Raw genomic sequence first — 122,658 nt, forward strand, 5'->3', positions numbered from 1 at the left:
AAAATTTAGACCGTTGTACTTGCAAGGAAGGAATTTGTGCCTACCTTGCCCTGACCAGGCCATTCTGTGGGGACTGGGCAGCACCGTGGATGTTGTTTCTGCAAGCTGTAAATCAGTGGTTTAAAAGCAGCATTTTATTTTGCTGTGCTTGCTTTCTGTTAGGAATGTAGTAGGTCAATGTGTGTCTGATCCTTGGAGGTGTCCATAGGAAGCATGTGCTAGGGATGGAGCTTCATTGGGCGCTCAAAGAATTCCTGCCCTATGGCAAACCCATGGAAGTGGCAGCCCTTTGGCAGCCTGAATTCACATTAGGTAAGAGCGATGCTGGGACTTCACAGAGGTCATAGATGTTCCCCGATGACCCTCTGCATGCAGCGAGACTCTGCAGCGGGTTGGCCTGGAGCACAGGCCTTCCTTGCATCATCCGCTTGGGACCCGGGGGAGGAGGTGGGTTGTGCCCCGTTCCTGGCTTTGGTGGCAGCCGCGCAGAATGAATCCTCCACAAGAGACTTCTCTGTTCGAGAGTCCTTTTGTTCTAGCCCTGACTCACATGTATCTTTGTATTAAATGCATCACGTTAAAACTAACGTTAAAACATTTGTGTACATCAGTCAAGCTGTCCTTTCGGTGACAAAGCGGGGGGATTTAACTGCTGCTTGCTAACTTGCATAGTATTTTGGGCATGCTCAGAAAGCTCTTGAACGTTTTCACAGATGATGAATAGGAGTTATCCTGTACAAATTACATAGGGATTCTTCATATTTTGCACTATTTTAACTTCTTGTGGAACCTAGTTCCATCTCGTTACCAAATGTGCCTGTGTCTGATATATTGGATCAAAACGTATTCCTGTCTCCAAATGCTAACAGCAGCACGTTGAGTCCTCTGGGTTTCGGCAGCTGAAGTGCATGTTGCAGGAAATTTGGCACCATTTCTCTTTACAGAGTAATAAACACAGATGATGTTGCATTGGGTTTCATATAGACATGCATGCTTTGCCTCATAAAAGCTGATTCATAGACAAATGGTTGCTATTAGATTTTAAAAATAACAATACTAGCTGAAGTAGAAAGACTATAAATAACTGTCAGATTTCCTACCAGACCCAGGGTGGTGGTTTCTTCTGTTTTAGACTGATTTTTTTTTTTTCCTAACCGCTGCATTAGATCATTATAGTCTATAGCATTTATTGCTCTTCTCTCTTCCAGGAGGCCAGAGCATACCTGTAGAGTTGTGGCTTCTCTTTCTCCAAGCTCTGCCAAAGGTACATATTTACAGCCTATTATTCTCCCCAGTATTCATGTTAAATGTGGTATGGAAACTTTCAAATGTGGGAAAAGTGAGATGCAAAGCTATTGGCAAAAGAAGAATACAAGATGACTTTTAATGCAACGTTTTAAACACATTACAAAGTCCTTCCTCAGAAAGTTGCCCTGAATTAGAACTAAGCCTGAAAATTCAGGCTAATGCAAACAGCACTGCCCATTTTGTGGGTATTGTTTGCTGCAAGGAGTATTCAAGACTGGGCTCTCTGGTAATGGATAAACATTTTGTTGGCTGCAGGAATAAAGCTTTGGAATAGCAGGTCTGCACTGCCTTCCAAATCCCGGCCCGTATCTGCTGGTTGGTGAGATTCCTCAGGAACCCGACTCTGGTATCTCTCTGTGTGAGCACGTGCACTGCTGGGAGCAGAGCCGCCTTCGCTCGCTGCCTGGGCTCGAGAGCCTTCCCCGCTCTCTGTAAGGAGATCTTGTTTTCTAATCAGGCCTCGAATCAAGGTTGCATCTCTGCTCTTCAGCACCTTGGTACCTGAACCGGTGCCTGCTGTGAGAATTGCCCCGCAGGAGAAAGCGCTTTCAGCAGATGTGCAAAATCTTGGCCTAAATTTAGGATAACAGTAAATAAGGAACTGATGTTCAAAACTGTCTCTGCTGTCTGGTTTATTGCATAACTTGGAAGAACTGAAACAGCTTTTGTGATGATAATTGGTAACATGTGATTACAGTGTACTTAAAGAAAGATTTTTTTCTCTAAATGTTGCTGTAAAAGCTCATAATATAAGATGGTATTTCCACAGTTTTTCTGAACTAATGCGAAGAGCATGGTGGTCAGTTTTACATAATTCTATAAGATCCTCTGCAATCCTGACTAAAAATCTGTTTTCTCCAGTGAACTCAGTTGATCTTTCCACGCTTGGTCATCTTGGCCGTGTCTGTGGGGCAGCACAGGAGATGATGAGGATGAGGAGCAGTGGCTGATGAGGAGCAATGGTGCTCACCAGCCCCAGGGCTCCCTCAGTAGAGGGAAGCAAGTGGTTCCTTTAAGCCCAGCACGGCGTAACCCCTGAATACTGCAGTTTGTGCTGCCCTCCGTGCCTGTTAGGATAACAGGCTGGATCTGGAGTTGGATCTGATGGTGCCCCATTTCTTAATGAGCCATGCACGGGGAAGATGCTGCTTCTCCGTCTGAGTGTCTCCACACTCTAGTTGTGCATTTGGAAGGCCAGTTCCCTGGCCCTGTGGGAATTCCCTGGTGCTTTTCATGCTGCCTTGTCCCCCTCATTTCCACGTGGAAGAAAGAGCTGAGAATGTTTCTCAATGAATTTACAGTTTTCCCAAATAATGCTCAGCCTTCTATGGGTTTTCTTGGAGGAGTTATATACAATAGGCCATTGTCTTCAAATGGATTTATTATTTTTTTGTCTAAATGCCTAGTTTGATCCCAGTCTAAAAGGGCTTTTTATTTCCTGCGGCTTATCAGTTCATGCTTGAAACCTTTCGAAGATGTAACTGCTCTGTGAATATACAAGGTATCACGAATCTGTTCAGCACTAGAATTAATGCAAATTATTCTAATTATATCTGAGTCAGTTTGTTATAAAGAAACTAGAGAAAAAGCAAACAACGTAAAAGAGATATGTTTTATAGTTTCTAGAAAGATATGATTGTGATTTATGTCTGAGTTCCTTGACAAAACCAACTTTGACTTTTGCACTGTCTAAAAAGGAAAAGTCATATTCTAGGCTACAGGTTTATGGTTCCTTCAAGATGTTGCATATCTGTGGCTCTTAAATTGTGGCTCTAAGTTGTGTCAGATAAGTTTTCTGTTTAGATACTTGAAACCACGTCCTTTAGAGATAAAAAGGAGGACTTCAGCAAGAGCTTCTTAGGGAAGAAGCCCTTCTTAGTGAAGAAGCTCTTGGTGGTCCCAAGAAGCTTTTTGTCCGTGACTAGGCAGAGTAAGAAAATACGGGTTTTAGCTTAGTTGACTTAAAAGAAATTGAAGTCCTTCTAGTTCATTCTGTTTTAGTTTGGGTCTAGTAAGTAGTTTGACCTTGTGGAGCACAGTTTTCACTTGAAAAGCCTCTCGTATGCGAGTTCTGGAATTTGACAAGCTGCAAAGTTCATGATAAATTATTACAGATCCAGGAGAGACGCTTCTGATACCAGCTAAATAAACTATCAAGGGTGCTATTAGCCAGACTGCACTAAACTTACCAGCAAGCTCCGGATCCCATGCTGCAATGTTGGAGGTAGGTGGGTGGAGAGGGCCCCAATCACCCCTTGTTGCAGACCCCTGTGGAGCATACTGCACGTTGTTTTGTTGATATACCTCTGCATTTCTTGTCCACAATGGACAAAATGTTGAGATTATGGAGCAAGTCTCATCAGCCTCACCAGTAAGAACAACCTGATATGGACAGGACAAAGCCTAAGAACTTCTGTTTGGGCAGGTTGTGGAGGTTTCAGGTTTGTTGTTGTCCGTCAGTGTTAACTTGAGCCTAGATGATATAAAGGTCTGACCCTGTAGCTTCTGCGTTGGATTTTCTCCTTTAGCTTCACCATATTTTATTCATTGATCCTAAGACCAAGACATCATACGTTCCCTGTTTAATTGGGCATTCACTGCTTCTGTGGTGCCAGTGATGAACCATCCAACTCCTGTTCAGTCCCCAAAATAAAAACTATGCCTCCCATCTGCTGATGGTTTATTTTTCCAAAATTAATACTAACACAGGACTTAATCCAACCAAAACCAGGGAAAAAACATGTCCAGAGCATGGACAGGACCATCATAGAGTCCTTAGCCAATGTTAAAAATAAAGCAGGGATTTGAAATATTTTTTAAAAATGGTAGATAATACAGTAGATAATATAGAAGAGGTGAGGAACATTTAGCTAATCATAGCCCAATATCTTTAGTGCTGAGTTCACTAAATCCTAAGAGTAGATGTAGCCATTCCTGTGCTCTGACGGAAGTTTGCTTAACTTACTTCTGTACTTTGAGACTTCAGTGTCCCCAAATATCTACATTTTTTTTTAAATCCAGAAATTTCTTACAATCTGCAAGGATTGTATCCAAGCAGTTCTATTGAGTAGAACTACGCAGCTTGTTCCAGCAAATGCATTATTACCTATTAAACATTTATACAGCAGAATAAAGTTAGACACGGATTCGCAAACATAAATAAAACCTATTCCCTGCACTGTGGAGCTTCTAGCCTAAATCATGCACAGCTGCTCGTAGGAGGAAGAGTGAGGTTTTGCTGAAAGAAAAGTGATTTCTGGGAAGACTATAACTGCAGAAGGGAATTTGCAGGTCTAACAAAAGTTGTAAAGCAGAGTGGAAATAGACAATGAAGTAATGCAGCATAAATAAATAAATGGTAAATATGAAATGGAAGAGTTGTGGTTAGCTGAGAGAGAAGTCTGTGTGTGAAATAGGCAGGAATGAATAGGAGAATTCTCTCTTTTAGCCACCTTTTGAACATTCAAGCAAAGATTGCTGCAGCACCCAGGTCTGCCTGCAAGGTTCTGCAGAAGGATGGGACACTTCAGTTTCTTGCCATGGTTCTCTGCAGCTCGGCAAAATGGAAACAAGTCTGTGAAAGTCTGTCTCGAAGCTGTATATTCTGCTGTACCTGCAGCTCCTCCACTCTGCACTGATCAGAATGCAGTGGTGGTTCCTCCGATGCCCTTTTATCTTGAGTGCTGTAGCTATTCCCTCTCTTCTGAACACCAGTTTATAAACCTGTGTGGATTGATTCTCTCTAGGTTAGTATTGAATTCTTCAGGCTTTTTTTCAGGTTGTTCTCTCTCTCTCTTTTTTTTTTTTTTTTTTTTTACAGCAATATCAAGGAATTCAAAAACAAAGGGTTGTACAGATGGTTATATCTGTTGCCTGGAGCCCCTGTCCTACACGGGAAATGCGTAATGAGCTTCTAGGCAAATGGAATCTCATTAAATCCCTAAGTCCAGGTGACTGTATAGGAGAAAAGATAATAATGATATTATCCAGGGCTGGCTCTAAGAAAAGATGCATACAATGCTAGATTGCCTATAGCTTAAAAAAAAGTCAGGGCTGCTTTTGGTCTGCATGTAAGCCCTGAAAAACCAAGCTGGCTGCACTGCTGAGGGCAAGAGGGCATAGAACAGCAGGAGTTCTGGTTTACAAAAGCAGTGGCACCTCCCTCTTTCTCCTCCTCCTCGTCCTTGCTGTCTCTTGGCAGCAGCAGGGCTCCGCGGGACTTTCCTTCCACTCGCGCTCATCTCAGAGCCACTTTGTGTCCCTGCCTCTTCTTTCTTTGGCTTCAGTCATGTTGGCACAGCCCGAGCCAGTGCTTGCTCTATCCAGTTTGTTTTGCCTCTACTGCTGAGAAACTGTGGGCCTATTAAAACCAACTCATTTGTGTTCTTAGTAGTACCCACTGCAAGTAATGACATGGCATTTCCAAAACACTTTATAGGGTTCTGCCAATTTTGTTTGTGTTGCAGTGGTGCCTTGAGGTTTTGTCTGAGATCTGGGCACAGAGTAGAACACGTTGTCATTGGGAAGTGTGGGCGTTCTTGTATACAACCTTGAGATATGTAGCATTAAGGTAGGCTTTTTCCTGTTTTTGAAATACCAGAAGATGAAGAGACTTGACTCCACTCATGAAGACAACCTCAGTGTAAGGCTAAGGCATGAATCTAATGTTTTTGACCATGGCTTTTTAGTGTCTCCTGGACCATCCTTGTCCCTTCAACAAATCTGCATGTGATATTTGGAAAGCAGAATCTTTCTTTTCCCCAACACTGCAATTAGAGTTCTCAGGCCATTATACATCTCCCTTTCCTTCACCACCACAGTAATTTTTAATGCACAGCTATCAGAGGAGTTGCTCATTTGGCTGAATTCAGCAATTCTTACCAGAACGCTTGAGGAATGTGAGAAATCCCATGTTGGAGAGCTACTTGCACCAAGTTGGCAAATTCAAGCTGTCAGGAAAGGGACATCCTGTCACCAGCTTTTGTTGTCTGCCACAACTCCAGTGAAGCAGGGGGGCTGCTCACCCCATCCGTCCTGCCTGCGCGAATCGGCCAGCGCATGCCCACGTGTGAGCCCTTCCACGCGGTCACGGATGCAGGATGCCAGGCAACGGCACAGCTACTTGCTGCTGGTGTCTGGTATGAAGACGTCCAAGAATGAAGTCCCTGTCATGGGTACTCTGTGGATTGCTCCCTGTAAGCTTCTCCCCATCAGAGGGCCTTCATTGGGGTCTTGGCTTGACTTGGTTCATTGACTACATATTTCTGAGTGCTTGGGTTTTTCTTTTGATCCAGCCTATGAGCGGCTCTCAGAACTTGCCGCTCTGCTGCTTGCCCTTCCACGTTGGTTGTGGCCGGGCTGGCCCCGCAGCCTGCGCGACGTGGTCGTGGTCGTTTGCTCCTTTCACAGGGTGTTGGGAGCATTCGGGGCTGGGCCTCAACGGAGTAGTCCTGCTCGGAGAGTCACCTTGTAGCGCATGGGAGGGGACAGAAGTTCTGTACCCAGGTTATAGTGCCCTAGCCTTGGAGCTGCAGTATCACTGCTCCCATGGAGTGCCTCCTTTTAGATTTGGCGTACACCCAGCACTAAGTTGTGAAACTGGCCTGAATTGACTTGATATGGAAACTAATTTTGGAAACACAATGCAGGGAAAGGTAATTTGTATAGAGTCTAGTGGGCACTAGTGCCAAGGAAAGGCACTATCTCCAAATCAAAATTTGCTGGCAACTAGAAAACAGCTGAATGAGGTAGAAGAGAATGTGGCAACTGAGGCAAATATAAATCATGCTTAACAGAATATTACCAAGAAATAAAATTTTGTCTCTGGAAGGAAAGCAAACAATGCCAGAGCAAAAGCTGGTGATCTGAAGGTCAAATGGTACTGGAAAGCTGTGCCAGCGTTAAACATTGTTTTCTCTCCCAACCTAATCTCACAGGCTGCCGTTTTTGACCTGCCCCAGAACCAAGCTGGCTAGCTGGATTAAAGGATGTTTGTCCTTTTTCAGGTTGGGATCTGAAAGATCAAGGAGGTAAATTGTTACTTGCAGTTGAACAAGAAGGGAGGACAACGACAGAGGAGAAACACATGGGAAACATCTGCACCAAGGAGGCATTTTAGAAATAAGCTTCAGCAAAAGGGAAGGAGAAGCAGCTGTGCTGTGTGCTGCAGACCACCGGGGCTGCGGCAGTGATAAGGCTTCACCCAAATCGCAGGGACAGACAGTGTGGGACACAAATGGCAGCTTTGTGGCTGAGACCCGTCTCTAATCCGTCTGAAAGTGAAAATGTATAGCCTCTGTGGCCAACCTTTAACCTAACCTAGCCCAGGGGAGGGAGCCGCATGCTTTGCATTCATGCAGGGTAGTCAGTGAGCATAAAGAATGATTTATTGGAAGCGTAAGGTCCTCCCTGGAGGAGAGCCTATCAGCCTGCAATCAAGGAGGACTCATAATCGCTAGAAACGGATCCAAGTCCTGGTTGCTACTGAAAGATGTGTTGGCTCTCTCTGTGTTGATGGGATATGGGGAGGTAAACTGGAAACTGATCCAACCAAAATCTTACCCAGCAAGGACAAAATAGTAACTTTCTGACCTGGGGAAGCTGCTTTCCATCTTTTTATCTAATGATAAGTTTCTTTTATGTGATTTTTCTGGTATTGAGAAAGGATATTAAGTAGATCCTTTTTCTGAAATGCAAAGGTTTTACCATAAATTGCTAAGATGAGGAGTCCTTGTTTCTCTAGATGTCTGACTTTATATCCTTTTCACATTGCTCCTTGGGAGACTGATCCAAAGCCCATGAAAGCAATCATTGGCTTCATGTTACAGATCAGACTTTGGATCAGAAATTAATTCTGCTTTTGTGCCTGGGGTTGTACTATGTATACCTCACAGCTCAGGCTTTGTATCCCATAAAATATACATTAAAGAAATCAGTATAAAATTCATCTTGTATATCCAGTTGTCTTTATTACCCTTTGAATTTATAGCAAGTCTTCTTATGCTTAGAGATTGTGATTGCATTAGAATTGATCTAGTCACTGTTTTCATGGTTCCGTGGGTTTTTTTTGTTTGTTTTGGTTTTGGATAAGAGTATCTCAGCAGCTCTACAGGAACTATGCTCAAACTATTCTTATACAACTTCACCACCATTTGCACATGAAACACAAGAAACTGTAGTTGTGGGATTACTTCCTAGTGAATAGAAAAGGTAGATAGTCATTAACATGGCTTTTGGTTGGGGCTGTTTTCTTTTCTGCATGCGGTGGGCTGGATGAAGAAAAACAGCACATTTTTCCATTAGGCGCAGTAAGAGGAAGTTTTGCTTCCCTGGTGAAAAGGCCCCTCCCAAAGGCCGCTTTCAGCGTGGATGGGGAGCGAGAGGCTTCATGGTCCAAAAGCAGATTCAGACTGTCGAGATTTTGTTCAGTGTCTCTTGAGCTTGGCAGTGGTGCCTCAGGCCTCCAGGCTTTGGAGTTAGGTCGGGCCTGGTTTGGTTCTGTGCAAATATGTGCGTTTTTTGACTAGTCTTGAGAAACCAGGACCCTCTGTACTCCAGATGGGTGCTGAAGCATCCAGTTGGAGTTCAGTGCAAATGTGGCAGTTTGTGTTGACGAAACTTTGTGTTTAGCCTTAGCTCAAACCTGTTGGGTGGCAACTGCTTCAGTAAACTACATAAAAGCTGTTTTAGCTCATTCAGTTGTAACTCCTGTCCTGTTGTCACTGGGCAGGCTGTCTGCCTGGACACACGGGCCTTACAGTGATGCTGCTGATGAGTACACACTTTGTGTGGCTTTGTGCTAGGACCTTAGAGAAAACATGGAGTCACCACTGCTTTCCACAGCGCCCAAGGGGCTTCCTGCCTGGCTGTTGAATTGGCTCAGGCTGCTTGTAGGAGATTTTGACAGAGCTGCTGCACAAGGAGGCAAACCCTTGGGCAAAGAAGCTGCTCAGAACATGTCTCATTAGTGCATTGACCTCTCTATCTACTCAACAAAATATCTGTTTATCCGTGGGAAGTTTTTTGGTCAACTAAGGCTCCACTGTGTCCTGTCTATGAGTTACTCCATCAGTAATTTTCCTAATGTCCTGCAACCTTTGAATAAAAGAGCCTTAATTTTCAATGTGTAGCTGCAACTAAGGGAAAGATGAGCTACATCCTCTAAAACTCTGTTGATTTGCTATGCTATTAGTTAACAAAAGGGGAAAGTAAGAGGTCTTGAACTGGAAGAAGGGAAGATAAGATGGCGTGTAGGAACCTGGCTTCCATGGCAGTAGGTACCTGGAAATGTGAAAGAGAGAAAGGCTGATCTGTCAGTAAATGGTGGTGAAGGAGCCTCAGGATCACAGTTTGCTGCCACAACTGGACCAGGGTTTTCAGCTGGGGCCTGTGCAGAAGGAAGGAGCAGGTCTGCCCTTGCTGTGTTGTCCCCTTCACTTGCCTTGCAAGCATCCTCTTTAGGATGTGTGGCGTGAAAGAGGGGAGAGGAGTAGCAAACAAATCCTGTTTACTTCCATGTCTTCATGTTTCCTCATTGCTAGAAGTTGAATACCCAGGATTTTCCAAAGGGCTTTTCCGTTATTGAAGTCCTTCACGAAGCATGCGCTGTTTCAGCTAAACCAAAGGGTCCGCGATTCCGTTTCTCCCGGTGACCACATCTCTTGCACAGACAGCATAAGGCCCCTACCAGCCCAGGAATTCTAAACCAATTTTCTCTTTGTGAGGCTCTTACAGTGTAAATGAACTATGTAGCAGATACAGTATCAGGACTCTCTTTTTAGTATGAAAAAAACAATCTGACAAAGGGAGGAGGCCTGGGCTTTAGCCTGGATCCCTTTAAAGGCGGTAGTCAAGACTAGGCAGCATCGGTACCTCTCAAGTGTGTACAGAGAGCAGCAAATGTTTATCCATCCCTTCCTTCTCTGTGAAATAAACACTGAAGAAAGATACTGCTGCCCTTCAGAGAGCAGCTCTGTTTCTGTACCAACCAGCTCTTCAAAGGAGACATCTCTTTCTTACTGCAACTATAAAGAGACCCTGAGCTAAAATATTTCGCATGCTTTCACGGATCTGCAGGAAACATTAAGTACACAAAGGCAGAAAACCAGCTATTTCTTAAGACCTCGTTTAAAAGTAGGAGTGGAGAGGGAAGGGAGTTTGTGGCTGCTTTTCTCAGACTCGGTCTGAAAAGAGAATCGAGCCGCTGAGCTTATTTTGCATAAATGTATCTTGTTTCTGAATATTAATTAACACCAGCTGCTGAACCAGAAGGGCTTTGGGGCAGTTACGGTTTTTGCCCCACGGGGAGTGCTTGGCCATCCTAATGATATTTTTAAAGATGTCTGTTATTAAAAAAAAAAAAAAAAAAAAGTCTTGACTGTACCACTATTTCTTAGCTGCTGCTAGGAGAACAGTCATTGCCCAGTGCTTGGCTGCCTGCCTTACACTGAAAAATGCTATTTGACAATATGTAAAATACAGGTGTTTAAAATAGTTTTATTTTTACAATCAGATTTTACTACTGGAATGCATTAGATTTTGCAGTTGCAGGCGAAGTGGGAACAGCATGAGAGAGCACAAAATAGGAGTAATTCCTCCTGATATCTGGTTATGGAATAACTGCTCTTGGTGAGCAGCTTCGGTCATGAAAGCTGTTACACAGGAGTGAGCAGGACTGTATCTCAGTGAACAGTCACGTATGCAGGGTTTTGAAGAACAGACCAACTCAGATGCTGCTCTTAAAGTCCAAATTCACTTCTTGGCCACAAGAATGTCTCACAATTCCTTCTAATCCCATCTCCTGTCTCTGCTGGTGCCCAACATCAGAGGTTTGGGGAAAGGGTTAATACAGAGAAAAACGCAAATTGCTACTTTCTCTGCGATGCTCCTGCCTTCCACTAACTTGTGGTTCACTGTTTCCCAAGCTAAGAGTTTCTATTAAGAGCCTGTGAAGGATCTCTTGTTCATTTTTTGAAATGCATTTTTTGAACTTGGAAACAAGCTTGACCTCCGCAAAATCCTGTGGCAATGAGTTCTGCAAAGCAATTATGTATTATGTGAAGTACTTCCTTTTGTTTGTTTTAAAACTCCTGCCTAATGGTTTCTGTCAGTACCCCTTATATCCTGTGTTACCAGAAGCAGTGAAGCGTCATTCCCAGGTTAGGGGGTTTGATGCCCTACAGGATTTGATACTGTGCTCTCATTTCCTCTCTGGGCAATGCTCACCCAGCCTGGAGTCCCTCCTTGTCTGTTCCCTCTCCCCTATAAAGAAACAGTTCTGGAGATTTCGCCATTCTTACTGCTCCCCTCCGCTCCTTTTCTAGTTTTATCTTTGAGGCACTAATCCAGAAAAGACATGATACCAATTCTAAATGTCACTACTCATGAAATACTTGTTTCTTCTTTTTTTTTTTACCCGGGCTTTTTGGTGGGCAGTCATTCTATAGAGTATCACCTTACATGTAGATTTAAGTCTTCTAAAGCACATGCATACAGAGAGTAGTCCTTGTAGGGAAAGGAGGGAAGATATTTTAGGGTTCTGTTTTCCCTAATAAAATGGGAGAGCAATGCAGAGGAAGAATGCAATTCAGAAATAAAAAGCATTGTTTTTTTTCTGCCTGTTCAGATTCCAGAATGAAACTATTTTACACCCAGGGAACTTAATCAAAAACTGCCTGGACATCCTCTTCCTTTCTGTAGCAGCTGTTTCCACTCAGTATTTTAATGAGTGGGCTGAACTAAAACCTTTGGGGAAGGGCTTCCCCCCTTGGCATCTCTATGTGAAAGCCTGTGCTGCAGTATCCTGCTCTGGGCTGAATGAGTAAAAGCCAGTGCCTGGACAGTCCAGAGGAAGGGCTGCATCATGTTCTCGGCTGGCTGAGCTCCTTAATGCAAGCTTTGAAAAATTTCCCTGGATATTAATCTGATGTGATTTTGGCCACAAGAAGTAAGTATTTAAATGCTCTGAAGATTTAAGACTTCTCCAGTTTCTTTTGTTTCCTACTATTAATAATTTGTGGAGTATCTACCCTCTTTGGAGGTAGACTCTGTTTGAATTATGTCATTTTATGTTTCCTGTTAGCTGTTTGTATTTTTTCTAAATGATTTATAGACTCAGAGCTCACGTTGCATGCAGATTCTTGGAGGAAGGTAACTCGCTTGGTGGTGCATGATGTGTGGTGGAGAGCTTTGTAATTGAATGGAATTCCTTTACAGATATTTTTTCAAAGCTATTTTTGAGTCTCATTTTTCTTTGCCTGCTTGATTTTTTTTTTCCTAAGTGTGGTGTATTAACAGCACATCTGTTTTGCAAGTTTTTGTCTTCACAGTAATATAATAATTTCTCTGTCCTTTGTGTGCTGTTTCACTCTCAGCAGAACAGAGAAAATGGTGAAAGCGGCAGTGCTTTTCTTGCTGGTTTTCCTTCGGCACTAGATTACATTCACTAAACTCAGCAAATAGCAGAATTCCCTATGGAGTACTGGGAAGCAGCCCAAATGCTCTACAGTTGTATTTTGCTGGACTATTCTTGTAGCAGGGTTTTCTTTCTTCCCTTTCCTGCCCGCCCTGCTTTTTTCCTTCTCTCTCTCTCTCTTCCCTCCCCTACCTCCCAGTCTGTTGAATTACTTTCTTTTGGGACTGCATTCCACACCGATTCCTTTCTCAGATGGCCTTAAATTCCCCCCAAATGAACATCCCAGCAAAAGTAAAAGAGATGCCCAGTGACTAACAGTAAGTTCAGGTTAAGAAATACTTTACTGCTTGGGGAATAAGATGGGCTCAGCTTCAAGTTTTCTTCATAGCTGATAATTTGTGGCTGAAATTACTGGCTTAGTTTAATAGAAAAATCAAGACTGGCACTAAACCTTGGACACTTAATGTCTGGGTGTAGTTCTGGGCTTCTCTGCTGCAACCGGAATCATCTCGTGCCAGACCCAGCTTCATGATTTAACTCAATTATTAGTAGTAGGCTTAAAATATTGAGGGAGATGTAGATCTGGATGCTTCTGATAGTTACACTGGCATAAATATGGGACAATTCCTTTCATTTTAAAAATTCCAGTCTCTGTGAGTATGCAGACACTTGGTCTTTCCGACAGGCGTTGCGGTTCGGGATCTTCAGTATTATTTCCCACTTTATGCTTCTCTGGCAGCCCCCTGTGTCTGCCCCAGTTCTCTTCACCTCACCTGACTTTGCATGGCAGTAGTAGCCTGTCCTTCCCCAGGGGAGAGCAAAAATATGTCCCTGAGGCATTTTTACAGCCATAGGTGGCTACGTGTTGCATGGAGCGGCCCTGCTACCACGCTGAGGAACTAAAATTCTTCTGTGGGCTTTGATTGAGAAAGGAAAACTGCAGCTAGTCTGGTTTCCGTTCTAATTTAACATCAGGTTATGAGCCTGTATCTCTTTGTTTGGGAAAGCCAGGCTTAAATTGAGACACTTAGAATAACTCCCAAGACCATCTTAATAGCACACTTTTAATTTAGGTACTCTTGTGTGGTATCTGAAGATTATAATCTTGTCTCTCTCAACATTGACCTCAATTTTAGTGTTTCTGTTGGGTAATAGCCATCCTAAAGGGCTGGAGCTGTGTTACATGTTGCTGTAAATGAAGGCCTCTCTGCTGCTGCTTCCCAGTGAGGAGTGCTGCTCCTCAGGACCATGTCCAGCGCATGCTGGAGCGCCGTGCCCAGGCTCATACCTCTCATTGCCCTGCATCAGGAGGCTGCGCAGAGCGCTCGGCTTCAGTTTCCTGCTTGGTTTTTCCAAATGATTTGCTAGAGATAGTTTGCTATTCCAGAACATCGTGCAGCAAACCAGCTAACAGAAACAGTCTGCTTGGAGGGGGGCAGTGTGTGGTTTGTGCTTTTTTTTTTTTTTTTTTTTTTTTTTAAGATGTTCCTTTCTGAATCATTCCATGTTCTTAAGGGTTTCCAGACTATCTTGGAAAAGTTCTTGCAAGTCCATGCAGGCTTTTTTCTTGGAACAACAATTTTTGGCTCCTCCCTTCCACATCCTTTTGGACAGAAGATGCGGAGTGGTCCATCTAGGCCACTTTTCAGCAACTTCTATTTCCAACATGTTTTCCCACCATGTGGCTAACAACTTTTAAAGCCCTCCAGTAAGGAGCTTCCTATCTATTCTACAGAGATGATTTCTGTAGGTCTTTTCAGGGATGACCGAATGGTATCTCCTCACAGGAAAAATCCTCTCTGTGCTCCTGTAGTTCCATATTTACCATCCTGTAGAGCCATCAGGTCATGGCCCGCAAGGGAGATACAACCAGCTGGTCACAGGCATAGGTGGACACAACAACCTCGAGGGTCCAACTGCCTTCCGACCCATGAAAACTAGTTTTTGTGCTGAACTGGGGCTTACTGGAGGAGTATGATTAACGCCTGACTCTGCTATACATGTGCTATGTGATCTTTGGTGTGTTAATTACTGTATCTGCACTAAATTTCCATACTTGTGAATGTAATAATATTTTGTCTATCCATTTTGTCTGTGTAGGTAGGGGCTGTATTCCTAAGCACACACAGCACATTAGGGTTTATCTGGACCATTAGATGCTACTGTAATAGAAGTAGTGAAATACAGTAGCCTGAAAGAATCTTTTCTGTATCACCTTTGTTCACATTTAAAGCTGCTTAAGTAAGGGTCTACTGAAAAACTTATTAGAAAAGTGTCACATCTCTCAAATACTGTCAGTTCTACTTTGTTACTAAAAATCCATAAAAGTGAGATCTTTCTGTGTGCATCTTTTTTCTTTTTTTTCCCCCCCTCTCATTTTTATTTTTAATTTTAAGCTCTGGTAACCTCTGAATAGAGGCAAGCATAGGTTTCTGTTGAATGGCTCTTACTGGCTAAACTGCTAGCACTGAGCTGAACTAGCTAGCACTGTCTAGCACATGAATATGTTTCAGTTTTTATAAATTATTTTTAGATTGCATTCAAATCTGCTGGCTGCATTTGCATGCGCTAAAGATTCCCCAGGGCCAAAAGAACATAACTCGGGGATGTCCTGTCGTTCCAGAAATCCCGTACAGCGGCTGGCTTGATTACTTTCTGAATTCCAACAATTAGGCAGTCAGAGCTCCCAAGACTCTTAAGGGACCTACTAAGCTTTGACAGAGAACGAACCCCGAAGCCGGTGGCTGTTTCGTTTACGTCTTCTCACCTTACCAGGCGGAGAAGCTTTTGGCACTCAGTGAGCTGCACAACAGGTCAACGCAGATTTCAGATACCTCTTCAGAGCCTTTGTTCCCACTCAGTGTCCCAGTACCTTCTTTGTGCTGTAGTTGTCCTTTCCGATATTGCTGAGTGTGATGTGGTCCAAAAACCACCAATAAAAAGAAATTGAAGAAAAATAAGTAAAGAGCAAATGAGTCCTTTTTAATGGAAAAGAGGAGGAAGTGCAACAGGAAAATATTTGTAGGGACTATTGTTTAAACATACGATTTCCTGCATGATGTGCAAGTGGATCTTTAAAGTTACATGGAATTAGTATACCTTATGAAGAATAGAGTGCTAGAGTGCTAATTTGTAAATGTTTTCCTGTGGATAGTATGTACAGAAAGATTGCTAGCCGTGAAATAATTAGAAGATGTTGGCGGCTTTTGTTTTCCCTATACACAGTATTTCGCTTCCCAACTTTTTCATATTGTGGATCAGAGAAAAGTTTGGAGGAGAGGCAGGAATGGCATTCTTAGAAGTAATTATTAGTGGTGTTTTTTGAAAATTAAGCAGTGCTAGGAATCACTATGGGCCTATTTTTTACCTCTGAGTTGCTGATCGCAAATTTTTGCAATTGGTCGGATGAAGAAACTGTCTACAAATACTGATATGGCTCAGGTTCTATGGTGGTCGAGTGCTTGAAAGATACGCTGACGGTATTCCCATTTTTAAATTGAGAAAACTGAAGCATAATGTAGTGCAGTGTTTACAGAAGCCAAGGCTGGTCTGGGAATAAAGCTCAGCTTTCCTGAGTCCCAGTTCCTCAATGATCTTTTTGAGATGAACCCCTCTGAATTATCATTACGGAGAAACCATCATGCTGAATTGCTTTCTCTTGGCAACACTGTGACTGGGAACATCCTAAAAGGATGGATAAACTTTTTTAAAGATGCTATCCCAAAATACCATGTCTTTGGCACAGACAAGAATATTTGGCAGGAAGTTTTGTCTGCAGATGACACAAGCTTACTGCATTAAAACTTTTGTTTCTTCTTTTTTTGGTAAAATGAAAAAGAGGTTTCCCACCGCTTTTGGCACGATAATTTGTATTTGAACTGATTCGGGGGACACTGTCTGTAATTAAAGTTTATAGATTTGTCCAGTCATCAGCTCCTACACATAAATGGTAACTCATCTATCACATCCTCGGTAGCAAGGGGGAGCAGGCTGTCTCAGAGCCATTGAAAATGCTTTCCTTTCATATTTGCCAAGTTCTTCTATTCTCTGTAGATTTTAATGACTCAGACCTCTGAAATCTCTTCCATACATGGTTAAAGTATAACTACTGATCGGGGGCGGAGGGGGAGCGTGGAAGGAATAGCTTACTGAAACGATAGAGTTTAAACAAACTTGGGTGGTTTTCTTAAAGCAGCATTTCAGTCCTCTGTGAGTCATCTGTATGTATATTCACACGCAGGGCATCTCAATCATAACGGTGCTGGAAGCTAATGAAAATAAGGGGTATGTGTATACGGTGAATGCAGGGTGTTCACGTGTCGCCCAAACCTCCATCCAGGCCCCTTGACATAGCAGGATCCTTTTCTGAAGTCAGATTTCTACAGGTTGCCTTCAGCCTTTTCCTCTTAGTGTTTGTCTCTTGCTCATACAGATGAAATAAGTTGGCAGCACCGTGGGCTTTGTACAGCGTACCCCCATCCATCTGCTTCTCCCCTTACAATAGCTTTGCACAGACAGCACTTGTTGGTAATGGATGGGAAGCTCTTGCTGGCGCTTAAGTTTTCGGCTCCATGTTTATATTTTAAAAATATCCTCTAGAATAATTTCAGATGTAGACTAATCTTTCCTCCAAGTAAGAGATAGTCAAAGCAGGTGATTTGTTCTAGTGCTTACTAATGTCAGACAAATGGAGGTACGTGTTGCTTGTGCCACTAACCTCTTGTGTCATGTTGGACAAATCATCTAGCAACTATGGGTAGGGTTTTTAAAAGCATACAGCATTTAAGAAAATCAGCATAAACTGATGGAGACCTAATTCTTCTTTCCACTAAGGCTTCATTACACTGCTTGGCAAAGTAAAGACTCTTAAAACTATAACACTTTAGCAGCGCAAAACGTCTGAAGTAGCGCGATGAAAATGCAGATCTCAGAATCATAGCAGTTCTTTAGCAAACTTCGATAGAGGAAATAAACACAGCAGCCTTTTTAAAAAACAACAACAAACTTCATCTTGTTAAATCTTCATCCTGAGCATGTTCATCTTGTTAAAATAGAACTGATAACTACCTCGTGAAACTGCAGCAAAGCTTTATTAATGTTTGTGCAGCCATTTGAAGATGTCCAGTACTGTAGGAATGCCAGCTCTCATCATTAATTTGACCAAATTAATTTATCAGCTGAAGAGTAAAAGACATGTAAGGTATCTCTCTGAAGAACAGCCCCACATTCAAGTAAATTAGTTTCATGTAGGCTTCTGATGTGCAGGGTTGCATCTCTGAGAGGTTCTTTTGTCCTGTGTTAGCTCTGTAGCAGATCACAAGACTGTTAATCAGAGCCAATTCCTTTCTGTCACAACACTACAACTATTTATCAATTGCTCATGGCATTTTGTAACAGATCCTTGTTAAAGTTCACAAGGGTATGAGGATCACTGTCTTCTAAATACCATATGTATTTTGCAGATTGATAATGGACTAAAACGAACTGTCTTTGCTTCTCTTGTTGACATTCTAAAGCTCAAATTAATACCACCGTCTGTAGCTCAGGGCAGCCTCTCTCGATTTTTATTGAAGTGCTAACAGAAGTAAATAAAAATATATTTTAGGATGTTCTTGTTACCTGATCTGAGACAGTTGTTAGATAAATTAAGAGACTGCTATATTAAGTGTCAATTTAATACAAACCCAGATTGCCCCACAAACATGTACTAGCAGGCGCCTGGCCCTGTAAATACTTGCTTGCAAGAGAAATCCCTGCGTGAGTATATGCCTTGCTGTTTGTGGAATTGCTCTTGGAAAGTCTCATGAAATCATCTGTGACACTGTGAAAATCACATTCTCCATAAAGAGTGAAACATGGACATTCTGTGGCAGTGATGGGTTATCTTGAGCATAGGGTTGGAGGCATATTTCTCTTGCCTTCTCCTTAAATAAATTAATATGATATAAAAATAATGATGATCTGAAATGTAGCTTGAGGAATCAGCTCATTCCATTTTCATTCCCTAGTGCTGCTTCTGAATTTACATAGTCAATAATGTACATAAACCTTTCATGGACTTAATCTATTCCTTCTTTGTGGTGTATTTTCTCTCTGTTAACATTGGAATTAACAGGATCTGCCAGGAGAGCCTATTAAATATAGCTAATAATATTGACCATTTCTGGGATGCAAGCTGATTTACAATTAGAAAAGATCACTGTGGTTTGTGAATGCAGGAACAGTAAAGCTGTCTGGAACTGAGTAAATCAATGCTGTTTTAGTAACTCTGTGAATCTTCGGGTTGCTTCAGCTGGGAGAACTCTTAACTACCCCCGTGTCCAGTGCGACGTATCTTAAGCATCTCATTTAAGTGCATCACGTGTTATCAGCTACAGCATTTTATGTGGATACGGTTGTTCAGCTCCCCAGTGCTCTGTGGAGGTGGTGTCAGCGAACCCCAGAGATGAGTCCACAGCCTGTAGGACTCGCCGTGCAGATTTCTTCTGAGGGATCTAGACCCAACTGTTCCTTTTTAAGCAAAGGACCATGACCTCATTTGTGTCTGAGTAGAGAGGGTTGCCAGGATTTGAGTCTCGTTGGAACCTTCACAGCACCTTTGTGAAGACGAGGCTGCGGCTGTGCTATGAAGCTGCTGTTTTGGTGTTGCAGACCTAACACTTTCACTCCTGGGCTACGCTGTTGGACATTTTATTAGTATTCTTAATATTACGGGATCTCAAGTGCTCCTTCATAGCCTTGCATGTGTTTAAGAACCACCACATTTGCTATCTGCAGTTGACACCTTCAGCTCTGGTGTTTGTGGCTGGGTCCAAACAATGTCTATGACAAAACACAAACTGCAAGTTAAAAAACGGCTGTTACTTCTCTCACAAGCTGATCTGTATCTACCTGCATATTTGCTGCGCTGGAGGGGAGAGAGGAGGAAATCTGCATGTCCATTCTGGTTGCTTCCATCCATTTTGTAAAGGATTTAATGTCTGTATGTAGTAACACTTGAGAGAAGTCCTGCAAGCAGGAGCTTCTGCCTGTATGTTGTTGTATGTTTTCTGTGGGAGATTCTGTTTGCTGGAAAGCACCAACTAGCTGATGTTGGTGGAAAATAAGAGAATACAAAAGGCCATAAAGAGATAATTAAACCTGCATCTGTCAGCAAGATCTAATATTGCAGAGAGCAGTATTAGCTCTCTGCAAAGCTGAGAGTTTCAAGGTATAAATACTTCAGTGCATGGTGTATTTAGTGCTTATTTATATCTGAGTGGCTTTTCACTTTTTTTGTTTTTGTAAAGTTTTTGATTAGAAATGGACAGTTCTGCTCTGAATATTTCACAGATTTATTCCGAAAACCTGTTCTGAATTTGTGTCTCTGAGGTCTGTAGTACTCTTATCACACTGTATTACCGTATTCCATGTGGCTTTAAAACAGTCCCACAAATATTCTTATTATAGACAGGGCCATTCTAAGAGGTTAGTATAGTGAATTTAGTATTTATATTGCAATAGCATGTAAAAAACTGAAGCTGAGTATTGTGTAAGGTGTTGTGCAAAAAGCACTGTTTCATAAAGAACATGCTAAATAACTAGCTGATACACACTTTTTTTTTCCACTGTGTGTCTTAACACTGAGGATGGAGGGGGGAAAAAATCTTTCTGGACTTACCTATTGGTATTTGTGTTCTCTATGTACTATTTAATTTGGAAAGAAAATCTATGTGAAGATGGAAACTGAAGATACATTATGTGAATATGCTCCATTCTGGCAAGAATGTAAGTATCCATAGGAAGATAGGTATGAATTTAAAGCATTATATAGCAACTTGCATAGACACTACACAAGTTTTTAGCAGCTTCGGAATATATCTCTCTAAAGCCAAAGTCTTGCAATTGTTTACCTGCATAAAGAGATGTTAATACATAATTCTGTTCACTTTAGTGAAAGTGCTCATATGCACAGAGTTAAATAGATGCAGGGTTAAATTCTAGTCTTGTGGTTTCTTTGAAAAGTTTTCTTGCTGGAACCCAAGCTGTACCTGAGGTTCATTAACACATTTTGTATACAGAGACCTGATTTTTCACTCTGGCGTAAGGGCTACAGTTCTGCGTACAATTCGTTTTGCTAACGGTGCAAGAAAGAGTTGTATATGTATATTGCCTGTGTATTTCTTCTCCTTTTGGACTGGTGGAAAAAAAAAAACCTGTTTTGATTGCCAGGGATATTGAATTCCTGAGTCATGAGCTTGGTGCACCATGAGTAGTGGTAATGTCAAATGCCACTCTGCCATCTGCCAAGATATCCGCTCTGACATATCCCAAGTTGTCTCCATGTTTGTGGACAACTCCACAAAGTTGTCACCACCTTTCAGTCCCTCGCAGCAGCGCTGCTGTAGGGTCGGTTTGGATAGAAGATGCTCTCATGCCTGAGACGAGTTATTTTTCGCAAAGCACTGGGTATCTCGCTTTATTTGCACAGTTCAACAAATAGTTATGACATGGTGGCGTCTTCCGTTCGCTCCCGGATTAGTTTCAAGTTAGTGTTCTCGTGGGGTGGTATTAGAGAGAGAGCTGGTCTCCTCTGTGTCATCCAGTTTCTTCATTATGTTGTTTATACACTTCTCTAGGCACATCAGTGAAGCATATCTGTTAAAGGGTGTTGACACTTGACTGTATGAGCATGTTAATTAACTCTTAATATCTTGATTGTAGACCTGAAGCCTGAAATTGCATGGGTTACTTAGAGAAACAGAGTTGGGAGAAAACTTGCTGTATTAATAAGGATTCCTCTTGTTATTCCAGAGGCTGCTGGCAGGCATTTGCCCTGCAGGCCCAGTTCATCAGCCTGCTCGTGTCTTCCTTTGGGGCTTTAGGCGAGTCGTGCCCTGCTGCGCTTCCGTCCTCTGCCAGCTGCGGGGGCGACACTGACGTATTCACAGTAGTCGGGACCCCTCAGCTTGGTGTTGCTGTTAGGCTGCTGAGCTGGCATGTGATAGAAATGTGTAATTTTGCTCTGATTGAACTACAAGTTTACCATTTCCCTAATACTTCTCTTTATGAGGAGCATGCCAGGGCTTTCGTAGTGATAGCAGTTCTCTTACTGCATCACAGGGCGAGTTCTTGCTGTTTCTAACAGCATTGTTTCCATTTGCCATGACAGGCCGTTTCTAAGCTTTGTTCATTATTTAGCAACTGGATCATATCACTTTGTTTCTGTAGATGCTTTCATCGGAAACCAGATCCAGATGCAGTGAGTTGGCAGTAAATCAGGTTGAACTGCCCAAGGTTTTACTGAGACTAAATAAGGCTTAAATATTTTTGTTCTGTTTCCTCTTCACCTTACTTATCATGCTGGCATTGACAGAACCAAGACTGCTTTCCCGAGAGCTGGTCACCCGTCTGCATAGCCAGTAATTTCTCTTAGCACTATTTAAAATACAAGTGACTTGTTGATGTAAGGGAGAGACGGGGGTTGAACTGCAAACTCTCCTTGCTTTGGCAAGCCTGTTAAGATGTCAAGTATATCCTATGGTAGACAGGATGGGCGTGTGGATGCCCAGTGCTGCTGTTTTGTCACCTCCCGCCCTGGAGGTGACAGTGAATTCTCCCTTCACAGTTGCTCTCCTAACAGGTCTATATCTGGCAATAGGCTGCCACTGACAATTTGCATGGCAATTTGGACTAATTGCCAGCAGTGCTGTCGCCTGTCACTAACAATTCATAATCAGACAACGTCTCTCTACAGCTCTGGGCAATTATGTGTGTTATAAGATGTCCTGTAACATGGAACGTTCAGTAAACAACAGTGCTGTGTGCTGGCTGTTTGCCTTCTGCTTCCTGAAGAATGCAGCTTCTTTGAAGACGCGGCTACCTCCGGCCCACAGAAGAAATCTCTTATTTTCTGTGCACAGGAGCCAAAAATGAAGGATGGCTTAAACTAGGACACGTGACAAACTGCCCTTCTAGGGGCACTGGTAGCTCCCAGAAAGGCCTTCGGGTGAAGCAGTTTGTATCATCCTCTGTAAATTTAAGCCACAGTCTTTAAGATCTTATGGAAATGTGGGCCTTACAGAAAGTGCTGCTCTGATTTCTGTCAGTAGAACAGCATGACTTAACATCGATTAGAGAAGAGGTTGGGGAAAGGATGTTCTCTGCTAAGTATGCGAAGCACTTGCATGATTTATTTTAACTAAGATGTGAAATACATCCTACTCAATCTGGGCTAAGAAGGAACCTGGGACTAGCAAAGCGCAGAGCTTCAAAAGGCAGATGGAGACTGGAAGAGCTGCAAGATCTCCATGGAGGTGCCTTGTCTCCTGTGTGCTGAGGTCACCCTGTAGTGATGACAGACCTGCCTCTGAACTGAGCCCTGAGGACGCTCTATATGTGACACAGGGGAAAGACAGAGTTCATGAGGAGATGAATGTGAGCTTGGGTTCCTGTTGCAGAATTGCTCATGGGGGTTTTGTCCAATGCAAAGTGCTGTTGGACCTTCCTGATGTGGTTGGGGCCTTTTCTGCTGATGATAAGGACTATAATTTGTAGTGTAATTTAGCTATGTATGATGATAAAACATCAACAGCTAAAGCCTTGCTTCTTTCCTTAAAGCTGTTGTAGGAAACATCTAAAACACGACAAGTTAATTAACTGCAGGCATTATTTAGTTACTGATATCAAATCTGTTGTATCATCTTGTATTTAACTTCTGAAAGTTGTTAGAAGTTTTCGCTTTACTTATTTGGGCTTTGGGAATGAGCTGTTAGCATCGTAGGGCTGATTTCTCATAAACTGTGCAAATGGCAAGAATGAAACAGCCAGTGTATGTCCAAATTTGGCTCACAGAAGCTGCAAGAGTTTCCTTCCATTTCAGAATTCTGTCTCCTTCAGAGAAACACAATTAGCAATGATCTCTGTGGATTGGTCCATGTTTTCTACAGAAGATCCCATTCTGTACAGTTGGGGCAGACACTCTCAGATACGTAACCTAAACTGCAGTAAAACATATTTGCTCACCTACCTTTTCACCGAGTGCTTGCAGCGTTCCTCTTGACTTCTTCCTGCGTAACAACTTCCCGATAGCAAAGGAAGGATTAATCTGTACAAGACTGCAGGCCAGGTCCACACAAAGAATGTGGCTCTAGCCTACTGTGGTAGAAATGGGTATATATCGTAAATGCAAGTTACAGGAAAAGCTGCACCTTCTGGATGGAGATAATTCCATGTCTCCTTCTTTTAAACAGAATGCAATGTATATAACTGTGCTAACATAAGCATAGTAATATTGGTCATGGATCATACTACTTCATGTCAGCATTTCAGCACACTTCCTCTCCCTTTGTCTATTCCCTTCTTTTTCAAGAGCACAGGACTTGATTCCTGTTAAGTGAAGGGCTTTATTGCCTGTTACATGGGGCTCAAGCATCCACTTACGTACATATGCCTGAAAGCTTTCCTGCCGTGAAGCCTTGGGGATGTGCTACTGTTTCCCCTGAAATCCACACAATTTGCCACAAGGTATGCAGGTTCAAGTCCTGAGGTTCCTCACCATTTCATCTTTGGTAAGCCAAGGAGATGTTGTAACTGCTGGCTCAAAGGTGCTGTAGGAAGCTGTGGGCCCAGCTCAGCCATTCTCATATTATGCAGCTGTCTCTGGGCTGGAGAATATAAAGCTCATCATGCAGAAACCACTAATGCAGTTAGTTCCATGGTATGGATGTATCTTGGCCATTAAAGCACCTCCTTACACTTACTCTATTGAAAAAAACAGCCCTAGTTGAAAAAACACAGCTTAAAAAGTGACTGATCCAATAAAAGTGGGAAATTGGGGAGAAAAATATTAATAGTTATTATGAAGGTATAGTTATTATGAAGGTTTATTTAGCTTCTTTTCACACTTAACACAGCAGGGAGCTTGTATACTATATGTAGCCATGGAGAGTTTAGAATGGAATAGTTTTCCTTCTAAGGTTTGAATATGTTTGATGACTAAAATATGGTAGTCATGAAATGGCTGTAGAACAACTAAGCAGTCACTGTCACTGCTTACGTGTCCTTCAGATTTAAGCAAAGGAGTAGCAAAGAACTAAGCCTGTAATGCTGCATGTCTTTTGATTCTGATCTCTGGAATGGGGATAACCACCTAAGCCAAAGCCATCCTGTCATGCTGGGAGCAGCTCTGTTTGCCCTGCTCAAGAGGAATGTGCAGAACATTGCTGACTTGCCTTTGCTGAGAACAGGAATACAACGCAACGGGCACTCACAGGGTCTTAGCCACTTAGCTAATAGGCACTGCATGTCTTTGTTAGTGTCTGAACATCTGCGAAAGAGTTTAGTTAGTAAACCTCAAGACAAGCAAGTACCTTGCTCTTTCTTTTTTTAGGACAAAACTGATCATCTTTGAACAACCTGTTGAAAACATTTTGGCTCAGCAGCATTATAACTAGCCCAGCTGTGTTATAATAAAGCCAAGCTCATTACTGCTTGAGTGGTAGGAAGGGACAAAGCATTTCTCATTGTGTTACCGACCAAGCAGGAAGCAGCTGAGTTGCTGGTCGGTTACTGGTCTGAAACATGGTCACTTTTGCTGTCAAGTTGTGGACAAAAGGTGGACAGCATTTACTATCCAACGCACATCATCAACTTGAGCCAAAATGTTCTCAATTTTTGCATTCATAGCCACACTCTGTCTATCAGGTGCCTCGCAAGGGCAAGTAAGCTGCTTATATGTGATTTTTTTGCTAAATCCCCTGCCTTGGTTAAAAGGATGAAGGTGGAATGGGTGATGGATGGGTGACGGACGTGAGACAAGAGTTCATCCTTTCTCCTTTAGTATGCTTGTTTCTCTATAGCACTGGTTTTGTCTAGCCTGTGAAGTTCTAAGAAGTCACAAGAGTCACATCAGGTATAAATTGATCTGGACATTGAATGCCAGCTAAGTTGGACTCATAAGTGCTCCTCGCAGATCTTAATATGTTTTCTTGTTTTAAAGATGGAGGGGGAAAAAAAAGGGAGCAATGTCATCTCAGAACCATTTTACAAATAACAAGAATACTGGATGATTTTGTCTTAGCCCTGCAACAATATCCTTCCTCCCTTTTGAAATTCTCCAACCATATTTGACTGTTCTGTCTGAGCTATCCTAGACATCTTTGCTGTTTTTGTCAGGCACATGGCATAGCTGTCTCTTGGCTCCATTTTGTGTAATCTGCTGTATCTTTTGTCCCTGAGTTTTTTTTTTTTTTCAATGATAAGTCTGAAGAGTTTATAGTTCATTTGAATATTTGTGAGGTGCCCTCATCTCTCAGATTGTTTAATGACCATATTAGGTCAGCTGTGAAAGCCCAGAGATTCCAGTTTATAAGATTCGTCCTGAAAGTTAGTGTCCTTAGAGAAACTGAAAAACAACTCGACTTAATAGCTTGCATTTTATGCAAAGCTGTAAACAAGAGGAGGCTAGTCAGAACTTGCTTGATTCACAGACATGAATACTTAATAATTTCTTACAGGGTATACATGAAAAGCTTAATTATTCAGGTTCATGGATAGGTTCTGTTCTGCTGAATGGTTTCTTAAAGTGAGTGCAAAGATAGGTGAGTCCTGCTATCGTATTACCTTTCCACATTCACAAGAGCTACCTGTAAAATTTGAGGTGCCAGTGCACAGGTGCATGATGAAGCAGTACTCAGGTAGACTTTATGGTGCTCTTCCTGTAGATAGAAAAAAAAACGTGAGACATACTGCACAACATGAGCACTTGTGCTTCAGTCTTATTTGAGTTGTCATTATATCTCATATCCCTTGTGGTATTTAGCAATGAAATGTATTTGTCATTGCGTTTTGATAGAGTGCCACTGAACAGCAGCACCTTCAGTGGAATGATAAGATTGCTGTGGTTAATCCATTGTAAACTAATTAAGTACTGTGATCTTTCTGTGCCATTTGGGCAAGTTGGGCAGGTGTTTTTGTGTTGTTGCTTGGTTGGTTTGCCTTTGATATGGTTTTCAAGCTTTTTTTTTTCTGTAGCCACAAGCAAAGCTGAGATTCCTATACGCATGGTTCCAACAAGATTTAACTGGAAAACTCGCAGTAGAACTGTGATAGTGGGCAAAGCAGTTGGATGGTTACAGCTGCCCTGGGAGGAGATGGAGCTCCCTGCAGCAGGAGGTCGGTGCTCGCTGCTCCCAGAGGTGCAGGCGGCTGTCTGCGCTGGAGGGGGTTGCTGGCAGCCTGTGCGTTCAAAGGCAGCAGGGCCTCAAAAGGAAGGTCTTTAGGAATGTGAGAAGTAAACACTGTCTAGGACAAGTCTGTGTAGCAGAAATAACTCACGTGAGCATTTAAGTGATCTCATCTGGGGAGCAGGGGCAGCCTGCCTTGTGTCCTGGGCTGCAGCATTACTGTCCATAGCTACCAGCCTTGCACGTGTACGTGTCTCTAGAGCCCCGCACTGTCCTGGGTAGATGTTCCCAGGCAATTTTCTTTTCTTTAGCTGAAATCTAAGATCTCTGGTTACTGCATGAGAACCCCAGCCACCACAGGGACTGCTGCAGTCAAAGATACAGAGCTGATGTTGCTGAACGGGCCCCCCTGTGCTTAGTCTATGTTTGACTCGCAGCATCCACAGGCACCTCTAGGGTCCTGTGGAGTAAAACCCTCCTGTGAGATGGGATCAAACCCTGTTTCGTGCCCCCTGCCTCGCACCGCGGAGGGAGCGGGACCCGAGGAGAGCAGCTCCTGTCCTGCTCTGCTCGTCACCGAGCTCACATGTTCTGCCGTGTTTCTGGGGCCTTGCTTACACAAGGTCACCTTCCTTGTGCCAGGGAAGAGGCTCACCTGCCTGGCAATACATGCCTGAAAGATGAGGGGGAAAGCAAAGCCAAAACCCAACAAATTTAACTCTCCCTTCTTGACGTTTGGGGTTGCTGCACGTGTCAGGTCTCACTGCTAAGACACTGCCTGAGGTTCCTGCGCGCGCCCGGGTTTGGCTCCGTGTTAGCCCTGCGCAGCCTGGCAGCGCCGTGAGGCGCCGGGCGCTCCGCTCTGCGCGTGCGGCCTCGAGGCCCTGCGCCCGCCTGGGGCCCGAGCCCGGCAGCAGGGCCGGCAGCCCCGGCTCCGCGTGCGGCACGGCCGCCGAAGCGCCTGCTCAAAACGCAAACGAGGATTTTGAAATCCCTCTTGGCAGTATTTCAGCTTCTTGCTTTGTGACTCTCCCTGCTCCTGCCTTTTTTGCTACTCTATGCCTTTGCATTAGCATAGGATCTGTGCTTGCCAAGACAGCATGCCTGGAGGATGGTATAAAGTCATGTGCTGTATGTTCAAACTACTGCCACTTCCAGTGTTCTTGGATCTTCATGTCTCCCTTTCCCACACCACTTCTCCTGCCCCCGAGTTAAGAGATCTCACGTAAACAGTCACGAGGGGGTTTGGTTTGTCATGTTAGGAACACATTAGTTCTTTTATTCACCTTCTGGTTTCTGATGCATTCTGGTCCCGTTTCGCTTGCTCTGAGTGTCAGTAACTCCCTGCTGTTGGTTTGTTTGTTTGCTTGTTTTTTTTTTTTTTTTTTTTTTTTGGAGGAGATGTGTTTATTTTGAGTAAAAGCTGAGGTTCTCCTGCAATCTTCGGTTTCCACTGGCTCAGACTTGGTACAAACCCGGCATGTTGTAAGAGATGACGGCACCATACTCCGTTTTTGGTGCCGGGGGATGTATCAGCCTGGGAGATGGCACTTCGTGCTCTGCCTGCTCTGCACTGGTAAGGAGGCTTGGAGGGCTTTTGAGCAGCTCCATAATTGATTGTGGGCAATTCTGGAGAGAGTTGAGCATAGAGGATACCCCTGGGAGACTCTTTGGTTAAAGACTGAATGCTATTATGTGACTAGAGCTATGTGCAAAAACTTCAAGGTTTTTTGTTGTTGTTTTTTTCTTGTTTTTTTTTTTTTTTTTGAAGCAGTTTGGTACTATTTCAGTTATTAAAATGATAAGCTATTTGGACTAGGAATTCAGCACCAAGACTTGGAAAAAGTGGCTTTTCATCCTGTCTTCATGAGAAATGAATCTCTCAGCGTTTGTGTGCTTCACGAGTGTATGAGGACCAAATAAAGAGTTTTTTGGTCCTCATCTTCATTCATAGGAGGGGGCCAACTCAGTCGGGACAGACCCTCAGGAAGAAAGATTGCTGATTTAAAGTAAGCAATTTGCTGCTGTGCATTAGTCTTCCAGTTCACTGGAGGAGGACAAATGGCAGTGGTTGCCTACAGACTAAACTGTAGGCTTTCCCGCTGCATTGGCACATGCCAACCTATGGAGAAGAGAACTTGAGTCAATGCTCCCTTCACACACAAGATCATTTAAGGGCCAAATGGGAATTTTACAGCCTCTGTAATTCAAACTGTGACTCAGAAGAGGCAGACCCTGCCTGAAGGTGCAAGTGCAGAGCTGCAGATGGCAGAGAGGAGAATGCCTTGGGGCTGATTATCCTTGTAATTCTTCATGTAGCTCTCCCAGCTGTAGGCCTTATTTATGTTAATATAATTGTCTAATCCTTTCTAAAATCCAGTACAACTATTAGTACCCTACAGAACCTTCCTCCTCCTTGTCCTATGGTGATAAATTCCTCAGGCTGATTTCATGCCACATTTTTCTTTAAATAAAATAATGTCCTCCTATTACATTTATTGCCTTTTTATAGCATAGAGTAGGATAAATCAGCACACCCTTGTCTTGCTTCAGAGTTATTCATTCATTATTTCACTTTTAGCTTTGAAATCAATCAACTTTTTGCCTTTGCTTCTATCTTTTCCAGTTAAATATTCCTCTAATATTTCCTCATAACCTCAACATATGTTTGCCATATTTTTGGTCTCTTAAGTATTAATTTGACTTTGCTCCGTAACCTTTCAGGGTTTCTTGGTATTATTTAATTTTACATTGGTTAGTGAGTCAGACTTTCTGCGTGGCTGCTGCACGAGCCTGCTGTGTTTTCTGCTGCTCGTCTGAAGGCAGCTCTGCAGGTTGCAGGCCAGGTCACGGCGTGGTGCCCGGGTCTCCAGCTGGCCCAGCCCTGCTCCTGCCATTGTTGGTGGCTTAATTTTCCATTCCTCCCTTCCTGTGCTCGAGACAGGCAGGAATGGTGTTCAGGTAAGTTTGCATGGCTGTTACCTTGGCCTTCAGGTGCTATTCAGTTCAGTAGCAATCACGGTAGCCGTGGGACAGCTGCCTGTGTCGCCCCCTTCGCTGTCCTCGAGCAGGGCCTTACACGCAGTGTGTGGTAGCTGTCACCCAGCCTGCTGCGGATACGTGTTCCGAGAGCCGTGTTTGGTCATCTTTAAACTCCTAGAAAGGTTTCCTGGAGGGGAGGAATTTCTTGGGGAGTTGGTTTTTACCTGTCTTAAGGATCTCTTGGCATTACTGTACCTGATTTAACTTGGCCAGTTACCTTTGTTGCTTACAGGATTCAAGCATACGGTACAGAGTTGCAGAGGATCTCATGAGATTTTTTCTCAGAATGATTACAATCAGTTTGCCTTCATTCTGTTCTGTACAAAGACATCAAAACAGCATGAGGTTTAAGGAACTGTGAAACGAGTTTGTTCTCTAGAGCAGGAAGCATTTTTCTCTTCCTGTAGTCCTGTCTAGACCTTTAGCTTTTGCCCTTTGTTATGCCAAGAACAGCGCGGGGGTTTTTGTTTGTTTATTTCTTCAGCATGAGACCAACTTCTGAATTAGAATAACAAAGAAAGGGCATGCAAAAAGAGATGCCTGCACAAGCACAGGTGTGTAAATGAGTGCAAATGCATGCACACACCTATGGGGAAGCATTCAATATGAATGGCTTCTGAGACACACTTGCAGTTTCACCAAGATGCAACTTCTGCATAGAAAAGCAGAGGAATGTTTCATATCAGTTGCACAGCTCATATAGACTATCTTTGTATTAGCTTCTCTGTGCTGCAGTAGGAACCCCATGCAGTGCGCTGTTTCTCTTCTCATTTTCATCAGTTTATCATTTCAGAATCACTGAAAGCCTCCTATTGATTTTGAGGTGTGTCCTAAGATGGCAATAAGCTTTATGCAGTGACCATATATTGCCAGGAAAAAAAAAGACTGGAGACACTTTCAGCCCTACATCTGCCCTTAAATGAGAAGTGGCTGTTTGCAAATCATTGCAATCTATTTGTGAGCCACAGGAACTGTCTGGGCTGAGAGAGAATCACCAGCACTTTAGTCTTTATTGATATCCGCAGAGTAAATCTTTCTGTTCTTGGTGAAATTCACTGCTTTACCTTTGTTCTTTGTGTTTCGGTGCATGATCCATCTTTTTTTTTTCTAACAGGCGCACAGCAGCACCAAATCCTAACAGTTGTGTCTCTGTCCGGCATGTTGTGATTTCACTCGTGGCAACGTGTTCACGGTATGAGATCAGGCAGAATGTGCTCTGGCAGCAGCGCCTCCGCCTGACGTGCACCACGGCTCCCGCAGTCTGCACAAGAACCCTTTTCACGACGCCGCGCTCTTCCTTTTCTCATTTCCATCTGTTTGTCATGCCATAGCTCCTTGAATAACAGCGAGATTGCTATTGCCTTTGAGATGTGTCATAAGCTTGTCGCAAGCACTCGCTTTCCTTTAGCAGCTCCCTTTGCCAGGCAGTGCGCTTGGAAGATACTGTAAGGGGAATTGACAACTTATTCCAGCTGTTCTGCTGTAGCTTTGCCAGCAGCTCTTAGCTGTGTTTCCCTACTCGCTGTCCACATTGATATTTCTATTATTCATGGCAAAAAATTGAGGGCCATTCTCAGAGTTGTTTAAAATTAAGGGGGAGCTTCTTCTCTTCAAGTGCTAGAATAAGAGAGCTCTTAGTATTATAGAATGGTGGCAATAAGTGCTTGTACTTCAACCAGAAGGAAAATTGGTACAAAATCTAAGACAAGAAGCTTATTCCTGTTCTGAATTTTGCATGGTTCTCTCTTTCTGTGCTCATTGAGATAAAATTCATTACCATAGTTGTTAGCTATGAAAAACTGTATTCACCATGGAGTAAAATCATCTGACAGGACTTAAAGTCCCAGCCTTATTTGCAACAACTGTTTGTCTCAAGCTCTGATAAAGATCTTATCCCTTAGGTCTTCAAGTGATCTGCAGGGAGATCAGGTAGGAACAGGAATACTGTCTTCCCAGTGCAGTGTTACTGAGGTTCAGAGGGGGGCTGTGAGACCAAAAGGCACTTGTTGCCTTCCACAGAAATAGCTGGTGTTGATTCAGGCTGGAGCCAGAACGGAGCAGTGCTGCGATTCGGGGCTGAGGCTGCTGCTCCTTGTTGCCAGCTCAGCTTCCCTGCGCTCCCAGGCAGGAGGGGCAGAGAAGGGCAGTAACTGCAGCATTTTCACCCGGAATGTGCAGCCCTCTGAGCCCAGTGAGGTGGGTGTTGTGGGATGTCGTTGCACGGTTTTTCTCTGTGGTGTGAGGGGCTATTGTGTCTCTGCAGAGCGAAGCGGAATCAGCAGAGTGTCCTGAGGCCAAGTTGCCATGTGTTTGACCCTTTGCCTTGGTCACTGACCAACATTTCATTCAAACGTGTCTGTAAGTGCAGGCACTTCATATGCCTTTAAGATTTATGTAACAGGCGAGGGAAGACTAGAATTGGAGGTATCTCTTACTATTTCGGGGCTGTGGGCTGCCTGCCAGTTCTGCTTCTTGAGAAGCAAGTATTTAAGTTTTGTGAGTATGGAGAGCGTGACTCATTGTCCTCTTTGACATGCTTTAATAAATGGGATGAGCAGTGGTTTACATGAGGATGCACTTGAGGCTCTGCCTGAGCTGATGGGCTCGGTGCACTTTAATCTCACATGGGGAAAGAGGAAATGAGTTAATCTGCAGTTAAATATAGAAGTGCTGAAAGAGGTGGGAAAGGGGGAAGGGTTGATTCTAATCTCACTGGGGCTAGGGTCAGTCAAGAGTAACCTCTCTGTGTGGACAGCATGGCTCTGGGGTAAGTCATATGTCACCTCTGCGGAGCTGACAATGTTGGCTAATGGAAAACGGAGACAAGTGAGAATGTGTCTTAGGCTCTGGAGTCACTGCAATGTTGTTCTTGCTGCTCTACCTCCACATCTTGCTGACTTTTTTTTTTTCCCCCTTCTAAGAGGGTGGGCAACAAATTACAGGGATAAGAAGCTGTATATTAATGAAATTACATCCTGAGGACCAAATTTGAGGAGGATCAGTGTTGATGTGCAAACTTGTTTCACTGACTGCCATGAACATACACTGCAACTTTGTTCTTTTTTTTCTGGTAGCGTACATTATGTTCTGTTTATTTCTGTCCCCAAAAGTCTTGATATATGAGCAGGAGGTGCAGAAGAGCCCAGGAACTGGGATATAGACTCATGAATTTTTTTTCTCCTCTAGTTAAAATTGAATTACTCGAATGCAGTTTTGTGCTCAATTAAAAGTTGATTGAAGATCAGTGTTGCGTTTTTTCACCTTCTCCTCTGTTTATGTGCAGATAGACTCTTAAACTCTGATTGCATTAGAGTGAGAGCTGCTGCTGACTGTGCTGACCTCTACTTTCAGCCTTTTGCATCCCTGCTTGTTGCAGTGGCCATGCTGTTGAATCCCCTGTTAGTGTGTGTGTATATGTGTGTATATATATATGTATATATTAGCTGCTTCTGAGCAGTATCTTGTGGTACCTTCTGGAGCTGGGGAAGAGGCAGAACGATCTTGCTGACTCATTTGGGCTGGTGAAAGTGGGTACTCAAGGATGGACTGGGCAAACCTGAAAGGTTTTTGACAGCAGCCAAAGCTGTGAGTGAGGCTCAAGCTGATGTGTTATTCTGCTGACAGTGTTTTGTCAACATGGTTGAATCCCAGGTAGTCTAAGGCATCTGTGTTTGGAAATCACATACTCTGTAGGTCATGTTTGTTGAGCTGTGGGGGAGCAAAGCTAGTGGCTTATATAAACTCACTAAGATGGAAGAAGAGTTCTTTTTTATACTGGAGAAATTGCAAAACAATTTCAAGAGATCAAGGTCTGCCCTGGAATATACTTGTGCATCTTCCGTTGACATTGCTAGGAATCACGTGCTTTTGTCAGAGAGCAGGATTTGGCCTTGCACGTGGGTTAATAATAGTATTACTCTTCTCTGCACTCACCCTGCACACAGCAATATTCTGTGGGTCTTTTCAGGCCATAGCTGCGGACTGAGCACTCTGGCTGCCCATCTGTTTCTAGACAGCCCATATAGATCACATGGGAATAGCTTGTTGTTTGATGAAAATCTAATAAAACTATCCAGAAGTTGACAGCCAATAACGTTAGAGACGGCTTATCATTAACAGACTGATTCTCAGTATTACTATTATTTGTAATCTGCAAAAATGCTGTTCATCTTTGCTTTGTGGAATGTGGTAGTGTATGCAATATTTAGTAATCTAGAATAGCTCAGATGAGAAAAGCAATCAATGGATCTTATAAAATTTCTTATCTGAGCCACCAATATTAGGGCTTTCAGAGCTCATGGACATGTCCATAATCTGAGGCCAAGAATAAGCATCAATTTAGCAAGCAGCTGCTCTGGTTGAAGGTGTTGCCTTCGTCCTCCCTTCCATCTCACTGCTTGTTGCTGCACCAGTATTGATGGTTACAGCTTTGCTTGTAGTTTCGCCCTCTGAAAAGTGTGTGGATCATCTTAAATTATTTCCCCTGGCTGCTTACATTAACTTGGTGGATTCTGCCTTCCGCAGGCTGAGGAGTGCTCGTGTGGAGGCTTCGCCTACCAGGATGCAGGGAGAGGTAACCTCTAGCAGCTGGGACAGCAACAAGCTGTTTGCAGTGGAAACATCTCCAGTCTCCCCAGCCAGACCCGAGAGACACGTGTTTATTTCTGGCTTCGGAGGCAGGATGGAGCAGTGGAAAGAGCTCTGTGCTGGGAACCATAGTTTTTTCCTGGCACTGCTCATTGTGTGCCTGGGGTCAGATTGCTTCTCTTCCATGCATCTGGTTTCCCTTCATCCATCTTGTCCACTTGGACCCCTTGGTAAAGGGGCTGCCTGTTCCTGTGTGGACAACAGCAAAATAGCAGTATCTGGCTAGTCCTAAAGAGTCGCTTAAAGCTTTTATTTTCCAAACAGTTGTAGGTCTGGCCTTTGGATCTGAATGTTCTGTTTGTTTTTTTTCTTTTCAGCCTTTTGCTTTTCAGTTGTAAAGCTGGGCCCGCCGCTGAGGTGTCTGATTGTTTTCTTTGTGGTTGTGCTCCTTTGATTTTGCAGCTCAGTGCCCAAAGCAGAGGGTGCCGTATAAACAACAATTAAGTCCAGCAGGGTCGAACTCTTTCTGTTTTTGTCTTGAAGACAATGTGAAACTCGTGTTTCTTTGGATTGGCGTGCCCAGTTCCTGAGCTCAGAGCTGTGCGTGGCAGTTGGCTGCCCTGGGATTTTCTGCTGTTTCTCGCCTCTGCTTTTGCTCGAGTTGGGTTCAGACTTCAGGAAATCTCTTCTCCCCTGCCCCTTTAAAACAGCAGCAGCAGCAACACTCACTGGTTGCACTGCTGAGTGTGTTTGTAGTGCCTGTTTGGGGTCTAGTCTGACTGCGTGTTTGTGTCTCGGAGTGGCTGCCCGCATCCGTGGCCACCTCCTGTAGGAAGCACCAAGCGCCACTCGCGTCTCTCGGAGGAAGCTCTCCCAGCAATCTCCTCCAGCAGGTTTTTCTGTTGCAGTGGGAACCGTACTCCAACAGCAGATAAAACAAGACCACAGATGAAGTTTAACAAAATTTAATTTAAAAATGCTGATAACATTGGCAATGGCAATACCTGGCAGGTGTAAAAGCAGGACAAAAGGTAGGACACCCTAACTTTGCTGCTGCTAGCAGGAGAGGGAGCTTTGCTACCCACAGTGGTGGGAGTTTGTCCAGAACTTAATCCTTTCTGAATACTTTTGCAATTTGTTTTTTTGTTAACCAAAAAAAAAAAAATTCTTATGGTCCCCCAGGAATTAATGCGGAACATATTTCCAAGGGGGAAGTCTGAATATTGGAGCTGTCCCCTCTAGCTTGGGACACACAACCAGCCCTAGTCTGCCTCCGTATTCCTGTCAGTGACATCCGTGCCCACTGGCTGCGTGCTGGGAAGAGCCTCTGCTCTGACAACTCTGGCTATCGGAGGGGTGTCCGTCAGTCCCCTTTCAGGACATTCACTCTCTCCTCCTCCCAGCTTAGCTCTTAGTCCTCCTGAGGAGCAACGAGTCCTCCCTCTGCTTTGGGCAGTGCCCGGCCAGCTGGCCAGTGCGGACGGGCAGGCTGGGAAGGAAGGGAGCTCTGTCAGTGCCAGAGCCAGCGGCAGCGCCTCCGTCACAGCGAAACCGGCGCTTAGCCTTGACTCCTTCTGGTGCTTGCTTGATAGATACCTTTCTTTGCGGTTATTTGAGAATAAACCTTTCAAATGTGCTGTCTAATATAGGAGGAGATTTGTATCCTTTCATCTATTCTTTTTTTGCCTATTGGAAATGGAGAAATGACTAGATTGTCTGAGACAGGAAGCTCTGCTTTCAACTTGTCTTTTCTCAGAAATATAGTTTCACTGGAAAAATCCTGGCACTTCTAAGCCCAGACTTGTTATTACTGGGGCTCCGGGACCAAGCTCCGAGACGGCTCCCGGGCAGGCTCCCCAGTGCTGCTTTATACCCTGAGAGTTTTCACCTCTCGCCATCACCACCTTCCTTCTCTTCCCTGTCGTGTTTATGCACTGCCTGTACTGTCTGAAGTGCATCTGACTGGCAAGGCTCGTTGACTGATCTCATGCCAGGGTCTGGTTCACGCTGCTTCTTGAAAGAAGTGAGACTTCATCCCTCTTAGGTTTGTTCAGTCACGCAGCTTATGGCCTGCAACTTTCCTGGTTGACCTCCCCAACTTCTTCTGAAGTTAATGAACAGTGAGATGTATGGAAGACAGTGCAGAGAAGACTGACTTACCCGCTGGAAGAAGCTCTCCCTCCTCACTACCAGGGAGGCAGAGTGACTAGCTGATAAGTTCAGCCTAATGTATGATATGATTAAAGTTGAGTGGTGCCAAAATTTGCCTTATAAATCAAACTGAGGTGACATCTTTGCTAAAGCCAGGCTGCTGTTAATATTACTGAGTGAGATAGCAAAGCTGCCCAGCTATCTATCAAATCCATGTCAAATCTAACCATTTAGATTTAATGTGTATTTGCAGTTATAGTCACATGTAGTGACTATCAATGCATTTAAAAAACTGCTACAATTTCTACCCATGTGGCTATCTGTGTAGTTATATACCCCAGCCAAAAAATACACACAAGGAGAAGCTAATGTCTGTGTCTTAGTCCCCACCTGTTCTCTGCTCCATGGCTTCCAAGCCATGGTAAGAGCCCTTCCCAGGACCCTTGCTCCTGGTAGCAAGGGGCTTCTCTCTTGCGCCTGTTCCTGTCCCTAGCTCCCAGCTCAGATTCCCTCTTGGATAAGCCTTCTTATGCATCAGAGATAGCTGAATAGGATGCGTTATCCACATCTCTGCTTCTGCAGCTTGCAAACCGGGACATTAAGCTGAAGCCAGCAGTGATTTATATCAGTAAACAGTGTAGGTTGTTGGGGGGTGGGTGTATTTGTGCTATTTAGCTGTCTCTGCTACTGGTGGGGGGGAATCTCTGGCAAAGGGGCTGGAAAACAGATGTTTCAGCCTTCCCTGGAGACATCCTTAAATTTGAGCTCTTGTATAGAGGATGCCGTGATGTGGATCTGCTAAGCCTGCTGTTTGTACTAAATGTGCTTCAAGCATGGTAAGTGCAGGGCATTGGTTTGTCTAAAAGGAAGTTTATTTCTGCTGCAGAGTGAGTCTTTGGTGCAGACACACACATGGACGCGTATATCACGTTGAACCCTGGGGCTGTGGCACTGATGGCACACTGTCCTCCCTCTGCCTTTTGCAGGTATGCTCGATTATGTAACAGTTGCCTGTGAGAAGAAGCTGGAATCGCTGGCAGAGAATCCTGTCCCTTTCGACTGAGCCTGAAGAGTTCAACCAAGCTGATCAGTGTGAGTATGGGGAGAGGAAGGAGGATGTCGTTAGGAGACCCAATTCTGTCTCTGAGTGCCAAAATGGCATCTATTTCTATCACTTAGAGTAAAGGGTTCCCTAAGGGGATGCAAGGTGGACTAAGGTCTGCTGCAGACAGAGTACAACTACAAATACTGGTGAAGATGTCTGATTGTTTTCCTTTTTGTCATGGAAAGGAGATGATACAAGGTTTTTGGTACCATTTGTCTCAAGATTAAATCCCTGGGTTGAAAGACTTGAGAGTTCTGAGATAAGATTTAATATTTTTACCTTCCTGCGGCAAAAGTGCTGCAGGCTTGAGAGCTCTTCATTGAAGCAGAAGACCTAGACATGATCAAGGCTGATGCTCACATGTCAAGCTCTTGAGAGACATTTTTCCCCGCAGGGTGACTGATATGGAGCCTGTTTGTGGGCAGGAAGGTGAAGGTCAGAGTAGCAGTTGCAGACGACTGATTCTCTGCTATCCAAGAAACAGCAAAGACAAATCTTTTGGGCTCCTTTTTTCTTTAAAAAGGCTGAAGTATCAGGGGAGTGATTCTTCTGCCTCTCCCCTTTCCTTTTCTCTGTCCTGGTGCTCTCATGGTCAGAAGTTTCATGTCTTTACAGTTGTCTGGACTCCTTTTGCACATAATGCTCTCTATATCTGGTGCTTGTCTCTGTGCCAGGCGCACATCACACACATCGTGACGCAGTGATTCAAGGGTTGCTTATACCTTCGGTGAGGCAGAGCCCTTCCAGTAAAGGGAGAGTGGGGAGGAATGGAGGTTGCATCAGAGTAGCTTGCATGCTGAACATGCAGAAGCTGTTTTCAGCCTGACTGCACTGTCCTCTGTGAGCTCTCTCTGAGGAAAGAAAGTCTACGTCGTTAAAGAGGAAATTGGAGAAGCTTTTGGGATGTGTCATGCCCAAGTTTGTTCTAGTCCTGCTGCCTTATAAGCAGAATCTGCTGGCCCCACTGTGGAACTGGCACAGTTCCTTGGACATTGCTTGAGTTGAGCCATTTCACAGCAGGTCTGAATTTGATCCTGTGCTTTGGCTACATTTTATCTGGACTGAAGGCCACCAAGTCCTTAAGTATTCTTCCAGCCAGAAGGATGCAGCAGGCTTTCGGTCGCAGGTCTCGATAAAGAGCGTCTCTGCAAAGCCTTGATTCTGAGATGTGATAGGGAGCACAGAGCAGTGTCTTCTGCTTGCACGTGGCTGTTGCCTGGCCTGTGCCAACAACCACATGGCAACACTCGGCCCCGCTGGCTGTCAGGTGACGTGGAGGCAGGACACGTCTTTGCACTGAGGTGTGCACAGCATCAAGTACTAAGGTCTGGGTAGCCTGCGTGGGACTTTGACAGAGAACAGCTCACAACTTGGCCCTTCTTCTAGATTAGGGAAAGCTTTAAATGACTGTTTTAATGTTTTCTTTCTATGTGGAAAAAGAAGAGCTGGCTTTACTGTAGTCTGACTCCTTCCTTTTGCCAGAGGCTCATAGACATGCTCAGGAGTGCTGGTATACCATGCTATTTTGTGTCCATTGTTGTTTGCTTGTTTGTTTTTAGGGATCTATTAGGGATTTTTTTTTAAAAAATGCAACCTGCAACACATGCTTCAAAACAGATATGCACTGCAGACCTCCAGGCCAGGCATCTGGTACCGTGCTGAGAGAAACCAGTTCCAAGCGTGACAATCTAGACTAAAGGCACTGAGGGAAAAGAATCTAAATGGTGTTAGTATTTTGTGAAGGTGCTGGAGCTGGCTGGCTGTGCTGGGGGAGAGATTCTAGCCCAATAGAATGACTGCACAGAAATACCTTATCTGACCAGGGCTACAGGAAACAAAAATAAGTCTATGGAAACACAGGTGGGGAGATGCTGAGTATATGTTTAGTCCTTGTATTGTGGGGCAAGGAATGGAAAACTTTACCAAGTGGGTCTAAGGCTCTTCAGTTGATAATTTTGCTCCTCCCACCAGGGAAGCTTCCCCGCTGCGTTAGCGTGTGCAGAGGCCTGAGCAGAGGCTGCCCGAGAGCTGCTGCTGCACCCAGTGGCCCTGGTCTCCCCAGGGCCCACAGCTCTGCGGCTGCTGCCACCTTCAGCACTCCAGTTTGCTGCTTGGAGTGAGTGCTGAAGGCTGTGCAGACAGGCTGCTGTAAGGGGCAGGAGGCCTCCTGCCTTCTGTTGTCCCCCCCAGGAACAGGGCAGGAGAGCCCCTGGAAGAAGGTGTCACCCAGAGTGTTGCTTTGGCTCCAGCCAGTTGGTCACCCTAAAAGGGGCTTAAGCGGTGTAGTAGTGAACAAGAAACCAGAGCAGCAACAGAGTGAAAGCGAGTTTATAGACAGCAGGAAGATGGGATTTTCTTTTTCTGGGAACAGATGGAGAGGCGATGAGGCAGCAATGCTGGAAGGGACAGTGTGTTTCGAATGCCTTCCTTAATGTCTTCCCAATCTGCTTGTAAATTGTCAGCTCCTGCCTCTTCTGCACAGGGTAGTAGAGGGCACATTCCCAGTCCCGCCGGCCTCCAGGGGTGAACGTTTCCTGCCCTTGCAGATCTGTGTCCTTTGGGCTAATGGGCTTTCGACACGAAGGGTCGTGGGAGCAGCTCGTGGCCCAGTGTGTTATTTCACATTAGCTCAGTGAAGGGGCTGGACATTCTGGATGGAAACATTGACACTGGGGTGTCTTGACTAGGCCTGGTACTGAAGCTGATAGACTGGTCCTGCCTCTCTAAGTGGCCAGTGTTTGTTTTAATCTGGTTAGAAGCCCCAGAAATCAAATCAGAGCCCAGCAGTGTGCTGAACCACAGTCATTTTTGTGCATTACTCATCTCGGCTCTGACAAGAAACTTAGCATGGTAGGAGGGAATGGGGGCTTCTCTCCTAATCTTGATTTTTCCTTCTCTCCATCTCCTTTATTCTCAGTGTTCCCCAGCATTGCCCTTGAAGTACAGATCTAACTGTATCATATCTAACTTCACAGATGGTTTCAAAACATAGAAACCAGAGTTTGAGGAAGAAGAATGAAGGAAAAGGGGGTATTAAACTATGATTAGCTCCCAAAGGCAATGACTTCAGGCTGGGAGATTTGATTACTCTCCTGTTAGCTTTCAGAGCTATGTATGCCACTGGTTAATAATTCCAGCCAGCTGGCAAAGTTAGAGTCAAATCAGAATTTCTCCTTAGCCTGGCGTTTTGAGCTGGCTCCATCTCTGCTAAGGACAGATACAGTAAGTACAGGGGGCAGAGCTGCTCAGCTTCCGTGGATGCTCAGGCTTGTCTTCTGGAGGACAGGTTGCCTCTGAGGCTCGTCGGCTTGTTCCCCGAGTGCAGGGAATCAGCTGTGGCTTGATTCTCTGTTCACTTGTCTGGAGCAATTAGGGCATAGGAAAAGTGTTGTGGGAAGATACCAGGGTGGACAGACAGCACAGTCTTAATTTTCTTTTTGTAGCTTCTGCTAGTTCTCTTACAGCATTCCTGCTTCTCCCGTTTTTCCCTGGACTACTGCTCGAATCTCTGCTGTTGGTATAAGCAGTAAGCTCAGATCATGAGACAGCCATTATGCCAAGTATCTGAATATTCTGAGTCTGTAAAACGAGTGGGAGAACTTGACAAATGTCTCTTTCCTTGCATGCCATGTAGCAGATGATTTTCTTCTGACTGAACCTTAAGGTTAATTTAAGCCCTACAGCATGGCAGTAAAGAACACTGGTAAATAGCTGGTATGTCCCTGCAGAAGTTTTTAATATTTATTTGGCTTCATGGTGTTACCTTCACAGCCAGCAATGCCATTTATTGATTGAGTTGCTGGTTGGATCAGTAATGATGGCAGTTGGACCTTTAGTTGACTTAAGCAGTGCCCTTGCTGTGCTTGTCCTGCAAGGGAACAGAGCCAAGGTTCTCTAGCCCCACACAAGCCAGTCGTCTCTGTGAGCCTAAGGCTCAGGTCCCATATCTAGCCACAGATCTTAGCATGAAAGTTCTTTTTTTTTAATCTCTATTTTGCCTGAGCAGAAGTAGCAATGCAAGGTACAAAGGGATAGAGAAGCTGAAGCGCAGGTGAAGATGCAGGTGTTTACTTGATTGCATGGTGTAACTACCACTCATTTTCTTGAGACTTGGGTCAGTGTAGTATGGCCCAAAGTTTTTTCTCCAGTAATGTTGCACTTATCAGACCTATAATGAGACAAAAATGCTTAGAGCAGGGTGAACAACTGTTCAAGGGTGTTGGGCAAGGATACACTTTTTTTTTCCACATGGGAGTTTAAGTAGATCAGTAGAAATTTGGTGGGGGCTGGGAGAAACTGCTGTTCAAGAGGCTGTCAAACAGCTGATCACTCCCAGCTTCTGCCAGTGTAAGGCAGAGTTCTCCAGCTCCTGCATGCAGAAGGGACACTGAATAGTTCTTTGCCTTTGAAAGGGAAGTCAAATTGTGTGTTTCCTTTCCCCATCTGTTTGCAAAAGTCTTGGAGCTGCCTGTCTCTGCACTTTTAGCAGATTATGTGCTTTCACTGGATTAGCAGGCACATTGCTGTTACAAAAACTACTTGTTAGTCCTTAAGTTGTTCTCTGCTGCAGACTTGCTCCCACTAGATTTGGAGGCAGGAGATTTCTTTAGGAGAAGCAGCTGGGAGGGAGTGTTTTTGCATCAGATTTGGCTCCTCTTTAGGTGGAGTTATGCTTCGTGTCCAGTAACTGTCTGCAACCCTTTGTACCACTAAGATTGTTCTGTGCTTCCTATGTCCGTGCACTGAGTTGCCTGACTGATATTTCCCTCCCTGTTGGCACTGAGTCCCTTAGCTTTGAGCTGGGAAAGATGGAGCTGCAGAGTTCAGGCTCAGATCTGAGGCATCCAAGGGGATCCAGAAGTTGGGAGCTTTGGGGCAAGCTAGGGCTCATCTGCAGTGACAGGAAGAGAGGCGTGAAGCCATCGAACTGGAACTTGGGTGGCTGTTTTGCAACAAAGCAGAAGCTCCAGCCTAGCAGGGTGAGGAGTCTGGGCGAATGATTCTGTGCTTAATTACAGGGCTGGGTGGAACTCTAGCAACGGCGTGTTATTTTGGTTGAGTTTTGTTTTGCTATTCAAACCCACAAACTCAGAGGGAATTAAAGTGAAAAGCATGAGGAGGTTGTAAGTCTGCTTCCTTTTATCCTCCATCTGCAGAACCAAACAAGCTCTGTTATTTTTAATGAGCCTCTCCCTGATCTATCCTTTTCTAAAGTGGCTTCCACAGCACCTGTTTGTCCTCTGGTTAAAAGGCCAGCCCCATGGCATATTGAAGTGGCATGAAGGAACTAGGATGGCTATGTGACTCTATCAAAACACAAAAATGGTATAGTTTGTGCAGAAAACTTTCCAGCCCACCTTAGAGCTGGACAAACATTGGAGGTCGTCCTTTCAAAGAAAGGATTTGTGTATGCCTGTGACTTCAATAGCAAAACAGAGGGAAGATGAGGGTAGACTTCTCTGGTGGGTAGAGCAGTGGTTTGGAAATTACTAGAATTGGCCTCTGCCTCTGTTACGCCAAAGACTTCCCTTGTCGTACATGTGATTTTGTCAGTTTTCCTATTTCCTGCACTTATAATAACGATACTACAAAGATATGGGTACTGTGAGGGGAAAAAAAGTGCAGAAATGTCCCAGTACATCAGTAGAGGCCATGTAAATGCCTGGATTACAGCAGAAACTACAGTATTGCCACATGTTGGTGGTAAAGCAGCAGCAGATGGTCATAAAGCTTCTCATGTGGCGCTGAAGGTTGACTTCAGATGCAACCATGGTAGGTGGCTGTGCTGCAGACCCTGCTGCCTGGGGACCCTCCACCCATGTGAAGCAGCAGATTCCACAAGGGTCCTTCTCCCTGGCTGGGTGTCCCTAGGACAAACTTCTACCTCCTGTCAAGCTGCCTGAAGCCTATCTGAGCTAGGTCCTGCAAATCCTAACGACAAGTCTTTCTAATCTGCTCTTTCCCATATTCACCTGAACTTTCCCATCTGAATTTGGATCTGGAGCAGCCCCTGGTTCCTCCCCTACTTTGCCTCTCCCTGGGTGTCATTCTCCCTAGCTTTTGTTTTTATAAAGTATGGTTTCTACTCTCTTGACACTTTAATGATGCTCATTTTTATTATCTCAAAACCAAATGTCAGAAACTTGTTTATAAACCCCTGGCACACAGCAAGCAAAGGCTCCCAACTAACAAAAACCCTCATGTGGTCAGGCTCCAGAACAGATCTGGGAAGGAGATCAAAGAGAATATCTTCAGCATGGGGTCTTCTGATGCATACGGTGCATAAACAAGTACGTTTCAAGTAATTGGAGCTGCTGATAGCTGCACTGTTTGCTTTGGACAATGTTGTGTGTTTTCTTTTGTCTTTTCTGATTTGAGAACTTTTTTTCTTCTTTATCCAGAGGAGACACCAGCTTCTGACCACTGAAAACATAGTTTTCCATCATCAATTATTCTGAGCGTTGATAGATCTGAAATAACCATCATGTTTCTCCTGTGCAAACACAGGTGTCTCTTAGAGGAGTTGGAGTCTAAACCTAGATCCAGAATCAGATTTCACAAATAGCCTCTGATACCTGCTGGGGTAAATGAACACAAAGCTCATTAAAAATATTAGTGCTCCTGGGATTTCATACTAAATCTGGGCATGAGGACCCTTAGCTAACTTTATGTACTACCAGTGGCGTGAGGTATGGGATCCATCTTAAACAAAAGGCAAAATAGAACAATATTTTCCAACCTCTTTTGGCACCTTAGCCAGTTTACCAAGTCAGGATTCTGCATCCATTGACTGATGATTAAATGTTTCCTGTTGGTGAGAGATGGGTACTGGGTTGCTAAAAGTTATACTGAGGAGGAGGAGAAAGGGCTTGGTTGGCACAGCAGAACCTCAGTCAGCACAACCTCAGGCATTGACACAGTTTTGCAGGTGTAGGTATTTGGAGACATTTTTTCTATGTCCTTTGCTAACATCTTAGAAGAGACTGAAGTTGGAATAAGCTTTGACCCACGCAGTGAGTTCTGCTCTGTGCCCTTCTGCAGTCAGCAGCTCTCCCCATCTGCATTGATTTCTAGCTCTTGACTGAATGATGAGACTGCCTTGCAATGATCTTCAGAACATTTTCAGTCCATAAATTGCTGAAAATCAATGCCTGTACATGCATGCATAGTTGAGAATTCAAACTTGAAGGAAAACTGAAGCTGGAGAGGTGCTGTATCAGTCAGTCACAGAGGTGAAGATCAGTCACAGAAGCTTGCAGTCTTGGTGCACTGGTTACAGTGATCTGAGGACAACGGACACGATCGAGAGACTTGGCCTCTCCTTCACATTGGTTCTGGTATTAGACTTCTACTTGACACCGACTAACTAAACTCCAAAAGATTTGGGGAAATCATAATCCCCTGCATTCATTGTGCAAGTGCTCACAGTGGAAGCAAGGGTGCTGCTGCCCTCCTTTCCAGCAGCCTGCCGGGCCCAGGACAGGGTGGCCAAATGCTGGGCTCCTGCAGGCTGGCCCGTTTGTACTGCAGAGCGCTCCCAGGGCTGCGTGACGGGAGCCTGGCTGCGCTGTGCGGGGCACGCCGTGTCCTGGGGACACCTGGTGCAGCTGGGGGCTAAAAAGCTTCCTTGGTGCCTGCTAGGATGCTCGGGGAGTGTTAGGGCCCCTCATCCCCGTAGCTCTGCAAGCGGACACCTTCCCTTTGTGTCATGTTGTTTGTGCTACAAATGTCATCTGCCAAGTGCAGAAACTTTAGCTACCCCTCAGCTCCTATCCACTGAAATAGGATCTGCAGTGGCCAGTTGTAATGAAAATTTTGTCCTTCCTGTCAAGCAAATGCTCATTGACTATTAAAAAAAAAAAAAAAAAAGTGCTTTTTAAAGCACTTGCCATGTGCTTGAATCAACTGATTCTTTCAAGGTCTGTCTGTTGTTTTGCTTCCCTAGAGCATCCCATACCCTTGCTCCTGTGGACTGTTACCTTCCAACTTTCTCCTCTTCCGAGGAGCTGCAGGAAATGTCAGTGTCTCGCACGATGACAGTGGCAAGGGAGTGACAGGCAGGCTGGGCGGGGGTGGCTGGTGGTGAGCAAGCCTAGGGACGACAGGGTGGTGTGACTAAGAGCCAGCTGGCTAATTAAAGCGCAGCAGGAGGAGGAGCAGAGTATTTAAGGGTGCCAGAGAGAGAGAGGCCTCCACAAATTTCTTTTTGCATCTCAGCAAACCCAGTGGCTGTGTGACGTAAAGAAAAGCTTCCTTAACTCCTTTGTGCTTCTTAAGGGGTGAAACCAAACTGAGAAAATGGCACCACTAACTGAAAAGCCTAAATCACGGTAAGGACACCAATATCTTTTATCCATTTAATAAAAAGGTAGCCCTTCCAGAGCTGCTGATGGATTGAACTCCCAGGACTTTGTATGACATTGGCACATGCTGATGTGCAGTGGGTTGTTCTGCTGGGGCAGTGCAGGTTAATACTCAAATTGTTGCTTTTATCGGGATAGGTGTTACCCATTGATGCTTGAAAAGTGAGTAGGTTTCTACATAGACCTTATATGGGTTTGTATTGTAGCTAGGAAAATGGATAGGTGTTCATTTTCCTACCAAAATGACTGGATCTTTCTCCTGACTTATTTAGTGGGAAGGAGTGGTTGAAGGCAATTCCTAAACACTGAGTCTTGGCCTGCTGTTGTGAAAATGAAAGTGAGGAGAATGAACATGGAGTTCTCAGCAATGTGTAAATTCCATCACCTTAGAGTGGAAGAGTCAGAGGGAAGTGAAGATGAGGGTTGGGTTCTGGAATGTGCCATTTTGCTATTTCTGGAGACTCCTCGGACCGTTGTTTAAGCCAGCAGATTAGTTTTCCTGGCTCACTTGCAGTGCTGAGATAAGAAGCAATCACTGTGTTCTCATTTCCAGCGTGTAGGTGACTTCAGAGCGGCATGGTCCAACCAGCCGAGCCCAAGGTGGCGGAGCAGGGCTCCGGTACCAATTCCCTGGCAGCTACCGCTTTGCTGGGTGGCCTTGGGTGCGTGGCAGCAGCCACCCTTCTGGACTTGGCTGGCACCTTTCTGTGCCGCATGTGCAGGTGCATGAATCAGTTCCCTGGAAACTCCTCCAGCGCAGCAATGTCTCCATGTAGGCAAAGGCCAAGGCGAATGACTCGGTCTTACCTCCAGCCGTATCCCCATACTTGTAAAGGTGTCTGGGAAGAGATCCTGGTGTGCCTGAGCCCCACCTTTATGTGTTGGCTAGACGTAGCTTTTGCTGAAGCCCCCAGAAGTCATTGCATTTGTGTGTAACTGGGAGCAGCTCTCAGACTGCTCCTGCTTATTCTGGCAGCATCACATAACACCCCAAAAGGCTGACACGCGTATGCTGGGCCAGCCTGGCTGATTTCAGCTGCTGCGTAGAATAGAGGCCAGTGTTGTCCATCTCCGTGCAAAGTGGGAATGACAGCTACACACCTCCGAATGGCGCAGCTGCAGCCTAGTGAGTGTTTGCACAGAGCTTCAGAACAGGCAGTGCTAGCAGAGCTCACCACCAAGAATTAACGTGTGCTGGTGGTAAACACTTGGCAGGACCTGTGCAGTTCCTCTGCCTAGTGCAGCTAGGAGTCTTAGGCTTGTCTAGGCTCGCCTATGGTATCTGTAGCAATCAAGTATCTGCTTCAAGCATTGGAGGTGCATCAGAATCTGGATCTGTTTGTCTGGATCAGAACTCCCTGATATGATTCGATCTCTAATTAGAATTTCTACAAATTTCTGCTTAATGCAGTCCACTTGTTTGCTGCTTCACTGTTGAGAAGTGTGTGACAGTAGAGAAGATGGCTTTTGCAGGCTTTGCTGTACAAAGTCATGTCAGGAGAGGCTGCTGGATGTTGCTCAGTTGATCTAAATTATTGTATTTATAGAATCATTCACTGTAGTAAATGTCATATACTGTTTGTCTGTCCCTCAATCCTGTGGCCAGCCGAATGGGCTCATTGTCCCACGTAATTAGGGCTTCTGGAATTTAAATCCCTTTATGTGCAGCGATTGTTCTGCAGAAACAAAACCGGCCTCCAGCCAGGGCTGTGCACAGAGGTAAGGGCAGCACAGAGCGCACCCGTCACCCAGGCCTACAGGTCGGCTCAGAACAGCTTGACCCCGAGGAATGTGCTACGTACGTACGGAAACCTACATCCAGCTGAAACAGAAACCACCATCCCCTTGGCCAGGTGTGGTCATTGCAGATTCCTCAAATGATTTCCCTTTTGAAAAAAATAAATCTTGTGTCACTGAGTTAATTTCCCCTTATTACCCCAAGACAAAATGAAACTTCAGTGGTTGATGTGCTCCGTGCCCACATTGTCCTATGAGTCATGGCAGAACTAAGTGTCCTGAGCTGTCCCAGGTTGCTGGATGGCTGTTCTCTTATTTACCGCTTTCCCTCCATAGTTGGCAATGTGAGAGCTGTGCCTGGTTGGGTTCCCCGTGCAGGACGTGTGTCAGTATGTGCAGCGCTTCCGTCTGCGAGGTGTTAGCGCACGGATCGCAGTGACGCTGAGCAGGGGTCTCAGCGCCCAGTGCTCCCAAACACCACGCCTTGGATCTCCTGCTAAGTTGAATACAAGATTTTATTTAAAATATTCCAGAATTTATTTTTCTCTGGCATTTCAAAATGTTTATGTGGGTATACAGGTGTGGCACAAAGGCATTTGTTTCTTTGGTTGTCACAGATGATACATAGCCCTCTGCTAGTGTCACCATCGTCTTGATAACTATCAAATGCAAACAGAGGGTAGTCTTGAAGGAGCCTAAAGGAAGTCAAAGCCTGCTTGCAGTGTAGTGAACTCTATCGTCATGGGAAGACATGTTTTTGGTTGTAGTACTACTGATAAGAGCTGTTAGCTCAACCAAAGGGGTTCAGTCAGGCTCTTTGCGTGAGGTTTCTCTTGTGCCTCCTGTGCCAGACCCGTCTCCCCTGGAGCTCCTCTTGGAGCGCAGTGTCTGCAGCAGGGCAAGGGGCTCCAGCAGGAGCCCCCGTTTGCCTCCAGCCCCTGCAGCCAGTTGTTGTCACCTCACAGGCTTTTTCTGGCTGACGTGAGGTTATTCCAGTTTCCTTGCTAGGGAGGTTCCCGTAGACATCAAAATCACGCTCTGAACTAGCACTGATGGCAGAATTGTTTATAGTTGACAGGCCAGATTTAGAATGGCCGAAAAAGCTGATTCATCTCTTAAACCTACAAGTTTCCCTTCCTTTTCTGCGGTTGAGCATATCAGCTTGAGGCCTTGCTCTCTTTTTCTGTGACATTAAGCAGAGTTCAGACTTCAGACTTCCAGTCTTCAGTTTCTTCCACTGTTTTCCAGATTAAGATCTTGGATATAGTTGTTGTAATTCTTATCCTCATTTTAACAAGATGGGTGGCAATATGCAGGGCAGCTGCTTTGGAAATGCTTGTTACGGGCTTGAAAAATGAAGTCTTGGAGGTGCAATAGCTTTCTAAAAATACATGGGTGGGGATGTGCATCAGGAGGGAAGAGAGCTACTTAAACAGAAAAATAGCAGTGGTGTGAAACAAATTAGCACTAGCCAGTCATGAATTAAATTTAGGCCTTAGGTCAGAACCTGAATTCTAACTGTCAGAAGAATGAGCTCTGGAATAGCCTTCAGGAGGAGCAGCAGAGGCAGAAAGTGCTACCACTTTTACGCTGGGACGTGAGATGTTCTCCAGAGGGTTATATGACACAGTTGCCTGCAATAGCATTGGAGTCGACTCGATGACCCGGGAGTCCTTTTCTACCCTACGTTCCGAAGTGGTGACCTTGAACCGAGTAAAGTCAGGTTGTGGGTGAGTTTTGTTTACTCTGAAGCTGGTTACTGAGAGGTGACTTAATTCAAAAGCATCTCCGAGTTCTTAAAGCCCCATGTCCCATTTTAAATTTCCTGCTTCTGTTTTTCCAAGTAACATGTTCCTGCTAAATCATACAAAATTTAGTGCTGGGGCAGATGTCTCCAGATTAACATTGCAGATTAGGAAGGAAACAAATATGTTCCATACCTAAAAATAAATAAATAAATAAAGCTGTGATATTGCATATGAAATGTGCTATGTTTATTTCTTCTAACAGCTGTAAGCTCAATTATTTATAAGAACATTTAATGCTAGCTTGTGCTCTCTGCTGCCGTTTGTTTCATTTAGTGAGCTTTCCTTGCTCCCTCTCTGCTGTTTTAATGCTCGCTGAAGAGCGCGGGGAGGCCGCTGTGCTGTTCGGAATTAGTGCAACTGCTTATTCATAGTCTTTCTGTGAGATTTATTCTTAGGAGCGTAATATCTTCTGAAGGAGTGGCAGGATGTTCTTTAACCCTTAAAATTGCAGTGACAGGCAATGTATTTCTCTCAGTGCTTCAGGGTAAGGTATGCTAATGAAGGGTACTTAGAGAGAATGCTGGTTGCCTGCGTTAACCTGAAGCTGCATCCTCTATTCTGGTTATTTTTCTCCCTCTGCTTTATGTAATACAGGGTGAGAAGTGCAGGGGTGGTATTGTAGCCTCGATAACCGCTTCAGACAAGCGGCGCTCCTGATGCGGGAGGAACGCACCAGGACAGCTCATGTGCGACACCATTAAATTCAAACCAAGCACAGGCCAAAGCGTCGCTGTGGGGCAGGACGGAGCCGCACGCGGGATGTGGACCTGCCGTGGGGCCGGCAGCGGCCAGTCTGCCGGGGGCATTCGGTGCTGGCGGGGTATCTGGAAGCGTTGCTGGAAGAAGCTGCCTTACGCTTTATGCTGAGCTTTTGAACGTGGTGAGGCCACCATCGGGTATCAGCAAGGGTGCGAGCAGCCCTCTCCAGGGCAAATTCAGCTGGGTGTTGAGGCTGCGAGCGGCCCTGGCAGGAGCCAAGCTGGAGCAAATTAAAACTTGTCCAATTTTCTCCACCTTTGCTAAAGTAAAACAAACAAACAAAAAAATCTAATCTGTGGGTACTCTACTCCTGGCATCAAGTGCCAAGTTGGGGGGCTTGTCGGTGTGACATGTGGTGTCCTGGGAGCCGTGTTTGCAGGCACGCTCGTTCCTTGAGCAGAGCCCCATGCGGAGCGGGGGGGTGGCAGCAGCGCGGCCCTGGGCGCCTTCCCCGCCGTGGGGCTCCGTGTCAGCAGCGCGGCCGCGCGCACGGGCCTGCGCCGCGGGCTCGGCGGCTGCACGGCGCGAGTGATGGTGAGACCCGGCCCCGGGAGAAGTAGGGGTTATGATCGCTGATGCTTCTGGTGTTTGCGCAAGTCTCAAAGCTTGGCCTTTTTCTACAAGTTCAACTCCTAAATTATACTAATATCAATTTTCACTTCAAAACAATCATAAATTCCTTAAAGTATTTGCGTGTGGAGAGAAAAAAGGGGGAAATGTAAAAGCTCAAAATGGAGAAGATAAAGCAGGAGGGCAAATCTCAGGAATTTAGGGACTTGCCTCATGAATTTTGAATGTTTATGTTTAGTAACTTCCATATTAAAATCCTCTGTGAATCATCAGAGCTGTCACTAGTAACAAGAGAAGAAACCGAAGGAAATTACTTCTCCACACACACTTGGCCACCAAAAATAACTACCTCCTGTGACCCTTAACTAAGATACCAGTGACTTAAGAGCATATGTCCTTACTCGGAACTATTAATGAGCTGTTTGTTATTCCCTGCCATTGGGGGGGGAGGCGGTACTTGAATGTTTAGAGCCTGTGAGATAATCCAGAGACATGCTGAGCAGCAGTAGGCACCACTTATCTGCATTCCTCCTAAATAGGGTTCCAAATCCCCAGCGCTCTTTTCCACACCAAGTAGGGAAAGAGCTACAGTCCTAGAAGAAACATGCTGGGCTGAAAGGGAAGAAGGAACCATTAAACGTCCGTCCAGAGCTACAGAAGGACTGGCAGGGGCTTGGTGGACATGACATACAGTTGTTGGCATGTGCAGAATCGCAGCCTGTGCCTCATGCCCTTAGGAACTCGGTACCTTTCATTGTCTTTTGAACGTCTGCAACTTCAAAGCCTTTGGTTTTTTTGTCACATTTCGGGAAAGGCCTGAATTCAGCGCCTTTGGCGAGGAGACAGACTGTCCGCTAGTTGGAGCGGGGAACTGGAAGGAGCAGCTTGTTTCTTTTGTGCTGCCTGATCTGGCAGTGCCAGTTCGCTGTTTTCAGGATTGACAGAGGGATCTCATTGCTGGTTCCCTTTGAAAGGCTCCGTGCTGAAGTGCTGCTGCTTGCTGTCCTTGCACCGGTCTGCAGCCCTAGCTCGACTCTGCCTGCAGGAGACTTCTCTGGAGCTCCAGGAACAGCAAATGTTTCCACCTGCCCCTCTTTCCATAGTCTGCGGGCAGCCTGGGGACAGGCTGTCTGGCCAGCCTGGCAGGGACTGCTCTCTCAGAGGATGCACGAGCCCTGCACTCCTGGCACACTAATGTACAGCATGTATATTCCCAGCCATTATGTGTATATGTCCAGGTGTTACAGAGGGCAGCTCTTGGCTACGCTGTGGCCTTGGAGCCAGATGTGCCGAGGGACTTATGGTTGGGCTCGATGATCTCGATGGTCTTTTCCAACCATAATGATTCTGTGACTCCATGTGCTGCCTGGCTGGACCATGAATCTAGTCTCAAGAGCAGCCTCAGGCTACTCAATAAAATAGAAAATAGGCCTAATCCGACTTCAGCATGTGGTTTAGGTTAAACATATGTGAGACAGCTAGAATAACCATATAGCCTTAATGCAGGAAGGTGCTGAAGCGTGTTCTGAATGTCAAATGTGCATTGTAATTTCTTGAGTCTAAAAGGTGGTTATCTTTACCTGTATGCAATAAATGTGCATGTGGATCCTCAGCTGATCTAAATCAACTTTTAAATGGCGTCTCTGGAGTTCATATCCATATCCAGCAAGCACTATGATTTTAATACTTTGGATGGGGACCTTCATTAGCTGTGAGTTCAGCCAAGTGCTTAAATAGTGCTGATTAGGTTCACAGTTAATAAACACTGAATGCTTGTTATTTTAATTGAATTCTATAATTGCTAGTAAGTTTGGGGATATGTGGAAAAGTCATTTTCTAGATCTAATTCTAATGAGTTTGTCCGCCTCCTTCATTTACTTAGAGCAAACTTATTTCTTTAATTACCGCTTTAATCTCCACATCACTTCCTGTGAAAAGTAATTTGTTCTTTTAAAGCCAAATAATTGCGCATTTTTGTGGGTTCTTCCATTAAAGCTGCCCTTGCGTTTCAAGTAATGTCAAGACTCCTGAATCCAAATAGAAAACATTGAAATCCAAGATTTCTTGAAGTTTTGATGCCAGTATTTCTGCATGGAGATGAGTTGGTCTGGACGGCACAAAGCATGGGCCTAAGTTTAATTGCTCATTGACGGCTGCTGTGGAAGGGGGCCTGTGGGATTTAGCAACAGCAGGCTCTGTCTTTGCCCGGGTGTGTGAGCTGGCATTCCTGTTTCCCCTCTAGAAAAGATGGTAGGGTGGATTTTTTTGCCTTATGCTTTGTATCTTGTATACCAGAGGAAAGCGTGCAGCCTTTGAGGGATGCTGTAAGTGGAGCATTTTCTTTTCGGTGACTTGTATGGAATCTGCGGAGAGAAGGCCCAGTGTGAGTCAAAACTTCTGGGTGCCTTTGGTCTCCTCAGCTTTAGAATGACATTTGCAGAGGCTTTAATTCTAAAGCTGAGCTGGGACTTGCTTCAGTTTTGGTCCTTCTTGTAATTTTCTCCCTGTTCTACAAAGATACATATATTTTTCGAATGATTTTTAGCTCAGAATTTTTTCATATTCATAAGTTTTAGGCTGTATCTTGCTGAATCTTCACTTTCCCGTGGTTTATCTCTTATGTGGCTATTTCAGTTAATAAAACGCTTAAAAAATTGTGTTGTCAGCTGTCGCTAAAGTGGTGTAATTGAGAGCCAAGATACTGGCTAGTTTTAGCAGTGAACAGTCTGTTACTGTATTTGCTGGTTGAATTTTCTTTCCATTCCTCTTTGAGTATGAGTTGAGCCCGTTCATTATGTCCTGGCTGGTATGAAACGAATGTTAGCCAAGAATGGGGACAGTTCAAGAAGCAGAACAAATTTCATTCCCTGAAGGCAATTTCCACCTTTTACAATGTACCACTGCTGCCTTCAGTTCATGTAACAGGAAAGCAAATATGTCCATCTTGTTCAGTTTCTTATTTCTCTTAGCAACTTGAAAGGAGGGGAGAATTGTGTACTGCCTTCTGTTAGAAAGTCTGTTAGTAGAAACAGAGATGAGATGTTCTCCTGCAGGAAAGGGTGGTGGTTAAGGAGAATAGCAAAATGCTTGTTCAGCTAGCAACCTAGACCTATGCTAGATAAAAGAAATCTATCCTTAACTCAAGATGTCTTTAGCTGGCATCTCAGTAGAAGCTTTATACCAGAAAATGCTAACCCGATCTTTGTATTCTTTTTAATTTCAGAAGGGGCAAGCAGGACTGGAGGTGTTTGGGGCAGAAGCTAATATGACTTTTTATAGATGACTCACACATCTGTATTGTAGTGTCTTCCAAAGGAGAGGCAAACTGTGATCTGGACAGATCACCTTTAAATCTGGCTGTGGTTGAGGAGCTAGGTTGAGCAACTCCTGTGCTTCGAGTTAGTGTCATTGAGCTATATATGTATATTTATTTATTTATATGTATTTTAATGGTGCATGTTTCAAAGATTAGAGACTAGCCAAATTTGCAGTTGGCTAAATACAGACTCTTATTTTTTAGTTGGTATCTTGTGATTTAATCTTGAGGACTAATCTGAAAATGTTTTTAATAGTATCTATTTTTGGGTAGAAATCCTGCTTAATTTTTGATTACTAACAAAAAACGTAACTAAATTCTTTTGAGTTGAGAAAATAAATTTTTGAAGACACTGTGTCTCCTATGTTGACTTCCGTGATGAGTGTTCAGCTGCACTGCAGTCTGGGCAGACATGAAACATAATGTAATCATTCTCTCTTTTATTTTAAACAGAGACAAAGAAAATCCAGAAGTGAAAAAGGCAAGTCCCTCAGCCACAATGAGCTCTGGTAAGTCTGTTATTTTCTACTTGTCTTCACTGACTTGTGTTTTTACTACTAGAATAATTCCTGTCTGCTTGTAATGCAATTGTTCTTTCTTTTTTTTCTTTTTTTTTTTTTTAATTAAAAAAAAAAAAAGACTCTTCTTCCAAGCTCTCTGAAAGTGCTCCCTGCTCAGGGAATCTGACCATCGATGGAACAGTGAAACAGTTTCTTAGTTAAAAAACAAAAATCCTGGCTTGATTTTTGCTGTTTTAAATTTGTTTCATAAAGCTCAAAAATTACTAGAATGGTCAGATCTTGACCAGGAGTTGGTCACTTCAACTTCTTTCATTTTGGAATACCAAAAATCAAAATTGTGTTAATTACTTGAAGGAATGATTGTGAAAAAATGATTGTTTTAGTAGGGGCAAATGCCAAGTTTAACATCTGGATTGGAAAAAAAAAAAAGCAGCTGTTCAAAGGCAAATGTGGGAACAGCAAACAGGGCTAGGTAAGATGGGGAGAACCTCAGGGTTCGTCTGTCTAACACTCAGAATCAAATTGCACAATTTTCATATTGTTGCAAAAAAAAAAATGTAGACATCATATTGAAGTGTCATATGTTGGACATTTGGAATAATCTCTGCTGATTTTATCATTCTGTCAAGTCTTATTTGGAGTATTATGTCCAATTCTTGACATTAGAAAAATTTAGACCAACTGGATTGAGTCCAGAGGCAAAAAATGAGGAAATAATCAGAGATCTGAAAAATGTGGCTGAGGAATATGACTTAAACATCTCTGAAGTTCCAGGTTTGAAGCACTAGAATAGGTTGGTTTGGGATGTTGCTGGAAGTTCATATGAACTGGCTAGATAAATGCTTGTCAGCAATGACACAGGTATGGCCATGGGTTAAGTGATGGCCATGGGTTAAGTGATGGATTAGATGACCTTGGAGGTCCTTTCCAGCACTCTCTTCTGTTTCACAAAATCCGCCAGAGGAAGGTTTATTTGTGTCAGCTGAGAACCTTGCAGATTTGAAAACCTCTCTCTCCAACAGAGATCTTTGAAATCTTTTTATAGACCCTAAATCTAGCAAATACTGATTTCACATTAAGCTGGATTTCATGTTAGACTTCCTTCAAATGACAAATTTGAAGACATGGAGACTCGGAAAACAATCCCGGCAGCTTTGAGAACCCAACCTTGACGTGTCAGTGACAGCTAAAGCTAGGTATTCTCTTTGTTTCCCTTAAGCCCCAAGGTCAGCAGGTATCAGAACATTACAGGGCAGTCCGGCGTGCCGTAACCTAGCACGCTTCTGGAAAGTCCCTTGTCTGGGACTTGTGCATGGACATCTGGCAGATTCAGCAGTGAAGAGCAATTACTCTCTCTCTACTACAGTACAGAGGCCTCCTACATGCGTGTACAGGGACAGTCTCTGTTTCAATGAGGCTGCAATCCAGATGGGCAAAGGAGAAGGAGGAATGGGTCTCATGCAAGGAGGAAGGTTTGTGTCTCCAAGCAACATCACTTAAGACAGGAATATCAGTTCCTGAATCATACAGTGCTGATCTATGGCATCCCCTCATAGTTAGAGCTTGCATTCAGTTGCAGGTGTTCTAACACTGAGCTAATCTGCTCTTGTGTTTTGTCTTTCAGAACACGAAGAAACTGATGCTGCAAAAACAGTTGTCAACGGGCTGATATCGAGCAGCAATGGACAAGAAAAAGGTGGGTTAAGAGCTTCAGAGATATCTCTGCAGCTCCCCCTGCATGTCGGCTGAGTGATGTGGCTTGTTCTCCTGGTGTTCACTGCAGAAGGAGCTTCCAAATTTAGTTTCCTGGGTACTGATACAGGAAAAGTGTTGTGCTGCACCATGCCAGCAGCAGCATCGAGCTGAACTAATATTCTTTGTCCTTTAAGCAACAAGATGTGACAGGCTAGATTTGCCTGGTAATAAATTTTTGAGTGCTGTTTTGAAGAAGGTTGTGTGTCCCCCTGTCCTTGCAGGGATTGGGAGCACCCATGTCTCAGGAGCTCAGTGCATCCACACAGCATGGTTTGGGTGCCTCTGTGTGAATCCTGTTAACCTCAATGCAGGGTGAAGGTTTTGGCCAAGGATTAAAGTGTAGGAAGCAACTATCTAAGAAATAAAAGAAATCTGTCATTAGCAGCAGCAGTTTAGAACCCAAACTCATCTTTGAGAACGGTCTTTATGTTAAAGTAAATGAGTCAGGACTGTGTTTTATAGCATCCAACAATGCACAGTGATCATTATATGTATTTTGGCAGGGTGAAAGTGCGAGCTTGCATGGGTGTTTTTTGGCTGTGTTCCTTTCCTTTTTCTTTTCCTTTTTTTTTTTAATATAGATACAGTGTTATTTTCACTGTGTCGTAGGTGGTTGAATTCAGTCAGTTAGAGCAGAACATGAGTAGGGTGGTTGTTTAAACTGCAGGCTGTTTGGATTTGGGTTCAGCTGTATTCAGAGTCCCCAGTGATCTGGAAGCGGCATGGAGCATAGGCTGTGATTTGTTTCCTGTTTAATAAAAATTGGTTAAAACCAATTTCCTCAAATTAAAAATTAAGTTTTATCTGAGATTTGAGAAATCTTTCAAGCTCTTCCCCTATCCTGTTGAGAGCCTTTTTTCCCAGGTAGATGAAATCTGTGCGTTCCACTTTCGGACCAGGAGGAGCTGCCACCAGAGGGAGGTGCGCGCAGCACCCGGCGGCAGCGCTCGCTCCAGCTGGCAGGGGCAGCCAGACGGTCTCGCTTGGCTCCTCTTTGAGGGCCAGGCAGATGCTCCGAGTTATTCTCTGGAAGAGCCGCTATCCTGAAGGCAGGAGATTAGTTGCTTGTACATAGTGCTCGGCACTGGGGGTGTGGAGAGTATTTCCTCTTAACCCCTATTTTGCAGGCCAGAAGGAGATGGGAGGGACTTCAAGGAAGCAGCTAGTGTTTTCCAGTTAATATGCACAGAAAACAAATGAGTTTGAAAGAAGAAAACTCTGCTTCTGTGGAAATCAACAGCCAAACTCAAGTTATTTTTATGGAGCCACATTTTACAAGGTGTTTATCTTGACAAATCCAGTTGAGCTTCAAGTACAAGTGATTTTGCCGTTCTTTCTCTATTTTGTCTTTTTATAAATAGACTTCCACATTAGCTGCAATGTGGAGTTAGAGAGGAAGTATAAGGAGTTTTGGGAGTTTCTGTAATAATTGCTAGGGTTTTGCACAGTGCTATATATACAGTTTTTTCCTAAAAACAATGTCTCTGATAGAAATGTATTCAATATAATTAGTATACTAGCTGGTAGATTCTAATAGTGATCTCTTAGATTTACTGTTTAAATGAGTGGATTTTTATGAACTGGGTATTTTGATAATTTCCCTGTGGCAGGGACCCGTTTTCCTTACTATCTCATGTGTGTCTGCTTTCTATTGCTGATCTTGTAAAATAAGTACTGTAGAATCCAGAAATCATATGATGTGGCTGGTATAATGTTCCTCTCGGAACCTTCCACACCTTGTTTTTTCATTTTACCTTGCTTTAATTGAGTAATTTTAGTGTTGACTTAACGTTTTTGCATGTAGTATATCTCAGCTAAATGATCACACTAAACTTTATCAGTAGCTTCTAAAAACTAACTCTTGCAGATTCATTTCCCTGTTGCGCAGCAGTCAGGCAACTTGGTAAGCAGTTCTGTATGCTGCGTAAAACAGGCATGTCCTGAATTAGGGTGAACAAGAGGATATTTTTAACGATTGCATCACTGCTCTTTGGACTGCTTTTGTTTCTGAAATTTCCTGCTATTGTGTTTCCAAGTACATTAGAAACCTTTGTGGCATGCTTCCCAACTCTGTTCTTCCTTTTTGGATGTGCCATTTACACTTTTGTGTTTGCAGCTGTTGACGTCCCTTTATGTACACGCTCTATTTCTGCCGTTAAAATAATCCCTGTGAAGAAAGTGAAAAGTTCTCCTCACCTAGTGCTGCCTACAGGTATCTTCTTCTCTCTCCCCATGTGCATTAGTTGGCCATTATTTGCGCTCTCTCTTTCTCTCTCTTCCTCTGTCTTTCTTTCTCTATGCTTCACCCACTTGCTTCAGCTAGTTTTTAGCTTCATCCTCCGGAGCTGTAGATTGACTCAGTAGATAATGAAATTAGCTCATGATGATGCAATGCTGCTCTCAATTGTGCTGCTGCTCTGCAGGCACAGTTGAGCCTACCCGAATCTGGGATCATTGTAAGCTCTTCCAGTAATGCTTGGGAATGGATAATACTGTTATCACAGCCTCGTTTTGAACCAAACTCCCGATGAATCAAAGAATATTTCTTGAATGTCTTTGATCTTTATCAAAGTAAAGAGACATGGGAGAATTTATGCTACCGGTTCAAGCATAGTTCAACATCTGTGGAATGGTTTTCTTTTTCTTTGTCTGTACATACACTGACTTCACAGAAATTTTGTATGGATAAGCAAGGGTGATAGGCTCGCTGTCACCCATTCCCCAAAAACATGTTTTCCAGGTAAAAGTGCAAGATTATTTTTGTACTTTGCTGAATTTGGGCAGTCCAGCTAGTTTAGCAGATGCTTGTTTAGCAGATGCTTGTCTTTTCTGGTGTTCCGCATGTGTGTGCCATTGCACTAGTATGGTGCTAATATCGTGTTTGTTACCATCTACTGAATTTCTATACCGAGAGATTCAGATTTTTGTTTCCTTCATTTCGTCTTAATTGGGAGGAAATACAAAATGATAGGTGTTTGTCTTTCTGTCCTGAAATGAAATGATATTTCATTTTCACACCTTTTCAAAGCATTCTAATTTTGTTGAGTTCAGGACATTTATTTTATGATTCTTACTGTTTTGGCTTTTGTCATTACGTTTGTAATACATTGTACAAAGATAAAAATAACAAGTAAAAATGAAATGCCTGAATCTTATCAAAATTAAATGCTTTGGTAGTTTGCTGTGAGAATTTCCATGAAGTTGATTGGTTTCTTCATAGTGTTTCCATTTTGTCAAATAATCATCCTGCAGTGGAAGACATTAGTGGAAAAAAAATCAGGCAGATTTCTGTGAGAATGCAGTTAGAAATCAAGACAGCATTGCCTTCGAGAATTGTTTTTATATCCAGAATTTTGAAAACAAAGCTTAGAGGTGGTTGGATTTGAGGGGAGAAATTCACTCTCATTTCTGAATTTTTATGATATATTTAAGAAAACAGTTAATAAATGTACTTTTGTTCACTCTGCACTAGACCTTGTAAAAGGGCTGTTTTACAGAATCTGAAGGTTTGGACCATGGGTGAATTTTCCGAGGTAGATTCCCAGGCTAACCACCTGACTACTGATTTTAGCCTTTTCTGGTCATCTGTGAAAGATTAATGATCAGCAGAACCGCTGGTGCTGGTGGCAGAGATGGAGCTGACGCCCCATCAAAGCCAACGTTTGCGTGATACTCGCAGAAGAGCCCGAGCGGGGAGCGTCTGTGGCGAGTGGGCGCGTCGGCCATGTGAGGGGAGGCCGCCACAGGGAGTGTCAGAGTGCAGCACAAGATGGGCGCTCTGTGTGACACCTGCCTTTCAACCAGGAAAACATGGCATTTAAAGCGCCGCCGGCCTTGTCTGTCATCTCTAGGCCTTATTTGCTCAGACTGCGCTGTTGCAGTGTGCTCAGGATATGTTTATTTTTGCCAAAATGATCAAGAAAAACCTTTTCACTTGCTCAGCAACTTAAAGAGCAATGAACAAAATGTTGACCAGAAAGGAGAGGAGTAGGAAAGGAACTAAATTAAACATTTGGTGAGGAGGGGTTTAGAAGCAGGTACTTTTCTGAGATGTTTTTTGCTTTTGCTGCTTTGCTTGCCCTAGGTCAGGAATAGGCTGTGTAATAGAGAGGGACCAGCTCCACCCCCAGCCTCTGGAGCCCTGGTTCAGGAAGATGCTGATATGTCCGTTTTGAGCTTTAATAAGGCGTGGGGACTATGAGCTGCTTTAACCTCTCCGACGCAGAGGACTATGTTTAGGATTTTTCTCAACAAATACTGCTGATGTAGAGATTTAGACTCTTGCAATCCTCAGAGACAAATGAGCAGTTTGGAGGCCTTTCTCCTGCAATATGATGGCAGAATTTACCTTGTTATGTGCTCTAGATGTTTTTATTTTCTCTCCAATGCCTGTGAAGACAATCTGGGTTAGGAGCTCAGAGGAACAGCTACCCCAGTATAATCCTCATCTCGGAGAGATGCAGCTTTCCCCAAAATGGAGTTCTAGAGCTTAAACCTTGATCCTCTGGTCTAAACAGGGGTTGGTGGAGTCCTGATGCTGTGTGCTGTCCTGTGTGGGTATGAATGATAGCTAGAACTGAAGTCTTGAGCAAGAGCATTTTCTGTTCATGCTTGGATCATGTGAAGATTGCTCAGAAGTCAACATCCAGCCATATGGGTGACCTTAAGGCATGAGCAGTTGTGTGGTGGGAATGCAAATTTGGCATATTTAAAATCTGAAAACAGGGTTAAGTACTACTCGGTTGTCTATATGCATATAGCTTTTTCCTTCATAATTAAGGGCCACCTCAGTGCTGCAGGTTAGCTAGAGGCTGAACTAGGGGATTTGAAAGTCTCCTTTGGTTTCCTACTTATTCCATCTTTCCTCCAGTGGAATCTGCTACCTGAAACTATCCTTTTTGAGAAAGCCCCAAAGCACTGGAAGCTCATGTAAAAACTTAGACATTGTAATTCCAGTGTAGAGGACTTCCAGTGTGAATCAGATGTTTGCATTCATTGAGTCCCTCCCCATATGGCTCTTATCCATCTGATACTGGGGATATTTCCTTATTTTGGAGCTGCCTTTTGGAGCTGTTGTTGCAGTCTTCGGGCACTGTGCTGGTGTGGGTTTAATTGAGTGTTTCTTACTGAAATCAGCTGGGAGATACTGTTCTTCACGAACACGGGTTGTTGTCTAGGCAGTGAGTAGCAGCCTTTGCCCTCTCCCTCCATTCAAAAGACATAGCTTTCATTAAAATACTAGTTTCTGGAGAAAAGCTACGTTTTTTTTCACTGCAGAGATAACGTGATCCTTATCTTGCAAGGATAAAGAGAACCTTGTTTTGCCGTTTATGCAACGTAGCATTTGCACAGAACCTTTTCAGGCTCCTTGTGGATTGGTAAGGCTGGCAGCTGATTTTAGGTAGGTCAGAGTAAAAACACTGATGGTCATTGCAGGGTCAGAAGTAGATAGTGCACAAGAAAGGGAAGGGATGTGTTTTCCAGGGGAAGTAGCTTGGATAAGTGAGAGACTCTTTAGGCTTACTGTTCCAGTAGATATCGCAGAGGAAACAACTCACTGGAAAGTTCTTTAGTAAGAGGAGCGAGACAGCCTTGAGTTTTGTTATTGCTTAGTGGGATGGCATGGGAAAAAGCCAGAAGCATAAGCCCACAAAGAAGCTGTGCTGAAGACCTCAGCAAGGAAGCTGTCATGATCTGGTGTTTGGCTCACAAGGTGATCTGAACAGGTACATATTAAATTTCTTTCAATTTTGGTGAGCGAGTTTCTGTGTTAGAGTATTAAAGGCAGCCATGAAAGGAGGGAGATGGTGAGAAAGTGACTTGCAGTGCCTTTGATTGTATTCAGCATAGTTATGAGATTTTGTCCTTCAGTAGTCATAAGACACTTTTTCTCTTTCAGTCCTGCACAAAAGGCATTTCTAAGGCCTCAGCACACAAACTGTGTTGCTTTGTACCACTGGGACATCCCTTTAGCAGAGCCACAGGGATAAAGGTAGAAAACTTTACTAGCACAATATCTCCATGGAAAGCAGACCTAATAAAGCAAATGGACCTGTGAAATCTGGTTCAAGCACTCATCTTTTTTCTTGCTTTCTTAGCTCTGTTACACTGACTCAGATCTTATTTCTACATTCATCAGTTACCTGAATACGAAACTGCTTTGATTTCTCAATGCTTTAAATCCAGAGCTAATCTTCATCCACATAAACATTACTAGATTGATTCACCCAGAGGCAGCCATGCTGCAGTTACTCCATAGAGCTCTGATGGCTCCTAATGTTGTATCATCGGTTTCAATGTGTTGCCTTTGTGCATGTGCATTTCCTCTAGACACAGATCCCAGCAAAGTCTGTAGTGGAAAAGGAGCTGTGACCCTCCGGGCATCTCCAGCCTCCGAAGAAAATCAGAATCTCTCTTCGCCGCCATGTCCTCAGGATGTTGAGCAACATGAAAGTAGGTGTTGTGGGTAAAAGGTTAACTGGATGTATAACTTGCAGTAATGTCATATGAGGTTAATCCAGGACCTGCGGATGATCTTTTAGTGACTAAAATTCAAAGCACTAAGTCCCATAGTAGAGTTATAAGCCTCTTGGAAGGACAAAACCAGTGGAGGGAGACAGAGTCCTCTGCTACTCTGGGTTACTGCTGGGGAAGGTTTGTTTACAGCTCCCTGTTGCTGTAAGGGGCACCTAAAACTATGAAGTCGTTGTTGCTGTTTGTTTTCTTTTTCCTAGCAGACCCATTTTTCCTCCTTTTATGCCAGGCGCGAGGCAGAGCCGGAAGCGGCCGGGCGGCGATTCACTTGCGGTTGTCAGGGGAGCCGGGATGGTGTCCCAGACAGACAGTGTCGCCACAGAGCTCCCCAGTCTTTCAAAAGCAGATGTGTAATTACTTAATTGTAGGAGACAGGCAAAGCATAGCAAACCTGGCTAGTGCCGTGGGTCTGGCAGGGAGGATGAACTCCCAAAGGCAAGATGCCGATAACAGGGGAGGGGGTGAACCTTGTCACTGAAAGCAAAGCCTACATAGTTTCAGGGTTTATTGTTATAGGGAGAGTGCGTCCATTAATTCTAGCCCCAATGTGCTGCTTTCTGCCTCCCTCTTTTCCTCCCCTTCTGCCCCACCTGTGACCTTCTCTCTTTTCATGCTTGCCATTCTCTGTTTCTTCATTCCTGCCTCCCATTGCCTCCCTGCTCTCGGTTGATGGCTTCATAAATTTCCAGCAGCCTGAATGGCAATGAGCCCATTACTATGGAAATGAGTCCATTAATACTTCCTTTGCTTACTCTCTCAATCACTTGATGAAATGCACTTTGGAGCTGGAAGAGTTCTGTGCGTGCAACCTGAACAGCAAAATGACTAACATGGGGAGGAGCTTAGTAGGCAGGAGGTAAATAGCCCATGAGACCAACTAGTCTGAATGCATGCAGCTGCAAGGACTGGGGTGTAAGATGACATCATATTTTATACTCCCTCCCTCTTACATGCAGACTTGGTCTGCAAAACCTGATCTATTTGTTGGCAGGTTAATCATACAGAGCAGTGTTGATAAGAACAGGTATGTCTTTATGTTGTGGCTGAATATGGGGCCCTCCATTTCCAGTAACACGCGGCGCTTGGACTTCAAGTTGCAGCTTTAGAAAGTAGCTAGCTGGGCTGCCTTTTTGCCTCAGAAATAAGAATGTCAATGAACAATTGTTTCTTCATTGCTGTGAATGAATTGCCTTGTGTTTACAAAGGTCAGAAACAGGGAGGGCATCATGTTTAGGGCTGGTCTCTATGGTAATTAGGCAGCCCTGGCAGAAAGAATTTTGTGTTTGAAGTGAAGTAGCTTGATTCTTAACTTCCATTGGTACATGATTTCTGTAAATGTAACTGTTTATTTTTTCCCCTTTCTTTTCCTTTATGCCTACCCTTCACCCTGCTTCTTCCATCCCTGCTTTCTGTGAAATGCTTAGGTCTGGAGCCAGAAAATCCAGAAACAGGTACAAACATTGCCTATTTATTGTTGCTTCTGTTGCTTTCTTGGAAGTGCTACTTGTTGCCTGGCAAAAAAAAAAAAAAAAAAAAAAAAAAAACTTCCTTTCACTTCTTCAGTAGCTGGAGGGAATCCTCTGTGATTTGAGGTTTTTCTTCTCTGTAGATGATTGGAGATCGTCATCGTCTAACACTGATGCCAATGGGGATGCCCAAACATCTTCTCTGGCTGCCAAGGGTTATAGGAGTGTGCGTCCAAACCTTTCTACAGACAACAAACCACAGGTAAGCCCTTCTTTTGTGACTTTGAGGGTGATCTTCTGGGTTCAAGCATTGGATTCATGGTCAGGAGTCAGTCCTGGGTCGAACTCCAAACTTTGCTGCAGACTTGGGTAAGTTACTGTGCCTCAGTTTTTCCTACCTGATGTCAGCAGAGTGCTGTGGTGATAGTGTGTTCAGGCACGCTACATCTTGGTGGATGAAGAAGGAAGACAAAGCCGTTTGTTTGCAAGGAAACGGTAAAGTAGCCGTCTATTTCTTTTTCTTTTGTGTGTGGACAGTTTCCTTGCGGTTGCTGCAGGAAAGCTCTGAAAGCAGAGTTACACACACCGCATTAAAAACAATATATTGGGGAAATGGCTTTCTGTTTTAACACTAGAACTGATACAGGGCTTTTAAGGTCATCAAGGGAAATGTTACTTGTACCCTAAGGTAAATTGTTAAAGACAACCTGTTGATAGAATTGTAGCTTTGTGCTTTTTCTTTTGGGTGGTTGATCTGCAAGCAAGCAGTCCGAAAGCTGGTAGGGAAACTCTTCTTCAGAAACTGCTTTCCTGTGTGAAAAGGAGCCCCTTTAAAGCTTTGTCCCTAGTCAGGGACACTGATTCTATCCTCAGGAATCCCTGGCAATACCAGACAGCAGTCACCATGCCTGAAACTGTAAGTGGAGGTGGAAGAGAGCACAACTTGGATGAAGGCATGGGAAAGGAGCAAAGGTCTTTCCTAAAGGACAGATCTGTTTACTGCCTGAGGAGAACAGCTGTCCTATAGTCACTTTTTGGTCATGTTAATGAACAGAGGGAATACTGTTGTACATGACTTTTTTACAGGATTCTCAAGGATAATTGTTCAAAGTAAGCTGAAATGGAACAAATGGAAAACAGCAATCATAGTTAGTGAATTAGTATTTCCCAAGGTTGGTATGTAGTGGTGAAGTGAGGCTTAGTCTAACTCAGGAAACAATGGCACTCTGGACTCTCCAGGCAAAGTCCTTTGGTTAAGGATTAAGGAACAGAAAGGGATGAGCCTGTTCAAAACCGGAGAACCTCCAGAGGAAACACTTACCAACCTCTATTCCTTACACATCTGGGAAGGGCAGAAGGAAGGAAGGTGTCTTGAGGAAGGCAGGGGAAAGGATGGCAGCTGTGATTGTATAAAGCCATCCTAGATCTGTATCTGCGTCACACAAATAGCTGCTGGCCCAAAACTGTCATGCATGGATGAATTTTAAAGGTGGTATTCATTCAGATTTGAATGTTGTAAACTGTTAAGGCATCCTTATTCTTTGCTTTGAGTCATTTTAGCAGTGGTTTAGTTGGCTCTTGTCTATAAAGATGTGGCAGGGGTGTGTGTATAAAACCCAATTCCATAGTATTCAAAGGGTTAAGTTGCAAGAATGCAGGGAGCTACTCTTCACTGCGCTGGTGTTTTATTTCTGCTCCTTCTAGCAGTTTATTTGTTTTAGCTGTTGGCAGCAAAGCAGTAAATAAAATGAAACCTCTCTATTGCTAAGTTATTTACTTTGCTTCAGAACAATTTGGCTTTTGGTAAAAATTCACTATGATAGGAATCAGAGTGGCAATCAGCAAGCAGTTTTAGAGTGGCAACCTTCAGAAACACTGAAAACAGTAAAGCATTTATTTTTCTTTACTGAAAGTAGGATTTCAGTATCAGCAATCTTGACTCAGGAGGCAAATTCTTATGAATTCATTTCCTTAAGGAACTTTAATTGTTCTGGTTTTGCTTAAAGCTTTTTTAGAACTGAACAATCCTAAAGAGAATTTGAGCGTCAGCTTTTGCTGGAAACAAATGCTGACTTTTTATTTAGCTAAACATGACAAATTATAATATTCATGTGACATCTGCTTTTGTTAGCAGGGACACAGCTTCATAACTTCCATTTTTCGAAAGAATGGCAGAGAGAGTCTAAAGCTGTGGATCTGGTTTTGCAATTCAAATGGCCCCAGTGCTGCGAAGTATTTGGTTACACGGTCATCATGAGTGTGGGTTTAGTTAACTAGGATGTTGAATCTTTATTCAGGCTGTCCTGGAGAAATGGTGAATGAAGCCTGTCTGCACAACAGGTAGCTGAAATGTAGCCCTGAGAGAGGCGTGTGGACAGGGAGCTGAGCTGGGCAGGGCTTGCATGCCACAGGGAGTAGTGCTGGGGAGGAGAGAATGTGTGAGATCAAGGGTGTGAGCGAGTTCTGCGCTGGCCTTCCAGATACTGTATTTGCTTTTTATTCTTGCTGTATTAAAACCTGCTTAACCCAAATCTAATGACTAAATTCATTCTTTCAAATTGTTTTTTTTTCCCCTTTTTTCCTTTCATTTGGTGCTGCTTCCTCTCCCTCTTTCTTCTTCTCGCCTCTGCCTGGCTGGGCAGGCCCTGGCTCCTCCCCGTCCTCCTCTCCCCAAAGAGGAAAGCTTTGCATGGCGTCCTCGCACTGACACGAGAGCGTCCAACCTATTGCCAGTGCCCATCATGGACTGCGTGTACCCAAATCTCCCCAAGCCTTATTCGCAGCGTGCCTCACCAAATGCCAGCGCACGCTCCTATTTCTCGTCACCCACCCCCTATGGGGCCGTCCCCAGTGGGAAGCAAGGCTTGCAAGCGGGGCAGCCCCCTTCCTCAAGCCCCAAAGACAAGGTGCATGCTGGCCAGCCACTCTTGGGAAGTTGCTCAGTGTTGTCAGACACATCATCCACACAACACACCCCTGCTAGGGCAGATCCCAGTAGTAAGGCTGGAATGAATTCCAGTCATGGGACGAAAGCGGATAAAAAGGTCAGCAGACTATATGTAGCTTGTTTATCTAACAGCACTTGCTCGGCCGCATCTGAAAATTCCACTGGCACCGCACATGACCCAGCAGCCAGCACCAGTTTGGGCGCTGAGCTCACTCAAGCACCAGCCACGGACATTGTTTCCTCTGTAACAGATACTGGAAAATCTCTTCCTCCTCCTCCTCCTCCTCCTATTCCTCCCAGGCCGTATTTTCACATTGTCCTCAGTAAAGACGCACTTAGTTTTGGTGCGGGCCAGCCCTCCTGGACTCAGTCGTCACCTTCGCAAGCTGTGAGGGACAAAGTGGTAGAGCCCCAGAGCGCAGCTGCCAGAGAGGACAGGATGAGAAAAGAGCCTTACCTTACCCAGCAGCGGCAGCCGCCATACAAGGCAATGGGACGCAGCATGGTACATGTTTTCTCCATAACCTTGTTTTCTTTCAGCTGTGTGAACGGTTCTTTAATTTAGTACAGTCTTTCCTTAATGCTTTATTCCCCTGTTTCCTAATTTCTGAGTGTCTGTTGTTCCATCTGAATCCTGTGATCTTCTGTGTGATAATACTTAACACCCTCATATTGATATGTGGTGGTTGCGTGTGTGCGTTTGTAGGGGGTTGTGTTGGGCTGGGTAAGCAGGGAGATGTAAAAGCAGCAAACTGTGATGTGATGGTTAATGCTTCTCAAGTAATGGGGAAATGCAGAACTGTTCTGTGATCTGATTTCAGCCTCATTGCAAATGATAAGAGGAGCGGGTGGCGAGGGGAAGGAAGGTTTTGTGAAATGCTCTGCATGTTCACAGAGGCCAGAGCTGAAGAAATTTATCTTCATGAGAAAATAAAATCTATTGGGGCTTCATACTATTTTGGGTGCATCCTTGCATGACACTACGTGGCTGTCTCAAGTGCCAGTCTCCCCCATTGCATAACAACACCTTGTTTCCTACAGGATGCCACTGCCAGCAGCACTGCTCAGCCTGGGGTTATAGTAGTCCCCCTCCTCCAGGTTAACCCAGACAGACAGCATCAAGAAGGCAGCTCCAGCTCTCCACCACCACCTCTGGTTCCTTTCGGGCAAGGCTCCGTATTCCCCGAGACTGTTTCTCCTGGCTCACCCTTGACTTTTCCGACTCTAGATGATTTCATTCCCCCACACCTCCAGAGGGGTTTCCACCATAACCAAGCACCCTCCGTATCTGGCACGTTACCCCCCGTTTACCCGAAACTGCCATCCTTCTCATCACCACCTTCACTTGTCCCTCCAGTCACGGGGGCTTTGCACAGGGGCTTGAAGCCTGAAATCACTGGAGTCATCTCACATACAGTAAGCTTGCCAAGTACCCTCCTCACCCTTTTCCTAAGTCTGTATTACCGGATTAAAATGACTTTCTCCTTGGCATACTAAACTTGAGAGAGGAGTGCTGACTCACTCCCTGCCAGCAGCATGACAACTGAAACCTTGTTTATGTCCTCTACTAGTGCATGCGAGTTGCCTGCCTTACGCAGCTTGGGTCTTCTTACTGGCTTCTCTCGCACGATGTTGATCTGTCTCTTCCGTGCCCTCGTGCTAGGGGATGCACACGCCTCCAGAGCCTCCCGCAGCACTTGCTCAGGATAATGAGTTCTGTGCAGGCAGAATGGCTGCACCTGCCTGTTCTCTTCAGACTCTCTGAATAGCATCCTTAAATGGGGTTTGAATAACACTTCAAGCAGCAACAGGGAGGCAGTTAAAGGTTAGAGCTGGCTTTCTGTTCCACTTAGAGCCGTGAGACCATCTAGATCTCTTTGCAAAAGCCTGCTGAAATCAGACTAAGGTTGCTGCTAGTGCCAGTAGCCAGTGACCTACAAGCAGTGCTGTGTGTACTGACCAGTGACTCCTGCAAGCATGGAGACACCACGCAGTAGATTAGGAGACATAGAGAATGTCCTTTTAGTTTGGAATTGTCTGGCTCCCGTTCTTAAGAACGTTCTTAAGAATTTTCAAGAAGAACTGCAGCAAGTTTAACCTGGATTTCACTGCATTTTTCATGCATTAGGCTTCCACTCTTCTAAAAAAAGTTCTGAGGGGCAAGGAGGGAAGTTAGCTTTGTGTTAAGGATGCAGAGGAAGCAAGCATTACTTGACCATCCTTATAACCGAAGTCTTATAAATGCCAGCTCTTTTACATGATTGCTGGTAATAGAAGGACTAGAAGTTCTGCAGAAAGCACTGCAGCCCATGATGATACCTTCTTGTCTTTTGATGACCCTACAAGGGTCTAGTAACAGGCAAGTGGAAAAAGAGAAATAACCACAGATGACATTTGCAGCAGTTCTCAGCGTTGGCTTCTTTCTGCTCTGGTTGAAATCAGTGGGTGTTTTTACTGCTGAGAACAGCTGAAGTGTTTTTTTGGAGACCAGCTCTACAGTCCATAAAAATTCATCAGGAGTCCAAAGGAGTAGTGCCAGTTGTACCTGGTTTTGGTGATATAAGAGTTTTAGAGGATTATTTTAAGGGCATGCTCATATTGGGCATTTGTCCACAGAACTGTTTTCCACAATGATCTAAATAGGTATTCGTTCACCCACTTTGGTGGCTTAGCCAGGACTGAGCCTGCCCTGCCCTGACAGTCCTCTTTGATGGGTTCTCTGTGTGCTATTCATCAAACAAACATCAGACCCTACTCTGCTAGCTTTTCCCAACTTCCTCACCTTTTTCCAAGGACTATTTTTTGAAATATTACCAAAGCCATCAAAATGGCTGTGGTCGCACCTCTCGGAGACAATTAGAACTTGCTATTTCATCATGAAATATCTATGACCTGATTAAATGCTCCTTGCAGCAAGGTCACCTCTATCCAGCAGAACAAGATTGTTCTTGCTGCTTCCCTTCAGGAGTGCAGTAGCTGTAGGTGCTCGTTCTTATTATGGCCAATTCTGACCATGATTTCTCTGAGTTCTGGAGCTAGCCCCTGCTCTGGCACATGAGAGTTTCTGATCTTATAAGTCTTTTTCACTGATAACGACATATGCAAAATTGTACTGGGTTGGCAAGAAAAATCTGGAATAGCAGCTCTCCTGGAGCAATATTCTGTGTGCGTTGCTTTATTTATTTTAAAAATGATGAAAATCGCCCTGAATGCTCAGCTCTATTTCACAGATCAGTGGCCTGTAGCATTTCGGTCTGACAGTAGAGTAGCAGGAGTGCAAAAATCTGGTACACCATTATTCCACACTCACTCTGTTTAGATGCTCATTCCCCATTAACTTAAATGGTGTATCCAAATCCCTTAAGAAATTTTGAAATATCGCAGTTTAAACAGGCACATAGTCTTAAGCCATTGTCCTTTCCTTATTTTTCCCCTTTCCTACAAAAAAAAAAAAGGCTTGGTAGTTCTGGCCTGAGGGTTTTCAAATATGAACTATTTCTTAAAGTCTCCCTGCTGACACAGCCTTTATTCCTACAGAGTTATGATGATTTACCAGAGGTGAGTTAAAAATAAATAACAGAGCCAGATGCTTTAGGAGAGAAGAGCAGCTTGCTATCCACGCTCCAGCAGCAAAGCCATGTTATGCATCTTCTTTGCTATAGTCCTACTATTTATCCCCTATCTATTTTTTGCTTAATTTTAACCATGGTGGTATCACACTGTGTGTTGTCTCCTGAGTGAGGATGTTAACCTTATTTCTCTGATCTTCCTGCCAAACCAGGTGCAGTAATGATGTTTCACTCAGAATTGCATGAGTTTTGCATGTCTTGATTTCTCGCTGTGAAAGGAATCTTTTTAAAACAGAAAATAGCGCTTGTGTGCGTGGGTGTCAGGGGAAGCAGGTTGATGTTCTGGTTCCCCATAACCGGAATAGCTCATTCCTGCCACCGTGTGTTTGCTCCAGAGAGTCTGGCAGATGAATCTCCTCCTGGGGGATGGAGTTGAGAAACCAACACCAAAGAATTGTAGTCCTGCCTTAGCAAGCTTATTGCATTAACAAGGAGCAGGGTCCATACAAGGAGCAGGGCAACGTTTGTGCTTATGCCTTTTTACTAAATTCTGCTGTGATTATGTTTCTTCTGATTAAAATGGCTTTTTCAAGATTTTCCTAGTGTTGCAGCAGCTCTGCATTCTGATACTGATGCCTTATCTCCTTTTCAGGACCCTAGTCCTGTGCTAAATGAAGTTCCCCAGCCTAGCACTGGCACTGACTACTCAACTTCATTCACATCAATCAACAAGCCTTCCTCTGCCTACCCCTCTACCACCATCGTCAATCCCACCATTGTCCTCCTGCAACACAACCGAGGTAAGATTGGCGAATAGATCTTTGTGGCTCAGACTGAGCAAAGCTGTTAAACTGTAAGGAACTGGAGCATGAGTTTGCCATGGACTTGTCTTGGCCAGACTACTAAGAGATAACAAGGATACATTCAGGAAGGTGTAGTGGCTGAAGCACAAAACATTCAAGTAACGATGATGCCTATATGGTTAGAGGCGTGGACCATGCTTCTAGACCATCACTGTAGTAGTTTTTGACCTCTGGATTTGTGCATGAACAACCTTGATTGAGCACTGTCCTGTGTACTGATAAAAGACTTTCTGTACCTCACCACAGTTTCCTCTGAGCGGATAGTACCATCCCTTTGCCTCTGATGTTAGAAAGAACTTTGGCTGTCCTCAGTTCTGATGGTTGGCATTACCCCAGCCTCCCAGGTCAATGGTTATACATCACTTAATACTGTAGCTTTTGAATTCCTTCCCTTCATATCCATTAGTGCCTTCATTAATTTTCTCTTTGATGTTTAATTTTGCACAAACATGTACTTTTCTTTTGTTACCGATTTCAAGTCTTTGAATGTTCCTCTGAGGATTCTCAAGGTATGTTTAATGACTCCTGCTCCCTGGAGTTATATTCCTCTGTTCAGCCCCTGCTCTGAATAGCCTACAGGCTTTTGGCCTTTGTTTGCAGTCCCAGGACACAAAATCAAGGAAGAAAGCTTCAGTCAGCTTGGTAGGTGCCTGGGGCTACAAGCCAGCTCTGGGGAGGCAGGAGAGACAGATAGCAAGTACCTTCCTCTGCTTCAGCTTCCACCTATCAGCACTCTCTCTTCTTGTCAGAGGTAAAGAGGAAAACTTTTTCACCTGAAAAATGTAATAGTTTTTTCAATATAACGCCCATTCATCCCTAATATCCTGTCCCCTGAGGAAGAAGGGAAGATTCCTCAAGCACAGACCCTTTAACCCACCTGTGGGTGCCAGGAGGTTAATGATTGAGCACAGCAGTGAAGGTGATGGCTGAGGCTGAGACATCCTGACTCCCACCTTTCTCCTCTCTTGCAAAAAAACCCCACTTACTCCTGATGCTCTGTTCAGAAGACTGAATTCTGCAGTGGGTAGATCCCAGTTGCTTCTCAGATTCAGCAAATCAGCTTGTAATCAGCTTCAGATTACAAACCCTTTTTTTCCCATTGCACTCAGCGGGTTGTTTTATGTACTGACAGCTGTCACACTAAGGCATATGAGATGCTTTCCATTGGTGATTAGCAGAGCAGAAATGCTGTGATTAAAAAGCAAAGTTCATAGATTCTGGTGAGGGAGCTGTGCTCAATGAGGAGAAATAGCAGCTTCCTTTGCTGGCTTGTTCCACTAAGTAGCAGTATGTAGTGAAGTCTGGTTCTCCTAGCAAGCAGTGTACAACTGAGGGACTCCTACTAACTGCACACTTCCTTAGGTGAAGTGTCTCACGCCACCTCCAAGCACGCTCCTGGATGGGAATTGCATGGCATGGTTTAATGTGAATATATAACAGGTGTGATGACATACGTAAAGTTTTGAAATCTTTGTATTAACCATATGAGCTTTCAAGAGTGGCTGCATTTTATATGTCAATAAAATATTTTATTATTTTTAAATGGCTTTCATGCTTCAGATAAATGGATTAATTGCTAGGGACAGTATAGAGCAGAGAATTGAGAATCCTTGGTTCATTCCCAGCTGTGCTGCTGGCAGGTCATTTAGGCATCAGTTTGTAAAGCAGGTTTGATTATCCATATTAGGGTGGCCAAATACCCTGGAAGCTATCACAGATGTTCCCATCTGGGAAAGCCCATAATGAAAATCCTCCAATAAGGGGACCGTTCTGACAATCATATCCTTAACCCTTAACTGTATCTGTCAGCAAATCACTGAATCTGTAGCTCAGTAGGATGTACTAAAACTGAGCAAGAATCAGCATTATGCTTTACTATGTCCCCACAAAATACTAAAGCCTTATCATTTAATCATGTACTTTGTGTTACAGAGTAACAGAGTTATTTGTCAAGTTTTTTGACTCTGTGAGTTTCCTCTGGTTTCTAAATTGTCTCCTGTCCAGCTTTTTTACTTCTATTTGATGTACAGATAGTTGCTCTTTGCAAATGTATTGGTCGCTGCGTCATGAGACTGTGTTATTCAACAGTGCTCCTGTGTGGAGCAAGGACTGTGGGTTGTCACTTTGGCAGGGTGTTTGAAAACAGATTCTCTCCAGCAGCTGCTGCTGTTCTGTCTACAGCGTATTTCTTGCCTGTCAGAAATGCAGCACCAGAGCACTTGCTGTTTGTGTCTCACCCATGTGTTCTGTATTTCTTTTTGTTTTGTTTCCTCCTTTACCACAGAACAGCAAAAAAGGCTTAGTAGCCTGGCAGGTATGGTGTAAAAGGTCTGCTACCTTCCAGCTGCTGCCTCTTCTGGAGCAAAGCTGTTGTTCTGTAGCTTGTGGAATATCTTAAGCAAACACACTTCTCAGGAACTGCAAAGAAATGAGTTTGTTCTCCACATAAATGTCCTGGCTCAGTTCAGGTCACTGAATGTTTGACTTCACTCTTTTCTCCAAATGCTCCGTGTTAATATACCTAACGTCTAAATTATTAGTCTATTCCTCCAAACTCATAAGATTTGCATACATTTTGATTGCTTTTGTTATCTTCTTCCTTTTGGACCTTTAAATTTATTCCCTTGGGTCATATTATCATGTTTTACTTCACAGCCATGAGTCAGAGCGGAGGGAAGGTGGAGGTGCTTTGGATGGACCAGGAGGGAGGAGATAAGAAAAGAAAATCAGTGTTTACATGGCTCGAAGATCAAGAAGGAATACTTGTGCCAGATCTCAAGAAATATACAATAAAATTGTAGTGTGCAGCTAAGCACATACACTGCCAGTCCTCTCTCACCAGGCAGTTATATGATTTTGCAACAGATCTGCAAAGTCTCTAATTTGAAGGGCAGTAAGTTTTTTCGTTCATTTTTGCTCCCTCTCACCACAGAATAACAGGGGTCAGTCTGTGATGTGCTACAGAAGCCAAGCATACTGCTGTTCTTTGGTGACTGCCCTGAGGAGAGGACAAAGAGAGCAAAAAGAGTGTTACAGAGTCTTCCTAGATACTTTAAATATTACAGATACAGGAAGCCTGTATTTTTCTCTTGTGCTCTGCTACACGGGATCTGGATTAGCTCCACCAGCCCATTTCTCCTCTGCTGTCACCTCTTGGGATGTCACTGGGCTGCATACGAGTTCTATTTCACACAGATTTCTCTCCTCTCCTTCCCTCAGTGTAGGTGATGTAGGAACAGACACCTCTCACCTGTGAGTTTAATGCATACCTGCAAACCCAGACTGAGGTCTCCTGTTGCTTTTTTCTTTTCCAAGATGCTTCCCTTCTTGATTCCAAGTTCTTTTGTTTTCTGAACTAGCAGACTATTTTGCTGTAGCCCAAGCAATCCGTGGTCAGGAACACATTGTGTCACAGCTGGGTTTCACTTGCCCTCAGCAGATAAAGCAGCCACACAGAGTTGGTGGTTGCCCCCTCTTCCCCATGCATTTGGTCACAGCCTCCTCACTAAGAAGACAAAAAGACCAAAAGAGAGTGCACCTACATTTCTAGGGAGGGAAAACAGGATGCAAATGCTAAGCAGGGATTTTATTGAAACTTTGCCCCATTTTGACCATTTCCAGACATTATTTCCTTTTATTTTAAGATGAGAAAGACTTGAGTCTGATGGTCATTTCAAGCCAGCTCCTCAAACAGAATTCCTTCAAATGCTGAACTTTGCAGAGCAGAATTGTGTTTGCTGTGGATACCAACAGACCAGTGCTTCTTTATGCACGAGCCTTTCCTCTGCTAACTGCCTCTTTCAGATATCTGTGCATTTAATGGCTTTGAGCAATATGGTGATGTGCATGTGGGTAAACATCTCCTCTCTCTTTCTCTGTCTTCAATGCATGCAGTGATATAACAAGGTTAGGACATGGCAAAGCCTTGATGAGGCAGACTGTGAACTCACAGATGTTTCCTCTCCAGAAAATCCACCCAGAAATTGTCCTTGGCAGAGCCTACAGGTTGCCATGCTGCAGCTCTCCAGTGCACAGGAGAGCTTCAGAGCGCCCTGCGCTCCCTTGGTTCCTTTCTAAGGAGTGCACTTGTGGTGGCTGCTGCCACCCGTCCGTGTCAGCCAGGCAGTAGCCAGGTGTTCCGGAGGGAAGCAGTTCCATCTGGAGCGTGGAGTCTGCAACTCTAGTCCTGTCTTGTCTGCCATCCTGAATAAGTGAGAGGAACTTCCAAAATCACAACACAGCATGTCACAGTTTAACCCTTCTGCAGGGAAGCTATGGAGGGCAGGGTTGTTCTGAGCTGCTGTTCTCCAGTTGGACACAAGCTGAGGTCAGAGAGGAATTGAAGCGTCTCCAGCACAGCGTAGCTGGTGCTTCTAATTAGTTGCATGCTCCCACCTCAATGCAGACTTGCAGTGCAGGACTGACTATACATGTACTAACCACTGGAGTCTGTAAACAGCTGGTAAATTCCACTGGTTGGGGCTCAGAAATGAATCAGAAGAGCTGAGTAGCAATTGTAACAACCGGCCTCCTAGTCAGGCCGCACAAGCTGCGGTGAGGTTATGGACCTACTGCCTCATAGGATCTTCCATTAGGGAGCATTGAAAGGAGACCTTCAGGAGTGTATCACTGGGTAGTTTTGATGGAGATTTCAGAGCTACCGCCTCTACAAAAAGAGCAAAAACCAAACAGATGCCTAAACCAAAATCTCCTGCTGTAGTCTCACACGAGCAATGGCCGATCCCATCGCTAGACCTGTGAAGAAGGGTACGTGAGGGAATGCTAGACAGAAAATCAGACATTTTCTTGGTACATCTTCAGTCCAGACACTGAGCACAAGCAGCTGTGACACAGTCTGTCTCATCAATAATTTGCCAAGTTGTTTGTCTTTAAAGGGTGGAGTATGGTGATGTGGAGAGGTGCTGGGATAAGATAAGAATCTCCGGTTTTCATTTCCAGATCCAGTGCCAGACCGAGCAGGTCCTGATAAAGTACATTTGACACACACACAGGACAGACCAATTCAGGAGACAGCTCCAGGTGAGAAAAGAGCAATGGAGGAGAAGAGAAGAACTGTAAAGAGCCCTCAGCATATGGCTGATACTTCCGTCGATGATATTGGCATTCCACTAAGGGTAAGACAATACTGGACATGTGGTCAGCGCATAAAACCTGGGCCAGATTTTCCCTGCCTTTAGACTTGGGGAATTCACTGAAGCACCAGAGTGTGCAGAAAGTTAGTGGAAGATGGCTCAGACTGAGCTATCATCAGATTCATCTCATATTATTCTAGCTATCTAAAAGAGAGAATATTTCTTCAAAGCTACTTAATTAAGTTCTGATTGAGGGAATTAAAAGGAAAAGAACAATTCACTCATTAACATTAGTGCCTGGAGTGGCTTGAAAACTCAATGTGTCTGAGACTCTGTTGAATATAGAGGAAATCAATGTGTAGGACCAGATGTGGCAATGCATCTACTTCTAGATGAATGAAATCAAATCCACTCTGAGGCTAATAAGTTTAATTTCCTCCACAAAACAGAATAGCATCAGGTTTGCTGAGTTGCTGTTGCACACACTACTGTGAGATCTGGTCTGACTTCGTACAGGCTTGTGAACTATAATTAAACTGTGAAAAAAGTCTATATTCAGCCAGTGTAACTAGCACCAAAGTATCTGTATGTCTGAGATCCTAGAACTGGTCAATAGAAAACCTTAAGCATAGAGATTCAAGTCAAGACTAGGCAGTCAAATCTGGGTACTCTTAGCAGTGACTGCAAGCACAAATGTCCCAAAAGTTTGACATATGGAATTAAAATAAAATTGTGCTTCATATGTCAGTAAGTTACTCTGAAAAGCCTTCCACATGATCTACACAGATAAGCTCTGTTAGAATCTGGTTCTGCAGAGCTTGCACAGTAACTTGGGTCAAGCATGAAGCTACAATGAATATGAGACATCTGAGTGAAATTACTCATATTTTTAATGTTCATTAAGTATTAATTGCGGGAAAAATTCCTATAAACTTTGAGAGGCTGTCAGAATTCACATGTGTCAATATTTATGTGTGTATGTATTTTTTTTCCAATAGAATACAGAGAGATCGAAGGACTGGTACAAGACAATGTTCAAACAGATCCACAAGCTAAACAGAGGTACTGGAACACTTTTTTTTTTTTTTAATTTATTTTAAAGGATCGCCTTGATAACGTTTTGTTTTATACACATGAAGAATTATAATGAATGTTAAATAACAGTGTTTTGTAAGTTTATATATTAGTGTTTGCTTTGGTGCGCAGAAACCAACTACTGTGTTTAACATCCCTAAAGACAAAAGTGAGAAACAAATAAAATTTAAGGAAAAGTGTGAGTTGTTCTAAGAGGTGAACTGCAGAGCCTTTGTGAAATTAAGAATACTATTTGAGATGTGAAATCAAAAAGCTGATAAAAATTCTATATTTAGAGAAAACAGATTTCTGAACTGTGGTACTGGCAAGTGAAAAAAAAACCAAAAACCAACCTTTCCCCACTTTTGAAGGAGGGCAGGTTATCATTGAAACTGCTCTGTGAATAAAGGAAAAATATTTACGTTATAAAACTTTAGTAATAAAGCCTAACAAAACTTTATTTGTGACTCACTGAAACCAATGGAAAGATTCCTGTTGATTTCAGTGGATTCAGGATCAACACTCTGCTTTTCAAAACCCCAAATTTTCTCCTTTAAAAATCTGAATTTGTGGTGAACACATGCAAACTTTGTAGTGGTGCATTCTCAGGGAATCCACTACTTTGTGGCACTTCTGTACCTGATTGTCTGGTGTGTTCACGTTCTTCTGTGTGAGAAATGGCTGCAGTAGCATTTGCAAATGAAGCCCTCCAAGCAGCCTGATGTCCAGGCAGATGCCATTCAGAACTGCGCTTTTAAAATGAAACACAGAGCATGCAAAACTTGAGCTGTATTTGCTGCTGCAGGTGCTGTCGTGATGAGCTTCTTGCATATTTAGGCACTGCATTGTATTGGATGGAATGAGAATGAGTTTAACTGTGTTTCCTGATCCCAGTGCTCCCTAACAGAGGTGGTTCTTCAGCAGCATTAGAGCTCACACTTCAGGGAGGAGAATGAGTTCAGTGCCCACTGCTTCCAGGATCTCTCACAAGGTCCAGGAGCGCAAGGCAGCAATGATCAAGGGAGCATCTGGGCCCTGTCATGCTGCAACGTCAGCAAGAAAGGGGCTGCTCTGCAGCTTGCATGGATTCATGTCTCATCCCTTTTCTCCTTTAAATCTTTCCTCTCTGTTCTTTTTTCAAATCATGATCCTCTGCTTAGACACTCCTGAAGAAAACCCTTATTGCCCTACGTACGTATTTCCTGAACTTCCTGAAATCCAGCAAAAACCTGAAGGTACCAGAAGCTTAGTCAGAGTATCTGTTGTCTTGTGCTTAGAGTTAACTGCACCATAGCACCATAGCATTAACTAGATTCAGGTTCTAGATTGCCATTATCTATTTGTTATGCTGACTGGGAATTCAGTTACCCCAGTATACCTTCTTGTATGATATATAAAATAATTAAATCCTTCTAATCTGTTGTAAAGTATGATGCCGTTTACTGTAATATGATTAAAGTAGGCATTAAAATCATATGGTGATAGGAAATTGGGGGATGAAACAGTACCTCCGCTTCACGGTGGATAGTCTCAAAATCCACTGCTTTTCTCTGCTGCAGAAGACAATCCTTATTCTCCTACATACCAGTTTCCTGCGTCTACTCCTAGTCCTATCTCTGAAGGTAATGATCAAGGATCATATGTACTTTTCTGCGCAAATGCTGCCTTCTCCATTTATTTTCTCCCTGGAATTTTTTTCTAGTTGCTGAGCATTATGCTGCCTCCTAATGATTTGCTGCACTCTAAGCATTGCCTTGACCGTGTGATGCCTTTCTGGCTTTGCAGTGCTCCTCTGGCTTTTAAACTAGACTTTGACTAATGCTACAGTCCTGAAATTTGCTTGGTTTTATGTGCTTAGTCAGTTGTATCTAGCCATGTGTTTGCAGTGATTACTTAACATGCCTACATGCTGACTTACACGTAAAGACATGGTTTAACTGAGATTCTCCTGCCCTGCTCTTGGATCAATAGATTTATTTAATTATTCACTTCTAGTTTTTAATGTTAACACAGAATTAGGGACAGACCTAAAATGCCACAGAAGGCTATTGGAGAATTGTTTGCTTGCTTCAGTGGGTTTTGGATCAGTCCCTCAATATAATCTTTTAGAAGAGACGTAGCTTGGTAACGAACTCTCAGGGTTGGCCTTAGGTGCACTGCCATATCTAGGCAAGGACAGAATTTGACTGTCTCCTCAGAAAACCTTGTTTATAACCTGAAATAACACCTTAGCCTTCTCAAGTGCTCAGCAGATTCTTTAAATGTTTTGCATTCATTTTTCAGGGATAGTGGAGAAGTATTTACTGTGGTGATAAGCCTATAATTATGTGTAGATGTGCATAGCCATGGAAACACTTGCATAGGAGAAACATTGGTCTGTGCTGCACACACTGGACAGACAGCAGCTTCCTGTTTGGGAAGCTGCTTTTGGTGTTTTGGTACTGCTTTGGATACTGCAGTTCAGGAACTTGCCTACTTAGCTTGTGCCTCAAGCCATCCCTGGTGAGACTGTTAACTAACTGCCTCACTGCTCAGGTTGAGCATCTGGTGGGTACAGTGAAGGAAAACATACAATATGGCTTCCAGCCGAGATGGACGAGAAGACTAGGGGATGGAAGGTGCAGTTCACTGCTAACATCAGTGTGTGATGATATTACAGAGATATTTCAGATATTTGCTCATTTCTTAGTGAAACCTCAAGATGAAGAGTCCTGCCCTGCAAATCATAAATGAAATGTAAATTAGTTTCTGTTGGCAGAATGATATGTGAGTTTGGATGCAAGAGAGACAAAACGCCTCCATAACTGGTGATAAAGAAGTTGTTTACAGTGATTCAATTTTCTCGATCATAGTGAAGTTTAAGAATCCTTTTTACTCTTGTCTGAACTAATGCAGTTTGCTATAAACCAATGATGTTAGTACATGAGGAGTCTGGTTCCCCATAAATATCTCCTCTGCATTTACAAATGTGCAGATGAAAGTGATATGTTGTTTTTAGCTGTTTGAAATTTTATTGGACCAAGCACTTTACTATCACTACACTGGGAAATGTTTTACTTTCTAATATCTGCTTGGATTCTTTCCTCGATAAGGAACCCAGAATACTTGATGTTGTAGATGGGTTGGAGTTCATGTTTTAATGTTTTGTAAAACTTCCAAAGCCATGTGTTCAATCACATAGTGTCTGTAAAAAAAAAAAAATGTGCTCAGGTTTTGTACAATCCAAACATCAGAGGTGTTTTTTTTTTTTAATATGGATTGATACATAGGCTCTCCTAGAAACATTACTATTTGGGCTTCTCTCTAAAATATCTATAGAGTCTAAGGCATTTATATTGAGAGATTTGGGCCAACCAGTGACTTTTTTGCAGATTCTCTAGGAGCTGCAAGAGAAATGCCTCTCCTTACAAAAGAATCAAATTTAGAAACTATGAATTTGTGATTCCTTCCTCAATTGAGGAAACTCTCAAAGAAGGAATGCAAATCTAAGAGCTAGGATATCTTTTTAATACTTGTCTCTGATTTATTCTTTAGTCTTTATTGTGTCATTACAGATTTCAGTGTTTCAGTACTCCTTGCTGTAGCATGGGAAGAAATACCGTCGTTTTTCTTTATAAGATAGAAGACATTATACATGATCTCCTTGTTATTGTAGATATTAGGATATTTGCAATTGGAAACTAATACTTACCTGAAGTCCATTTTTTCCTATATGATACTCCTGTCTGAATGATGAACTATAATGAATATATACATTTTACTTCAAGGGAGTAAATAATTTTGTTCATTTTACCAGCACAAAAAAAATTACCGAGACATGAACGGCTTTGAAGATAGTTTTTTGAAGATATATTTGTTGGGATATTTCCCATGTGTAGAGATAGTTTTGTGATATACCAAATGTTATGCTATCTGAAAACAAATCTTTTATACAGGAATGCAAGTCAGCTTTCTCAACAATCCCATATAATAACATTAAATATGTAATTGTTTGTTTTCTTTCATTTGGGTCCATAATGTGGAAATTGGCCTGAAAATAGATGTTTACGATTATTTAGCCTGAAGCATGTAATAGGCACTATGAAGTTAATAACCATATGTTTGGAGCTGCAACCAAGTAGACTTTCAGGTAGAGGAAGATGGGTGCAGGAGTGCAATAGGAGGGCATCACTGATGCTCTTCAGAGAGAAGTTGAGGTTTTTTTTCAGTGATTGATTGATGTCACTTCTTTAGTCTGTTTTTTTTGTCTTTGTTTTTTGTTTGTTTTGTTTTGTTTTGTTTGCTTGCTTTTCCTTCAGGTTTCTTTGTATATTTTGCTTTTCTGTCTTTTTATACTTGGAACTTTTAGTTGTTTCTTCACAGACGCATGATGATCTCTGTGGGTAAAGTCACTAATCTCTCTGGGCCTCGTCTGTGGTAAAGCTTCCAACGTGCCACCCTGTTTTGGAGCACATCTGTCTTTGGAGCATTGAATGAGGAGTAAATAATTCCATAGCACAAAGCTTCAGTTTGATCTTGGAAGCAATATAGCTTGGTAGTGCACTGCAACACTCGCTATCAATGAGAGGAAGTTATGTGTGAATGTGGAGTCCAGGCCATGCCACTGAGTTGTGTCTTTGCTAGCTGGTTTTGAGGTGCTCGAGTATCACTAGTGCTTTCTGTAGACTTATCTTTCCTGTGTAAAATGTAAGCTCATCAGGACAAGAACAGTCTCTTGGTGCAAGTATTCATGTGTGTTTCATGCCAGGAACATTATCTGCACTTAAAAGAGAATCTGAGTGGGTGGACATATTTAGTACAGGGAAGAAGGCCCAGTGATTGTCATATGGGATTGGGAGCAGGACTCTTCTGCTCTATTACTGTGTCTAGCACCTGGTAGGTTATTCTAGGCAAGTACTTTGGATTTTAGGTACTCAATTTATCTTTCAGCTTTTGATAAAGCAGATCTAATAATACTTGCTGTGGAGGACTTTTGTGATAAAAAGTGGTTGTTTTTTTAAAGTGCTTTGAGAGCCTAGGGGAAGGTATTAGAGCAAGTACTACATTAATATTTATGTGTAATCCAACAATTATTTTTAAATACAATTTAAACCTCATTCGGATTTTCTTTTCTAGGATTCTCTCTCAATTGTAAGTATTGAATAAATTTCTCTGAATTCACGGCCAATGTATTAGCAGAAGAAACGAGAAAAGTCTCTGGTGTTTCTTCTTCAGGGGCCTTTTCAGCTCACTTGCAAAATGCTTCTGTCTTTCAGATGAAGATTCTGATTCATATTCTCCTCGTTACTCCTATTCTGAGGACAGTAAGTAATTCATTTTTCTTGTGCAATATCTCAAACGGAAAAGGGCAAGTAAAGAATGTTTTTATCAGCCTCCTGTCCAATTCACCAACATTTCTATGTTTAACTTATTCTGCAGCAAGAACCCAGCCTTCAGTTCCCCGCTCCCGGAGTGAGATGGACAATATCGACTCAGAGAAGGTTTTTAAGAGATCTGCTACTTTGCCACTGCCAGCTCGTACTTCATCGCTGAAATCAGCCCCAGAAAGGTAACATGAATCAGGATCTATTGGGATCAATATTGTGAGCATCTCTTCCAGCTGTGAATTTGGAAGGGAGCAAAGAGGCAAAATTTAGTTTCATAAGAAGGGGACAAATATGCAAAAGTTAGGTGCACTGTTTCAGATTTTAAGATTGGTATAACTATAAGAATAGAATAAGATAGTAATAAGAATAAGATAGTTGTATTTTAGCTAGTTTTGTTATGCATAGGGAGGGGGGAAGTTGTTGCAGATAGTTAGGGAACGGCGGCCGGAAGATATCGTGCTGTACGGAAAGATAGGGCCCCTAATAGCCAATAGTGTTTAGTCTATGGTGTAAGCAGACGGATGTGACGTTGTAAACCTAGCTATATAACACCTTGTTACCCATCAATAAACGCCATTTGCCGTCCACCACATTGGTGTCAACTAGCTGATAGCCCGAGTGGTTTGGGGGTGGTCGCCGTGCCGTCCCTGAACCAGGTCGCTGCAGCCGTTTGAACTGCAACAGTGCACAACTCCAGCTCAACTTTTGGGGAGGATGTGGAGATATTGTAGCTACAACTTTTCTGGTGGGCACCGGGGAGCTCCTCTGTTGTCACGGCTCAAACTCCCGCTGTGTCTGCCTTTTTCAGCAGGCATCACCCTCTCTGTCACGTAGCTGGTTTCCTGTCTGGGGTGAGTTGTGGTCCCTGTGTGTCCTGTCTGTGCAGTGCCTGCCACAGCACAGGCACAGTGGAAACTCTCAGCTCCGTGTAGCACCATGGAGGTGCCTTAGAATATAAGCAAATAGCAGTACTTACAGAAAAGGAGAAATTTAGTTTAGCTTGAGTCTTGATAGGAATTTTTTTCCATTGTCCATCCTTAAGAACTACCCAGATGGATTTTATTGGAAGCAGGTTCTAGTTAGCTCTGTTAATTCCTATCTTTCAAGTTGACTTCCCTCCTTTCTTTGTTGGTTTGTTTTGTTTGTTACCAGGTATTTTAAACTTCTTTATAACAGTAGTGAATGCATTTATCAAAAGGAGGGAAAGCAAAACAGCTATGAATACTTTACATACTGCCCAATTCTCCTAGCTTTTAAACTACTCCTCTCTCCTTCGTTTTCTGCATCCTCTTACGTTGCGCTTATAGCCTCAGATGAAGAATGCTGTACTTTTAGATTGCCAATTCAGTGAGCATCGCAGACCACCAGATCAGGAGACCAAGTTTGCTGACAGAACAGCTCTTCCTTGCACAGCAGTTGAATACATAGTACCCTGGCCCTCTGAGAACACTCTTATGAGTGAAAGGATTAGAATAATTAGTTCTTCCTGTTATTTAGTGATAAAACAACAATGTTTCACCAGGGAGATGTTTCTCTACAGTTGGAATATTTATGCAGTCATGTTGAATGTAAGCAGCAGAAGGCAGCCTCCTTGAAGTCCCCACAGTGTTTGTGGGCCAGTCATGCTGCCTGTCATCTTGCCATAACAAAAACAAAGAATTAGTCAGCTGTGTCTCTCCAAAGCCAGTGGAGAAAGCTGAGCATCTCAGTGGGCAGCTTCATCCTACACCAGGTCAGTAGGGTGCATGGGGTAGCAGTTCAGGTTAGATGCCTCACTGTTGGATGGTGAATGCTAGGTGAGATAAATCCACACCTCAGTGCCAAACCAGGGGACCGCGTTAACAGAAAATTCTGAATTAGTTGCCGGCATGGGCAAGGTTAAATGACCTGATTTCTGGGCTTTTTCAAAGCCATTGATTGTCCTGCATAACATGTTTGAATATACTACTTTTCAAGGAGGAACTGGACATGACAGAATGTGAATCCTGAATGTTTTGTGACTAATACTGTCTGAAGAGTGCCCGTGTGGGCATATCACAAAGCGTTGCTTGTTTGGATTTAGTGCACTGTTCTTAGCCCTTTTTATATCTACTGCTCTGAGCTAGTTGGTTCACATTTCTCGAAAAGGCCACCTCACCCCGCCATATGGCCAGAACGAAGAAGTTTAACCTGCATTCAACTTGAAGTTTGGACCTGCTGGCATTTGTGAGCTTATCTGAAGCCATTGCCAAGCTGTTTCCAATAGTGAAAGATATGGAGGTTTGCAGTTCATTAGAGATACTTGGAGGAACCCCCCCTCTCTCTTTCCGTGGCTTCAGCAGCTGAGCCACATCAAACTCCACCTGCTGTAAATAAACAAATGTATGTCCAGAGCCCTATCGATCCGCTTCATCTTGCAGCAGGCTTCCTTCCTCGGTTATAAAAAGTTCCCTGATTAAACCAGGATTAACGGGGGATGTGCCTGTCAAAGGAAAGAGCTTGTCTCCATGGAAACCACCGTTTTTTGGGCTAATTGGTTTTTCTTTCCTCAGGACTGACTGGGAGCCTCCCGACAAAAAGGTGGATACTAGAAAATATCGTGCAGAGCCCAGGAGCATTTATGACTATCAGCCAGGAAAGTCTTCGGTTCTGAACAACGAAAAGATGGTAATGTTTGTTTTGTCCTAGTCTGTGCCTTGGTCCCGTGGTTGTAGTGCACTCCCCAAGTGCTTGTCCAGTCCCATTTCAATAGGATTCCTTATGCTTACGTTCCTGTGTATTTCCTATATATTTTGTTCTGAAACTGTTTTGCATAACTTTTAACATTGTCGTTCTCTGTAAAGCAAGGTCCAGGGAGTCTGAGAGGCTTTTTATTCCTTTTTGGGTGTGCTGTTTTCTGTGTTAAGTATGGATCACTAACCCTAGTTTTTAATCCATGTTTAACACTGTGACCTGTTCAGCAGCTGGTTTGCCAGCTGTACTTTATCTAGGGCACAGCATTAGTTGATGTAGCAAGAAGGCATTATGTAATGAAGTAGGCGGGCTCAGTTTCTATTTCTATTCCTCTTATGTCATTGCCTTCAAACCCATAACTAATTTTTAAGCGCCCATATTGTACCCTATGGGGATACCTGCTGAGGTGCTTTAAGAAATGCAGTCTCCCCTCAGCTGCCCTGTTCCTCTGCTGGAGCTCACCACTTCTGTGGCAGGGCTGGAGGATTTGAGTATGAGCTGGTTCCATAGCTACTCTGAGGCATAACCTGGAGTATTAACTGAGCTGGCACCAGTTTCAGTTTGAGTTAACAAGCAGTGCTGTGAATTGCAACAGCCAGGGGACATACAAAAGTCCCATTCTCCAGGCTTGGCTGAGGATGCTTGGCAAGGCAAGGACGTGGTGCTAACCCCACCAGCCAGTCCTGCATAAGTGACCACAGCTCATCTGAGGTGACCCTCAGTGGAACAAGTGTGACACTGCCAGTGCTGAAAAATACTGAGTGAGGCGGTTACTAAATAACTAGTTTGGTACCTACAAGTGTGATTGTTCTATACAGACATTAATTTGGAGGATTCAGAAGGGAGGACCATCTGACTGTAAGATTCAGAGTACAAACTGGACTCTCTGCATTAACAGCTCAAACTTTGATCTGTTCACAGAGTAGTGGAGGAGAGGTCCTGAAAAATGTAACATGGATTTTTTTTCTGAAACACAAGAGTGTGTCTGTGAAAATTAAATCAGTAGAAATATAGAATCAAGTCTGATCTGGGACATGGTGTTGGTGCTTTAGTATTTTTTCTTTTCCTCCAAATATAACCAAAGTCAGTCACTTTTTGAAGATCGTGCAGCCGAATTCTCTTCACACCTGTATCACTTCATGGACTTCAAAAGTTGCTCCTAATCAGGGCATGATCCATTGCCCACTGAAATCAGCAGCAGTTCTCTCTGAATTTCCATGGGCATTGGCTCAGCCCAGTAAAGAAGGGCCAGTGAGGAGTGGTTTGAATACGGTATCGCAGCTCCAGTTTTGCTGTCACTCCTTGAGAAAGTTTTCTGATGATTTCAGTGGTAATTTTGTCTCACAGAAAACAGACAGGATTAAACCTTGTGGCAAAAGGTCTGCTTCATTGGTGCACTCAAGCCTTTTGAAAGGTCTGATGTAAGTAATGGTCACATGTTCAGACCTCCTCAGGTGTTTAATTGAGCTCTTGAGTCTAAAAGCCACAAGCAGGACCATGACCAGGATAACTGAGAGAAGTTCTACAGAGCTCATCCAAGATAAGAGGATACTATAGCTCCATTAAGTTATGTTTTGAGCTTTAATGCAAAATCATAGATCATAGACATGGAAGAAAGGTCTAGAAATAGTGGCTTCATGATCTCTATCAGTATCATTAAATGCCACAGTAATACAGTGTAATGACTAGTCCTTGCTTCATTATTCTGAGGAGGTTCTATGAGCTGCAAGAGATTCATGGTATCTCTTGGCAGTCATACCCAGAACTCTGATTATCAGGTGTCTGATCCAAAACCACTGCAAAGAAGAGACTTTCATTAGTGTCAGAGGGCTTTCTATCATATTCAGTAGAGTACAGTGGTATGATGAGATGAGTAATTTTAGTCAGAAAATAATAAATTAAAAAATTGAGGTACTGTTTCTACTTTGCCTTTGAGAAATGCCCCAATATTTCTCTGAGCCCTTAGAGATCAAATGTGATGGTAATGGCTTGTTTTTCATATCTAAGCATTTCCCCTTTGCAGGCATCAACTTTGAGCCTTTTTGCTAGAGCTTTTTTGCGTGTGTGTGTGTAAGCGCAGGGCACCTAGTAAAGCGCGGGGCTGTTGGGAATTTCCCCCTGCTCCCTCGCCTCAGGAGCCTCGTCACGCTAGGATTGGTCTCCGGACACTTACGTGAGTCCTGTGTGTCTGTGTGGCTCATCACGTGTTGAGATGGGGCAGCTGGCGCCAGTGAGAACTGGTTTATTGCACACAACATATTTATACTTCTGGTGCACTGAGATCCATTATGTGTAGGGGAGGTACACAGAAACGCAGGAGTTAACTAGGTGTCTGCTGGGGAGTGGCACCTCATAAAGCTGAGCTGTGGACTTTACTCCCTTACGTGTGGATCACCAGGAGTGCTGTTAAGCAGCTGCAATTTTCAGCTATTCGTGTTTCATAAAACAGATACTATGATCAAAATGGAAATTTCTCTTCAACTGTACTGTTATCTGTCCTGTCTGGTTTTCCTTCATTTTGGTTTTGTCTGACTCTCTAACATTTATTTGTGAAGAAATCAGTTATATTGTCTCTGTACCCATCCCTTCAGAGATCTTTCAGGAATGTACTCGTTCTGATTGTGTCCCCTTTGATTCAGAAAACCACCTTTCACTCTGTTTGCAGTGTGAAGAACAGAGTTTCTCACATATTCATGTGCTGTTAGAGATGCAGTATTTTGCAGTATTTAATTCAGGTCTTAAAATACAATTTTTTTTAAAAAAAAATCTGTATCTGGCCAATTAAAGATTAAAGAAATGTTTTTTAAAAAGTACATGCAGCTTTGTATTTTGTAATGAAAGTGGCTCCAGTGTGACTGGGGAACTGGTGGGGTCCCAGCTCTGTCGCTGAGTTCCCCCCGATGCTGGGCAAGCTGCGTAATCTCTTTTCTGTGCACGTCTCCTGATCTGTAAAATGGAACCCGTTCATATTCATGTCTCTCTCAATGATGCCATTAGGCTTAACTGGTGTTTGCAAAGCAATTTATGGCTTTTGTGGGAGAGGTCCTTTAGAAATTCCAAATTATAAAGCTAAATATCCATAATTCAAAATAGGAACCATGGAGTCTGCATCTCTAACAGTCCCTTTTCTGTGTATTCTTTGCATAATGTTATACTTCTCTTTCTTCCATTCCCCTGTCACCAATTCCTTTAGACTCGGGATATAAGCCCAGAAGAGATAGATTTAAAGAATGAACCTTGGTATAAATTCTTTTCGGAATTGGAGTTTGGGAAACCGGTAAGTTTGATAGCTGCAATGACCAATCAAGTCATCCTGCCTTTTTTTAACAATTGTCACATCTCTTTGCTAAGTTCCAAACCTGGAACCAGCTGCCCTGCTCGTTTTAAAGTGTGATTGTCCATACCTTGATCCTGGTGCTGCGGCAAAGCGCTCTTCCATGAAGCTGTTTACAAACTTTCCATAGTTCAGCCTGCCTTCTTGTTGTTAATGGTAGCCGTAGTGCCCCGTTCTCATTAATGATAGTTCCCTTTCAAGGTGCTTGTTCTCTCTTTTCCTAGGAGAACTGCTAATTCCCTGCTAGGTAGTTTTGAATCAAGGAACTTTCAAGCATTAAATTAACTAATTTCTTCCTTCCTTTGGCTTGTAAATTGTAGGCCAGTAATTTCCAGCTATCCATAAACTGCTCATGACCCTATTTTCTACTCCTTTCCTTATGCATATAGCTGCCTGTCACCCACATGCCAGAGTCTGTGTTAAACAGCCCTGGCCATTCTCTGAAATGAAGAGCAGAGTCTGAGAGCTGAATGCTTTCCTTTCAAATGCACCTGCATTGCCCTGTGTGTGAAGGGCACCCTGCTTTATCTTCTTCCAGCCTGAGAAATTAAAGCTTGTTTATTTCATAGAGCAGGGAGCATTTTGAGAGAGGAGCATATGAATGGACAGAGCCAATGGAAGAAAATGTTCCAAGGGACTTCTGTAGCATTTTATGGCCTGGCTCTTACTGGTTAAACAGTATTAAATTCATTATTAAATACTGTTGTCTGCTTTGATTGCACAAGTGTGTCAGTATCAGCTTCTTAAATTTATTCAAGTGTGGAACTGTTTCCTCTTTCCCCTTGAGATCAACTGTCAAATGCCTTTGCAAAAAATCTTTTGAACATTGCTAAGATTTGCTTGCACATACAACAAACCAAAAGTATATTTTAGGGCTCAGTACTACCTTCACAGACTCCAAAGGCAGTTGTATGTGGACACCAGACGACAGTTTTCGCTTAGAACTAAGTTTTCTCTGAGAAGTGGCAAAATTCCTCCGCACTGAATGTAGTTGCCTTAAGTAATGTGTCCCGTCTGAGCGCATCATCTAAACTGCATAATTTTTGCTGAAAAAAGTTGTCTTCAGAGGCCAGGTAGTCCTCCCTTGTCACAGACTGCCATGTTTTGTGGCTATGAGCCTTCTGTTCTGAGCTTGAAAAAGGAGCCTTGACAACGTTTGAGCTTAGACACAAAGTGAGAAGGAACCTGCCTCTCTCTGCTCTGTAAGTCACACACCCTTGCAAGGGATGAAGGTTTGTCATCTCTAGGATGAGGTTCCTTTGACTGCTTCACACCTCAGAGAAAAGAGAGCATTTATGCCCTCAGGCCTTTCTAAAAGTGAGGGTATATCTTCCTTAGAAGTGCTTGCGCATTTAGTCGTGCAGCCTTGATCTTCCTTTGGAAGAGGATGTCTCAGACTGCATTAGCAATCCAGTTCTCCAGCAGAACCTGTGTTTTGGTAGCGAGTTTCCCACCTTTCTCGAGGCACTAATGATTAAAGCTGCTTTCTTACTGCTTTTACTTTGGCTCACGTTCCATTTCACCTTCCATATCACCTTCCTCTTGCTCGAAGGCGTGCAAGCCGGCTCCCTGATGGGCTCTCTCAACCCGGGAATACAGCAGGACCATTGTGTTTTGACATTATGCCAGGTACTGGAGTTGAAGATGCCATCTCAGGATCTGAGAATGCCCCTTCCCGTAATCTGGCAGAAATTCAGCAAAGCTCTATTTGAGCTAAGTCTCCAGAGCCAAAAGAGACCCTTTACGTGTCTTTGCTCTCATGCTCACTTTAGCCTTCAGAGGACCAGACACTTGTGACTAGCTTGTGGTTAAATGAAGCATTTCAGTTTGCATTTACTAGGGCCTGGGATTTTAAGAAATTATGTTTGGCCTAGCCTTTTGTTTTTCCAGCACTGCAGAGCTCAGGCCTACATGTATCTCAGGCCTACAACTTGCAGACCTGAATTCCCGTGGTTTTGTGACTTTATTTGCAGTTACCTGACATGACCAGGAACCACTCTGGCTAAAAGGGAGTGCAAGTCTTACGAGGTTGTGACTGATGTTCTTCAAACACCCACAAAAGACCAGGATGTAACTTTCTGTTGAGCAAAGCGCAGGCGCCAGCCTAGGGCGGATGAAGTGGCACTGCTGACTCAGCATCACCCATGCCTTTCTAGGCAGCTCCGTGTGCCCTGCCGACACACGTCTGGTGTTTCAGGGAGTTCTAGGTTCACTCGCTGCAGTATTGATGCTTTTTCAGCATGATGCTGAGTCCCCACACGCTCAATTTTTCCTTCCTTCATTCCCTCCTTCCTCCAGCACCGTGAAAGCCGTCCATGGAACTTGACCTTCAGTCAGGCTGTGCTTTGTTTGCTCGAGGTGCAGAAGGAAGGGGCTGGGAAAAGGGCTGTATGTCCTCTCTTCTTGCTACCTGCATATCTGCAGGACCATCTACAATGCACAGTAAATATGCTGGCATTTCACAAAGCAGGAGTAAAGTCTCTTGAGGGTATTAGTGAGGCTCATTTCTGGTGAGATACGGATATTAGCATGGCATTACTTGGATAGGAATACCAGGAAAAGGGTCTTTAATTTTGAATAACCACCCTCCCCTTGCTGCCTGCACATTCATAAAGCACTAAAATCATGTTTGGAAATCTGAATCTTCATGTGTAGGCTCTATTTCTAAATATCGAGTTCCCAAAGTTCCCTGTTTCCCACCTTTCCACCAAAGCCGCTCACAAACACCCCTCCCAAAGCAGTGAAATAAAAAATAACAGCTCTGCATTCTCATTGCCCCACAATGCCAACACTGGAAATTCAGCCATTTGTTCACATGGTATGTATTCAGAGTGTGCTGGGGGTGGGAAGCCTCTCTCCCTGCCCTTTATGAAAGGCCCTTGTTTTACCCTTCCCCTTTGAAAAGAAGAATGAGCAAAGTAAATGCTTTTTTTTGACTGTGTGTTTTTTTCCCTCCTCCTTTTTCTGTTGGTTGTGTTAAGAATGCTTTAACCACCAGCCGTGGGCTCCCTCTAGAGAGTGCAAAATCCCTAAGAGAATGTTGCAAAAATAAAAATGTCCTTGAACAGCGTTGAGAGCAGCCTCTCCCAGACTGCATGCATGCTCCCTTTTACCTCCCGTGATCTCTTGATATTTGTGCTATAGCAGATTTATCCTTCTTTCTCTCTCTTTTTTTTTCTATTTTTTTCAGTGTTGATGCAATCCCCCTGTTGTACCCTCCCTCTGTTCTAATCCAGTTTCCATATTCTTTGTGATGTCTTTCCTTATCTTCATTTCCTCATTTCCTTCCTCTGCTTTCCATCAGCCTCCAAAAAAGATTTGGGATTATACTCCTGGAGATTGCTCTATCCTTACTAGAGAGGATAGAAAGGTAATTCTGTCTCGCGTACATTGTACTACAACATCTAGTATGTATGTGTGTGTGGATATGTTTTTTGTAGCATTGCTTGGTTTTTGTGTGCTTGTGAGTGATTATTTTTTTAATTGGGCTTGAGCTCATTAGCCTAACAATTAAGTAACTAGTAAATTGATTTAATAATTCCTAAAGCGTAATCAGCCGTAGTTTAGATTGGTGATTTTGCTGTCTTGACCTGCAGTGATAATTACACTAACAACATATTGCATATTGTTACAGTATCTTTCTTTTTTTTTTTTTTTTTTTTGTACAGGTGGGTTTTATAACTTTATGATTCATAGAATTAGATTCTAGCAGGCCTGTGCATCTCTTGATCTTAAATGTTGAATGCCTAAAGCAGTTTACCTCTGTAATGACTGAAACATGATTGATTAATTACTAGTAAATTTTGATGTATTGTCCATACCATCTTTGTCTATTTTTTCAATTAAAAAGGCTTTTTTTTTTCAAAATTAACATTCCTTTGGTTTCCCCTAACCCTAAGCATTATTTTCCCGTTCTTCTTCTCCTTCTTTAACCAGACTGATCTAGAAAAAGACCTCTACCTCTACCAGACTGAGTTAGAGGCAGATTTAGAAAAAATGGAGAAGCTTTATAAAGCGCCAGATAAAAAGCTACAGAAGGTATTTCCTATTCTTTTCATGCTGCCAATCCCTGTTTCCAAACTCTCTGTTCTAATCTATTCACTGCTGGATGATTATTAAATGAGGTTGGGATAAATAATGGTTCTGACCGTTCTGACTGCATGGCTTGCTGTGTAGCTGTCAGAAATAATAGAACATGATGCTGAGAATCCGGCTTGAAATCCATTTCAGATGCAGTGATTTCCTGCCTCCCCTGCCCCCTTTCAACCTCTCCCCCCGCCCCACTCCCCCTTTAGGGTTTGTTTGGAGTTCGGTGTCTGCAAAAACCCCTCTCTATTTTTCACATGAATAGGCAGCAGCAATCAGCTTAAAATTCTTGGTTGGCGTCACGTCATCATCTCGTGCCTTTCGAGCGTGCTGCCATCTACCCTTCCTTCATACAAGCCCTGCTCTCTGCTAGGAGCTCATGCCTGCCCACGATTTGGATATTCTCAAGAGATTTTGCACAATTTTCCTTAAGCTGCACCTTGCCGTGGCCTTTTAGGGCAGGTCGGGCACTGCTGCTGTTCCCAAGGGCTGCGGGACTATGAAATGACAGATTAATTTGGTAACGCACCGTTTTTTCGTCTTTTTTTCTTTTTTGATTTTTTTTTATACTGTGGTGATTCACCAGGACTTGAAAAAGCTGCTTTTTCAAACACAAGATTTGCTTTTTCTTCATACATAGGAATCCTCAGATAGACAAAGGGAGACCAAATATAGCATTTCGTCCCAAATTGCCTTCAGTTTTTTAAAATAATGTGCCTAAGAAGTGTTAGATGGATTTAAAACAAGCGGATGAGAACTGGCTTTTGCTCTTGAACCTGTGCAGCTGGCATTGCTTCTCTTAAGTAAGGAAACTAGACTGAAAATTGCTTTCCTGTTAGTGCTATGATATTCATTTGAATGCTGAGGAATGTATTGTGCTGCAGAAATGTAATATACCTTTAAAGCAAAGGGGGGCAGTGACCGGTTGGGGGAAAAGCTTGGGGAAATAGTTATAAGCATGTGTCTCCTGGTCATGGCCCAGCTGGTTATCTTCTTGCTTTTGGCTTTATTCTCAATGACTCATTTGCAGACAAAAGAATAGGCGCTGTGAAAGGCATCGGCTGTGCTAAAACCTGTCACTGCCCTGAAGCAGCTCAAGAAAATTGTTGCTTTTGTGCAGAGACATTGACAGCTTAGATTGCATTTAGACTTAAATCTCAATGTCTCCCCAAAACTAATACTCCAGCAATAGATGGGAAATTTCTTATGCAAGACTTTTCTTTTCTCCTCACGCGTAAGTGTATTTCAATGACCCCTTTGTTTGGACTTTTGCAGAATACAGCAGGTGTTGCTCCTTCGGAAACTTCCACAGACCGGTCTTCCTAGTAAGTTTTCAAATCGCTTTTTGATGTGATTTTTACAGTCTGAGAGTATGTAGGACAGGGTTGAGGGTGTTGGAAAAGGGTTGGTTTTATTTTTTTGATGATGCATGTGAAGAGGTGCATGTGTCATGAGACTTACATGTGTGCTTTAGCTGAACCCAGATACATTTGCTCTTTGATCTTGAGTAAAATCTGAAGTGATTACATGAATGATTGCATGTCTAGTTAAGAATTGCTGATTGCGCTAGACAGCAGTTTAAAAAAACAAACAAACAAGCAAAACTTGTAACTTTTTTCATGAAGTTTACAAATTGTCCCTAAACTCATGCAAATTACATTACTGCCTGGCAAGAACAGAGGTTGTTTCTGTTACTCAGAAACAAATTAAAAATTTAGGTCCTGTTGGAGGTTCCCAGTTATGCGCACCAGATCAGAAGGATGCTGTTAATGAAAGGCAATGGGAGTTTAGCGGGAAGAGCAGTAGTAGCATCAGTATTTCTCAGAAATGCAATGTGGTGGTCCTTTTGTGGAGAAATAGGTCATGAACAGCGTACTCTGAATATGCAAATGGAGAAAGCTTGTTATGAAAGGGGAAAAAAAAATAGGGCCAGATTCTGAACTGTGCTGAGTTATAGGAGCTGTGGAGCCCCTGCTGCGACCCCGCTGCTCCCTTTAATTGGACTGGACACTTAACGGTCCTCATGGCACAGTGATCCGCTCTGCATGAGAGCATTGTTAGGAAAAGCATGTTCTCCTCCAGATGCCCATTAAAATCACATGTGTTTGCCTCCTGTCATGGTTTGCCCCAGAGGTCTCCTGTACTTATTTCAACTCCATTCCCTCCTGTCTTTATTCATTTTGCAGGAAAACCAGTACTGTTTTCATTTGTTGGCTGTCTCATCCCTATAAATTAGATGCTCCCATGGCTTTTTGGTTTTGTTTTGGGAGAAAGAGAGCAAAATAATAAAAGAAAATCTGAGAGAATCCTAATTCCTGACTGCCCTATAAGAGTTACAAACCTTGTGAATCTTATTTTTGCTAGGCAGACCAGGTTTGCTTCTGGGTGAAAGTCGTCTTTGCCCACCTGATTCATGTAGTGTTGCAGATTGCCTTAGTCTCACACCTTACTGATGAGGAAGCAACAGTGATGGGGCTCTGCCAGATGCCTTCTCTCACTCCTCTAGGTGTCTGCCCAAAAGAGGATCATTAAAATTCCTTGGTTTTTAATGAGGAGAGTAAAATGCTTCCACCTCCCAGGAGAGGAAACTCAGGGGAGATGCTATTCCCTGCAGGAACTGGTTGGGTTTCCTCAGGATCCTGACAGAGGGACTGGGATAACCCACATAAAGCAAAATAGCTCTGTAGATGTGTCTCTGACTATTGCCTAGTTTGAAAAAGTAACAATATTACTCTTTTTCTTTGGTGCTGTTTTTCATTAGCCATTTTATCCAGAAAGTAATTTATGGCTCTGCACTCACATGACCTGATTTTCTTTGTCCAGAAATGAAAATCTTTTTGATCCAGACATTATGCAATTCCACCCCCATAATCAGTCCACTAATGTATTTCAAAGCCTTGTGTTTATCCTGTAAGCACAGTATCCATCCAACATAACCAGATACATTTACAAATTTAACCTCACACAAGCATAACCACCAGCACCTCCACACTCACTTAAATTTGAATCACCAATGGACATCAGGAGGTAAAACAGCTTTCAAAATGTTTTCCATGAATTTGGCAGATGACCCATTTTATAGCAGCCATGCTTTGGCCCCGGAGTAGCTTTGTGTGTAAGACTATATCTTATTCTGAAGAGTCTTTCTGAGGATGAACAAAAACTGGTAACAGATGAATCAGGTCTTAGGAAATCACAGTTGGTTTGATTGCTCAGCAAGTCCTTCGTAGCTGGAAAGGCCATTTATACCATGATAGTTCTGCTTATGTTTTTATAGAAAACAACTCCAGAAATCAGATGTGGGACCAGTCTGGCACTTAGATTCATAACTGAGGAAAAGAATTTGTAATAAATATGTTCAGTTTATAAAAGCCTAGCAAATTACAGTTGTGTCTGATTTTAGTATGCATCTCAGAATCCATGTTTTTGTTTGTACGTGTGTATGGTAGTTAGAATTCAGGGTTCTGTTTCCCTACAGAAAAGGCTGAGGCAAAGCTGGACTCAAGAGCTGTGCCCTCCCGGGAATCTTCTGGCAGTAGCGTCCGTAGTGTGAGGCTGCTGCTTCCTTGCACCTTACTGGTGGGCTTGGAGAATTGCCCTGCCAGTCTTGACCTCTCATGTTAGCTGGGAGGCTCAGTTGGTTGAGGTGGAGCCTAGCACAGTTGTGCTTTGTAACCAAGAAATTGGCATGACCTGTGCATAAGGAGAGAGGACCGGGAGCTGTAAGATGCATCATCTACTTGCAGACAGCCACTGAGTTCCTGTGTGTCTGTAGGGAAAGCATGTAGCTGCTCTGTTACTCTTGTTTTCTCATTTAAAAAATAACAGAGGAATGCTTTCCTACCACCTCTTTCCTGCAGGACTGAGCTGAGACAGCTCCCTTAGGTGCAGAATGCTAGGGCAGTGCAAATCCTAGAACAAAATTGCAACGTAATCATTTCCTCTCGTTCGACTGTTCTGCCAGCCTGAAGCATCTGTTCCTTATGCACAGTCCAGCCTGGCTTCGTAAGCGTGGTTTCTTTTTGCTTTTCCCAATGCTGTCAGCAAACAGAAGTAACCCACTGATGTTCTTCCCCCTTTTTCCTGTTTTGCAAACTGTTCACCAACTCCATGTGTTCACCCAGCTACCAAGCAGTGAAACGAGAATCAGAATTTGCACCGGGGGACCCGGCTGCCTTGGAGAATGAAAGGCAGATCTACAAGAGCGTCCTGGAAGGTGGAGATATCCCTCTGCAGGGGCTGAGTGGTCTTAAACGACCTTCTAGCTCTGCTTCCACAAAAGGTAGGTCAGCAGCACACGAACCGCTGTCCTCGGCTGTGCTCAGGGTATCAAAAGCCAGGTGATACAGGGCAAACTCCTGCAGGGTTTGAAGTCCGGTTCAAGGCGACTGAGGTTTCCTCCGTCTTTCCTCTTTGCCATCTCAAATCTCCCCTCTTTTCCTTCTCAGTCCCAGATTGGCCAATATTGTTCTTGCCCCCTTTATCTGATCCAGGTTCCTCTTCCCAGCAGGGACCCGCTCCCTCCATTCAGCACCGCAGGCAACTGTCACTGTTTCCCCATGCCCTCATGCTCTGCCTCTGGGCTGCTCAGTCCTGGCCTTGCTCCCCACCCACTCCCTTGGCCTCATCATGCTGGAGCCCTCCCTGCCTTTCCTGCTTTTCCCAGTGCAGTATCTCAGCAGGCCACACCACTCCTGCGGGCCTGGCGGCCCTTGCGTACCTGGCACCATGGGCTGGGCAGCCTCCTGCCTCTGAGGGGTGTGCAGGGCACTGGGCACTGCAAACGTGGCAGCGGCCTTGTAGTCTGAGTGAGAGTAGGGCAGCAGAAACTGCTCTGTTCTCCCCCGCTCCTGCCCCCGTCTCTGAGCCAATTTCAACCTAAGAGAAGACTGGGGAGGAATGTGTTGGGTTTCTGAGCTACTCTCCCTAAAAATAGTATATCACACCAAAAAGGTCTCTCTGTTTCCATGTTCCAGCTGTTTTTCAGCATTGTCAGGCCTGTAGGGCAGGGAGTCAAACAATCTGAACAAAAAAAAAAAAAAAATCTGTTACAGCAACTACTGTTCCCAAAATTTCAATTGAACCTTGACATTTGAGTTTGAGCTCAGATCAGAAACAAACGTAAAAAAAATCTGCAGTTACAACTGAATCCAAACTGGATCTGACCTGAAAAGTATCCTATTTTGACTCACTGATTTTTAAAGTAAACATGGCCCAACCACACTGTCTGGAAAAGACTCAGCTTATTCCTAGTATGGGGAATCCCTTAGCAGGCAGCTCTTGGGCAAGGCCAGCTGATGGGGCCTCCTTGTGCTAGCACAATCAGCCCTTGATGTCCTTCTCCCGCCCAGGAATAATCTGTTTGCAAGCATCATGGTTAGACCATAGTGAGTGTGATTACAAGCTCGGTATTAAGCCATTTTTGCAGCGTTAGTACCTCTGAATTCTTGATCACACCCTGATGCTTCCCAGTGTTGAGGTGCCCTTCTCCATGGTGCCACAGCTTCTCTGGAAGCTGAGGATACTCAGCACTTTCTAGGACGGTACCTTCAAAGTGCTCCCGGCCTGCTTCTGGCCATGCGTCTCATTTTAGAAATACTAGCAGCACTCGCCTACTCCCATACGCGCAGCTTGTTGTGCACTCTCTTTCTGCTCTCCTTTATTTTTTTTGAACTTTGTTTTTAAAAGTGCATTTTATGAAATCCAAGCATGTTTTCTCTCCTTTTTCAATAGCTTTCTAGCATTTCAGCTAACAGGTTGTATTTATTTTATTCTGCATGCTTACCAGTGGATCGTAAAGGTGGGAATGCTCATATGACTGCACCCTCTTCAGTTAGTAGCCGAACCTTTAACACTAGTCATACCGGTATGTTAGGTCACGCATGTAAACATAAGAAGCCCTTATCAGCTGCAAAAGCCTGCATTACTGAAATCCTCCCTTCTAAATTCAAACCCAAACTAGCAGCCCCAGCTGCTCTTGTGCAGGACAAGAAGGGTATCTTGCTGTCTCATGAGAAAGCTCAAAGCTGCGAAAATCTTCGTAGCTCTGTTGCCTTGTTTGATAATAAAAAAGCTTTCATGGTAGACATAGGGGAAGGCATAGAAAACATGCTGATGAAGTCAAAGCAGGAGTATGCCATCAAATCTGGCAGCACCATGAGCCTGCAGGAATATGGCACCAACTCTGGGAAAGGCTACCTGTTCCCTGCCTCCAGGAAGAGTGGGATGGAGTTTACCATGCTGTATAAAGACATGCACCAGATCAACCGGTCTAGGATCCATCTGGACACAGCCTCTTCCTGCAGCGTGAGGGATATTGCATCTCAATTTGAGAATGAGGCAAAGGATAGGACGGAGCACAGTCTCAGCCAGGGGAATTCAGAGCAGATCCCCAAACACACAGTTTCCTCCCGTATCAGCGCCTTTGAGCAGCTGATCCAGAGGTCCCGGTCAATGCCCTCACTTGACTTTTCCATTGGACAAGGCAAATTTCCCACTTCTCTTCAGTCTAAAACTTGTCTGAGTTCTGCATACTCTGCCGAGTCTGTCCTGGATTTGCCAAAACCCCTTCAAGAAGAGAAGGATGCTGCCAGCTTGGCAGATAAATCCTCCCGCTCCTGCAGCAACGTGGAGGACACAGCTTCAGATGTCAGCGATGCCATCCCTATGGACACACTTTCAGCTTGCACAGATGAGATAGATCTCCTCTCAAATGCATCTAATGACAGCGGCGGCAGCAGCAGCAGCAACCTCAATGGGCCTCAGAAATACAAAATCAACAGATGCAAAGGTACATGCCCAGCTTCCTACACCAGGTTCACTACCATCCGAAGGCATGAGCAGCAGCAGTCCTCCAGGAACCCTGATTCCAAAGGAGATGTCTACGGGGACAGGCCCATGCTCCCCAGAAACGTCTACCTAATGAGCCCTCTCCCCTTCCGCTTGAAAAAACCCTTCCACCACAATTCCAGGAGGACTCCACCCCTGGACTGCCCAGGAACCCCATCAGCGCCCAGCCCCGAGAGCCCACATGACCCCGTGCAGCTGCAAGGCAGCGTAGGAGCCAAGAGTCACCACTCCCAGCACGGACCGTGCTTCCAGAGCAGGCCTCTAGCCCCGGAGCGCCTGTCCTCCTTGGACATTGTGGGGAAGCTCAGCCACTTCCCCGCCGTGGGATGTGGCCGGGAGAGCTTCCTGGGCCGGGCTGCTGCTCCTGACTCCTTTAACAATGGCAACCCTGTTCCATATGCTCTCTATCCCAGCTTGGACACAAACAACAACCCGCAAAGTGAACTGGGGACATACCTAGGAGGTGGCTTTTTGTGTTCTTTACCGGTGTCCCTTCATCTGTCTTCTCGCTTTACTTTCTCCCCACCTTTCCTTCACAACCCCTGCATTTTTATTCCCCACCTTTGCATCCCCTCACTCTCTTTTTTTTTTTTTCCAGTATGTCTAACGTCCTTTGCGTGTCTTGCTGAGAATTTATGTTCAGGACTTGTTAACAGCTGCACTTCTGAGAAACGATTTCCGCTGCCTTTCTAAACGCATCAGGCGCAGTTTGTCTCAAGCAACTCCTGGGATACAAGAATCTCAACATGAGATACTTCTAGTACTATATCATTTGCATAGTTGGGAACATAAAACAAACCCAGATGATTTGCTTTAAGGAGCAGTTTCTCAAGGTCTAGTTGTGTATGTGTGTGTGTGTGTGTGTGTTAAACTTTTCTCAATAATAAGATGTTAAATTCTATTTTGTTGGCAGCAAATCTTTTCTTCACAAAGTTCTTATGGTTTTACTCATTCCTGTACCTTTATTTTCTCCCTTTTTTTGGATTTAAGTTCAGAAGTACAGACCAAAAGGGGAAAAAAATGAAAATGGACAAAATATTGACATTTGATTGACAATTTGGTCAACAGTATTTGAGAATTCTTGCTGCCATAGTAGAAATTGTTTAAAAAAAATTTTTTTTCTTCCTTTCTGGTTATGCTAAATAAATCCATGTGTATTTTAACTTCCTTATGTTGTTTCAAAGTAGATTCAGAATCACCAAGGCATTTTGCACCAGTTGATTACATGGAAACTCCAGAAGAAATTATCCGCAGACGTCATGATGATAAGGAGGTAATGCCTTCTTTTATAGCCTGAGAACAATAGTAACAGCGTCACATGCAGGAATTATGTTGGAAGTTAGAGCAAGAAGTTGGAACTAGTATGTTTGAGTCCTAATGCCACCTTTGCTACTGATTTACTGTATAACCTGTCTGTGTTTTAGTTTATCTATCGTTTAAAATGAACCTGATGGTATATAAGGACCTTAAAGAATGTAACAAGGTTGGAGATATGTGTGAGATGTAATACAACACATCAATTTTTCATGGACGAAATGGTTGTTCTATAAGTGAATATGTTTTTATTGCTTTCCAAGCAAGCCATTTGAGTTAGTTTTAATCAAACTGGTGAGATTGGGCTTGTCTTGTGGGCAGCTCAGTTTTGAGTAGTCAACGCAAGCTACTTAAAGCTGTTAGAAAATACGAAGTTCGCCCCTTGAGTGAAAACTAGAATCCTTCATGGTATCTCAAGTTGTTGAATACAAAATGTAACATTCCCTTCGGAAATGGCTGGCCAACGTACATTTAAGCTGAAATATTAAGAAATCTATGCATTTTTTTATTAGCTCTGACTGTATTAGAACCGTAATAAACTAATTGTTTTCTAGGAAGCTGCTAATTTTCATTGTCTGAAAAGACCAGAAAATTAAACAAAATGGTATTTTTAGTGAATAAACACATTATCCTTCTCCATTTAAAAAATACTTCTGTGTGTTTTGAAATATGATAAGACCTGCTTTTAATTCCGATGTGAAAAAATATGTTTTTGCTGTCTTCTCCCATGAAACAGCTAACAACCCCCTTACCCCCAAAATCCATCAAGAAAACTCATGGAAGTCAATGAGAAAAACTCCTTGTTGGCCAAAGGATGTTTGGATCCAGCCCCCTGCATTATCAGAAATCTCCCCCTTATCCTAGAAACTTTCAGGACCTGACCCAAAATGCTGGTGACATCCATCAGCTTTGGATCAGGTCCTCTCTGAGCTGTGTTTCAGATATACCACAGTTATGTACTTTCTATGCTTACTAAATCAAAGAGGAGCTGTTGTGTAGTGAGCAGAATCGGTGTTTTGTGTTCCTGTAAAGCCCCAGCTATTTGCTGGGACCTCAGAAGTTTTATTGAAGTCACATTTGTGGCAGCTGTCAAATGCCCTAAACTAGATGATTTACCGCCCATTTTATGCAATTTTATGGCAGAAACTTTTAGAGGACCAGAGACGGCTTAAACGTGAGCAAGAAGAAGCTGATATTGCAGCTAGAAGGCACACAGGGGTTATTCCAACGCACCATCAATTTATCACTAATGAGCGATTTGGGGACCTCCTAAATATAGACGATACAGCAAAGAGGAAATCTGGGTCAGAGGTCTGTTTTAGTTACCTCAGTCTGCTGCTTGACCCAAAGCAATATTTGCCTCTCACAATGTTGCGCTTTAGGCCGACATTAGCTCTCCAGAGAATGTTGTTTGTTTTTTTTCCCCCTTCCCCTTTCCCATTCTGGCTTCATTTAGAACTGCTTTGACTCTTACGCCTGGTAAATTAATTGATATCTCTATACCAAGCTGCATATGTTAAAGCATGCCTGCTGAGAATTGCTGGTGCACACCTGTGATGCATGTCTTTAAATATCAGCTACTTTTAGTGAATCAAAGGCATTTTACATCCTCTGCATCATATTCTTACATCGTCTTCTTGTCTTTGCGTTATGCTTAGAATCTTCATGTCTTGCTGATCTTGGCCATGTGACTCTCATAGATTTTTGTAGAAGTAGATTGTTTCTTATCTTGAACTATGTTTAATGTCCTCTAGAAACAATCAGAGGAAGTGCCAGCATGTTTCACCAAGTACACCACCATCAGCCCTTGTGAAAGGGACAAAGGAGGAGATGGAGGGTTTTCCCTGGAGCCGAAGGCACTTGGCACTGCGGCTGGTTGTGACGCTTGGTGTCCCAGCCAAACCCCATTCCCTGCATTATGGATGGCTGCCATGGCACTTAACTGCTGCCGTGTTTCACCCCATGATGTTTCCATGACAATGGAAGGCATTTATCTGCCTTTTGTTTATATAGCGCTTTCAAATTCTTTAATGCCACGTGAATACAACTATTTTTTTGTTTTATGCTTTATTACCTTCATGGCTTAAAAATTACCTGAATATTTAAAAGCCATTAAAAGCCCAGCCAAGTGAATCATGTTTTAATGCCTAGGCCTGCTACCAACATGCCCTCTTTGGTTTTATACCCGCAGAAGACTTTTTTTTTTTGACACATTGCTTAATTTAGTCATACTTTCTCCTCACCTTTGTCTCTTCCCTACCATTGAGACCGGTCTCTTTGGGACAGGTTCCCCTTTGGGATATAGGTACCTCCTTGGGTCCCTTTGCAGGATTGAGTAGGGTTAGTAAGTGCCACATCAAATAAAACCCTGCTGCTTTTTTGCAGCCACCAAATTTTGCCTTCTGTTTTGCATGTCAAGAAAAGTTGGTCCCAAAGGCCCAGTAACTAGTTACTGGAGCAGTTGTTGCATCCAGCAAGGTTTGTCACATATGAAAGTTTACTCCTTTTAGGTCCCTTTTCTTTAGAGCTCCTAGTTACTGTTACCAGAGTTGTCCCTTTTGCCCTGGTGGGGAAGACCCATGTAGCATATCTGAACTGTGGTACCAGTTGCAAACATGCTTGTAGCAGAGTACCTGCATTTAAGTTCATCCCCAGAATAATGTTAGCTGTAGAAGAATTTGGGTGCTTTTCCTCAGAAGAGAGTTGAAAACCTAATTGTTATTTTAATGTGTTGATTTTCTTGATCTTTAGATGAGACCTGCTAGAGCCAAGTTTGACTTTAAAGCACAGACACTAAAGTGAGTACAGCTCATTGCGACTGCCTCGAGTGTTTTTTCTCTCTGTCTTTGCATCCCAGGAGGCAACATTTGTGTTTTATTGTTAACAGGGAGCTTCCTCTGCAAAAAGGAGATATTGTTTACATCTACAAGCAGATTGACCAGAACTGGTATGAAGGTGAACACCACGGCAGAGTTGGCATCTTCCCACGATCATACATTGAGGTAGCTGCTTTCCTTGGAAGTGTTCCCTTTGCCCACTCCTTTTCTGGCAGGGACCAGTTTCTGAGCTTTTTTTCCTGTCCCTCATTTGTTTTTGTTTGTTCCTTCCAGCTACTTCCGCCAGCTGAGAAAGCTCAACCCAAAAAGTCAGCACCATTGCAGGTGTTGGAATATGGAGATGCTGTTGCTAAGTTCAATTTCAATGGGGATACCCAAGTGGAAATGTCCTTCAGAAAGGTAGGACTGTTGGCAAGCTGATGAACTAAATCAGACACATGCTGAAGGTTGTTAATGCTGCTAGCTTGCAACATTTCCAAATGAATTCTCTACTAAAGTTAGCACTTTTTTCCCTAAACATTTCAATTGGAATGATTCCATCACATGACCCTTGTGTTTATCTCATAACAATGATGTAGTGCATTATAGGAAGGGTTTTGCAGGCAGGCTGGCTTAAGCAGTGCTGTTTGCTTCCTTAGGGCTAGCTGAGAAGGTGGTTTGAGTACAGTGCTGGAAGCCTGGCTCTGCTAGGTGGGATATGTATTTGGTGACAAGGGTCTCACTGTCAGACTGAAGACTCTGGTTTTCATTTTTAACACTTCCTCTGGCAAATATGGTCTTGAAAATGTGAGACGAGCATAACAGTACCCTGCCTAAGTTCAAAGATATCCCAAAACAACACCAAAAGCTTTACATTTTCTCCTTCTCTGAACAGAAAAAAAATATCATTCCCACACAGAGTTTGGGTTTTGGCAGCATAACTGGGGAATAAGAGAGGCTGTGAGCCAGAGATTTTTTTTTAAATCAGCTGCAGCAAGGTTAAAAGCTTCCATCTGCTTTGGAATTATGAAATACCCTGCCATTTCTTCCCACAGGGTGAAAGAATCACATTGATTCGACGCGTGGATGAGAATTGGTATGAAGGAAAAATCTCCGGCACCAATCGCCAGGGTATCTTCCCTGTCACTTACGTGGAAGTGCTCAAACGGCCTGTGGTCAAGAATGCCATCGATTATCCTGACCCACCAATGTCCCTCTCCCCTAACCGCAGCATGACGGCTTCACCACAGGTATTTGGACTAGATGCTGCCAGTTACTGAGCCTTTTAGAGCTGTGGGATGTTGTCATTGCTGTGCGAGAAATAATAGCTGAGAGAAGCTCTTGCTAACACTACTCCCTTGCACAGTAGAACTGTGTGCTCCCTGCAGTGTGCTGCAACTGCAGGAGAAGGTCATGCTTCATGCACCAGAAAGATTAATGACTAGGACATTTAGAAATTTGGAGACTCAGCTTTTCACCTGTGATCTGCAACTTGAATTCAGGTCAGGGAGAATTCAGGTCAGGCTACAGTTCGTAGCCCTCTGAACAAATCTCACTGTCAGATGGGATGAATTTGTGATTCAGTTTTGTTGGGTGGGTGTTTGTTCTTTACATACCTCCATAGTGATGAGTGAGTTTTTTATTATGATTCTTAAGATGGTCTCATGGAGTGTGATAGTGCGTTGACTCATTCTGTCTATCCCAAGCAGCTTGAATCAGGCCCTACCCTTTCTCCTAATTATCTCAGATTACAACTAACATTTTAGGGTACAGGGTCAGGATTGTGGCCTTTGTTAATTGCTTTTGGTGCTAAATGGACTTGGATTTTGAGAGTGGCAAGTCTGGGATCTTTCATGACTGTCATTCACTTCAAATCATACTGCAGTTCAAACCAGAAATCAAAATGGCAGCAGATACTTATATGGGGAATAAGGGAGTCCCAGAATGTTTGCTGTGGAAAACGTATCAGGGAGACAACGAGTCTCTGAATCCTTTTGTTTTGCTCTCGTTCTTCAAATACTGATCCTTGAAGGTCAGCATACGTCTCTGAGTGGGGACTGTGAGGTTCTGGTGCATCCCCTGTCTCACTATGGGACCAAAGCAAGACCATTTGTAGGTCAAGACTGAAAGGAATGACTGCTGAGAGTTGCGTTCAGGAGGAGAGGAAATATGGTATAGAATGGATGGAAGATATTGGCATGACTCATGTCCAGTGTCTGTCTGGATCTTCCCTAAAGGGAGTGTTTTAATTCTTTATTTTATTTATTTATATTCTTTATCATATTCCTCTGTTAATTGGAGAAAATTTTTGCCTTCTCAGGGTTCTCTGTCAAAGTGAACCACAAGTGAGCTTTTATAATGTTTGGGCTTGGCCTGCGTGCCACTAGCTCTCTGCAAGTTTATCCCTTTAATGGAAGGGATTGTATCCACCTTTTTTGGTTGTCGTTGTTTTCTCTGCTGTTCTTTTGGTTCCCTTCCAGTAAAGCTGTTTTCCTTCTTGCTTTTTGGCCTAACTTGGCAGGGCTGCATGCCTAACCAAGAAACTCTCCAGTAAGTACTAATGTTGCTGATCATGCTAATGCTGGTGGTGACAGCTGAGGCCAGAATTTGGTCCTGTGTTCTGCCTTTCTAAACACAGAGTTTGCTCTAGCCACGTTTAGCTCTTTTGAGACCTTTCTCTTCCATAGCTTTAGCAATGCAAGTTTATTGAGGAACAGGAGTTACTTGTTTTAGAGGTGGATTCAATCACAATTAATTGCAGCAGTGAATTCTGACTGGGTCCACAGTGTGAATTGCTTAGAGTCCTTTCACAGGGAGTACTGCCAGGCCCATCAAATGCTTCATTCTGCCATCATGGATGGTGCTTTCAGCTGCTCCCTAGAGTGTGGTGAGAGCTAAGGATCTTCCACAAGACACCATGTGTCTGGGATCCTGGCAAAGGCTGGAGAAGGATACAAGCCACACAGATTTGGACTAGACTTATGTTGGAGTAGCTGTGGACAGCACCATCTCCATAAGGGTGGACCTGTCTATGGAAGACTTACGGACCGTGCTTGGTCACAGATCTGCTCCTCTCCACTCTCACTCTCTTCCCTTTCACTTAGTCATTTTGTATTTTCCTTTGTTATTTTTTTGTTCATTTCTTTCTTTTTCTCTTCTGCTTTTGTCTCCTTCAAGTCTGCCAGCTCTGAGCTGCTCCATACACCAACTCCTCCGCCTTTGCCCTTCGCGCGCCGCGCGTTGTCTCCAGAGGTGCAGGCGATCACCTCCGAGTGGATCGCCCTGACCGTGGGAGTGTCCCCCAGCACCACTCCTGCCATAACTCCTCCATTGCCTCCTCCGTCCGACGCCTCCCTCTCTCGCTCTGACTATCTCTCGCCTTCTGCTGCGGCCAGCCCTCCCCCCTCGGTCAGCCTCCACCATTCTCACCTCTCTGGCTCCTCGACACCCAGGTCCATCAAATCCCCATTGCCCTCTTACTCACCCAGGCCTCAGCCCTCCACTCGCAGTGTCTATCAGGCCACCCCACAGAGCGAAGAGAAGTTTGTTGGCTCCCCGTCTGCCAGCGTGGGCTGCTCTAACCCCCCTCGCTGGGCCGCTGGGAGCCCCAAGGGTGTCCTCACGGAGCCGAGCAGCGCCGCGGGCGGCCACGGCTGGCTCCAAAAGACCAGAGAGGGCAGCAGCAAGCCCGAAGGAGGCCCTCGCGCTGCTCCCCGGATCTCTGTGGAGGGCTGCCTGAAACCGTCCCAGATAGACATGCGTGTGAGCCCAGAAAAGAGACCCGGGGGCTCTTCTGAGGACAACCAGTTGTGTCAGGAGCTAATGGCTATTGTGCAGGGAGGTAAAGCAGAGAAAAGAGGCAATGAGGCATTGAGGAAAGGGGATCTGAGAAAGTTTCAAAGCGGGGAAAAGAAGGTACTTTTCCTGCATGTGTGTGTGCTACTCTCAGTTGCTGATTTTACTGGTGTGTTGAGGTTTGTGCTGCTCAGCTGGCCAGGCAAAGCCAGTGGCTACCCTTCTGAGGCTCCAAAGCCTTTCTTCCAGGGATCACCAGTGGCAATCTCTGGAAAACAGGCCAGAAAGCCTTAGAAGAGGGCTCAGGAGCAGCGTGGTGAGAGTTATTTTAGAACAGATCATAACTCAGGACTAACCTAACTGATCACATCTAATGAGGTAACTGTCCCAGAAAATGGCTGTAACCAGATGTGATTGCACAGGCCCCATGCCTGTATACGGCACTGCCAGATTTCCAGAATACAAGCCACTCCTTGCTATTAAAAGATTTTCCAGTGTGCAATGGACCATCTTTGGTGCTGGGCTCTATTTTATTTCCCCAAAGCCAAGGACTGAAAGTCCTTGTGAATGTCAGCCTGGCTTCAGGAATCCCAAATGCCATCCTCTGTTGTGGCCACACAGGAGGGAAGATCCTGGAGCCTGGGATTTTGGTGAACCTTAGTTGGGGCTTCGTGTTACTAGGTCAGAGAGGCTTGATTGTCCTCTATGCTTTGAGTAGATTTTATTAATTTTGCATTTCCAAAATGATATGAAAGGGTCCAGGCCCAAATGAGAGCTAGACCCAATGTTATTTTCCTTCAGGAGTGTTCGTTTACATGTAACTACAGTATACACTGAGAAGAAATTTAGGAGAACCATTAAGTGGCTTCTGCAATATATGTCTGCTCCCAATTTTGGTATAAGAGATCTACCTTACTTTTCAGGTGCAAGCCTCAGTTGGCTTCAGGTCCCTTATAGGCCATAGCCCGCCAATGTACATTAGAGCACTGCTACGTTGCCTTGCACAAGAGTGGGAGTTTGGAGAGCACTAAATGACAGCATTATAAAAAATTTCTTAAATGTTTTGTAACCATGGCATACCTGGTCTAGCCATTATTAAGAGGGACTGTTCTTTATAGGGTGATACATTTCACACTGGGAAATCTTAGGACAAATTGTTTGATTTCTGTTTCATAATCTGCAGTCATAATCAGGACTGTATTGAAAGCCGTATAAAACTGCTTCCAATCTGGATGTTTTTCTAATCACAGTTCTTACAGATCTAACTTGCATGTTTAGAACACAGTGAGGTGGTAAGCTCAGACAAACCAACCAGAAAGCTGCATCTACCCTTGCATGGAGTTAAGTTTGCTGTGTATGCATCAAATTTAACTGGATAGTAGATGCTCTTATCACTATCAGTGTTTGTGATAAGAGAGTGTATGCCAAGCTGACCAACTTTTCTTTTCTTCAAAAGACTGCAGACTCAAAAGCATTCTCTTCATCTGCTCCTCTCTCTTCCTCTGCCCTCTCTTCCTCTACTGTCACAACACAACCACCTCCCAGACTTACACGCAGAGTCAATAAGGTAATCAATCATCTTTGCTGATTACTTTTCCATGACTTAGAGTTGTTTCCATGCCATGCCACTGTTTTGTCATATGCCTGTTTCTCCATTTACTGGTTCTACAAATGAGATACTACTCTTGCTTTTAATTTAGCATTATCTTAAAAAAAAAAAATGTAAATGGCTTCCAGACTGTGCAGAAGGGCAGGTGTGGGCAAAATCCTCAGCTGCTCCAAAGCTTCATAGCTCTGCAAGTCAGTGGCCTTATGCCCATTTGTACCAGCTGAGGCTTTGACTTTCTGTTCCTCGAAAGGATTAACCCAGGGCTTATTTAGCACTTCCAGTTGCCAAGGGGTTCTGACCTTGTGTGCCTTCAGCTCAGCTTCCCAGGGACCTGCCAGGCAGGATCAGTGGCCTTGTTAGCAAGAGCCATATAACGGGATATGCTTTGGCACAGGCTTTGTTTAACCACCTGAGATGGTTAAACAAAGCTTTGAGGTTTGAGTGGCCCTGAGCTGGGTGTAGGACCTACCTCCGCAGTGCGGGAGACCTGTCCCAGCCCTCAGGAAGGATTCGTTTATTGTGGAGGCTCCGAGCTCTGCTGTTGCGAGCTACAAACATCTTTGAAGAGGGACAGGGACACAGCGGCGTCCTGAGCTCCCTTCAGCACTGCACACCCGGGGGGAGTGAGCAGAACTTGCGGGTGCTCTTGCCTCGTGGTGCTTCCAGGCAGCATCCACAAGATGGCAATATTTGAAGTGAAAAGTTGACAGCTGTGAACTGCAGTGAGCTTGTGGTGGCGGGCTTGGGGGCAGCAGTCTTGGCTTGAGCAGTTAAAACCAAGCAGGTTGCTTGTGCAAGATGAATGTGGGAAGTAGGTGCCAACGTTATTCATTTTTCTGAGCAGTCCTTTAGAGTGAGACATCACTTTAACCCTGAATTTTTCCTTAATTACCTTTAATTACCTCCTTTTCCTCAGAGCAAAAGTTTGGAAAACATTTTTTTCTTAAAAACCACCTCCTGCTTCCCTTGTAATTTCAATATCTGAATCCAATTGGATAAATATTGTGCTTCATGTTATTAATCCATGGAAGTTTCTCTACTGCCCTTTCTCCTGGCCTCTGATCTGCTTGGTCCTGCTGATGCTTGCCCTGGTTATATACTGCAGCAAAGGAATAAAGTGGCATGATGAGAGAGCTGCTCCTCCCGAGCCCTGGCTAGCACAGAGGTCTGTCTGGGGTGTTGCACCTGGTTTGTAACGTGACTCAGTGGCTTTTCCTGGAGTTCATGTCAAGCCAAAATTTTTATTGTATATGCCTGGACAATCAGAGCATTGTTAAGTTAAAAGTGTGTGTGACATTATCAAGAGCCTTATTCCTTGTTTTGAATACTATTTAACCATGATGCCTGAGGATATTTTATAGTTTGCAATTTTAAGTTTGTTTATCACAGAGAAAGACCTCAGTTATGAAATTCAGGTGCAGGTTTTATTGCAAATGTAAGATGCCTTGGATTCAGGACTGGGATAGGGATTGTGTTCTTGCTTGTTCCCAATAGTAATGCAAAGAGCAGTGATATTAAGAAGTGCATTTAGATGTTACAAAATTATTCCCTTTAGTTTTGAAGTCCAGCCTATAAAATAAAGACCAAACCCAAGCCTTTTATGTAGCTTACTGCTAATTTGTTCCAACATTCCAGTAAAACATGAATATTGAGCTCCAGTGTAATCAATCGATTGAATTTATCTCGAGAGACCCCTGGGAATTTCCTGCTTTGACTCCCGCTTTGAGCCCCCATCACCGTGTGTGGCCATGAGCAGCAGGGCCAGGGCAGCTCCAGCCCTGCAGAGGCCCCGCGGAGCCGGACGCCCACGGAGGCCGGAGGAGGGTCCCCGCGGGGCCGGGGGCTGCGCACGGCTCGGAGCCGGGACCGGCGCTCGGTTGTGGCAGCCTCAGCCGAGCCGCTCTGCGCCATGGCCTTTTCAGCGCCCTTTGTGAGAGCTCTTGGGCCAGCCTCCCCCTTCCTGCCTTCACCAGCGCGGGGCTCGGGTGTGTGCTGGGGCTCTCCCTGCCCTTCCCTGGAGACCGACTTGTCTGCCCGTCTGTCCTGTGTGTTAGTGTGTTCTGCCTCACTGTCCCGGAGCTCTGACCAGGGAGGGTGGGATAGGGGATGAAAACAGGAGCTGTGATGGATGACACACTGATGGCAGCTGCCTTCACCGGGAAGTGGGTGTGGAGCAGCCCCAGGATCTTCCTTCTTAACAGTAAAAACATCTCAGGGCTTTCCTAGGCTGACCTATTCTATGGTATTTTTACAAATTTGTAATGTTTTTAGATCCATCCTCAAACTGCTTATGAGGTGGAAGCAGTGGCCAGCTGTGTTTCAGGACTGACTGTCGCATGTTTGTGTACTCCCAGACACAGAGGCATAGACACTGGTTTGGCAAGGCACTCAGGTACCTGCTTAAGTCTAGGCCCTTAGTGTTAACAAAGGGAACGTGGCCAAGTTTCTGATGCCCTGTGCAGGCTGTGCCTGCTGTGCTTGCAGGTCTGCGTCTGCACTGAGGACCCTTCAGAGGCAGGGCCAGGTTTTTTTAGCTTCAAGCAGCCCATTTAATTCAGCATTGTTAATGCGTTTTGGACAAAAGCTGTTCAAGGAGGTCAATGAGAAATGACCGCACTGGCTTAGAAGTGCTCAGAGCAATTTCCAGCTGTCAATTTATTAGTGTGGAGTGGAGAAGCACTTTCTTGAATTAAAAAAAGATATATATATGTCCTGCTTCTCTCCTCAGCCTGAAGACTGGCTCTTCGCAGCTCTGTTGCCACACCTGAGCTGGCTCTGACTTCTCCAGATTTGATGCATTCAATCCAGTTGCTGCGCTCAATACTTGGACTTTCCAAGTGTCCTGTTAGCTTTTCAGGGCTGCTGGTAGACTGGCATGATGGACTTCTGAGACTTCTGGCATGATTTCAGACTACATAGTAAATTCAAATTAATATTAATTAGCCTATGCAAATTACTTTTTGACCTCTGTCTGGATTAAAATATGCATGATAATAGACCATTGTTTCCCAGGGCAGTGATTCCACTACCCTGATCTCCGTGAACTCAGGTCCCAGCTCCAGAGAGCAGCTTTGATTGAAGAGGGGTTGCTGTGAATTTGGGTTGGTGGAGACTGGGTCACAGTCCTCAGGAAGAGAGATGCTTTTCTTTAATACAGAGATAAGCATAGTCCCAGAGGTCCAAACTGAGTTCAGAGGACCTTTAGGAGTGGGAAGCAGAGATGAGCTCATCACACTGTATTTTCCCAACGCTTTGAGCAGGCTTGGGCTGGAGGTGGCACAAAGCCCTTTATCCTTCACTTCTCTGCTCTCTTGGGGTGCCGTGAGAGAGAGAGGCTTTTTCCTGAGACTGCATCCAGGTCTTGAGAGCCCAGAAATGGTGAAGGGTGTTGTTGAAGTGAATAAATAAGGGGAGGGAAAGTGTGAAACTAAGGTTTTGGGGATTTGGGTTGAGTAGTCTATTGAATGATCACAAAACAGCAGTGCTCTGTATTTTATGCAATCCAGTTTGCCAGTCAGCACTGCGGGCAGTAGGAATGACCCTCCATGGCTTCAGGTGCTCTGTTGTCTCCTGTGTGCACACACCATGCAGGAGTTTGAGCGTGCCAAAAGCATGCCCAGCCAGGGCTCTGGGTATTTCTGTGAAGCTTTCGCAGTGACGCTTCCCCCTGCAAACCTCCAACTCACAGAGTCTCCTTGCAGCTCCCTGGACTGGGCACGTGATGCCCTGTGAGAAGAGGTGCGAGTGCAGCGAAAAACAGCTTAGGGGCCAGAAGGCATCGTGGCTGGTGGGGTTTGCAGCTGAGCTCCTCAGGCAGGGCATTCTCTGACCTGAAGCTCGTCCTTGTGCAGAGAGTTAACAAGCAGCTCAGGTCCTCACTTGGTACAAGCAGAGTGGTTTTGATGGGGCTGCACTGAGGGGCTGTCTTCTGAGGACCTGAGCTGGTAGTCTTGGGAAGCAAGCAAATTGCCAGGCTTTCCCGTGTCAAAGTCGAAAAGGGCTTTTCTGAGAACAGCAGCAGTTTCCTCTCAGCTTGGTTTTGGCCTTTCGAGTCTGGAACCCCCCGTATGTGCTCCTGCCCTTGTTTCCCCCTTCCCCCAGCAATGCAGTGTTGCACTGTGCATCATTCCTGGTAGTAGCTGTGCCCCTGCTCTCTCATCTCGTCCTCTGGCTCCCTGCTCTCATGTTCAGTTTCGCTACTCTGCAGCGCTCTGTGTGCTGTGGTGCAGGTGCATCACTGTAGCCTGAATGTCCCTCCATGTAAGTGAAAGACCTTGTTGGCCAAGAAGAGCAGTGTTGGGGTGAGGGGTGGGGGAAGAGTTGTTCGTTTTCTTTTGTTGTCTGCACACCATTTACAAATTTTTAATTCTGAGCAATATAACATCTGCTAAAATGTCTTCCTTATCATTTGCTTGGTGATCACACAGCCTTCCCACCATTCATTGAGAGCTGGACCAGATCTCACAGAGTCTGAAAAGAGCTATGTGGTAAGGCCACCATTTAAATCAGATGTGTAGTCCTAGCCTCTCTTCACCCAGGCAGTAACACCTCGGTAGAGTATAAAATTCCAGCAGTATTTTTAGCTGCAGAATAGGTACATATTTATCTTTTTACATATATTGTTATGTTTGCAATAGAAAAGGGGAAATTAGCACTTAAAAAGCTGCCATTGCCAATGAAGAGTTGGGCTAAATGTGTTTCCAGTCCCTGGATATAAGTTAAATAAGACAAAATGCATGAATGGAGCAGCCCGCCTTACAGTCTTGAACTGATTCCATAGCATTTGTAATGGTGCCACTGCCTAACTAATCACAACCTCTTATGCTGCTGCTTTTTAAAATATATGTATATGCATTTGTTACGTATATTCAAACTAAATGCCAAATTCTTCTGTATCTTGCCTGTTTTTCCATGCTTACACCTGGATCACTTCTGCACTCCACTACCTGGATATTTACCTGGATCTACAACTCTTTTTTTTTTTTACTGGACTTATGTGCTGCATCTGGAATGTCCCATCTCTTCCTGTCTATATTCTCCCCTCCCTCTCCCCTTGTTGACTGTTCTTTGGGTGTTCTTGGATGTCAATGCTGCCTACCACGCAGGAAGCTGTTTGCAATGAGATCATAAACATTGCAGAAAAGTCTGTTCATTACTGCAGTACTATATCTCAGCCTCTTGACTCTCGCCACAAGGTGACCTCTAATGACCATAAACCATCTCTCATCATTTCTCAGCAACCTCAAGCACAGCAGCAAGGAGCCAGCCCTGACAGAAGTCATACACCACGAGACATGTAAGTTCGTTTGGCTCCCATCTCTTCTATTGGCTTCAGCATCTCAGGAGTTAAGTTAGTTAAGGGTAAAGGTCATCTTTTGTTAAAGAATCAAAATGCGAGAAGCTTTCAAGTTTCATCATCTCAGTGAGAAGCTTAAAACTGGTACCTTTGTATTTGTATACTATGTGGAACAAAGATCCCGTGGTGCAGAAGTGGGTCTCCCTTGGACACTTGTTTCACACGGGTTGTAGGAGACATCTCAACATGTTTGAGTTTGAAGCTGGAGTCAAATCATCATCCAGTAGCTCTGGCTTATGTGGGGCACTGACAGTGGGCACGCTCTTGTTCTTAGCTTTTCGCAGAGTCAACGGGTGCGTTGTCAGGCAAGTGCACTGAAGAACCAGTAGCTGAATGATGTGAGAAATCAAGGTTGAGATTTTCAAAGCTGTCCACTGACCTGGAGCTGCCATTTAAGCTCAATTAAAACTGATGGTTTTGAGAGTATTAGGTTATAGTATCCACTGGGGACTGAAGCTTATTGGTGGTCAGCTCCCAACAGGAGCCTTTGCTTCCCACCACCTGTTCTCATGCAGAATGGAAAGTGCCACACCATCCCTATTTCCGCTGTCTGTAGCCAGGGAACCCAAACCTCCCAAAATAACCCCAAAGAGTGGATTGCTTCCACTCTTATCATTCCTTTCTGGTAATCACAGGTGGAGGAAGTAGCTCAGAACAGGATTCAGGTTTTGGTTTCTGTTTACACTGTTCCTCCTCGGCCTGGAATCAACCAGCAACCTTAGTGCAGGAGAGCAGGCAGCACCTTTTCTGAAGTCCTTCACTCTGTCGGATTTTTGCTAAATCGTGGCTCTGCCTGTGTGGGGGAGGAAGGGAAGGGAAGGCTTGTTTTGCCCAGGAATGAGTGTATCCAGATTCTGATATTGAATTTAATGTGGCATCCGTACTCCTACCCTCTCCTGGTGCTGCCTTTAGCAAAGCTCTGGTGGTCATGGTCTATGGAGACTGTGGCAAAATGGAAGCAGAAGCTCCCACACAAAGGAGATGTGATACTGTGTGTTGTTACAGCTGTGGGACCATGCCCAGATTAATACAATTGGCTTTGACCTCCAATAGAAATCACATGAGGTTCAGATTGTACTGAACAAAACATTGTGGGAATTAGAAAAGGGAACGGGGATGTCTTCTACTGACATGTCAGAATGTCAGAAAAATCCGCGGGCTAACGCGCAGTATCTCTCTGTTTTTAGAGTTAGCTACCAAGCGCTCTACAGCTACACTCCTCAGAACGATGATGAGCTGGAGCTGAGGGACGGGGATATTGTGGATGTCATGGAGAAGTGTGATGATGGCTGGTTTGTGGGTGAGTGCGACGTCTGCCCCTTAGCTGGGCTCTTTGAGATGCAAGCCAGCAATTTTGCAGAACATCTGGAAGCTACCCTCATTTGCAGAGTTAAAACAGAAATTAAAACAGAAAATTCACCTGTTTTCTCATATTTTCTCACTGAGATGAGGTTGGATTAAACTGAGGTGCAGAGTGGTGGCAGTGCAAGTAAGGAGAAATGGGAGCTGCAGCCTCTGGAAGTCCAGCCTCATCCATAGCTGCAGGTTTAGAAATCTAGGTCTCTGCCTCTGGACAGTACTTTCCATCCCAGGAGTGGAAGTCAAGGCTTACTTCCTATTAGCCCATTTAAACTGATAGGAATTTGGCACTTAGCCTGTGGGCCCAGGAATTTCACCAGCACCTTGTTAATTGTTACTGGTGTATGAGAAAGAAAAAATGATTAGCGGCAGAACTCGTTCTGCTACCCAAAGGCTCTTTGACCAGGACTCCTATTTAATTTTAGAAAGTAATGCCTGCAAGTCGAGCAGGCTGCCTCCTCTACCTTCCTAAGCCTCTGAGCCTTTCCGTGTGACTCCGTCTTACTCTGACTTTCTTGTGTTCTCTTTCCCCTACAGGTACATCCAGGAGAACAAGACAGTTCGGCACCTTCCCTGGCAACTACGTGAAACTTCTGTACCTGTAAAAAAAAGCAGCGATCCCACAGTGGCAATGATGGAGTTGTTTCCAGATGGTGTTTTTAAATAGCAAAGAAACAGACAATTTATGAATGTAATAGACAAGAGATGAGAGCGTTAGGAGGATGTGGTTATGTGGTACAGTACTGAGTTGAATGTGTAGCCCTACTTCCACTGATTCAGGGTGTGATTTGTTTGATTAAGAAGAGGCAAAGTTTCTAGTTTACAGTGCTGCCTTTGTGTATTCCTCTCCCCTCCCCAGCAAGAGTCCTGGTGATAATCTTAATTTGTACGGAGTATTTCCCTCTGAGCAGGCTTCGGGGAAGCACCTGGTTTGGGTTTTGTTTGTGTGCTGAGATACGACAGTGCGTGGGGGCAGTGTGGGCCGCCGTTCGCTGAGGAGCTCCGGGAGGCCGAGCCTGCTGCCTCCCGAAGAATCCCTGCATTCTGCCCTCCACTGTCACGGAGAGCCCTCCCTTCATGTCATGCACCCTGAGACCCAGCACAGGCAGAGGACAGCTCGTGTGGTCGGACTGCAGAGCTCTGTGGGAAAAAGGAGTTTGGGATCGATGGTTTAATGCAGACAGATCAGCCAAAACATAATGCAAGTAAAAATTGCCTAAACCCTTTAGTTCTCCTCATTTCTGCAGGGTTTTTTTTTTTTTTCTTTTGTGCAGGGTGTGTGTGTGTGTGAGTGCGTTGTGTGCATCAAAACAGCGCCATGTGTTTTAAAGAGAGATCAGCCCAGCTTTAACGTTTGTCTGCACAAAGAATAGAACCAATAAACAGAACATCCACGAGAGCAAATCCTGTTTATAAGTCCTACGGCCACTCACTTTCCCTGCTCCTCCTGCCCTGTTGCTGGCCCTAAACGCTCACACGCAGTTTGAAGCCCACTGTGTGGGACGAAGACGTCGCCTCCTTCCTGGCGTTCCGTCCTCGAGGCTCTGATAGACCCAAGCCACATATCACTGAGGGTGCCTTTCATTTCTTTTGGTTACAGTGTTGATGGTAAGTCTCAAATAAATACATGCATTTTGGCTGCCTCTTAGTCAAACAAGAAAGCCTAATCAATTTGGAAAGCTGTGTTTCCACAGTTCTTACCAGCTACATATATTTGTATTTCCTTGAGGAAAAAAAGAAAGGCTTGCCTGTATGCTTGCCTGTAAATCCAGTACAAATACTCTTTTGATAGATGTTTTATTATTAAGAAAAAAGCATAAACAAAACCAGTTCCATCAGACTCTGCTTCCTATAGTTACCATAAAAATAGCAAAAGGTTAGATTGCTATTTTGTCATAAGCCGTATTTAATAATATAAAATGCCTATTTTTATGCTGATGCTTTTATACAGATTTATTAAGTGTAACTGCAACTAACTGTTAGCACGACTTGCAATACGTTTTGATAAATTTAGCCATTCCCCTGGGTTTAAAATCGAACAGGCTTGTCTTCTGCCTAGGTAAGCGGAAGAGAAGACTCAGTGTCTTGGAAGTTTGACTTGTAAATATGTATATTTAACTTTGTACAGACAATGTACTTACCTTGTATAGAAAAAATAATTTAAACACATTAAGTGAAGGGAGAAGGAAAAAAAGGCAGTTATGAAAGGTTGGGATTTTTCCCCTTTTATTTAAATGATGGAATTCCTTGTATGTTCACATGAAGTGTTATAGCACAAAATATCCACTATGAAAGGTTACAAATATGACACAAAGCACCATTGTTTCTTTCTGCAGGAGATAACTTTAATCCTGCTTCTTACTTATGGGTTTGTTTTTCTGCTTGGGGTTTGCCCTCCAGCTATCTGCCTCAATATTTAGTCCTGTTGCTAAGATTGGGTAACACCAAATTTAATATATCCAGCAAAGTAACATGGTGATACTGACTGTATATAACCTACTCATTTAAAGGTTTATTTTTTGTTCTTGCTCTTGTCATTTTTAGTTACACATACCCAGACTCTCTCTGTCTTACACACACACACACACACACACACACTCACACACACAAATTGCAATTTATTTTTGTGTTGATTTTTTGTTTCTTATTGCAGTGGATTAAAATTTGGCAATTAATAAATGGAAGTATTGAATTCCTATTGTGTTCCTTGTTCAAATCACTACATACCACAAATCCATGGGCCCTGATGGGATGCACCCCAGAGTGCTGCGGGAGCTGGCAGATGCCATAGCTAAGCCGCTCTCCATCATCTTTGAAAGATCCTGGAGAACGGGGGAGGTGCCGGAAGACTGGAAGAAGGCCAATGTCACGCCAGTCTTCAAAAAAGGCAAGAAGGAGGACCCAGGCAACTACAGGCCAGTCAGCCTCACCTCCGTCCCCGGAAAAGTGATGGAACGGCTCATACTGGCTGTTGTCTCCAGGCACATGGAGGACAAGAAGGTGCTCAAGAGTAGTCAGCATGGATTCACCAAGGGAAAATCTTGCCTGACTAACCTGATAGCCTTCTATGATGAAATGACCGGCTGGATAGACGAGGGGAGAGCGGTGGATGTCGTCTATCTCGACTTCACCAAGGCTTTTGACACCGTCCCTCACAACATCCTCCTGGGCAAGCTCCGGAAGTGTGGGATAGATGAGTGCACAGTGAGATGGATTAGGAACTGGCTGGATGGCAGGGCCCAGAGAGTGGTGATCAGCGGTGCAGAGTCTAGTTGGAGGCCTGTGGCTAGTGGGGTCCCCCAGGGGTCAGTCCTTGGTCCAGTCCTGTTCAATTTATTCATCAATGACCTGGATGAAGGCACAGAGTGCTCCCTCAGCAAGTTTGCTGATGATACCAAACTGGGAGGAGTAGCCGATACCCCAGAGGGCTGTGCTGCCATCCAGAGGGACCTGGACAGACTGGACAACTGGGCGGTGAAAAACCTCATGAAATTCAACAAGGCCAAGTGCAAGGTCCTGCACCTGGGGAGGAATAACCCCAGACACCAGTACAGGCTGGGGACCGAGCTTGTGGAGAGCAGCTCTGCGGAGAAAGACCTGGGTGTCATGGTGGACGACAAGTTGACCATGAGGCAGCAGTGTGCCCTTGTGGCCAAGAAGGCCAATGGGATCCTGGGCTGCATTAAGAAGAGCATCTCTAGCAGGTCGAGGGAGGTGATCCTGCCCCTCTACTCAGCCCTGGTGAGGCCGCATCTGGAGTACTGTGTCCAGTTCTGGGCTCCACAGTACAAGAGGGATGTGGAGCTGCTGGAGAGAGTCCAGCGCAGGGCTACAAGGATGATCAGGGGCCTGGAACATCTGCCCTATGAGGAGAGGCTGAGTGAGCTGGGCCTGTTCAGCCTGGAGAAGAGAAGGCTGAGAGGGGATCTAATCAGTGTATATAAATACCTCAAGGGAGGGAGTGCAGAGGACGGGGATGGTCTCTTTTCAGTGGTGGCCACTGATAGGACTAGAGGAAATGGCCGGAAACTGAAACATCAAAAATTCCATAGGAACTTAAGGAAAAATTTCTTAACAGTGAGGGTGACAGAGCACTGGAACAGGCTGCCCAGAGAGGTTGTGGAGTCTCCTTCTCTGGAGATCTTCAAAACCCGCTTGGATGCAGTCCTGTGCCACGTGCTTTAGGTGTCCCTGCATATGCAGGGGGGTTGGACTAGATGATCTCTAGAGGTCCCTTCCAACCCTAAGCATTCTATGATTCTATGATTCTATGATTCTATAAGGTCTGTTGCCACTGTTCCTGTAGCGGTGCACTCTGGTGCCACGGGCAGGCCTTGGCTCCTTCCAGAAGACACCGAGGTGCCGAAGCGGAGGGAAGGACCGAGCTCCGCGCAGATCCTGCGCAGTGTGTGGGGTCGCGGTGCCGCTGTGCGCAGCCGCGGGGAGCGCAGGAGCCCACCCGGGTAGTCTGTTTTGGAGAGGAGCTGCGAAGTGACCCGGAGATACCTGCTTCATTTGGCTTGTGTTTACCTAGAATACATCCTCGTGCCTGGGTCTAAGAGGTTTTAACCTGTCGCGTTTGTATGCCAGTATCCCAAGAATAAAAATACAGGGCTGTGAGAGATTGCCTAGTTTGCGCCCTCCCTCCAGGCCTGTTCCCAGGGACTTTTTCATAGCTGAAACCAGTCCCAGCTGCTGCCAGAGACATCCAGTCAGGGCCACTATGAAGGCACCGTTTCACTGTCCGCTCTGGTGGAAGGTTTTCCCTAATGTTTATCTTTACGTCCTTTGCTCCAGCTACATCAGTCCATGGACGAGGTGTGCAGTTACTAGGAGGGCTTTTGAGTCAAGCCCTGGAAGTTGGGCTTCATTACTAGCTAAACTGAATTGTGAGACAAATGGTGAATGTCTCATTGGGCTCAAGCTGAGCTGGGGCCCTGGTGGGCTTTGTGTGCGTGTAGGTCCATCATGGATGATGTTCACACAAGATGTCCCAGGCAGCAGAAAGCTGTGGGAGTTTGGCAGCGGAGATGTTGGTAGCTGCCATCTTCAAAGATGTGATGGTCGCCACCATCCCTTTGTGGGCATGAGCTCTGTGCGTGTGCCTGGCCTCCAGCCTCCTCGCCCTGCTCTGGTTTGGGTCCAGCTGCATCTGGATGAAGAGGTGAGGGTGAGGAAGAGGACGAGAGCCCCTTCTCGCACCAAGGGCATTGCTGAGCAGCGACGAAGGCAGCGTCTCTCCGAGAGCAACAGCCATTCCTGCATGTCAGGCCCTCCTGGAGGAGACAGCCCTAGAGGTAGGTGGGACAAGACTCCCCAGATGCCACCCTCTCGGGGAGGGACATGCCTTGCTGCCAGACGTTTCTGAGCTCGTGGCTTCGTTTATCCCATTTCAGCCCAGACTTCACAGTGGGTGGTGAGGTGTTTCTCCACGCTGCCCAAGCACCTCTGTGCCCTGAGGTGCTGAACTGCACAGGACAGAGGGCTGGCCGGGGTGGCAAGGTTGTTAGGGCTGAGCAGCCCAAGCCTGGTCACTTTATGGAGCTTGTGGAGCTGGGTACTTCTTAGGGGTGCACTGCTGGGGAGCAGGTTGGGCTTACGGTGTCTGGCAACGCAGATGTGTAGGGAAGGCCTCTGGTGGCTCCTCATGTGGCGCCTGGGGGGACTGTGCTCACCTGAAGACTTGTTCACAAGGGGTTCCCCTTGCCTCCAAGTGCCCACCTTGCACTAAGCTGGGCAGCAGATGCAGACTCTGTGCCAGGAGGCTGGGCAGACCAGGAGGCAGAAGCACAAAGTGGCAGCAGTCACAACCGTTTTCAAAAGTTGAACTGTAAAGGTATTTTATACGCCAAGGGGCAGCCTGCCCTCTCTGTTGCCAAGATCGTTAGTGTTGCTCTGCAGCACCCAGGGCAGCAG

At 44.2% G+C, this 122,658-nt stretch overlaps 1 protein-coding gene across 1 annotated transcript; it reads left to right on the plus strand.

The window, feature by feature from the left end:
* Window positions 1-1,144: 1,144 nt before the first annotated feature.
* On the plus strand, window positions 1,145-117,565 carry SORBS1 (sorbin and SH3 domain containing 1). Its single transcript, XM_088531405.1, has 31 exons — window positions 1,145-1,264; window positions 37,653-37,758; window positions 54,778-54,833; window positions 56,470-56,541; window positions 62,931-63,053; window positions 64,559-64,585; window positions 64,744-64,862; window positions 68,589-68,963; window positions 71,769-71,916; window positions 74,264-74,293; window positions 76,939-77,114; window positions 78,071-78,134; window positions 83,402-83,449; window positions 83,565-83,694; window positions 86,044-86,158; window positions 89,418-89,501; window positions 92,863-92,928; window positions 93,495-93,596; window positions 94,920-94,969; window positions 97,769-97,926; window positions 99,433-100,956; window positions 101,681-101,766; window positions 102,951-103,118; window positions 104,559-104,605; window positions 104,695-104,809; window positions 104,918-105,043; window positions 105,679-105,873; window positions 109,875-109,985; window positions 115,265-115,323; window positions 116,571-116,683; window positions 117,280-117,565. The coding sequence occupies exons 3-31, from the start codon at window positions 54,824-54,826 to the stop codon at window positions 117,345-117,347; spliced, it is 4,509 nt and encodes a 1,502-aa protein (XP_088387531.1). The 5' UTR covers window positions 1,145-1,264; window positions 37,653-37,758; window positions 54,778-54,823; the 3' UTR covers window positions 117,348-117,565.
* Window positions 117,566-122,658: the final 5,093 nt, after the last annotated feature.

This window comes from Tinamus guttatus, unplaced genomic scaffold (genome assembly GCF_059628265.1).
Source record: "Tinamus guttatus ecotype Peru unplaced genomic scaffold, ASM5962826v1 Tinamus_guttatus_pri_ptg000416l, whole genome shotgun sequence".
Taxonomy (NCBI): Eukaryota; Metazoa; Chordata; class Aves; order Tinamiformes; family Tinamidae; genus Tinamus; species Tinamus guttatus.

Excerpts from the sequence above, each read along its gene's own strand:
- SORBS1 (XM_088531405.1), top strand. Across the intron at positions 103,119-104,558 it reads AGAGGAAATCTGGGTCAGAG|ATGAGACCTGCTAGAGCCAA; the intron begins GTCTGTTTTAGT and ends CTTGATCTTTAG. Across the intron at positions 105,044-105,678 it reads TGGAAATGTCCTTCAGAAAG|GGTGAAAGAATCACATTGAT; the intron begins GTAGGACTGTTG and ends TTCTTCCCACAG.